The 144,179-nt window shown below is 35.8% G+C and overlaps 3 protein-coding genes, 1 long non-coding RNA gene and 1 pseudogene across 6 annotated transcripts; 1 reads left to right on the forward strand and 4 right to left on the reverse strand.

The window, feature by feature from the left end:
* The first annotated feature begins 44,503 nt into the window (after positions 1 to 44,503).
* LOC148783123 (uncharacterized) lies at positions 44,504 to 47,549 on the forward strand. The gene is made up of 6 exons (XM_088858164.1): positions 44,504 to 45,412; positions 45,519 to 45,593; positions 45,685 to 45,785; positions 45,869 to 45,915; positions 46,067 to 46,140; positions 46,807 to 47,549. The coding sequence occupies exons 1-6, from the start codon at positions 44,702 to 44,704 to the stop codon at positions 47,272 to 47,274; spliced, it is 1,476 nt and encodes a 491-aa protein (XP_088714290.1). The 5' UTR covers positions 44,504 to 44,701; the 3' UTR covers positions 47,275 to 47,549.
* LOC148783124 (uncharacterized) lies at positions 46,458 to 56,234 on the reverse strand. The gene is made up of 2 exons (XR_016049300.1): positions 56,044 to 56,234; positions 46,458 to 47,640 (listed from the first exon to the last, which is right to left on the reverse strand). It is a non-coding gene; the product is annotated as an uncharacterized LOC148783124 (long non-coding RNA).
* Positions 56,235 to 61,662: 5,428 nt separating this feature from the next.
* LOC148783125 (ADP/ATP translocase 3, mitochondrial-like) lies at positions 61,663 to 63,171 on the reverse strand. The gene is made up of 2 exons (XM_088858165.1): positions 63,112 to 63,171; positions 61,663 to 62,364 (listed from the first exon to the last, which is right to left on the reverse strand). The coding sequence occupies exons 1-2, from the start codon at positions 63,154 to 63,156 to the stop codon at positions 62,065 to 62,067; spliced, it is 345 nt and encodes a 114-aa protein (XP_088714291.1). The 5' UTR covers positions 63,157 to 63,171; the 3' UTR covers positions 61,663 to 62,064.
* LOC18439176 (ADP/ATP translocase, mitochondrial-like) lies at positions 63,112 to 74,681 on the reverse strand (annotated as a pseudogene). Its single transcript, XR_016049298.1, has 3 exons — positions 74,542 to 74,681; positions 63,897 to 64,385; positions 63,112 to 63,480 (listed from the first exon to the last, which is right to left on the reverse strand). The product of XR_016049298.1 is annotated as an ADP/ATP translocase, mitochondrial-like (transcript).
* Positions 74,240 to 97,149, reverse strand: SDP1 (Patatin-like phospholipase family protein). 2 transcript variants are annotated; one of them, XR_002281797.2, is made up of 6 exons: positions 96,583 to 97,149; positions 94,627 to 95,499; positions 93,795 to 93,938; positions 92,378 to 93,556; positions 91,030 to 91,145; positions 74,240 to 75,409 (listed from the first exon to the last, which is right to left on the reverse strand). XR_002281797.2 is itself a non-coding variant. In XM_006849350.4 (4 exons), the coding sequence occupies exons 1-4, from the start codon at positions 97,135 to 97,137 to the stop codon at positions 92,615 to 92,617; spliced, it is 2,514 nt and encodes an 837-aa protein (XP_006849413.2). In that variant the 5' UTR covers positions 97,138 to 97,149; the 3' UTR covers positions 92,156 to 92,614. The 2 variants fall into 2 exon arrangements, 1 of the variants encoding a protein (XP_006849413.2); XM_006849350.4 differs by lacking the exons at positions 74,240 to 75,409; positions 91,030 to 91,145 and having other exon boundaries at positions 92,156 to 93,556.
* Between the last annotated feature and the right edge of the window lie 47,030 nt (positions 97,150 to 144,179).

The following is a 144,179-nucleotide window of genomic DNA, read 5'->3' on the forward strand; positions in this document are numbered from 1 at the left end:
TTTTAGGGTACAAGTTTTTTTGTGGGGTTTTTTTTCTCTGTTGACTCTCAATTTGGGTCTCTTTAATTTTTTTTCCTTTGTATTTCTCTCTGTTTTTTTTTTACTGTTTGAAAATGGGTAATGGATTTTACTTGCTTATGAAATGCCCTGTGCACCTAACGTTATACAAACACTGTTGAAAGTGAGTGAGTGCTTTAGAGAGAGAAAGAGTGCTTTTGAAAGTGAGTGCTTTAAAGAGAGAAAGAGAGAGAGTGTGTGTATGTGTTTTCATGGTGGATCTCTGATCTTTCTCTCTACCAAATTTTAGCAAGTACCACCTTTTTTTAGTTCTAGGGTTTTTCTTGTCTGTGCATCTTCTAGTTTCTCATTTTCCATATGCTTGGCCCATAGTTTTTGCAATTGCAAAGCTTGATTAAGAAGAATTATTTTCATGGATTCATTTACTTCTTTCTTGTTCTTTATTTTTAGGGTTATCGTTATTATTATTTAGTCTAGGTTCTTCTCAATTTCATTTGCAACTCCTAGGAACTTTTGACAATGCAGAGCTTGATTTAAAAACAAAAAATAAAAAAAGCTTTTTGTGGGTTCGTATATCTTGCAATTCACTATTGGTTTTAGTTTTTTCTATTTTTTTATGTAGCTTCTACTTCCAATTCTACAAGTGTAGGGGCATTATATTGCAGAGCTTGTATGAAAAAGTGTTTCTTGTGTATTTGTTCTCTTGCATTTGGTTCTTTTTTGTGAGAAAGTTAGCATGTTCTTGAATTTGGTTCTTGTTATTCTTTTCTTTCTTTTTTCTTTTGGTTTCAAAATATTATGCCTTCTGCATCTACAATTCTTGGGACGCTAGTTGTTGTAAAGAGCTTGATTAAGAAGAATTCTATTTATGGCTTTGTTTCTTCCATTTTGTTGGATTGGGGTTTCTTTTTTCGATACGATTTGCCGATTCTGCAACTACTAAGCCATACCTTCTACGGTAAAAGATCTTGGTTGGGAAACATACTTTTTGTTTGCTTCTATTTCACTGTGATTAGATTAGAAACTTAGAGAACTTGAGTTATAGGGAGTTGATTGTGCCCATCGCATATATTTCAGATGACAAACATAGAAAAAAAATGTATTTTCAGCAATTTTTTCCATTAATTTTATCGGGTTTTAAGGCTTATTTCCAAAAAGTTTCAGGGTTTTTAAGACTTCTTTCCAAATATTATCTTTAAAAGTTTTTTTTTCCCCCTAAGACCCATTTTATCTATTCCCTACTTAGAATCAAATCAATGTGGGACTTGCAGGTTCCTTGGAACATTTTAGTCTGTCTTTGCAAATTTTATGTTCTTATTGAGGAACTTTATTTATTTTTCGATTCTGTCCATTTTTTTCCAGTTTTATGCTACATGGATCGTATGATGTTGTGGAACTTTTAGGACCCATCAAGTTTTTTTGCAAACAATACACCTCGTCTCAACTCATCCATTTTATCTGGCTTTTGGTAAAAAAATTCGGGGAAACTTGCCTAAATGTTTCATTTTCACGAGTCTTCACCATCAAACAAACAAATTTCATCAGGCTTCTCTAGTTTTATTTAGAACTTCAAAAACTTGACTTGTAGGAATTAATGACCCTTTTTTATATTTTGTGGTAGAAATTCAGCGATATGGAGCTATTATGTATTTATGTTTCTTGGCTGCCAGGAGGTTCTTGTATGCTATAATTGCAACCTGAAGAATCATTTTCTCATGTTTTTAGAATTGTTATTTTTTACCAGTGGGAAAATCTGTGTAGATATGGGAAACTTTAACCAATTCATGTGGGTCATTATTTGCATTTCTTTGACAAATGACTTAAGTGGCAGACATATTACGTAATAACATTTGAGGTGCTTAGTTCGCATTGCTTGAAGAGGCTTAACTATAATTATAACTTGTTTCGTTTTTATCATTACTTGTTAGATGAAATTTTAGAATTTTTCAGATTATCTTTGTGGTACTGATAAATTGTTTCCATCCCGAGTTTCTTGACTAAATGTAACTTATGTTTGTCATAAACTTGATTTTATCTCTTAAATGTAAATGCTAGTTGGGTAGAGAAGATATCTCATGAATGGTGATTATTCTTTGCTCCTAATCATCCATTCATCACCCTAATGTTTGCTGGAACTTAGTGGTTCTATTCGATTATTTGGGGTCATGTTATTTGATCATTGATCATTTGATTTTTTTTCATTTATCGAATGTTGTTGTACTTTGGGCTTCTCTTTCCATGGCTGTTGATTAATGCGTATAATATAGAATTTGTTCAATGCCTAGAAATAACCATGTTGTCTCTTTCTTACATCACACACGCATGTGTGTGCTGGTGAAATTGAAGTATTGTGAAATTGAAATTGGGTTGGTTTTGAAATCTTATGTGAGTGCTTCTATGATGAATTTACTGATGTAGCTTTTGTGTATTGGATGTGAATTTCCTTGGTAAATTATGAATGTTTAATGTTCTATGAATCTATCAATACATAAACTTCAGTATGCCCTTTGTGAAACTGTTCATGCAAATGGTAAATTGATTGTACTTGAAGGGCTTTTATGAAGGGTTTTTTTTGAGGTTTTTCTTTTTTTAAAATTGGTAAAATCGATAAAAAAAGAGAGATGCTTGTGGAGAGAGAGAAAGAGAGAGTTTCTTTGGTTTTTCTAGCCTGCTCATGTAGGGAAGAGACCTCCAACGACCTTTTTCCTGCAGAGTAAAAGATAGTTCCTCGACCAGAGAGCTACATAGCACTTTGTTTCAAAATTGGGTGGCCTTATTGGGTTACCGGTTAATCTTGAGATATGAGCACAAGATCGCATTTGTACAGTATGCAATCCCAAGATATAAAGCAACCGTCTTAAAGATGGATGCAAATAGGTGGTCCATCTAAAAACAAATGAAACTAACGGTTCAAATGTTTTCTTAGTAAAATTATATTCATGATCTCCATGTTAGAGATTACACGTCCTTAAAAATTATGTCCAAAAACCCATCTCAAAAATAAATTTTTAAGATGTGACTCATTTCTACATAATCTCATAGAAATCGTGCCCTTAATACAAAGAAAACAAAATGAAAAAGAAAAAAAAACAAAAAACAAAAAAAAGCTCTAATATTTATTTAATTCATCAGTGATGTGACTACGCCCATGACTAATGACAATCCATGGTTAACTTCTAATCACACACATACCTGTTTCTTTTGAATTTTGTGAGAATGAGAAATTGAGAACTATTTTACAGCTCCCTTCTCGTTTCCTTTTTAACAAAAAAAAATAAGGCTAAAATAGAAGTAGATTTTTTTTACAAAAGCATAATTTTAACCAGTACCAAAGAGCCTACTCCTGTAAATTTCATCTCTCGAAAACTTGGATTGAGCTCGGATCTCCTAGATCTGAACATGAAAACCAAAACTATATCTAGGGCTTCTCCCTAACCATTTCTAGGGCGTTCTGAGATTCTCTCTGATCAATTAATTGATTTTTAAGCTTTTATTTGAGATTAAACATTGGAAATTTCTAGGGTTTTATCGGTATGTTCGAGTCATTACGCGAAATTTAAGCTTGTTTCTTAGCTTATGCTACATTTCTGCTTTTTTTTTTTCCTCTTTTTGTGGTGGAATAGCTCTCTTGGTTGTGATATTAGTTCTTAGTTTCATGTACTCATGTTTAATCCATGATTCTAGTGGTTTTACACTGATTCTTCATTACTGCATTATGATTTCTCGTACTGAAATTGAGTGTTTTGTTTATCTCAGAAGGAATTTGATCAATTTCAGTCATTATTTAATATTGAATTTTAGACTTGTCAGAACTATGAAAAAAAATTCCGAAATTTCATCTCGAACTCTTTTTAGTCGTTACTTGTTAGACTGTACTCAACATCATCGTGAGAGCCTTTTCCCAACTATTTGGGATCGGCTAATTCTTTAGACTGTCTTACACATAAAATGAGCATGTGTAATGAAAGTTTATGCACACTGTTACACTGTGATTTTCCAGCAACATAGCTTGTCTTTGCATGACCTGAGTAAGCCCCAAATCTTCCTGATTTTCATAGAAAAATCTGTGATCATGTGCCTATATGTATCTAATGAAAATTGAGAGAAGTTTATGACAAGATTTGGCATGAGTTAAGGGCAAATCGATTATCATGATAAATGGCACTGTGCTTGTTTTGTTATGATTTTTCGAGCAACAATGGCTTGCCTTTGTATGATGAAATGAATAATGAAACCCTTCAAATTATTGGGGAAAAACTTGTGAATCAATGGGGCATATGTATCTAATGAAAATTTGAAGCTATGAACAAATCTTTAAAGCATGCTATGACTGTGACATGAAAATCTAGGGACTGTGCATAATTTTGTAATACATGTTTGGCCCCCCAAATGGTGTCGGAATTTCCTCAAATTGCCACCATTAGAAAGATATCTAAGTCTATTTTAATCTTTATTTTTGGGCTTAGCTGAGATTTTGAATAATTTGAAAGTTGTGCTTCATTTTATGCACCTATGTCAATGTTGATAGATCCTACCAATTTCCAGAAATGCACTGAAGTTTTGTTTAGCCAAATGAAGTCCAAAAGACTTGAAATTATAGCCATTTGCAAGATACACAAGTGCACTACAATTTCATATTTTAGTCTTGTTCAAATTCTGCATAATTGGAGATTTATATTCTAAAAAGTGTGGATCTCACTGTTGACAGATTTCACAGAAACTCAGAATTTTCGCATCTGTTGGGACTAGTTTTTAATGACCAAATGGAACCCATTTTCGTCCTAACCACTGCCATTTGAAAATTCTATAAGTTAGCTTGAACTCACATGTTTAGCACTTTTGGCAATTCCTTCTTGATTTCGAGTTATGGACAGAATTTCAAATATATGTCATCGTCTTTACTACACAACAATTTTCAGATGAAGTGTCTCTGTTCTTTTGTATTTTGAGGGGCCAAATAAGGTCCAATTACTCTCAAACCACCATTATTTGAAAGATAGTTATGTTTAAAATAAAATTGATGTTGAAACTATCTTTAAATTCTAAATAAATTGAGAGTTATGACCCTGTTTTTGATAGGATGTCATTGCTTGAAATTACAGGAAATGCCCTTATGTGACACTAATACTATCTGATTCTATTTATGATATTGATGCTTATGATTCTGGGCACGACACAATGGGTCATCCATTGGTAGTGGATACTGCATTTCTGTTATCTGATTTTAATGCTTATGATTCTGGCCACTACGCAATGGGTCCTCCTTTGGTAGTGGATGAGTACGCCATGGGTCCTCCATTGACATTTTTAAATATCATTGAGTTGTGAATGTTACTTGATACAGATGCACCAGTGCTGAATATAAGTAATGTTCAAGTTATTACAGGTTATTGTTGAGTGGGCTGATTTCTTGCTGCTTGCATTATGCATGTGTGTTTGAATGGGCTGATTTCTTAGTTCTTGTATTTTTTATTATGTATGTTTAAACTATTACAGGTTATTATATGTAAGTTCAAATGCCGTGTACCATTATAATCTTGCCGAGAGAGTAAGAGAGAGAGCACACAACATATGATTATATAGAATATAATAGATTTGTTCTCTCCCTATTTTAGAATGGATCCAAACACATCATCAAGCATAGAGAATGAGAATATAGGATCTAAGAGGAACTTGCAATGGACACATGCAGAAGATGATCATTTCATTGAACTTATGGAAAAGGAGAGTAGGGCTGTATCCAAGGCAAGAGGGAAGGCTTTAAAAAGGATCCTGGAAACGGATGGTAGAAGCAATGACAATTAAATTTGGGCCATTAAACATGGAAAGTAGGTTAAAGAACAAGTATAAGTTCTTCAAAACTATGTACAATAACATTAAAAAACTTATGAATGTATCCGGGTTTGGATGGGATGCAAGGAGGAGGATAGTAACAGCGGAGAGTGTTATTTGCATTGAATACTTAGCAGTATGCAATTACTCATTTGCATAGGCTTTAAAATTTTTGAATATATTAAAATACGAATATCGATAAAAATAATTTATCATCTTTTTATATGTAGGAGAATGCATGGGCAAATAAATACCATAACAAGACTTTGCCCAAATATTCGCTCCTAAGTAAGATCTATGAGGGCAACACAACAGATGGGACGTACAAATCGATTAGGGGTGGCATTACAATTGAGCCAGAAAGGCCCGAAACTCCATTCTCTAATGATCCAGGTCCAATTTAGCTCATCCTCGTCTGATGACCCAGTATCATTTGGATAAAAAAGACGACGGTCCCATACTCCTATAGAAACACAACGCCGATCAAAGCAACCCACTTTCAACGACTCCATGACTAAAGTCATGATAGAGGTGGCCGATAACATTAAAATGCTAGCACGAGAAACCACAAGTAACAACGGTACTCCTGTGGTAAATGTTCCGTCCAAGGTTAGGAAAGACGCCTTAAAGGTTGTTGAAGACATGTGGAAAGCAGGTGAAGTTGGTGATGATGTCTTTGTCATGGCGGCAAGGATCTTCCAAGATCCTACAAAGACAGAGATGCTATTAAACTTACTGGATCCAAGGATACGAAGGGCTTACTTGGATGAAGAGATGAAACACCTCTAAATACTTGATTGACTATGTTTACTTTATGGTTTCCATATTATAAATATGTATGTGGATGACTTCTTGCATTTGTAATTCTATGGTTTCTTTCATTTTAATATCAAAGATTGCTTCATGGTTTTCGTTATGGATGTAGATGGCTTCCTTTATATTATAGTTTGATAGAGATTACTTTATGCTTTGCATTTTATAAATATGTATTGGATAAATTCTTTCATTTGTATTTGGATGGTTTCTTTCAATAAAATGTCAAAGGTTGCTTCATGGTTTTCTTTATGGATGTGGATAGCTTCTTTCTTATTATGGTTTGATAGAGGTTATTTTATGGTTTGCATTTTATAAATATGTATTGGATAATGTGGGTGGTTTCTTTCAATTTAATGTCAAAGGTTGCTTCATGGTTTTCTTTATGGATGTGGATGACTTCTTTCATATTATGGTTTGATTTAATGTGGGTGCCTTCTTCTATTTCTAGTTATGGATCCCCAACAACGTCGGTTGGTGGTAATCTTATATCTTACATATATAATGTGGTGCATTATATGTTGGTATATCACTACGTAAAAGAGGAGAAGGCGTGTTCATACTTCAATTTTTACTGAGGCCAATTATATCCAATACTTGTTGTTAGGGCACCCTCGTAAGTGCTTCGACCAATTACAAATGGAAAGTTGTGCTTTTATCAATCTATGTAATTTGTTAAAGCAGAGGACAAACATTACAGATACAAGATATTTGACAGTTGATGAACAAGTAGCCATATTTTTAAGTACCGTCACACACGATCAACAGAATAGGGTGGTCCAGGAACGGTTCCAACATTCAGGGCAGACCATAAGTTAGTACTTCCATAGAATTTTACAAGCCATCTTACAATTGGAACCCATGTTCTTGCAACCAACAAGCAATGAAACATCAGGCCACATTGCTAGTGATACACTACGATTTTATCCATATTTCAAGGTATGCGAGTGTCAAATAATTTACATTATTCTCACATCCATTGAGAATTAATATATAATATGTTGATTTTTTTATCTTAATAGGATTGTGTCGGAGTTATTAATGGGACTCATGTCCCTACTCGAGTTCGTAGTCGATTGCATAATTGTTTTTGAAACAGAAATGTTTTTTAAGCCAGAATGTTATGGATGTGGTTGGTTTCGATATGTGCTTCCATTATGTACTTGCAGGTTGGGAAGGATCCACATCAGATTCTAAAGTCCTATATGACGCAATTAGTAATGAAGGCAGTAGGTTTGCAGTGCTTGTGGGTAACTTCATTCCTTCCTAGGTTTCGTTGCTTCAGTTTGTACAATATTTCTAGTGTAATATTTGGCCTTACAATATACTCATTGCACAAACATGGTACATGAAAATATTACCTTGTAGATGGTGGGTATCCTACTATTCGTGGTTTCATAGGACCATATCGAAGAGTCCGTTACCATCTAAACGAATTTACTTCAGGCCCATGAGCTCTCTAGAATCACAAAGAGTTATTCAACAAGTGGCATTCCATGCTTAGAAATGTGGTGGAGAGGTTTGGACTTTGGAAGGCTAGATTTCATGTACTCAGGAATCAAATACAGTATTCTTTACGAACACATGTTGATGTAGTTATTGCATGTGCAATATTGCACAACTACATCATGATGACTCGGGGAGCCGATAGCAGAAGGGAGCTACGTTTTTGAAGGAGGGTTGAGAGTCAACTTGTAATTAACGGAGATGATGGTTTTTCGCAATTGACTTAGGGGCATGTTGATTATGACGTTGGCGTCAATCTACGAGATGCCATAACGAAGCAGTTGTGGGAGGCCTACCTAAGTCACTAGCACTTGTAATTAAATATTGTTCTGCATTTCATATGAAATTTTTATGTTGTGTTTATTCTATTGCATTTTGAATTATGTATGTTTAAACTATTACAGGTTATTGTTGAATGGGGTTTTGTACATGGTTTTCTTTATGGGTGCATGAATTGTGAATGTTGCTTGATACAGATGCTTCAATATTGAATATAAGTAGTGGTCAAGTTATTGAATGATATTGTTGAATGAGCTAATTTCTTACTGCTTGCATTGTGCATGTGTATTTGAATGGGTTGATTTCTTACAGGTTATTGTTTATGGGTGCAAGAATTATGAATGCTGCTTGATACAAAGGCATCAGTGCTGAATATATGTAGCACTCAAGTTATTGCAGGTTATTGTTGAATGGGTTGATTTTGTACTGCTTGTATTGTGCATGTGTATTTGAATGGGTTGATTTCTTAGTTCTTGTATTTTGAATTATGTATGTTTAAACTATTACATGTTAATTATTGAATGGGCTGGTTTTGTACATAGTTTTCTTTTTATGTGCGCATAAATTGTGAATGTTGCTTGATACAGATGCATCAGTGCTGAAGTTATTACATGTTATGATTTGTTATTACATCTCTAGAATGGAAGTGTGTAATATATACAATTGCTACTCAGTTGTATATTCCATGGGATGGTCTTCTTCCAATAAAATGATAAATGGTATAAAAGAGGGACGAGAACCCCCTAGAGCAGGATATGATCACAATGGTGGTCCTACTTCTTCATCACCACTCATAATTTCATCAAATGTGGATTACCCCGATGGAGTATAGTTTTCTGTAGCGCATTAGATATTATACATCCTTTTTCTAAAACATGTAATGCCTCCATAGAGTTTCAATATTTTGACCGCAAGTGTCTTGCATATAAACTTTAATCGTAGTTTATCCATTAGGCCACATACCATGCAAATCTTGAAATGTTCATTGATTAGTGAATTTATTCTATTATGCATTTTACATTTTTTTTTTTTTTTGAAAAGATCTTTTTGGTTCCAATGCCATGATATAAAACATTTTGCATTTTTATTTTCACTGTTTATAAGTACCATATATTTTGTCAAAAAAAATATATTGAAAAAGTGAATGCACAAAAACAAAATCGTGGAAACACAAAATCATGCAAACAAAAAATTGTTACAAGAATCAGATAGAGACTACAAATCTCATAAAGGTAGACTACATTTCTTTATGGATTTTGCTTGTCTTCATGCATGTCCATACTTCTTTGCAAAAAAAGAAACTATGTGCACCTATTCTTTACAAAAAAAAGAAACAGAAAATAAGTTACATGACTACCACTGATTTAGGAAACTTCAAAATGATATGCGTTTTATAAAAATTACATGACTGCCACTGATTTTGGAAAACTTCAAGTGATATTTTCCCCATGATATTTGTTTTAGTAAGGACTATAAGCCAGTTTGGAAACCAAAATGCAATTTTCTCATGTAGTGTTAGTGGTGGACATATGAAAAATGTAACTCTTGCTATTGGGATGAAAGCCGGTCTTTTTTCTAATCCAATACAAATACCCAGTTCTTCTTTAACTTCTCAGGAGGTTATCAAACACAGAAACTAGGAACTTCTTAACCTCTTAGGAGATTATCAAACACAGAAACCAAGAACTTCTTAACTTCCCAGGGAAGTTATCAAACACAGAAACCAGGAACTTTTTAAGCTCACAGAACTTAAAAACTTCCAATTTACAGTTGTTGAACTTGCTTCCAGTTATCAAACAGACCCTAGAAGTGGTTGCCTAAATATTCTTAAATTGATTATCTCAACATCAAGATATATGGATATGAGAAAAAAAACATATAGTGTATTTTCTAACGCATTTTTGGACCATCAATTTTCAAGATTTTCAAGTTTTCATAGCTCTCTCAGACTATACTATTTTTTAAGCTTTAAACTTCATAAATAAAGATGAAAATATATTTTAAGGCTATCAAAAAGATTTCCAACATGGAAACCACATTTCTCGACACTATTTGAAAGTAGGCTCTAATTTGATTGTTTAGAGCCTAGGCTCTATACAAACCGCACCCATATGGAATATACATGATATACATTAAATACATATTAATGTGGATATATATATATATATATATATATATATATATATATATATATATATATATATATATATATATATATATATATATATATATATATATATATATATATATATATATATCTTTCGGTTAGCTCAAAGCACTGTTCATACCTTTTCACCGACATCTTCACATGAAGCATCTTCACATGAAGACTTGCTTTTACTGACCTAAGATAATAATTTGAAGTCCGCCATACGCTTATAAAAGGAGAAGGGGTTCCTCAGCAGAGGGAGAGAGCGAAGGAGGGGGAAAGAGATTTGTCTTGTGAGTTTTTGAGATTTGCCTTGTGAGTTTTTGAATGTTTGAATGTTTGAGTGTCTTATGAGCTTGAGTTAAAGGGGTTCGAGTGTTTGAGTACTGTGCGAACCATATATGTGTGATTGTCACTGGGATCGTCTATCCAGCTATTGTCCTGAAGAGTGGAAGCTTTTTTCTAGTTTTTGCAAGTGTTGCATGTAAGTGTTTCAATTTCTTTCCTTATGCAGTTTAAATTTATATAAGAACTTGGAATGTTGTCTATTATTCATCTTTTCATAGTACTTTATAATTTTTCATAGATATATAACATCTTATTTAGTTCTCTCTCTTTCTCTCTCTCTCTCTCTCTCTCTCTCTCTCTCTCTATATATATATATATATATATATATGTATATATATATATTAGATACCTATTAATATGGATATATATATGTAGAGATATATATTGATAAGGTTATTGGTCTTCATACCTCTTGATTACGATAAGATTTGGCATTTATCTGATATATTTATCCACAATAATAATTAAGGATAAATACCATCAGTTATGGATAGGTACGACCTAAATATGCTAGGCATCCATATGTAGAGATATATATTGATAATGTTATTGGTGTTCATATCTATTGATTATGATAAGATTTGGTATTTATTTGATGTATTTATAGCCACTAGCAGTTAAGGATGAACACCATCAGTTATGGATAGATACCACCTATAGGCATTTTATAGGGTAGTTAAAATGTTGTATAATATAGCTTAGATTTTACGGTATTTAAAGTACTGTAATATTAATTGACTAAGAAAAATTATTGACGAAAATTAAAGAAAAAGGGTGTGGACGAGGTTTTTATAAAAGTTTGGGGTTTTTTTATAAATAGATGAAAATTAAAGTACATTTGTGAAAATTTTCCTTGTTTTATTGTTGAATCTAATTGATCTTCTCGACATCGATATGTATGAATATAAATAAAAGAAAATTTGAGTCAAAAAAATAGTGCATATTGCAACATATTATATAGACCGTCCATTTTCAAGATTTTCATATATTTATACATCTACTTGATTTTAACCATTTTTGAAGTTTAAAATTTTCTAATTATATATAAAAATAGATTTTAAAATAACCTTAAAAAAATTATTAGCAACCTTTCCCTTTTTCTGTCTAAATAATTTTACGCTCCCCCGTGAGCATTTTATACCTAGGTTAAAATACAAACTAGAAGCAGACCATATATAAATTTGCGAAAATATCTCCATGTCCTCTATTTTTAGGTTTTATTTCACAATATGACCAAGGTTTTAAAAAATATCTTGGAGCATAAAAATAGTAGATTTTATTTCTTCTAACCCTTGAGCTAATTTAAACCTATTTTTTTAGGCCAAACAAATCTAAAAAGATATGCCTTTTCTAAAAGCCATACTTCTAAATTTCTAGAGAGAGAGAAGGGTTTCATGAAGGTGAGAGGTTATCGGGAGGAGAGAGAGTATGAGAGACACAATAAGAGAGAGAAAGAGAGAAATTTGAGGTATATAAGTGAAAAGAGAGAAATGATTAGGTATAGAAAGAGCATGTCTTTCTCATATTTGTTTAGGTTAAAAAATAGGTTTAAAGTGGTCAAGGGTTAGAAGATATCTTTTGAAACATTGGGTTTATTAAGGAATGAAACCTAAAAATAGGGGTATGCAGATATTTTCCCTATAAATTTTGCAAATATATCCTCTTCAACCTGTCCAATTCTCAAATTTAAAGGGCAAATAATAATAAATAACTTGCTTAGAATATTTAGGGAAATTCTCAAATATTTTAGTATTTAAACTTAAAAGAAATGATTATATAGGACCCTCTCCCACCCATGTGTGTAGGACCCTTAAAGATAACCATTAAAGTTGGCATAAATATCTAGAAATGTCAAGTCTCACACCAATATGATAATTTTTTTAGAAATCCGTACCAACTTTAATGGTGATCCTTTAGGGTCCTACACACATGGGTAGAGGAGGGTCCTATAGGATCATGACTCTAAACTTAAATATAGTCCTGTAACTTTTAAACTTCCCAAAAGATATTTGCCTCACCCACTTAAAATTAATTTGAAGACCTAATTTTGGGGATGTAACTTCTTCAGCGCATATATTAATTCCAACAAAGATATTTCTTAATTGTGCCCTCTATACACTGGAAAACTAATGTCTCGAGATTGAATAGTGACCATCCAATTTTTGGATGGTGAGATCAAATTGTTAGAAAACTCAAATTTCAAATTCTCTTTTTGAGAATATTCATCTAGTAACTTTTAATTGATTCCCCAAATTTTAGATTGAAAAAAATCCTCCCAACTAAGTCTTTGGATTATCCTTCCTAGGTAGCATGGTATATGCGCTCTTAATACATTCATTTGTCCCACTTTTGATTGCGTGCATTTTTATTTTTATTTTACTTCTTCATAGATCTGCTTGATGTCAAATTTAAGGAGTTGATACTTCTCATGATCTGACATTTGTTAAAAAAAAATATTATAAATAAATAAAATAACTAAAATAACTAAAATGCTTCTAATTTTTTAAAAATTACAGACGTATTTTGGTTATTTTATTTAATTGACTATATTTTTAATATTTTCACAAGTGGGTGATAGCAAGAAATATGGATAACCAAAATTTAAATTTAAATATAATTTTCTTGATTAAAAAAAGTGGGACTAAAGTGCAAAGTATAAAATATATGTTGCTACTATAAAATGTTGAAAAGAAAATAGATTTTTTTGTTAATTTTCTAAAAAATAAAGTTTTAGAATTAGTGATGGTTCAGTTTTGGAATCATCATAACTAACTATTTAAAATTCCAAAATCTATTTTTAAAAAAAATTCATTCAATGATTAATAGATAAATCCAAAAACTTTAGACTATAAAACTCCCCTAAATTGCTCTTTAGCCCCTTCGAGTGAGCATGCAAATCTGTGCTCCTTGACCGTGATAGACCCACTCCATTATCTATTGGGTGTGGTTTGTATAAGGCTGAGGTCCTAATCAATTATAAAGAGTGCCAAAATATGTTGTTTTAATATTATAAACTATTGTGATAGTAAAGTTTAAAAATAATGTAGATCGATTGGATCTATTAACACTTTAAAATCTTGGAAATTGACGGTCTAGATAACACTTTGCACGTTTTGTTCATGTGAAATTGTTTTTTAAAATATATTTTCATACGAAAAAACTCTATCATGTGGTTAAGTGTGGAAATATTTTCGTAACAATTGGTCTTAGCGCACATTTTCTCACCAATAGGCAACTAATTGATATAAAAAATTTGGGAAAATTATAAAAATAAACCCAGGACTACACTTTCTATGCAACTTACCCCAACCTAACATTTTCTCACTTTTTTCCCCCAAAATACACTTTCTATGCAAATACCCCCCAACTAAATAAAAATAATAAAAGTCTAAACTACCCTCCCTTACTTTTACCTTACCCACGCCTCTCTCTCCTCGATCTCAAAAAATTAGGGGCTCCGGCACTGTGTAAGTTCTCTCCTCTATCTCAACAAAATGGGGGCTCCGACACTGTATAAGTGCGGTCTGGCAGTAGGGCTCCGACACTGTGTAAAGTGCGGTTTGGCTGTGGGGCTCTAGCACTGTGTAAATTGTGATCCGGCAGTAGGGCTCCGACATTGTGTAAAGTACGATTTGGCGGTAGGGCTCTAGCACTGTGTAAATTATGATCCGGCAGTAGGGCTTCGGCACTGTGTAAAGTGCGTTTCGACAGTTGCAAAGTACAGTCCGACAATTGTAAAGGGCGGTCCGACAGTTGCAAAGGGTGGTCTGGCAGTAGATAATACTGGATTTCAAGGCTCCGGCACTATGTAAAAGGTGGTCTGGTAGGGCGGTCCGGCACTTGTGCGCTATGGCAATGTGCTACTGGGTTCAAAAGTCAATGTCAAATCTGGTCAAAATGATTTTTGATTAGGGGAAGGGCATTTCCATCTAAAAAAATGAACTTTTTCCCTTGGGGTATTTGCATAGAAAGCTTGTTTTGAGGAAAAAAGTGAGAGAAAAAGTTAGGTTGGGATAAGTTACATAGAAAGTGCGTTCTTGGGGCTTTTTTGTAATTTGCCCAAACAATTTCCACACTTAACCACATGAGAGAATTTTGTCATATGAAAATGTTTTTTAGAAAAGAATTTCATGCGAACCAAACGTACTCGACAAGATGCACTATCTCCAAGACTTGAAATCTATTTTTTTTCATTTCCATACATCTTGAGGTCGATCAGCATTAAAACAACATCTTCTAGTGAATTTTTGAGGTATGCCATAAGTTGATATTTTAGAGTTTCGTCCTCATATAAACTTTTTCCTAATCCCATATGGATGGTTTAGTCACTTTACTAGCCACAAGCTCTCCAATTTTATAAAGTGAATGCGTAGCGTAACAATTTATTAAGAGTAATTAATGTAAGTACTTCTTTTTTTAGGGATATTTGAAAAGGGGAAGTGTTCTATGTGATCCACCCACATATATATAGTATATGTGACCCCTAGTCTCAGCCATCAGATCCGAGTAGATGGCTAAGATGGCTTGAGTCACAATGTCACAAACTAGCTCTTAGTAGATGGCTAAGATGGCTTTTTAAAATGGATTATTAAAAAATCTTTTTGGAATAGTGTGATGATGAATTTTGTTCCACATTTCAGTTGAATTTTATGATAAAAAAGATAGTGATAATTTATAGGTAAGTGTCAGTAAAATGTTGGTAATGCATTTCCCAGATTTATTGCATACATGAATTTCCGAGGTTGCAGTAGCAATGTATTTCCCAGGTTGCATCTAGATACTACTCAAACAGTAACAATTCATTTGTAAATAATGTATTACGCCAGTAATATATTAAAAAATGAATAGGGTAAGCTCCTTTACTCTAGTGCATGATTAATAGCCATCTTGATGGCTAAGTTAGCTTGAGTCACAATTTCTAAAAGAATATTCATCAAGATAGGGTAAGCTCCTTTACTCATTCTAATATGGTTTCGATAGTCCATCTCAGTAGAGTTAAGTATAGCTTTATGGTACTTTGTACCAATTGAACTTTGTTTTGGTGCAGATGATTTATGCACATAGGTTGCTAGAACAAATACCTTATACAGCTAAAGTACTACCAGCTACAGCAAGTGATATGGCTGTTTTCATCTTTTCTTCGTGCTTGAGATTTTGATTGTTATTCACCATGGTAAAAGATTGATCACTCTATACCTAAAAAAAATCCCAATAGTAATCATAAAACGAATACATATACACAAACTAGTCACTTTTCATTGTGATTATTGTGTTATTAATTGTTCTAATTCAATCATAACGATTGGATTATGCAACCATGGCTCCTTTATGTGAAGCATGTCTAACTTTGCAACCCCATGCAGATATGATAAAGTACACATGCAGATATGATAGAGTACAAACAGTGAAAAATGAGAATTCTCAAAGGCCATTGTGCATGCCCCAATGAGTATTGAACATGTGATAGTACATGACAATCATATGTCCCAAGTTCATATGCAACAGTGGAATTACTGACAATCCCAAAAAAGTTATAAACAATTGCAACAGTATGTCCCACGTTCATCTACAATTTATGTAACCCAAAAAAGAGATATTAAAGAGTAGAAGCTAACAAGGATCATACTGGAAAATGAAACACAAAGATAAAAAGCAGCAAACAATTACTCATTACAAATAAAAGGAACCATCTCACATGCATCAAATGTGAATGCACGCAAATAATTTCAAGTCAATGAATCAAAGGGCATATGCACACAGATTCCACTTCCACATAGAAATGAGAAGCCAAAAAAATAACAGAGCTGCAAAAATCCATTTCAGCCAGTGCATAGTTAACAGAGTTGCAATAGTCCCTTTCAGCTAGTGCATGATTAATGGAGCTACAAAAATTATGAGATCAATATGTTGTAAATTCCAATAGTTCCTAAAGCAACTTATGCCCTCTTTAGAAGCTAATTTACATATTGTACACCTTTTATCTCATCACATTCACATTCAAATTTAGAAAATAGAAAAAACAACCAAAGCAGAGAACAAAATTCCCATTTCTCTCTACATAACTTCCAGAGCATGTACGAGTCGATTATGCTCAAATTTTCTCTCATATTGTATGCATAACCTTAATAGAGTTGTTTTGGTTATGGAAAATGTTCTTGATTTAAAATTAATAATTAGATGGAAAAACTGCTTTCCTGCTTGGTGAGTTAAATGAGGAAAATTTACACAATTTGAGGGTCTTATTGAAGAAAAAAATAATTTGATTTTGAGTAATAATCCTATAGGACCCTACCACACTCAATTACATGAGACCCCTAAGGATCACTGTTAGATCACAACCCAACCTCAAGATTAGGACTAAGATTCACCAGCTAAATTGTTCTAAAGTAGGTTACCAAGGAGACACGCCCAACGACTACGATTAATTTGGGAGAAATCAATGACTATAATTTTATTTGTTTCCCATTTCTCTCTCTCTCAACTCTCAAGAGCCCATTTAATGCACTGACAAGATCTGTACGTTGTACCTTTCTTTCTCATACCACTCTTTCTCAACCCCAACCCACACATATTTTTCATCTCTTCTCCTTTTTCTCTCTTCACATTCATAACTCTCTCTCTCTCTCTCTCTCTCTCTCCAATAGCATCTCTCTCCCCTTCTCTCTCCTCCACCACTCTCTCTCACAATTAATGCCTCTCTCTCTCACCATTAGCTTCTTTGTCTGTTGCTTGTTGACAGAACACAAGTCATCTTAGACAAAAAGGGTGAGCTACAATCAAGATCAAATTCATGTATGTGGAATCCAAAACTCCAAATATAGTTTCCCTTATTGGGCCTACAAAAACTCTATTCCTCTCTCTCTAGCCAACAATGAGGGAAGCTATTTTTCCTCTTCCCCCTTCTCTCTCTCTTGCGTCCTCTCTCTCTCTCTCTGGGGTCTCTTGCGTCCTCCTCTCTTTCTTTGTGGCCGTTATTTAAGTTTGAATTTTGGCTTTCTTGTTTTTATATTGTCGCTATTATATTCTAGTGTTTGCTTATTGTTGCAGTCTATGACTTGTTAGGACCATTTCTTGACAACAAAGTGGTGGAAAACATAGTGCTTACCCTATTCTCCTTTTGTAGTATGTGTAAAAACAATTAGAACCCCTCTCTCTCTCAATTATGAGTTTGAATGTAATGATTTACTGATACCCATCGTTCTCTCTCTTTAATGTCTCAGAATTATGGTCACAATTCTTGCAACTTGCTGGTGCCATCTCACCCACTTCTCTCTATCTCTTGCTCTCTCTCTCTCTCTCTTCTTGCAACTTGCTGGGGCCATCTCACCCACTTCTCTTTATCTCTTGCTCTCTCTCTCTTTCTATATATATATATATATATATATATATATATATATATATATATATATATATTAATTATAGGCCTAGATCTTGGGTTCTAAGGCTTCTAAATTTGATTTAATCAGCCTTCACTGTTTCGTAGTGGAATCATTTTTTTTTACTCGAACAACCTGTAGGGGCCATGCTCTTACACCATAAAGTATTAACATTTTGTTCATAAAACTTCCCATGTTCTTGTAGGTGAAAAAATGACCAGTTCATCAACTGGCACTGTTGAGTCATGTCGTGCATGGTATAGGTTCTGTGATGATTTTTCTTAGGAGCTTAGAAGATTGGAACACAAGGACATCACTATCGGCAAACATAGAAATATTGATCAAGATGTTAGACAATCAACAAATACGAATTTGTTATACATCATTTTTTATGTATATCCCCGGGATGCATAAGGAGAGAGAACCAGTAGTAACTTGGTCCGACCAGTGCCAAAACGCTGCCACACCGCAAGAACATTGTAGAAATACGACTGATATTGGGTGACCTCGGAGGAAGTGTCAAATGGTCTCAAATTGCATGAGAGGGTAGTTTTGGATTCCTTAAGGACACTCATAAAGTTTCATCACGTTCTAATAAGTTTTGAGCCGATCAGAACGAAACTGGGTTTTCAAATCCAATTCCTATCATGCTGAAAATGAACCATATAACTACAACCCTATTTTATGGCTCGTAAAATAGTATCAGACCATAGCCATTAGATCCGAAACGTCGACAAATCCCCAGATACCAAATTTCAACTCAATCAGAACCTTTGGGACCGTTTTGGGCCTAACTTACCAAAAAATGATAGGTTTTACACTATTATGGTGCAGCCTCAGTGAATCAGTTTCCAATTTCCATTTTTGGAAACTATGTTTTCTCATTTTGAGATGAACTGCAAATGCTCATAACTTTCTCATTTTGAGTCAAATTACACTCAATTTTGGATACAAGCTTGATTTTGTCGATATGTTTGTTTTGATATATGACACTCTTCATGGAGTGGCCTAAAACAAGAGAATTCTTGGAAAGAAGATTGGCTCAAAACATGAAATTTCACATTTTAAAAAGTGAAACATATCCATATTCAAGACGTGATATCTTGAGATCGTAGCGTCAGATCGTCGAAAGTGTGGGTTCGTTGTGATCGTGCTTCGAAGGGTTTCAGTTTGATATAATTTTTTAGCGTGATTGGAGGTCGGATGACACCGAATTTTGAGGTTGAAGAAGACACATTTTTCGGTCGTCAGAATCCCATTTTTCGGTAACCTTCCCAATTTGGAATGCGCTCAAACGGAGACCAAAACAGACAAAATTTATCACAAAACGATCGTGATAGTATCATCTTCAATTTGTGATCAAACTGAGGTCTTGAAAGATCATGGATCGTACCAAATTGATGGTCGAAGAATAAAAAGTTTATGGACTTGGCCGGATTTTGGGTTCTTCTTTAGAACTTCGTCTCAAGACGATCAATGGGTATCAAAACGTGTGTAATAATCCAAGTGTCGATTAGACGACATTTGATTGCTCGAATTGTCGTTGGAAATATTCGAAAAAAACTCCTTAGGCCTGACAGTAGCAAAAGGCCCCTCAAGGAGGGATGGTTTTGTCATTTCATGGAAAGTGCTTAAGGATATTTTAGTCATTAGTTAAAAAAACAAGATTAATATTTCATTTCATTAATTGTGTAATTTTCAATAATTATAGTTTTTGTTTTAGTAACCACTCATGTTTTGGGGTTACTCTATATAAGTAAAGTGAAGTCATTTATAAACCTAAGTTTGGAAGCATAATGAATAAAAAAAGGGTTTTTGCCCCTTCAAGAATTTGCTTGTCCATAGCTTATAACTTCAAGAAAGAGAAAAGAGACAACTTTACCACTTTTTTACCACTTTAGGTAATTTCCCTTACACTCTCTACTTCTAACTCCCAACTTCCAAACCTTCCACTTCCAACCCCCAACTTCCAACTTCCAAACCTCCCACTTCCAACTCCCAATTTTTAAACCTCTCACTACCAATTCCCAACTTCCAAACCTCCTACTTCCAACTCCCAACTTCCAAACCCCCCACTTCGAACTCCTAACTCCTTAGAACCTCAAACTCCCTACTACCTAGAACCTCAAACTCCCTACTACCTAGAACCTCAAACTTTCGTACTTCCTAGCTTTCACAACTTCCTACTCCCTACACCATACACCTCACCTTAGATCACCATACACCCTATCCCATACACTACCCTAACTCACTTAGGTCCATTTATCTTAGACCTAGATCCCAACCTTAACCCCAGAGGTCAATACATCTATCTAAGGAGCACTCAAAAGGGAACCCCAAAGGCATGCATAAACTCAAGCCAGTCTAGGTCCACTCTCTCTCTTCTTTCGCTTTCTTCTCTCACTCTTCTTTCTCTCTCTTCTATTTCTTTCTCTTCATTCTTTCATCTTTTCTCTCTATTCTTTCATCTTTTCTCTCTCTTATTTACTTAAAAAGTTGGATTAGAGACCTTCCGATGGGCTAAGCCCACGACTTCGCTTCCCGAACCCTCTGGGTACTAAGGCTTCGAGTCTAGTACCTTCCTTTGTCTTTGGTAAAAATTCTTAAGAGAGGTCACACCAAAAGGCCACCCAAATCCTCGGTCTCTTCTTCCTCTCTCTCTTCTTTTTTCTCTCTTCTTTGTCTTTTTTCTCTCGTTTCTCTCTATCTTTCTCACCCTCCATCACGGACCCGCACCAAGGGCGGGTCCATCTCTCCCTCACTCTCTCTCTCTCACCCACGTTACGGACCCCAGCTAGGGGTGGGTCCTTCTCTCCCTCACTCTCTTGCTCTCTCTCTCTCTCTGTCTCTCCCTCCCTCACTCTCTCTCTCTCTCACCCACATCACGAACCAGGGGCGGGTCCATCTCTCTCTCTCTCTCTCTCTCTCTAATCCATGTCACGGACCCAAGCTAGGGGCAGGTCCATTTCCATCATTCTCTCTTGCTCTCTCTTATCTCACTCTCTCTCTTCTTCTTCTCCTCTCTCTCATCCATTATTTTGTCGTTACTCCTCTCTCATCTCACCCTCTCTCATCTAATCTTTCTTTCATCTCAGTATTTCTTTTTCTCTCTCTTCACTCATCTCTTCTTTTACACTCCATCGCTCGAGCTGGGGTCCTCCGGAGGCAATTCCTTTAAAAGGGTGTTACCTCTTGAACTCCTATAACCACTAGTTCACATAGTTTTAGAGTCGTAAGAGATTTATCTTCTTTTGCGCTCAGGCTAGGGTCCTCTTAAGACAGTTTCCTTAAAAGAGTTTTAACCTTTCAACTGCTCCAACCCCCGGTTTACATAGTGTTTGGGTCATGAGGGATCTTTGTCATTGTTTCTCATTTACTCTCTCACTCTCTTCTTTCTTATATACTCTCTTCTTATCTTCTTCTTCCTTCTCTCTTACCTCTCTACTTTCTTTTCTCGTATTCCATTTCTCTCTCACATTTCTTATAAATCTACTTCTCTCGTACTCTATCTACCTTTCTAAACTCGGATAGCTCTTTCGAGGCTCTTTGGAAGTGATTTTGCAATAGTCTAGAACTGCAAACCTCACTCTCCAGCTTCAGAAGTGATTTGTCAACAGTCTAGAACTACGAACCTCACTCTCTAGAATGCTCCGGGGTGCTCTTGACTTTGTTCTCGAAATCTAAGGACCTTTCCAACATTCTCGGTTACCTCCTTAGAGAGAGGACACCAGAAATATGTCTGAGTTTTGAGAGGCCTTCTCTTTCTTATATTCTCACTCATTTCTCATAGCATCTCTTATTTATCTGTTCATCTTCTTCATAGTTACTAATTAAGGGGACTATATGGAAGTGAGCTCGCGATAGTCTAGACCTACAGACCACACTCTCCCTTTGCGGAAGTAAGATCTCGATAGACTAGAACTACGAACTACACTCTCTTGAATCCCCCGGGATACCTGTGGCCTCCAAGCTCAGTAACTTTCTTGTCTCCGGTAAAACATATTGGGAGACATGACGCCGGAAGGCTACCCAATTTTTGGGTAAGTTTCCTCTTTTCTTTTCTTTACTTCTTCTTCTCTATTTATACTCAACCCCTCTAACTCCTAGAATAGACCCACAATGTACGATATAACTACCACTAGAAGGAGATCCCAAAAGGTATACATTGTAGGCCATTTTTAGTGTGTGGATCTAAGTGTTGTACAGTAAAGCGAATGATCTGAATTCAAATGGCAGTGCAAGGACAGCCGGAAGGCTTTTGAAATGATCTAAAAGGGTGAATCACTTGGACGCATCTCCCGAACCCAAACGGAGAGGTAGGTATTCGAGCCCTTCTTTGCCGATTAAAATCTCTTTCTGTTTTTGTTCCTATCTGCACGTTACGCACGCACACACGCATGAGCTCCACAGTTATTCGAGAGAGGATTCTTTCGACCGGATCACGCATATTAGGACGACCCAGGACAACGAGAAATCAGACTTGACTAGCACAAGTGCACTTTGACGAGCATGTTCTCGTATGCCATTTAGCTTTGATAGCAGTCTGCATTGTCTTATTTATGTTACCAACTTGTAATTTAAAGTGACTTGAAAGAAGTTGAAGATGTTTCACTCTTGTTCTCACTTTCCCATCACAATTTAACTCCTTAATTCATCAGTGATGCCGTGTTTGAGAATAGTCTCTTTGTATAAGTTGTTTGTAGCACAAATGTGGTTCATTTAGATGATTTTTCTTATCTGCCTTCTTTTCATATTTCGTATTTGGCAGATGTGATAATGAGTAATTTGTTGCTTTCAACTGATTATGTTTTCTCTGATACTTTGAAAACTTCTATCCATTCCATTCGTAACGTATAGAAGCCAGACTAGGTGGAGAGCATATGTCATCATGGATGCCTCTTTGGGGCGTAAAATCTTCAGATAATATGTTGCGAGGGCTTGAAAAGCATATGCTAATTTGATGTATGTTGGAACCACAAAAGTACCAACTTACCTATTATTGGAGAGCGAGAGATTGAATTATTGTGCATTTGGTCAGTTGCAAAGTGTGGAGAGAGAGAGAGAAAAAGAGAGAGGGAGAGAGAGAGAGAGGGGGAATTCTTGAAAGAGAGAAAGAAGTCAGTAGATATAGAGATTGAATGAGTGTATTTGATCTTCGTACTTTATTTATCAATCCACCATTTTGACCCTAAGGGTGCGTTTGTTTTTCTGAGAGATATTTTATGGAAAATTTGATGTTTTTAAATCTTTTAAAAAGTTGAATGTTTTATTTTGAAAGGTTTAAATAAGTTATGGTTACTATGTTTGATAACATATAAAGATTTTCCAGGAGGAAGAACAACAAGTTCCCAAGTCTTGGTTTTATGCAGGGCATCCAGTTCCTCTTTCATAGCAAGTTGCCATATATATATATATATATATATATATATATATATATATATATATATATATATATATATTCATTTATTTATTTATTTATAACATAATAGAATGTAAGCATTTTATATATTTTATTAACGTATATTTTGATTATATATAATATATAATATATAATATATATTCTATTTATATATTATATATGATATAATAAATATATATTCTATATAATATAATACTATAAATGTTATGTATAATATAATAAATATTAATATAAATATTATATATGATATAATAAATATGCATTATATATAATATAAAAAAAGATAATTATATATTATATATAATATCATAAATACATATTATATATATTATATAATATAAACATATATTAAAATTACATATTACATATAATATATAATCAATACATATTATAAAATATAAATTATATTAATAAAATAAATATAAATATATGATATAATATAATGTAATATTATAAATTATAAAAGTATATAGTATTATATAAATAAAATATAATATTATATAATATTATATTATAGTAATATTATATTATATTATATCATATTAATAATACTAATATTATGTATTTATATTATGCATAATGAATAGTGATCAATGAAAACGTTCTGAAAGATTAAGTTCTTACCTCCTCCTAGAAACTTAATATTTCACGTTTTAACAAAAGAACGAGAACTTTGTTGGAAAATTACTTTCTGAACTTTTAGACAGAAACCGTGCGTCAAACGCGGAACTTTTGGAAAATTAGAAAGATCTTTCAAGAAAAAAACGTGCCCTAAGAGAGGTTAATTTCTTTTTGAAGCAACTATGTTCTTACATTTCATTCCTCCCGTATTAGATGCAACCTATCAGTGCTGTTTAAATTTAAGGATGATAACAACATGTTACCCATACTCTTCAAAGGGCCAACCATGTGTCAAAATTATATGTATACAATGAAAAACAAAACATAGAAATTATTATCCTAAAGCTCATACACCATGAGCAAAACCAGATCTTAAATGTGGATCAAATTGGATCGTGTTTAGCACAATTTTGTCTATCAATAAGTGAGACCAAAGGCTCTCACAGTTTAAGACATCAATAGAAAACTCGCACTAAAAATGCATTTCATTCACAGCAATGCTTCTCAGCACTCACTGTACAAACCCAACTCTCAGAAAGAAAGAAAGAAACTTGAGACCTTCAAAAGAAACCTTTGTTGCAAAATAACAAACTTAAATGTAGCTTCAATTTTTGAAGATTCTCAATGCCTGACCATAATTAAGAGAGGTCATATCATCCTGTAGAGCCATGATGTCCACATGTTACTTATTCATATTTATAATGAAGGAAAAATATGAAAAAATAACCAAGCATAAAGTTTTTACACTCGTATAATCAGCAACGTGTGACCAATTTGACCGTTAAAAAATCGAACTATCAATATTGATGTTGATTCACTGGCTCTCATTTATATGAATCAAAGTCAGGTTGATCAATCAATTCCTAATATGATTTCAGGCACAATTTATCATAGATTTACTATTGATTTTTCTTATATACTATTCACAGAAAAATATGATAACAAAATGAGTTTAAGTGATCTACACTAACTTGGCTTGACAGGTGAGCTTGTCAATATGACTCTACTTCACTTTAGCATCAATCAATTATATAATGCTTTCCTATGAGAAACCAACGCAATCAACCAGGTGCAAATCCTTATGAGAATAGTTATGATTGGCATAGTGTCACATCCTACTTGAAGGTTCGTATGAACTATGTTTTCCACCACTCTACTTCCAAGGAATGGTCCTAAGAAGCGGTTGAATGCAACAAGTAGACAGTAGATAACAATGGCAACAATGTAAAAACAAGAAAGGCAAAAATTTCGAACTTGAATACAGGCCATAGAGAAAGAGAAGGGGAAGAAGGAAAATAACTTCCTTCATTGATGGTTAGAGAGAGAGAGGAATAGGGTTTTTGTGTACCCAATAAGGGAAACCAGAATTTGGGGTTTTGGATTCTACATACATGAATTTGATCTCGATGGCAGTTCATCCCTTTTGTCTGAGATGGCTCGTTCTGTGGACATGCAGCAAAGAGAGAAGCCAATGGAGAGAGTGAGAGAGGAGGTCAGCGAACGCGAGAAAGGAAGAGAGTTAAGGTTGTTAATAGGGTTCGAAGCAGAGAGAGAGAGAATGAGAGAGGTTATGGATGTGAAGAGAGAGATGGGACTGGAGAATGTCATGGATGTGTTGGGGTTGAGAAAGAGTGGTATGAGACAAAGGTTATTGAGAATGGGTTCTTGAGAATTGGAGAGAGAAAAATGGGAAATAAAATAAAATCCTAGTCGTTGATTTTTCCTAAATTAATTTCTCGAAAAAGACTAGTCAGAATGGAAACATACCCTTCAAGTGGAAAAATATTGGTGTGAAACATATCTCCATTAGTATGGGAAGATTTCCGGCTTTGTGGGTACCAAATTTCTATAGTACTGGTAGTTACATGATTAGGTTAAAGCCCAAAAGAGTTCATACTTTATAAGAAACTAAATCCTAATACATGTAGGAAACTTAACAAAACTAAAAAAAATTGGGAAAGGTAGTTAGGATGGGCCTCATGTGTCTTCTTTCTCTTCGGTTTTCTCTTTAAAATTGCGATCTTTTAGAGAGAGAGAGTACATGTATGGAAGGAAGGAAAAATAGAAAGAGAAGATGGGTTTTTTAGTCCCTGGGTGGGTGTTCTTTAGAGAGAAAAACCTATTTTTAGGACTTGTGGGAGAGCTTAAAAACCTTTATATTATATGCACTTGTCTGATATCGTTTTGATAAGTGGAAAAGAACCTTGCAACCCCGTGGATGTGGGAAATTACTTAACCATGTAAATCTTTATTTTTTGCTCTTTTAATTTAGTGCATTATTATTCTTTCTCTTTATTTTTGCTCAAATCTTGGTTTTTTCCTTCTTCATTATCCTAGTGGCATCCTCATTAATATTTGACTGCATCATGATAGATCAAACAGAGAGCATTGAATACCTTGAATACAATTAGAGCATCGCATGGCTTCATGTCCAAGTTGAGCACTACTCACGCTTATTCATACTTGTTTAGCTATGCAGCTTGTTGTCTCCAAGAATTGAATATTCTTTTCTTACAAAATTCTTCCTGAGGTTAAAGTAATTGTACCACAATTAATTTTATTGTACCCTGCTAAGTGAGTTGTATAATCAGTTCTATTGCTTTATGTAATAATTGTTCTCATCGTTGTTAGTTGCTTTTACTGTCATTAATTGTTACCTTGTTGCCATTTACTACCATTATCACCACTATTAACAACTTTCACCACTTCTAAGTGTTGTTATAGTTGTCATGAGCTTTTACCATTGTTAATTATTCTCAACATAAGTACCATCTTCCACCATAACTAGTTATTGTTGCCACCATTAATAGCTTTCCCCATGTTAACTGCTTTTTACCACCATTAGCTTCAGCATTCTCTTTGAGCTCTTAAGCTCAAATTTAACTGATAGCCTCTAATAGAAAGGTCCAAAGTTTGATTTTTTGGAAGCAAAAAACTAATATTTCTGTGTTTACAGGGCAAATTTGAAGAGTTCTCCAATAAAACCTCCCCAAAGTTATGCTTTAAACTATTGAAATTAGAGATCGGTAAAGAATCGTGGGGTCCATCAAATTATGATACAAATAAAACCCTGATCTTAAAAGATCAACCTTCTCTAAGAACTGTCGGCAGAGCTAACTTGAGATGATACAAAGTACATAATAGAAACCAAGAAAATAAAATTAAACTAAGTTACACTAAAATTGAAGAAAAGAAAGAAAACTTACCTGCTGGATCGGGAGGCCCCGTACACTTAAAGACCTGGAGTTGATGCATGTATCAGATTGTTGGTTGTTTACACTGATCTCCTTCTCTTTCCTAAAAGAATGCTTAGAACATATTCATTCTACCGCTTTTGTTTGGAATTTAAAATAATTAGATAGAATTGAGCTTCTGAGTTTCCTAGATCTAGGTTAGAATTTGTTGCTCCTAGGGTTTCTAAGGTTAAGAAAACTATGAAGGATGATGGCTCTGGGCTAGGGTTTTCTTAAGCTAGGGTTTCTAATCTCTCTAGGGTTTATGTCCCTCAAGGTTAGGGTTAAAGCCTCTAAGTTTTCTGTAAGGCTCTAAGGTGACTTAAGTTGGTTCAATGTACTCCGAAATAGGCCATTGTATAGTCTCTTTCTACACATCCAGATGCATTTCCAGAATCATCCAAAGATAATTCATCATCATCAGAGCCCTTTCCTAATTTTTTGAGGTCGACTACACGAATCCTAGTCTGCCATTCTGCTCTATCAAAGCCTATCCCTTACTATTTTTTAGCTTTCCACTTGAACCAACTCTCACCTCCTAACTAGTGTTGGATTGGGTATATACTGCACTTGGCCAGCCCACCTAAATCTACTTTCTCTCATCTTATTGTATGTTGGACCTGCATTCAAGTTCTCACGAATGTATCATTTCGAATTCTATCTCTTCTTGTCTTACCACTCATCCATTTTAACATCATCATCTCAGCTACTCTCATCTTATAGGCATGTTGCTTCTTGACCGCACAACATTCCGCCCCATAAATGCAAAGTTGGACTCACAACTATTAATAGAACTTTCCCTTTAGCTTCATTGGTATATTGCAATCAAATAAAACTCTAGTTGCACATCTCCACTTTACCCATTCAGCTCTAATTCTATATGAGATATTTTCTTTAATATCTCATATTTCATAGATTATCGATCCAAGATATCGAAAATGCACTCTTTTTGGAATTTCTTGGCCATCAATCTTAACTACTTCCACATCTCTACTCCTATTATTACTAAACTTGCATTCCATATACTCTACCTTTGCTGACTAATTTTAAAATCTTTAGATTCTAGAGCATCCCTCTAAAGTTCTAATTTTGTATTGGCGTTGCTTTGGGTTTTATCAATCAAAACTATGTAGTCCACAAAAAGCACACACCACGGTACCTCATCTTATGCCTAGTTAAGTTGCTCATAACTAAGACAAAGATGTATGGGTTCAACGTTGATCCTTAATGTGGACCTATTGTCACTGAAAAACTCACTCATATCTCTACTAGTTGTATCCACACGAGTTAGCGCTCCCTCCTATATATCTCTCACCTAGTCGATATAGTATATGGAGAGTCTTTTCTTTTCCGAAATTGACTAAACTAAATCTCAAAGTACTCCATTACAAAGCTTTCTCTAGATCAATAAAACCATGTAGAGATTTTTTCCCTTTGTCTTAAATTTCTCAATCAGTTACCTAAATAAGAAAATGGTCCCAATTGTTGACTTCCCTAGCATAAAACCGATTTTTTTTTAGATACACTCGTTTCATGCCTTACTCGTAGCTTGATAGTGTGACTCATAAGTTTGATCCATCAATAGTTCACACAATTTTGGACGTGTCATTTGCTCTTATAAATACGCACCACAGTACTTTTCCCCCATTCATATGACATTGGCTTTGTTCTCAACACTTTACTGAATAACTTAGTCAATCTGCCAATGCTGATCTGCCCCAATGCACTTTTAAACCTCGGTCGAGATATCATCTAGTCTTAAATCTTTAATTATCTTCATCCTCTTCAGAGTTTCTTATACTTTTGATATCCCAATCCTACGAGTGTATCTATGACCTCCGCCTTCATTTATGTCAATGGTTCTATCTACCGTTATGTTCCCATTGTTTTTGTCATTTAATAATTTTTGAAAATAAGTTGTCCACCTTTTGGTGGCCTCTTTTATCTTTCACCAATACCCTTTTGTCATAATTATGAATGCATTTAACATGGTTTAGATCCGTATAATTTCTCTCTCATTTTTGCTAATTATTCAAAAATAATTATCTCATCAAAATGCAATCTGACCAGCCAAAAGGGTAGACGACGCGGTGCACGTCGTATGGCCTTCTGGGTCAAACAATGCGGCCCATTGTGTCCAGTTCTTTTGCGCCTAGATCCCAAGAGTTCTATCTCTTTCTTGATTTGGTTAGTTTCTTGATGGATTTTATCCACTTTCTAAGCTTAGGACTAGTCCAAAATTTTGGATTTTCTTGTCCTTCTTAGGTCTAGATAGTTTTATGTTTTTTAAGATATTATGAGATATTTCCTAGGGTTTTATAAAAGGTTGGGAACATAGTCGAGGGTGTATGGACCATGGAGGATAGTACACTAGGGTCTACTAGTTATTGTGGTCCACAATAAAAGTTTATTAGGCCATTTTTAAGGTATTTTCTTAAGGTTTTAAGGAAACTATAGTTTAGGAAATTGGGAAAAATAACCGATTTCAAATGGGGTATTTACAATTTGTGAAGAGAATTTGATTTGGAGCATTCTATAAGCTCCAAATCTCTCTTTTTTATTTTTAATTGACATTGGGAACGAACAGAAAAATATTTTTCAGATAAAAAAATATCTCCATTAGCTTGTCTTTTGGCCTTCAGATCATGTGTTGACCGTCTAGCCAAACCCCCCAAATGTTTTCCCAATATTTAAAATGATAATATTTCCTTATAACTTTGGGCCTTTATGGTCTTCATTATCTCACAAGGGTACCCTCAAGAAAGTTCGCCAAGGTCTCCTAAGATTGCTACTTAGCAACACCATGCTCGAACCAAATAACCATTTTACCAGCCCATTATATGCCCAATTCGAGTTACTTCAATTGGCTCACAAGTTGAAGCCAAATGAATAAGCTTTCCAATGATGAAATCACACATTGGTTGTTTTTTGTTATGTATGTATGTTGGGTGAGTGTGGCCATTAAAGGCCTTATGAGTTCTTGTAAATGAAATGATATAGTGGAACATGAACTCAGTGGGAGTGTGGTCCTTCGTAGACCATATTAAGCAAACGGTGTTTGTGGATACCGGACTGTACTTGACGGTCTAGGCCAGTCGGTTGGGAAAAACCCATGTTACCTGGGCATAGAGTATAAACCGATAAGGGTTCTAATGAGTCATCCCTTGATGAGGTCGGAGTATGCCCGGATGAGTGAGCCGAGGGACTGTTTGATCCTTGTGTGTGATGGTGGCCTTCAGAGACGAGGGCCAAAGCCTCATCCATGTACCATTACACGGCAAACATATTGATAGACCATTTCGGGAAAGCAAGCCACCTTTCAGGATGAAGTGTATGTATGACTAAGAGATACCCCTATGCACCATAGGAGCTGTGCTCGCATCAAGTCTAGGTGACTTTGGCCTATATCTAGAGGAGAACCTGAAATCTACAGACTGGGATTTCGACCCCTTGCCTCATCACCCAAACTTTGATGACCCACTAATAAGCCCATGTATGGACTGTGGGTCATAAAAAACACTGGGTCGGTTTGATAAAACAAGTGTGGTCCATAGTCCATAGTTGAAGGAGGAGTGCTCCAGTGTTTAATCGATTTAATTCTTAAACTATATGGATCATTTTTCCATCTTATGAATTTAATTATGTTTGTTTTATGATATATATGATTTTATAATTATTATTTGAATTTTTTTAGATCTCTGGATATTTTATTTATCAAATTTGGATTTATAAAATCAGAGATATTGATTTTACATTTATTTAAATATTCAAATAAATTCTAAAATTATTTTATTGACTTTTAAAAATATTTAAAATTGCTTGGGGGGCCATTATGTATATGGGCCCACCATGGCCTAGATGGTGGGGCCTATGAGACCTCTCATGGGTGGCACACCCCACCCATGTAGAAGCGTCTATTTTTTTAATAAGTGATTTTGGCTTGTAGGAAAAGTTGTTATGCATTTTGGAAAGGTATTAATTTGAGAAAACTTTGAATGAATTTTTGGAAAGCATGAGAAGGCTTGTGCATTATTTTGGTATGTTCAATATTATATTTGAAGTTATTTTATTTAATTTTTAATGATGAGAAAATGGTTTAGGAAATGGGGATAAAGATTCTAGCACATTCCATAATGTTGATGGCCTATCTATGAAATGGATGGCTCAACTCTCACCCTACAAGTCATCCAAGATCAATGGTTCATATCCAATCTCATAAGAAGAGGCAAGCCAAGGAAAATCCTAAGAAACCCTAATCTTGTTCAAAGCCTATAAAAAGGGATTGTCTATACCCAAAATCTCTACACCTTATCTTTCCATCCCTCTCCTAAAAAAGTTTTTCTCTCTCTCATGACAACCCAAAGGGGGGGTACGCTCCACTCACTCATCTTTGATATCTCTCTCTCCCACATTGTAAAAAAGGGCTAAGGGTTTAGACAATGAGGTTCTTCTCACTCTAATCTTTCAACTATAGATTTGTGGCTAAGGGTTTTTTAGGGTGCAGCAAAAAGAGAATCTATCTCTCTCAAACTAGGTTGCTAAAGGAATTCACCTAGAGCTTGAGTTTGTGATCAAAAGGGTTCATGTTATATTGGTGTTGTTTGTCTTAAACTTGTTTTCCCGGTTGAGATTGAAAGTTGATCATTGATCCCGCACCATCTGATGGTGGTGACTCGGTGTGGGGTGTAATAAATTCGGTTGAGGTAATCTCTAACCCTCTCCTTTTGTTTCTTGTCATATTTAATTATATTGTATTTATATTTTCAAACCTAAGAATTGTGGATATTTTCTTTGTTTAAAAAAAATTGGTTTAATGGCATCAAGGTTTTTAAGATCTTGGATTTGTTAGTTTTATTTTCTTTGAAGCAAGAGTTATTGTAATAAGACTACTTGTAAGTGACCTTTGCCAAAAGAAAAAAAAAATGAAAGAAAAGGGGTGAATATAAGAAAAAAAAATAAAATACATTCCCCGGCAAGAATGCATTAATCTTTCTTTCATTAGTACCAGAGCTATTGGTACTTGATGTCATTAGTTGTTTTTTCTCTTTATTGGGTCTAGATCAAACTTGGGAATTAGATATATAAGAAAACTAATGACCTTTGTGGTCAAGTAAAACACATCAGTTAAAGAATTATTGGAATATTCAATCACCGAAAAGGCACTCTGCATAATGAGTATCTAAGCTATTTTGGATCAGTGATATGAAGAAGATAATGATGTATTTTCTATTACATATTTTAGTGATATTGTGTATATTTTAGATTAAGATGTACCTGTAAAATTTCAGTGGCAGATCTTAAGGGAATTGGGATTTATGAAATCATCAATGAAGGGTGTTAGTTTTGACCCTGCAAAATCTTGAAACTATCTATTGCGTTCCGTGATTTTTCCCACCAATCATATAATTTTATTTATTGCTTAAATTTAACTATAACTCATAAAATTTAGTTTACTTTCAAACAAAAAAGGCTTCATCAAGAAAGTCCTTGTGATTTGAAAGATATGGTCAATTTATTGAAAGGTGTGCAAGTGCTGTTTTCTGCAACAAAAACTATTTCCATGACTTGGAAGTCATAATTTTATTTATATTCTTAATGAAAAATTTTATGTCTCACACTAAGTTTTTAAACTTCCATTCTGAGCCTAGTTTCTAATAAAATTTATTTGAGAGAGAAATATATCTGGGAAGAGATGAATAAAAATTTTGGATTAAAGAGATGTCATCCTGAATTTTCTATAATTTGGTATGTTCTTCATTAAGACATGAATAACTATATTTATTAAGAGTACTTAACATAGTTATATGAGGCTTGTAGAAATATATGTATTACTATTAAGTGTCTACTTTTAAACAAATTGGTTTGAAAGGGAAACTCCATGAGCGTAGAGAGAAAAGACAATTTTATTAGATAGAGTTCATCATAAAATGCTGCAGTACGATTTATTTTGTGATGTGAATGTTACTTATTTATTTCTCTGAAGAAAAGTATTATTTGGATTCACACCAAGATATTATGATTTGGTAGTCTATTTTTCAACACAAAATATTTTAGGAAGAAATTCTTTGAAGATTGAGAGAAACAAATTTTTTTATTGAAAGGTGCTCAACCTGATTTTCTACTGAGAAAATTGTATTGTGATGTAAATGTCACTAAAATGAAGATTCACTAAGTGATATGATTTAGGGATGGAACTGAGCATTATTTAAATTTTTTAGTGTATTTCAATACTCAAAAGGATTCAGAGATAAACTCTTTATGAATTGAGAGATATCCTATTTTAATCAAGGGAAGCTCATGCTCTATTCTGCAGTAAAGTAAAAGATGTGGCATGATAAGACACATCATCAGATTCCTAATTATGGAGACATTTTTTTGAAGGCTCATTTAAAAAGATTTTATAGTGTGCCATGAGTATGGTTTATTATAGTAAAACTTCAGAGAGATGTAATATAGAGTTGGCGAGATATGACACTCTATATGAAGAGTTTTCGATCTAGGAATAATTGAAAGAATAAGAAACACAATGCCTATAAAAGCATCTTGATTTCTTCAAAATGAAGAGATACATAGAGAGACTTGGTGGTAGCAAAGAAACACTAAAGATCAATGAGATGATCAAATTTGTAATATTTGAAATGATGAGATGAAGAAGAGAATTTCTTCACTGTGTGAGACAGAGAGAATCCAAGTGCCGAAGAGATGGACGCTTCATGACATGTGAAACCGATGACCAATATATTCTTCATCTGTTGCACGTTCTTTCCAAGATCACAAAAGCTTGTCAAACAAGTAAAAATAATGAATCAAGAAAGCCTAGGTACTACACTACCTGGTTTTGAGGTATAAAATATATCCCACATTACATGGTAAGGTCATCTAGGGAAAGATAATTCAATAACTTTTTATTTTATGTTTAATATGTTTTAGTTATATTTTGGCTAATTGTTTTATAAATATGTATGGAGTGTATGGATATTAAGTGATGGGTGCTAACAAATTTGAAAAAGCCGATTTATGAATACCTTATGTTTTAGTGACTCCTTGTGCTAGAGTATGAACTACTTAAGGTAATAATACACATAGAGATGTTATTTGATCAAGGGCTTTGAGCCCTAAGGATGAAACACGAAAGATATGTGTAGCTCATTCAAATATGTAAGCGCGAAGGGAGTGTTCTGATGAAACTCAGTCTTAGTGACCATCATCCCAATAATTTCTATAAGATGATGTATTACATATGATGATGATCTCTTGATAAAGTCTCCATATTTGCGAAAAAGGAAATATTTTGTCAATGCTTTAATAGACATTCTTTAGTCGTGGTTTATTTTAGATAAAGTTAAAAGATGGTATTTATGATTTGTTTTTGTGTCCACGAACTTGACTTGGTAAGAAATTAAAAGTAAATGTGGTAAAATGATTTATGAGGCTAAGCATATATTTTTAAATTAAAATTGGATGATTTGAGAAAAACCTAAGTCAATGAATATGGTTTGAGAAAACCACATAATCTTGCAAGGTCTACTAAGTCTTTATGAAAATCATTTTAAACTGTTATAGTATTATATAATTATTGCTTGTGAATGCATATATATATATATATATATATATATATATATATATATATATATATATATATATATATATATATATATATATATATATATATATATATATATATACTAAGTCAATATATTTTTTTATTCAAGAGAAAAACATTGTGTCTTAAAGGTATTTATAAAAGTGAGAGAAAAACTATCATGCACTGTTTTTTTAAATACTTATATACCTTGACCCATGTTTCTAGTTATTTAAAATTGTCGATTACCTAAGACCTTGAACCATATGGAATATTGTAGGAAGGTCTTCTTGCTAGGCTTTCTTGATACATGTTGTGTTGATTAGATAACTTCGTTTATATGAATTTACTACTAAGACGATTAGTGTGGTTGAACCTTTGTGGTTCAGGAAGGTTTTGCATATTGTGAAACCAACAGGTAGTGAATTACATATTGCATGAAACTTGCTATGCTACCTCATGATATAGGCATAATTGAGTAGGAGCTGCTATAGTCCCATGTTTCTTTTAGCAGATTGGATATTCAGATATACAGATGCAAGCTATCTTACAGATCCAAATGATATAAATTCTACATCTAGATATTTGTTCATGCTTGGAGGGGGTACAGTTTCTTGGAAATCAAAGAAACAAGATATGGTGAAATTGTCTACCATGGAATAAGAGTACGTGACGTGTTGTTTGGCGGTCAAGGAGGCCGTATGGATTAAAAAAAAATTTCATCGACTTGGCTTTCATCCCGTGCGTTGTGATGCAGTAAGGATTTTCTGCGAAAGCACGACGGCGATATGCGTGTCAAAAGAGCCACAATTCCATAAGAACTCGAAGCATATAATATTATATCTCTATCATTTGAGGAATGAGGTGAGATTGAGAAAAATCCAAATAAACTAAATATTTAAATGGGAGCACCTGCTAGTATTTAATAGTCCAACTGGAACAACAAACTATAGTGTTATTCACCCATGGAACCCTGATGTGTAGCACTGGTTGTATGGCTACAGAAGGGAACAGCTTGTTTGAAGAACTCCTTTGAGCTCATGAACATACAACCCCATGCGATGATGATACATAATAATCTTCTGTAATAACTCGTCCATGATTCGTGATGCGATATGAAAGATGGACTACGACTACTTTAAGGATGAGATCCGAGCAGCAAAGACAAAAAAAAGACGTTGCCTCCATAAGTCCTTTTGTGAAAGGATTAATGGCGAAAGCCATAATTAATGTATTGAGAGAGAATAAGTGGAAGTCCTTGAGAGAGAAATTGTAATTGGAAGAGAGAGATGGGGATGAGAGAAAGTGAGGAAGAGAGAATGTAAAGCCTTCAAAGGGCAAGTACGAGATGTTGGGTGAATATGGTCATTAAAGGCCTTATGAGTGATTGTAAAATGAAATGATGTAGTGGAACATGAACTCAGTGGGAGTGTGGTCCCTTGTGAACCATACTAAGCAAATGATGTTAACTGATACCAGATTGTGCTTGACAGTCTAGGCCAGTTGGTTGGAAAACTCCCCTGTTACTTGGGTATAGAGTATAAATCGATAAGGGTTCTAATGGGTCATCCCTTGATGAGGTCGGAATATGCTCAGATGAGTGAGCCGAGGGACTGTGTGATCCTTGTGTATGATGGTGGGCTTCAGAGACGGGAGCCAAAGCCTCATCTATGCACTATCACATGACATACATATTAACAGACCATTTCGGGAAAGCAAGCAACCTTTCAAGGTGAAGCGTATGCATGTGCGATAGATACCCCTATGCGTCATAGGAGTTGTGGTCACATCAGGTCTAGGTGACATTGACCCGTCTTTAAGAGAGAACTTGAAATCCACAAACTAGGATTGCGACCCCTTGGCTCATTGGCTAGATTTGGTGATCCACTAATGAGCTTCTGCATTGATTGTGGGTCATGAGAAACACTGGGTCGGTTTGATAAAGCAAGTGTGGTCCGTAGTCCACAGTTGAAATTGGCGTGCCCCAGTGTTTGATTGATTTAATTCCTAGACCATATGGATCATTTTCCCATCTAATAAATTTAATTATGTTTGTTTTATGATATATATGATTTTAGAATTATTATTTGAATTTTTTTAGATCTCTGGATATTTTATTTATCGAATTTGGATTTATAAAATCAGAGAGATTGATTTTACATTGATTTAAATATTTAAATAAATTCTAAAATTATTTTATTGACTTTTAAAATTATTTCAAATTGCATGGGGGCCCATTGTGTACATTGGTCCACCATGGCCTAGATGGTGGGGCCCATGAGATCCTCTCATGGGTGGTACGCCCCACCCATTTAGAAGCTTTTTATTTTTGTGATAAGTGATTTTGGCTTGTAGGTCAAATTGCTACGTGTTTTGGAAATGTACTAACTTGAAGAAGCTTTGAATGAATTTTTGGAATACAAAAGAAGGCTTGTGCATTATTTATGTATGTTTAATATTATATTTGTAATTATTTAATTTAATTTCTATTGATGGGAAAATGGTTTAGGAAATGACGATAAATGTTATAGCACCTTTCATAATATTGATGGCCTATCTATGGAGTAGATGGCTCAAATCTCTCACCCCACAAGTCACCCAAGATCAATGGTTCATATTCAATCTCACAAAAAGAGGTAAGCCAAAAAAAACCCTAATCTTGTTCAAAGGCTATAAAAAAGGATTGTCTCTACGCAAAATCTCTACACCTTATCTTTCTATCTCTCAGATAATAAAGATTTTCTCTCCCATGAAAGCCCAAAAGGGGCACGCCCACTCTCTCATCTTTGATCTCTCTCTCTCACACATTGTAAAAAAGGGCTAAGGGTTTAGGCTATGGGGTTCTTCTCTCCCTCATCTCTTAACTATAGATTTGTAGCTAAGGGTTTTTTAAGGTGTAGCAAAAAGAGAATCCATCTCTCTCAAACTAGGTTGCTAAGGGAATTCACCTAGGGCTTGAGTTTGTGATCAAAGGTGTTCATGTTTTATTAGTGTGGCTTGTCCTAAACTTGCTTTCCTGGTTAAGATTAAAAGTTGATCATTGATCCCACGTCATTGGATGGTGGTGACTCGGTGTGGGGTGTAATAAACCTGGTTGAGGTAATTTATAACGCTCTCCTTTTGTTTATTGTCATATTTAATTATATTGTCTTTATATTCCCAAACATAAGAATTGTGGATATTTTCATTTGTTTAAAGAACATTGGTTTAATGACATCAAGGTTTTTAAGATCTTGGATTTGTTAGTTTTATTTTCTTTGAAGCAAGAGTTATTTTAATAAAACTACTTGTAAGTGATCTTTGTCAAAAGAAAAAAAAAAGAAAAGAAAATGAGTGAAACGAAGAAAAACAAAAAAACTATAGTCCTCGACACGATCGCATTAGTCTTTCTTTCAATGTATCCGTTTGTTCAACATATATTTTGTGTTCATATAAAGGTTTGGCTGTGGAAATCATATGAGTATTCGAATTTGTATGATAAAAAGGGCTGCAAAAGAGCCAAACCTGACCAGGCCATTCCCCAGCACGAAATGTTTTGGCGTTGCTTGGGGCTTGAAAATTATGGATGTAGGCATGGACTAAGCCCAGCTTGAGTACAAGAGTTGCAACTCGATCCCGATCTGACCTGCCCAAATGATCAGGCTAAGCTCAAGTCATGGTAGGCTAAGCTGGTCCTCATCCATCTTAAAAATAATTTTGTTCTGCAAGGTCAACCCAGAATCCTGAGGGCCGGGCCATTTGGCAGCCCTAGTGAGAAGCTTTCAAAATTCTTAAGTCAAAACATTGTTGTCAAATTGTAATTATAGTTTGAGTCCTAAGATGGTTTCTTGTAGCAAATGGAGAAATTTTTTCTTGGAACAAGGCAACCCCTTCGGGTACGATATTCCCACCCCTTTGCAACTTCCATGAGTGGAGGAGATGCTGATTCAAACCAAAGGTCCATGATGAGCAATAAAAACCTCCATCTCTCGAAAACGTAGTTCATTAGAGTGGGTCGAGATGTATATCATGCTTTGTCGGAGAGTAGTAGTATAATGTTTAACGAGAAAATTATTTTGAGAAGCTTGGAGAAACTATCATTTGAAGGACTTGGGTTAGGATTTTTAGCTGCCTCGGATCTGCCTTAGGCTTTTGGGCCGGGTTTAGATATGGGCCAGGATTTAGGCCACATGTTTAGGCCCGCTGACTGGGCATAAGCCAGGCTTGGTAGCCCAAAGTATTTTTTGTTGGGTTTATGTAGCCTTTAAAAGCCTTATGAGTGTGTAAAATATTTACTATAGTGGAACATAAACTCAGTGGGAGTGTGGTCCCTCAAAGACCATACTAAGCAAATGATATTTGCAGATAACGGACTGTGCTTGACGATCTAGGCCAGTCGATTGGAAAACCCAAGGTACCTGGGCATAAAAAATAAACCGAGAAAGGTTTTCGGGTTAGCCCTTGATGCGGTCAGAACTTATGCCTAGATGAGTGAGCCGATGGACTGTGTGATCCTTGTGTGTGATGGTAGGCCTACAAAGACGGAGGCCAAAATCTCATCCATGTTCCATCACACGGTCTGCATATAGATAGATCGTTCGATAAAGCTTCATATCTACCTTTGGGTGAAGCATATGCATGTGCAAGATAGCCCTATACGCCATAGAGCTGTAATCGCATCAGATCGTGATGACCTTGACTTGTCTCTAGGAGAGGACCTGTAATCCACATACTGGGATTACGACTCCTTGACTCATCGATCAGACTTTGATGACTCGCAAATGAGCCCCTGCTTGGACTGTGGGTCATAGGAAATACTAGGTCGGTTCGATAAAGCAAGTGTGGTCAGTCGTTCACAGTTGAAGGTGGAGTACCCCGTGATCGTTGATTGAATTCTTGAACCATATGAATCCACTTCCCATCATATTAATTTAATTGTGTTGATCTTATTATTAAATTATTTTAGATTTATTATTTGAATTTTTGTAAATCATTTGATATTTTATTTCTTATTTTTGGACTTATAAAAATGAAGTTATTAATTTACAAAGTTATAATGTTTTAAAATTCATTTGTTTAAAATATTTATTAAAAAATACATGGGGGCCCATAGTGCACATGGGCCCACCATGTGGGTATTAGGTGGGGCCCCACATACCATACATGAGTGGCACGCCCCACCCTTGAATACCTTATCTTGTTTTGTCTTCAAGTTTGTTAAAAATGGTAACTACATCTTGTAGCATGTCGTCAAATGTTGATAAGGAAATATTGACCATATCTTATCTTAATTATTGAAGGAATAGCTTGACTTGATATTATTGAAATATTCTTATGGAAAATATGAGATGGAATATGCAATTTATGAATGCACCGTATCTTTAATGGATTTAATTTATTTAAATATATTGATGGGAAAATGGTTTAAAAAAAGGGGGATAATGGTTCATGCACCTTCCATAATGTTGATAGCCCATCTGTGGATTGGATGGCTCAGATCTCTCACCCCACAAGTCACCTTGATCAACGGTTCATATTCAATTTTAAGAAAGAGGCAAACTATGAAAACCCTAGACCTAAATTTCACTATAAATAGGGGTGCTCTCCCCCATCTCAACACACCTCTCTCTCCCACAAACTCTCTCTCTATCTTCCCTAGGGGCTAAGCCCCTCCCTCTCCCTAGTCTCTTAGTTTCTCTCTCTACTCTCTCTTTCCTAAAAAAGACCCTAAGGGACACGCCCAACATAGAGATTCCCTCTCTCTCTCTCACTCATGATCTAATCTAAGGGTTGAGAAAATTAGGGTTTGAGCTTAATTATTTTGGAATTAGGGTTTTGTAGAGATTTAAGGGTGGTTACCTAATTTGGCCGAAATTAGCTTTCCCGGTTCAAGATTGATAGAGATTTCCTTTCTCTCTCATGATCTAATATAAAGGTTGAGAAAATTAGGGTTTGAGCCTAAGTATTTTGGAGTTAGGGTTTTGTAGAGATTTAAAGGTGGTTACCTAGTTTGGCCGAAATTAGCTTTCCCGGCTCGAGATTGAAGCTAGACCGCTGATCCCACGTCATTGGATGTGGTGACGCGGTGTGGGGTGTAAAAAGCCCGATTGAGGTAATCTCCGGCATCTTTTCTTTTAATTGTTTGTTCTTTTATTTTATATTCTCAAGCACAGTATTAGGTTGTATGAATGTCATCAAGTAGTTGAGATTTACTTTATTGATGTGTTATTTATTTTTGGAATTTCTATTGTTTGTAATAAGACCACTTGTGTATGATCTTGTTGCCAAAATTATAAAGGGTGATTATTATTTTTAAAAAAAAAAAAATTGTATTTCCCCAACATAAGATTACATAGGTCTTTCTTTCATTTTTTGGCTAGGCTTGGGATGATCCCGGGTCCAAATTTTTTCTATATGAGAAAAAAATTTGTCTATATTTATGTAAGGCTCAGTCCAATTTTAAGGTAGGTCCGGTTCAGGCCTCATCATGACAAATTTGGGCCGGACCCAAAACTTATTTTCCACCCCAGGCGTATCTTACATGGTTTCAAGCGGGGCTTGGGCCTGGGCAGGCCAGGCCAGCCCGTTAATCGCGATAACAAGGGGCATGAGGCAGATTTAATCTTTTGGAGTCGATGCCATGTTAGTGTCGTAATGCTGTGTTTAGATAAGCCACTGTTGCATTATAGATGCCATACAGAATTAATTTACAGAAGAAACCATGCGGCCAGTAAACCCGTCGACACGCCGAATGTTTCACAATATGATGAAGGGAATCTTGTTATTTTCATAAATTTGCCAAAAAGAAAAAGGCTTCAAGCCTTATTCGAGACGAACACAATTATAAGTGTGCATATTCCATGTTTAATGAATTATCATAATTCATGCCGCTCGTAAAACCCGGCGAATGTACCATGACTTACCATAATTACATTCTCAAGCTTCAGAAAATTTCAGAAGGAGGATGGTGCATGCACTTCTCATTTGTTTGTTTAGGAGCATTCTACCTTACTGCAACACTGCAAACAGTAGACCAAGGTTTTAATGGATGAGCAAATCTCTATCTGATACTTAAGATGTTTGTACAAGCACAGATTAAATCTTCAAATAAATCAAAGGTTTAGCTTCTATATATGTTTCACCATTCTACCTTTGCGTATCTATTGAGTATTAAAAAGTTCTAAATAAACAAAAAAACCGCATTTTTTAAGAATTGAGAAAATAAAAAGCACATATGCCAAATGTGAACATGAATGGGGCACAGTGTTTAAATTTTTCCCTGCGTAAAAGTGAGAAAAGGTGAGCCTAATGTCAGCACACGAGACACTCAGTCAGAGTTTGTTGTATGATGGATAAGAAGGCATTCATCGTAATTAGAAAGTCTCACACACTTGGAAGTAGGAGCTTTGGAATAACCGAACCACACGAGGTACACGCTAAAGAGAGAGAGAGAGTGTGTTTTCAAGACGAGAGAAAATTGTGTGTTAGCTTTATTACAATAGAGAGTTTAGAAACGAGTACGAGGGTTTTATACAGTATTTGCAAATCCAACTCGGAACTAGGCACAAGCGGATTCGATTTTTATCAATTTTGGTAGTATGTTTGGGTATTTTTTAAAAAATAATTATAAAAATAAGAGATTTATTTGTAATATTTTTTTAAAATGTTGATAATCATTTAGGAAAATATTAGAAAGTATTTTGGTCATGAATAATTATTTTTATTTTTATCTTTTAAAAAAATAAAATAAAATACCCCGACGCAAATCGATTTTTCAAAAACCATTTTTTTCACTAAGTTTCAACTTAATTTGGATGCGATTTACTTTATCAAGATTGAAATATACTTTACATTTTTTTTTTTGGATATTTTGGTATTTTTTAACTCTTTTTTAACCTTATAAATGCTCCCCATGGGAGCCTACTATGCCTTTACTCCCTCATGAAAAATATCTATTTAGAGCGATTATTTCCTTCTAAAATTTCAGAAACCACATAAAAACTACCACATGATTATCCCCAAAAGAAAATTTTGAATTTTGAGCCCTTAGTTCTAGCTCTTAAAAATTTAACGGTTTCTTTCTTATCTTAAGGCATTATTTTTGCTATTATATAGAAGTTTACTTTTTTAAAAAAACATTATTGACATTAGTTCATGGGTTGTAGGGATTGCATCCCCAAAAATTAAGATCTAAAAAGTCGTCCTAATACCCGAGAGTAAATGAACAGTACACTCCTGCAGGAGTAAGAAATCTTTTGGAGAGATATAGAGCGGATGAGAGTTAAAGAGTGAAGAGTGCTTATTTTTATGGCAAAAGTTTATATAGAGCCGAGGCCTAAAAAGAGTTAAAGAGTGAAGAGTGCTTATTTTTATGGCAAAAGTTTATATAGAGCCGAGGCTCTAAACAATCAAATTAGAGCCTACCTAAAAAAATTTTTTAGAAGAGGTTGTTTTGATATCCAAATATCCTCAAATTGATCATCTAAACAATCAAATTAGAGCCTACCTAAAAATTTTTTTTAGAAGAGGTTGTTTTGATATCCAAATATCCTCAAATTGATCATCTCGATATCAAGATGCAGGGATTTGAGAAAAAAATGGATTTCACATTTTGAAAATAGTGTATTTTGTAACGTATTTTTAGATCATCAATTTTCAAGTTTTTATAGATTTGTCGATCGACACTATTTTTTAAACTTTTAATTTTATAAATAAAAATAAAAATATATTGTAAAGTTATCACAAAGATTTTCAATATTGAAAATATATTTCTCGATATTATTTGAAAGTAGTCTCAAATTTGATTATTTAGAGCCTAGGCTCTATACAAACCGGAGCCTATTTTTATTGTTTTTATTGGTTTTGGAGGGCTAAGTATGGAAGTTACAGGAGTGAGGGTTAGAACTTATGAGTTAGAAATGGAAAAAGAGTAAATAATTTTAGAGAAAGAGAGAGGGAATTTTAGAGAGAGAAAGAGAGGGAGAGAGAGGGGGGTAACATAAATCCAAGGAGATATTTAAGCAGGTAGGGTTGCCACCGGGCGGAGTCTGCATGGTCAACCCATACACTACGTGAGGAATGGAACCTCAGCTTTTACTTTCTCTCTCATCCGCCACCTCTCTTGCACTGGGCAGCTGAGTATCCCAATACAGAAACCCACCCCCCATTTGTCACCCCCTCTCAAGCAATGCGGCTCACACCCATTCGCACTCTCCTCCCCTATTACCCTCACCTTTCTTTTTACTTTACCCCCACTCTCACAGCTTCTCACTCTAGAGAGATTTTTAGAGAGAGTGAAAGATTAATGGCTGGAGCCTATAAATAGGGAACCAAAGCTTGTGTAGATTTCATCTAAAACCCCACTTTGTAAGCCCTCAATCCTATAGGAGGTGCCTCTCACTCTTGCTGAGAGGTTTAGAGAGAGAGATAGAGAGAGGTGCCTCTCACTCTTGCTGAGAGGTGTAGAAAGAGAGAGAGAGAGAGAGAGAGAGAGAGAGAGAGAGATTTGTTTTGAATCCTTGTGGAGAGAGATTTCCATCTTTGAATATGGAGAGGGAAGAAGATGTGATGGGCTTTCAGGCTAACCAGGAAGCTTACATGGCCACAAACAGTTTACAAGAAGAAGGAAACACCTTCCAAATAGACCCTTATTCCTCTTCTATCTCTGCATCAAACAATGCAGGAGGAGGAGGTGGTGGTTTTCAGAGCATTAACCAGGACTTTAGCCCTACATCACACAATGTTGGAGGAGGAGGTGGTGGTGGTTTCCGGAGCATTAACCAGGATTTTAGCCCTGCAACCACTCACCAGTACAACACATACATATCTCCTGATTCAATGCACTTCCCCTGTTTCTCTCCTCCACCTCTAGATCCCTGCTCTTCATCTTCGATGCCTTTATACGACGCATTTCCCTACCCTGATTTAGCCCTGAATCAGCCACACATGAGCCATGGAAACAGCCCAATGGTCATAGGGAGAGACTATACTGGAGGGCTTTTGTCCATGGCCATGGCTGATCCGATACAAGGCTGGGCGGCCTCGATAACAAGGGCGGCGAGGAGTAAAAGGAGAATAGCGAGGCGGATGAGTTTCGCTTCGAAGTTCTCCAACTTTGGGAGGAGTCCTTCTTCTTCTTCTTCTTCTTCTTCTTCAGGGGTCTACTGGCCTTCTCCTTCATCATCAGGGGGAAGGACTGGAAGGATGGCCTGTGTGTACTTGCAGGGTCCAAACGTGCTGACCCAGTTCGAAAACAAAGTGGGTCTCTCTCTCTCTCTCTCTCTCTCTCTCTCTCTCTCTCTCTCTCTCTCTCTCTCTCTCTCTCTCCGATAAATTGTTAGCTGAATATTGGTTTGAAAAACAGAGGCTCAAGTTCGTGTTGCAGAAGGAGCTCAGGAACAGTGATGTAAGCTCTCTCGGCCGAATTGTTCTCCCTAAGGTGCTCTCTCTCTCTCTCTCTCAATCTCTCTCTATGTTTTACTTCTTATTTGAGCTCTGATAAAAAGAAAAAATGGCATGAGAATTCACAGAGAGATGCAGAGGCTCATCTACCCTATCTTACAGTTAAGGAAGGTATCCAATTCAAGGTCACAGACTTGGTCTCTGCAAACGAGTGGCACATGAGATATCGGTACGTACTGCTAACCCACCATTACTCTTAAATATTTCAAATAAACAAAATGAAGAGCTCTGTGTTTGATTTTAAAACCCTAGGTACTGGCCAAACAACAAGAGCAGGATGTACGTGTTGGAGAACACAGGTAAAGTCGACCCAAACCATTCATCCATCCCTTGTTTCTCGTTCATTGTCATCCATTCTCGTTTAAAGTCGGCTACATGAATCTTGTTTCACCGTTTTACCGAGCTATCGAAGTTTCTTATTACTTTATTACTTCTCCTTGTAAAATGCAGGGGAGTTCGTGAAGGTACACGATCTTCGATGTGGGGACTTTGTAATCCTCTATCAAGATGAAAACAATGAGACAGTAAATGCCTCTCCTCTCTCTCTCTCTTTCTTTATCTCTAAAGTCTCATGGACTATAATAATAGAAAGGAATAGTATACAATGAGACTGTTTATCTTTAGTATAAAGTAGTCACAGTTAATCTTGACCATTGGATGTGGAATTGGATGATTTCATTTATTTCATTAACCATGCATAAATTTAAAAAAAATTTCTTTTGAACTTTGTGATACACCTAAGCTATCAAATTTCACATTGGATGGCTATAAATAACTGTAATCTCCTTGTATCAATGGCATGGCCTCATTGTCTCCATCTTGGATAAAAAGCATAAGAAACTTTGACAATGCAACTCTCAGAGTAATTCATTAAAATCAATACAATCACCTCACAAGGTATAAGGTACATTTAGGGTTTCTTCACATAGACCATTTAGGGTTTCTTCATATAGACCATCAATGGAAGCTATTTGTCATTTGAATGTCTTCCTAATTTGAGGGACTAACTACAAATAGTGCCCAGTTTTTTGTGAGTGGCTTGATTTAGGAATAAATGCAGCAATCAAACACACTCACATTTGGTGGTAATGTGTAACTATCTACTAACCTACTTAGGCCTAAATCAGCCATTTATGAATTCTAGTAATACAACCCATAACAAGCTGTTTGTTTGGTCATGTCTCTCTCAGTTCATATACCCAAGGAAAGCCCGCCCCGTCACTGCGAGCAGCGAGAGCGTGAGGCCACATAGCATTAGGCCACAGAGCCCAGTGGCCAGAGCGGATGGGGAAGCGACGAGGCCGGGCAGGGGCAGGGGCAGGGCCAGGGCCAGGGGCAGTGGGGAGGCTAGTGCAACAACAGCAACAACAACGGGGGAACCAAAGGAGGTTAATGACTTGGGCACCGGGGTTGTGGGGGGATTCTTTGAAGAGGATGACCCCTACGGCTTTGGAATCGAGCCTACAACTCTCATATTGGACGATGATTACGACTTTTCCTCTCTTGAGAGACTCCCTAGCTTCGACGAATGCGACTTGTCTCTCTACGAGAGCCTCTTAGACATGTTCCAGGATGACCCCAAGGGAGGGGACGGTGTCAAAGAAGGCACCAAGAGAGAGGACATGGCGCAAGACTCGAGCCGGGAGGGCGCACAGTGAGGAGGAGAGGTCCCAAACAAGGCTCAATAAGGCCTGAAGGGAGAATAGGCGAAGCCCAAGAAAGACAGACCCCTTCTTCCTCCCAACTTTTTTTTTGGTCGCACATCCTTTCCCCAATTTGTAATATAATTTTTTTTATTTTTAATATTCTTTTTAAGATTTTTTCTATTACCCCAGTTGAAAATGGGGTAGATTTATTTGGGGAAAAGGAAAGAAGCCTCCCCTGTACCTGTATATGTGCATGGAATGAAATTCTATCGTGATATTCAACGGTAGGATTTGAACTTGAGACGATGTTACTGGCACATTTCTATCGCATGATAATGATGATAATTGAGCAATCCAACTCATACGAAGAACATGCACCTGGCACACAAATGGAAATCAAATAAGCATGAAATGTCTAAAAGAAATCATTTTTCGAGAAAAAGAAAAACAAGAAGTCATATTTTAAGCCTTTGATGGTACTAGTAAACACTGGGTTGAATCAATATGCCATATACTTTATGAGAAAGTAGTGTATATGAACTGCATTGGATACTTTAAAATGTAATGTAGATTCAACAAGGGAAGAATAGACACCAAAAGAAGAAATCATAAGGTTACTACATGCTCAAATCAACCACATAAATCAAAGGTAGGATATGCATATGGACCACAAGCAATGGCTAAAGAGAACATCGAGATCAATTCTTGGAGTTATGAGGTGTTTGGGAACATAGAGAGACCCAAACTCAATGCCAAATGGGACTACCCAAAATGGAATTACATGTAATTAAATATATAGATGCAAGAAATGGTCTCAACGCTAGATTTTCGGAATGGTAGGTCACCACAGTAACCAATCAAAATAATAAATTTTCATGCCTAGAAATCTGCCCCAGACAAATATAGACCCCCCATTGGAATAATTTTCCTTTCCAAATAAAAAGTGAAACAAATATAACAAATACACAAATGAGGTTATTCCACGCTTCAGAAAGAAGACGAATAGATATTGGAGCGCCAGTGATGCACCAAAAACATACGTTTATTTTTTTGTTCAATTTAAAGGATGTATATTTTAATTTTAGTTTTAGGTTTTCGTTTTTGGATTTTTAAAGCTTTTAGAGATTTCAAGATTTTTATATTTATATATTTTATAATTTTTATATTTTTTTATAGTTTATTTAAGTATTTTTAGTAAAAATTCTAAAATCCCTTAAAAACATAAAACCCTCACAAACAAATCCTAAAACTAAAATTAGAATATACATGCTTTGAAATTAAACAAAAATTAAAAGCAAGAATAATTTTGTATTGCATCACCCAACCTAATGGTTCATATCTAATTCCCAACCAAAAAATTAATTAGTTATTTAAAAAAAGAAAAAGGTTATGCACTACTGAGAGAGAACTCCCAATTGAGAAACAAAAGAAAAGAAGAAAGCAAAGAAGATAGCGACATTTTTTACCTAAGTCCACGAATTCAAGGTTTTGTGCCTTGTTCTTAAGCTTATGTGCTTATCTATATGATAGTTTACCTTCCTCTTGCCACTAGCCACTATTTTTAGCTAAAACAGTTAGTAATAACAACTTTATCATTTCAACAAATTTAGGAAAAATCTTGTACAAGTTATAGGGCACAAGTTCCCATATCTTCATTGTTCTTTGGAGTGGAAGTATGCCACTTCCTCCACTTTATGATACAATTTGCATTTTAACATGAGTTAGGTTTTTTAATCTTAAAATCCTTTGCATATGAAATTATTTGAGCTAAGGAAATTTTGCTACACTCCATTCATGAAGTTTGGCTTCTACACAACTTCAAAGGTATATGGTTCCATAAACATTTGATCCCTTACTTTTTTTTTCTTTTTTTCTTTTTCCTTGGCAATGGGCCATGCTGCCCGCCCAGCCATTAAAAAGTAGGGCCTGGGCCACCAATAGTGACCCGAAGGCTGGGTTAGGGCCAGTGCCAGCTGTTTCTACCTAAACTGCCCGCTTTTTTGTTTTTAATCTTTTCTTAGATTTTTTTTCATTTGGTTTTTGGCCCAAATCTAACAAGGTCAGTGCCAGGCTTGGACCAACCTTACGGGGACATGAGAGGAGCCAGGGCCAAGGCTGGCCTAGCCTAGGCCCGGCTCGTTTCCACCCTTAATATTTTGCATTTACTGGTTTTGTGCTTGCTGTATCCGCGTGACAAATAAATTTGAAAGTTGAAACTTAAAGCTAATTGCCAATTGTCTTTCCTTTGAACAAGAGGTCAAATGGCACCTTGCTCGTGGCATCTCTTTAATGACATGTACTAAAATCACCATGCAAAATGCCTCAAATTGTGGTTGCACATTGCATATAACCTACGCCTACATGTCTCTACCAAATTAGTACACTGTCTCCTTCATTTTGTCATGGAGTCTAGGTGCAAAATAGCATGTGAATCCCATGCTAAACCCTAATCACCACTCTCCCTTCATTGATTAACAGTCTCCCCAAGATAACCTTTTGGCCATTTGCTTCCGATTGGTCACACCAATACAAGAAGGGTGTGGTTTTTATAAGTTTGCAACCTTAAAGAATCCAATTAAGGCACACCTCCAAATTTTATCATAACATGTAATTTTGGTGAAAAGTTTCTTAGGATCATCTCTAAATCTATTTTCATATTAATTATAAATTTTAAATTTAAAAAATGGTTAAAATCAAGTAGATCTATAAACATATAAAAATCTTGAAAACGGACGATCTAAATAATAGATTACAAGATGCACTATTTTTGGGACTCAAAATCTTTCTTCTTCTTTCATATATGCATACATCTTAATATGGAGATGCTCAATTAGAGGTTTTTTCAACAGTAAAACAACTTTTTTTGATGGATTTTTACGTGCATCTGTAATTCTACATTTTTAAGGTTGCAACCTTATATAAACTTTTTCCGTACAAGAAAAGATAAAAAAAGATGAAATAAGGTTAAACTTGAACTTTCCCTTTGACCAATTGAGACCGGTTTTGGGCCCATTTCCTGGTTGAACCGATCAAATTAGCTAGTCCCTTCAACCTTTACAACTAGGGGCGATAGACCATGCCACTTATATATGTAGCATTGCTAACTGGTCAAACCCATACTCGATTCATACATGACACACATATGTTGGAACCAATTTAAAGAATCATCAGGCTACTCAGGATTCACTTAATCAATTTAAAGAATCATCAGGCTACTCTGGATTCACTTAATGATTCTAAGCCAAAAAAATATGGACCGCCGGGAATGGGGTTGAGGTCGTGGTGATAGCACAACTTGAGTTCAGCTACCAGTCTAAGTTTCCATCCCTACTGACGCATTCGAAAACCGCTAATTAATTTTAAAAATGGGTAGGGGAAATGGGTAGGGGCCTGTATTCCCCATGATCTACCCAAATATATATATATATATATATATATATATATATATATATATATATATATATATATATATATATATATATATATGTGAACCGCCCAAGTTTTTCGTGTTTTTCATAGTTTTTAAGTTTTTTGCACTAAAAATTGTCCAGTCGAAACAAGGGGACTCGGACTTAAGCCCCCAGCCAGTAAGGCGACAAAGACCGATACTCTAATACTCGTTAGAACATTAGATTCTTCATATTTCATGACTTGACGCTGTAGTATTACCAACCAAAATGGCGCCATTGTTGATACGTGCGGACTTGACCCCTTATTTGGTTTGCATAATGTTGCAACATTAAACGATCCAATTAAGGCGCACCTCTAAATTTTATCATAAATGTAATTTTAATATTTTATCATAAATGTAATTTTGATATTAAAAAATTTTAAGATGACTTGATAATCTATTTTGATCTCTAATTATAAAATTTTAAATTTTAAAAATGATTGAAATCAAACAAATCTATAAACACATGAAAATCTTGAAAATGGTCAGTCCAAATAATGTGTTGCAAGATACATTACTCCACGAACTCGAAATATTTTTTTCTTTGCATATTCATACATCTCAATGTCGAGAAGATCAATAAACCTTTTATGATGGATTTTTAAGATGCACCTTTAATTGTACTTCTTAAGGTTGCACCTTTTGTAAACTTTTTCCTACAAAGACTTCATGGCAAGAGGATCTCATTGAATACAGTATTTCTTTTGTAAACTTTTTCCTACAAAGACTTCATGGCAAGAGGATCTCATTGAATACAGTATTTTGAAGAGTACGTTTAGTCAAATGGCAATAATCGTGGCTGTATCTTACTAATTTTTACTGCATTCCTACACATTTTTTATAAAGATTTTCTCCTGTGGTTTATCCTATTAACTCAATATATGTAATAAATATTTTAAATATTAAAAACACCATTAACTAAGGCCGTAATAAAACTTAGGACACCTTGATAGTAAGATAGAGAGAGAGAGAGGGGCTCAAAATTGAAGAAGCCTATGAAAATAGGGATGAAAATTTATCCGGTTTGGATTTGGAACCCGATTTTTGGATTTTATCTGGATTCGAGTATGAATCGTCGGTCAAATCCGGATCCAAATAGTAATTTGGGTAAGATCTGTTTATAGGTAGATCTAATTCGAATCCGAACCAATTCTTAATACATTTAATTTTATTTTATACATATATATAGTATTTTTCGTCATATATCATTTTATAAAGGGTGTGTCTCAACCTTAAACAATCCAATTAAAATGCACCCCCAAATTATATCATAACACATAATTTTGGTGTAGAACATTACTAGGATTATCTGAAAATCTATTTTTATATCCAATTATAAAATTTTAAACTCCAAAAATGGTTAAAATCAAATAGATCTATTAACATGTGAATTTTTTGAAAATAGATGGTCTAGATAATGTGTTGCAAGATTTTTTATTTTTTTATTTTTTCATATTTATATATCACTATGTCGATATCATCAAATTACAGTGTTTTTCAACATTAAAACAACATTTTCCGATAGACTTTTGAAGTGCATCTTTAATTCTACATTTTAAGGTTGCAACCTCATATAATGTTTTCATTTTATAAATAAAAAATAATATATAAAATAATCTTTTAAATCCGAGCAGGTCTAAATCCAGATCCAAATCCCACGTATACTTTTTGGATCTGAATCCAGATCCAAATATTCTAAATCCGATTAGATCTGGATTCAGATCCAAACCCAATCCGACCCATTATCTGCCCTACATGAAAAAGATCTTAAAATTGACAGAATTGTGCTCTTTATGAAAGTAAATATTTATGATTTTTCATGGGCCATTGACACGATTAATTTACACATAAGAGAGAGACTCTTATGCGATTTTAAAATCATGACTTTCTACTCATTGGCCTTCACAAGTGTTTATTCTTCCGAATTGAGCCGAATTTCACTTAGAGGAAAGCTTTCTATGTTCTCCCTACAACATACAAATTATATCCTCCCCCTTATCTAAGGTCCATTTTTTAATGGAGGGCTAAGATTGTCTCAATCACAATGTCACATCTCTACACTATTTTATTTTTAAATTTTTTTCTATAAACTATTTTTACACCAAATTTTGGACGTCCATTGCTCTATTAAACTCGCACTAATGAAAAATATATAAAAAAAATTTCAATAAAATAAAATGATCAAAATACCCCAGAAAGATTCAAAGGGTATTTTGGTCTTTATTTTTTATCAAAAAATTATCTTTAAAATTTTTATTGGTGTATCCCAATGAGAAGATGGCACGTACCAAATTTCATATTCAGAAAATTTGTATTAAAAAAACTAAAAATAAAATACTTTGAGACGTTGGATCTAAGGTCAAACGGTGAGTGGCTCTCTTGATAAAAAATGAACGGCTGGACGGTAAAGGGAAGATAGACAGCTTTCCCTTAACTTAGACTGAATTATAATCCCGAGTTGCTTCATCAAATGACCAGATTTTTCATTTATTTACGCAATCTCCAACTCTGTGACTCAACCTGTGAATGGGTGACTCCATCATCCAGCCCTTGCTAAGATGTAACTCTTCACTTTATCCAAAGATCTTATTTCAAAAATTTACTTTCAAAACAATATTGTGAGATGGAAAAGATCAACTTACATAAGGAAAAAGTTTATATAGGGTGTCAACCTTTTATATTGTACTAGTGAGGTGTACTTAAAAAACCCACTGGAGAAGGTTGTTTCTATGTTGGAAAACCCTCAAATTGATCATCTTGACCTCGAGATTCATAGATATGAAAAAAAATATTTTTAGTGTTAAGAACGTTCATCTTCTAACACATTATCTGGACTGTCCATTCTCAAGATTTTCTAGTGTCTATAGATCTGCTTGATCATCACTATTTCTGAAACTTTAAATTTCATAATTCTGAGCATCAATAGATTTTTCATGCTTTACGACACCGAAACTACATTTTCTACATAGTTTTGAGGTGTACCTGACTTCAATAATATAAGGTTAACACCTCATACAAACCTCACCCCTTGCATAATGCCAAACTTTTCTCCGAAAGCTGAAGAAATGCATATCACGAGAACAATATCAGTAAAATATCCATACGGCATTTTCACATCACGGATAGACCCCAAGGACACCCAAAATCAGCCTTTCAAACTTTAAAGTAGCTACCTTCCATTATGCATCCTAAAGCATTTTGACTCCAAAGAATAAACTGCCAGTCAACCATACCCCACTGTTTTTTCACCTCTTTTTATTATGATGAATTTCAAATTGCTAGTAGAGCATACTATTCAAGTAAACCCCACTTTGTCAAACATGACCCTAGTAACACTTTCCATAGATTTCAGCTAAATAACAGAGAAAAGTCCCACACAAACAATAACCATGTATCGTGTGAGAAGCATGTAGAAAGGCACTATTCAGATGTTCTTATTATTAAGGAGAGTTTCTTTTTCTTCTTTTTTTTTTTTTGATAAGACAGTCTAAAAAAGGCAAGGACGTTAAACTTTCCCTTAATTCATTCCAAGCCTGGGTAAAAGAAGGTAGGTTATATTAGGTATGCAGCCAACATAAAAACTTTACCAAAATTTTCACGAATCCTGAACCTTTCTGATGCGAAAGCGGGAGAGAGAGTGTGTATGTGTGTCTTATCAATTACTTGGGATTATCAATTACTAGTGAATATGGGATTGAGACTACAGAGAAGACGTAACTATGGAAAATTTCTGAGGAGAAACTCAAGCCTCATGCTAAGAAATAAGAACCCCATCTCTAGTTCTAAACCCCATCTCTAAATCCATCTAATAAAAGCCTATCAGTTAAATAATCTTCCGGGATAAATCTAACAAATCATATCAATCAAAGAGTCCCTCGGAGCTCAATCCAACAGGACCCATGATTCCAAGTATCTCTCCATAAAGTTATGCCCCTGTTTTCAAGCATATGTTCCTCTTCAAAACCTTCTGCTATTTGTCAATACCCTTCTACTTTGAACATCAACCAAGAAAGCCAACTCCATAAAGATATGCCTAAGCACAAACCCACTATTTTAATTGTTTGAACTGGATTAGCAGTTGCATACGAAGAATTCGAAATGGAAACTTTATCATAAGCAAACATAGACTTGTTTCCTAATTTGGTTCTACATCCTAATTCAACCTGGGAGGATAATCCCCCAAGTCATGGACCCAAAAAATTAGGACCCAATGACTACTGATAATCATGACAAACCCCTTCAAACTGGGGTCTAGTAGTCATCTTTAAGGAAAAGGCCAGGGGAACATAAAAGATCAGAACCATGCTTAAGGCCTCCTTTAACTTCTTGCTCCATGTTGGAGCAGTACCAGTGGACGTGTTTTTAAAATAATAAATAAATCTCATTTGAATGAATTACTCTCTCCCAATCAAAGACATTACACGAAACTACACGAGAGGACTCTTCCCAATTCTCTTGCATGATGAGATCCTTGAACAAGAGTGAATAACGGTTCTCATATGCAGGTCAGTTATAAAAGAATGTCTTCAAAAAATTACAAATTAATCTACCGTTGCCATAACAAAGGTTTCATCTTAGATGTAAATTTATATGAATTTTTATCAGAGACATATTTGATAAAATAACTAACAGCCATGGATGCCTGATAATTAGTCAAGAACTACTGGGCGAAGCTACAGACCCAAATAGCAGAATATTTCATGCATTATGTGGAGAAGAATGGTTCATGTGCACTAAGTACCCGGCAAAACAAATGAAATATTCGCAACAACTAAATATTGCCACATGAATAGCATCTCCTCTGGAGAATAGGTTAATCACAACATTAAAAATACATATGTGCATAAGAGCAGAAACATCTCAAGAATGTCACATAAGTAATTTGATCATCACATGAGAGACGATCCAAAGAGATTGTAGTATTTTCAAGTAATATTAATTTGATCACCATAATAAAAATGGACGTTTTTGAGCCCTTATTAAAAGTTAATCATATGCGATAACACATTGAATCATATGCCACATAACACATATTTAGTAGTGCATGGATAATATTAATCTGTAACAATAAAAATTAGATCATATGCTACATAACACATTTAGTTGCGCATGGATATAAACAGGTCCCTCAACCATCTTATGTCACAACAAATTTGTTGAGGGGGTTGGGAGGAACAATACCCCCCAACCATCCATTGTCAGCATCAGATGATTAAGGAACCTATATACATGCATGCAGCGTGTAAATAAGTACTTGAGTGTACGTTTCTTCAAATTTATTTGGGTGTGAGAAAAGATTCAATCCCTAAATTATCCAAAAACATACATACCATATTAGGCAGCTTGTACACCCATGGCCTCAAGCAAGTTCGAGAAACAGCCATTGCCGCTACCTTGGAGAATTATGACTGTTGTTGCGGAGAGAGTGAGAGACGGAGACACAGAAACAGTGAAGGGAGAGTGGGGGGGGGGGGAGGAGATGGGCATAGTTTTTTGAGAGGGGGGAGGCATGCAAAGCTGCATGATGCTTCTAGTCAATATATAGTAGGGGGCGATATCCACAAGGTAGAAAATGGTCGAGTGTCAATCAATATATGGTGGCGATACCGGCAAAGCGGAAAAGAGGTACTGGTTTACAGAAGGATTTTCAAAAAGTTAAGGCACCCAGTGTCACAAATTTATGGCATTTAATATTTTAAGTATTTAAAATCTGGTAGCGATAGTGGTTTACAGGAGGGATTTCGAAATCTGGTAGCGATAGTGGTTTATAGGAGGGCTTTCAGTAGTTAAGGCGACTACAGTGACAATTTCACTGTCGAAAATTATTTCTAAACAAGGTTAATATTATAACAGCCGCTATAAACTAATGGCCTTCGGCAATTATAAAAGAGTGATGATGTTTTCATACCTTTCTCAATTTAAAAAATCAAGTCCCTAGGTGATGGTTGTTTTTCACCAAAGGAATTTGAAGATTTATTTAAATGATTCACTCTGTTATAATACTAAATCTCCCCCCATCGCATGCATAAATCACATGCATTTACTATTAACTATTAGGTACACCAAATATATCATTATCAATTTCTTGAAGCATAGCATACTGCATGTCATTTACTATGAGTTTTCTACATTTGGTCCCAATTGCTGGTTTCCAGCAAAGGACGGTAAAGACAATCTGCTGAGCCCAAGTTGACTCGCCCAAGTAACTCAGGCTCAGCAGGGTATCCTGCCCTAGTCCCCCATACTCAGGGGCTTTAAGGAAGTTGATTAAAATTTATAGTATAATATTCGATTAAATCAATTATAATTTACTTATTACTAGTTTCAATATATTTTTTATAGTTTTTGAGAAAATGAAATTTAATCAACTTTTTATTTTTTATTCTTTATTTACTTTTTCAAAACTTTATTGTTATGTACTTTTTTTTTTTAATGTCATCCCTTATGTACTTTTTTTATCGGTTACTCTTTTTCCGTATTTTCAGATTTTTTTTTAGGATTTTTTATTTGCTATTATTATTTCGCTCTTTTCAGGCCTGGCACGTACTCAAGTGAGTAGATTCGGACACACCCAAGTAGCATGGCCGAGTTCCACAGTCAAGCCAAGTTCTAAAACCTAGATCTCAACTATCCATTGCCACAGGAATGTTTGGGACATCTATTCTATACACTGCTTAAAAAGAATAAAACATTAAACATTTTATGGCTATCCATGATAATGTAATAAAGTATAACAATAAAATTACACAGTTTTCATCAGACAAACTGGACATAATATGGATAAAATTTGTCAGCCAAAGATAGTGAATATACCTACAAGGACTGTTATTTATGCCAAATGTTCTCTCTCTATCTCTCTTTTTTTTTTTTGGTCAGACTTATCGAGTCTTCCCAAATATAGAAATGCTATCTTTAATTAAATAGAGTCCCTAATATCTGTTCTTTTTATTGCATGACCTCTTGAATATTTCCCATGGGAAAGTACATACTTAAGTTACCTATTTCACCACAACAGGCACTGTAGCACATAGGCTCTTTTTTTGAGTTTTTTTTTTTTTTTTTTGAGAAAAAACAAAAGTTGCCTTTAGACTGTAGCACATAGGCCCTTTCCCAGATCCTTTTCTTTCATTTTGACTGATCACAGTAAATATTTGAAATATTAGAAAGTTTCTAGTGTGATTTCATTATTCAACTGTTTTCAGCATAATTTCAAACATCCAAACTATGAATCAAATAATCTGCATTCAATGCAGAAAGTGGCTTGGACAAGCTACAAATACTCAAAGCACCATTAATGTTGCAATGGAAAGCTAACATCTATGAAGTTATTCTAAATTAAACCGAACATCCAATCCTTCTAGAGAGCAATACCTTCACAACTAAAGGGAGAGGTCATACTTATCATTCATTGAGAAACATTGTTCAATTATAATTTCATCCAAACATTTTGAAGAACGAAAACAAGTAATTCTAATACATAAAAACTTAACAAAACTTTTTTTTTTCTGGAAGTGCTAACAATGGGACTGGAGTCAAGGTTAACTTTAAAATAAAAAAAAACAGTGGGAATGGAGCCTCCTTAAAAACATAGGAAACTACTTGCCACTAAGATATAATGCACTTGGAATATTGTTGACTATACTGTGAAATCAAAGGACAAGGCTAGCCACATCATTTGGTCACCACGACTGTGGGAAATTAAAAATTGAACCAATAATTCATCTCCAGGATAATTGTCGATACATCAAACTAGTTGGGGGCTACACAAATCCTGATTCGTCATTTGCTCTACCAATGGGCATACCCTCAGTGAGGCCATAAGTCCCCATGTCTTCTCTCACTACTTCCAACCATGTCTTTTTTTAGCCTTCCGCTTGAATTAACTCGTACCTCCTAACAGGTGCTATACTGGGTTTACGTTGCACAAGGCCAACTCGCCTAAGTCTACTTTCTTTCATCTTATCGCTCATTGGTGTCACACCTTAGTTCTTCTGAATATATTCATTTCGAATTCTATCCCTTTTTGTCTTGTCACTCATCCATCTCAAGACAAACAATAATTGTTTATTATCATTGAATAACAATAATAATGACTATAATAATAATAATAATAATAATAATAACAACAAAAACAACACTAATAGTAGTAGTAATTCTAACACCCTCCCTTCTCTTTGAATCATCCATCAAGAGGCTATAACCTACTCTAACAATGATCTAGTTATCACTTATCCCCCTTCTTTCAAACCTTCTTAGGCAGACAATGCCTGAAATACATTGCCACATACTATTTACAAGCACGCATGGTCCAATTAGTTACGACGTCACCAGAAAAGCATTCAACCGAAACCTCAGATACAACAATCTGCAATATATACAGCATAAACAAAAATCTTTCACATTTCCCGCACAGACAAACACATGGGAGTCACAGATATGCATACAACATGATAAAGTCTGTTAGTGTACACTAACAAAGTTTATTAACCTACACCAAAACTTTGGCTGATAACCATTTCCCTTACGGATGAATTTTTCACAAGAAGTGTATAGGAGCCCCAGAAAAGATGATTGTGCTTTCATAATATTTTACATTACTCCATGACAAATAATAAAAAATCTCCCCAGAAAATATGATAACAGAAGACCAAGGAAGATTTCTGTGTCCAAATACATAGGGATGTGTCAACAAATTACATAGACATGACGTCTTCTAAATAAGAAACAATGTGTTAGTGTCCAAGTGCTATGCGCTGCATGCTGGCAAATCAATATATAAAAACTCAAGCTGCACATAGAAAATGGGTGAAAAAATTAAAGATTGTCATACAGTAGCTCTCTCATACCTTCTTTCTAACCAAATTACGCTGAATACTTCATATGAACCATTGGATGTGGGAGCAGGTGCAATAGGAGGAGCAGCTTGCTTGCTAGCAGTTCCCTAATTTGGGAACGCTCCATACTATAATATATAAAAATGGAGAATTTTTTAAAAATAAAAACCACAATTTGTAGAATAATATTTCAAAGCAAAATTAATATGTTCAAACTATATTCATTACTTGTGCATTTGCATATATAAGTTCTTCACAATGATGTACTGAAGACAATTATTTGATCTTACATCGTAAATGATGATAAACTATTATTTCAGTAAAATCATATACAAGTCCCATCCTTATCTGCAGGTCTCCCTTCATTTCAATTTTTTTTAAAGAAGCAAATAGAGAGAAAATAAGTACAGGAATATAGAGAGACATAGAAGAGAAAGATTATTCTCTCTCTTATAAACATTCTTTATGAAAATGACAGGTCAAAATACCATATGATTCGTGACAAAAGTTCGACAAACCATTCCGTGCATTAAATGTGATTTTGGGAGCATTTGAATTTAAATCATTCTATTTTTGAGTGATGCATATTTAAAAATCCATTTCACTTCAAAAAATTTACAAAATACAGAGTATTACTTTCTTTTTTTATTGATATGCATTTGTTGGTTTTTTATAAATGTACATCTATTGTTTACTTTTTTATTGCCGTGTATTTATGAGTTATTTTTCCTAAAAATATTAAAAAGTGGGTGTGTCGGTCTGTTGATGTCCCTAATTGGATTGGGATTGTGCTCCCTCCGACATCCAATCAGAAGCGCACTGCAAACCCATTCCAGGACCAGGGGAATGTGTTCCCAGAGAGGGATTACTACCAATGTTGGGAGATCTCAGTAGCTAAAGTATGAACAACTACATAGTATACGAAAAGAAGAACATAGCAAATGTTGCAAGAAAGGCTAACCCCTACATCATGGACAGGGAGAATGAGAATCTGCATTAGAAATTAAGTATAACTATTAGAATGAATCAAATGGCCAAAAGTGAAGCCCATAAGCAAGAAAGGCTAACCCCTATATATGGCTGTAGAAGTCTTTCTATACCCAAACTTTGCTACTCCCAGATTAAACAAGAATAAATTTTTTCATATTTTGTACATTCAATTTCAAGAGACTCAAAATCAATAGCCAAGACGAATGGCAAACTACCTATACATAAAGAACATCATAAATAAAATATCAGTTCACCTCTGAATCTTCTAAAAGAGAACGAAATTCTCACAACAATTACAATAAGCTAGGTCATCACACCCATTAAAGAGCTACAAAATATTCTTCTTCAAGAAAACCAATTTACCTGAATGATGTTTAGATTACCATTCAGCAATCAAAAAAAAAGGGAAGAGAATGTTTAGACCGCCATTTTAAAAGCCTTTTGGAAGCATGTTATTGTAAATTGTATTGACAATTTAACCATGATCATAACCTAGGATAGCAAGAAATATGATTTAAGTTTAGGTTATCCAGCCGTTTTGGAACCGGAATACACACACCAAAAACCCCATGCAGCCCCCCCTCAAAACTCATTTTTGCTATTGATTGAGAATCCAATACCCCTCCTAAACACCCTGCATATCCATTTCCACCCCCTAATTTTGGTTCCTCAATCCATCTTTTTGATGGATTTTGAGGAGGCACTACACGGTGTTCGATGGGCTGGGGGCAAGCCACATACTTTTCCTTATCGACAAAAAAAAAGTCAAAAGAATCCAAAATTGAATGCAAATCATATGCAAACCATTCTTCATATCACACATACAGAATTATGAGCTTGCAAAATTAATATTTCCAGCCAGTACTCGACCATATCAATATAGACTAAAGGACCTCAATATAAAATGGCCAAACTAAACATATCAATAACTATTAAAAAAACTATCAATCTCAGCTATCTTTCAATCCCAAGCCCGATTAGTCATGCATTTCCCCCAAGTTTCCAACAACGAAAACACAGCAACACATGGAGATAGGTCCTCAGGCCATCACATATCTAATGTCTATCAAAGTGAAACTTCAGGTATCCATACACTGAAAAACCAACCACATGGTGCAGCCAATGGAAGGAAGCCATAGGCTTTCACAATTGCATCATAAGAATTTGTACTGACCACTAACTCCACTTCTAAAACAACAGGATTATTCAAATAAAAAGACAACCAAGAATTTAATAAAGCCACAAGAAAACTATTAAGTTCTAAAACACAAATTACTAGCAAAAAAGGACCTGGGCAAGCATCCTTGCCCCAGACACACCTCCAAGTTCCAACCCCCTTTATGGTGGTCTTACACACAATCGCTTCATGCATACGGTTCAATTTTTTCAAAGAAAAAAACTAAGAACAAATGAGAAGAGATTTCAGAATAAATCATGTTATTCAATAAATTGTCACCTGAACGATACCCCTCGTCTACAAGATTGAAATGATTTTCTCATCACCATCACTAGAAAGCTGAAGACTAATTAGCCGCCACCTCCAGATCCATACTTCTTGCCAAACACGAGCACCTGCAGCTTGTCGTAACCTGCGAGCACACCAGCACCAGCTACAACACAGAGGATATTGGCACCAGCACCCTTGAAGAGGGATTTCGCCCCCTCATTCTTCAATATCGGAGCAACCACATCCATAGAGCTCTTGTACTTGACTGCCTCCCCTGAGATCATCATCACTCTTCTACGCACTGTATCAATAGGATAGGATGCGAGCCCTGCACCAATTGTGATGCCCCAACCCAAAAGGAAACTTGCAAAGAAACTATCCTGCAACCACCATAGATAGGCACAGAACCATGAAACCATGATATAACCATTTTCTTTTTCTTCTTTTTTTTTTTTCCTTTTATTTTTGGATGGGGAAGGGGAAGGCGGGGTGGCACAATCCTACAAACAAAATCCATTTTTTTAAAATACAGAAGCTCACGTCACAGCAATAAGTATCCATCAGCACAGGCATGTGCCAACCAGCTCAACGGATTACCAAGTTATCCCTTTAAACCACATCCCTTGAAGAGAGAGAGGGAGAGTGACACAGGAGAGCCAGTATGTGCATACCACATACAGAGACAGGGATGCCACTGGTTGCAGGTATAGAAAGAGAAATAGAGAGAGAGAGAGAGAGAGAGAGAGAGAGAGGCTGAGAATGGAAGGTGGACAGAGGAATATGGGGATGCAATGCCAGTGGTTGCAAACTTTGAAGATCACAAACCATGTGGGTTTGTGGGGGGAGGGGGGAGAGAGATTGCAGGTGTCAAGAGAGGGAGAAGGAAAGGTTGTGGCAGAATTTGCAGGTACACTGATCAAATTGGGTTTACAATCCTAGAGACATAAATATATTGGTTTATGAAATAACCTGGAAAACAGTTTACCCATTCACAACCACTAGTAAACAGCAGTGAAAAGACTATCAACATGTATATAAAGAACAAATATATTGGGGTAGTTTTCCTCTAAACATGTATATAAAGAACAAAAGTGCACTCTAGCCTAGAGACAAATATAGTGACTGACCAGCAAATCCCCAACAAGGACGACTGGCTTGAGGGAATCATACATCCCAAAGTAGAGACCACGATATACAATGATCCCAACACGAGATATTGAAACCACGGTGGAGACCAGCAGTGCCATCCAATTAAGGGTCTTCTTGTACACGTCGATCAGACCATTGAATTGCCTCTCTCCACCCTTCTTTGAAGCCTCTGCATCATTGGCCAAACGAGTTCGAGCATAGTCCAAGGAGTATACAAAGAGGAGGGACGATGCACCTGCAACTCCACCAGAAGCCAAGTTGCCAGCAAACCATTTCCAATAACCATCTTTGTCTTTCTTAAAGTTGAAAAGTCTCTTGAAGTAATCCTTGAAGGCAAAGTTCAAAGCCTGTTTGTTGAAACACAGATCATAATGGAATTAAGACACATTCAGTTTGAATTCAGAAACCAATCAGCCAACAGTTAAGGTGTGGGATCAATACCAGGTATTTGTGCTCCAATTGAATGACAATGGGAAACAAATTCACTGGCTCATCGCTGTCTATTGAAATCATGGCCAGTGGTGAGAGAGAGTGGGACCACCAATCCTGGTGGCCCCACTCAACATCACCATACATCATTTCAATTGAAAATGGTAACCATTGTATCATGATTATTCCAAAGTCCATTGAATTATATTATAAATCTACCAAAGATGGGATAGGCAAAAAAAATCAAAGAAACTATGGAAGTACGGAGCTGGACTCAGAACAGGACCTAAAAAGACACGAACAACCAAAAACCAATGATAGAGAAGAAGCACACCTGGGTAGGGAAGTAACGGATGACATTAGCAGTGTTCCCTCTCCACAAGGCAACAAAACCCTCATCCTTGATCGTTCGTCCAAAACAGTTCCCAATTCCCTTGTAGGGCTTTAAGAGCCTACCAGCCTTTATCATCTCATCCGAGTTTTGGATTAAGAGCTTCACACGCTCAATGGGAGCAGCGGCTGTTTTCGATACAGCAGCAGAGACTCCACCCATGAAGAAATCAATATTGAATCCACTCACACCTTTCTCAGAGGGAGCTTGAAACAAGACAGGTGAGACATGGGTGGCCACTGAGAGAGTGTGGCCAATGTGGGAAGCTTGATATAAGGAGTTGGGTATACCAACATGGTGCCTCTGATATTGAGGTCGGTAAATGTTAGTGTTTCGGGCCACAAAGCTTTGAGAAAAAGTTGGACCGAGTTGGACCTGGCTCGATATTTTGTGAATGACAGAGGGATACTGCAGTCGGTCCTCCATTTAGACCTTTTCTTAAAAATTATGAATGGTTTCAGTTATCACCAGCCAGAGAATACAATGGTAAGAAATCAAAAAATAGTAGGTTGTTTTCTTGCAAAGAAAAATGATAAAGTTAGAAACCAAAACTAAGATTGCTCGAGCAAAATAACAAGGTATAGTACATGATGCAATTACACAATCATCTTGAAATGCAAAGAAACAAAGGAACATAAAACCCGAACCCTTAATATTGCAAATGAAATTAGACAGCGTTGCATTATAGTTTCAACATAATCTACCTCTACAGTAAGAATCGTGCAAATAATTGTGATTCACATAAGAGTAAAAAAGTTAGTCCATTTAGAGCTCAAGCCTACTCAACTCACTGAATACACTTAAATTTTGCAGTAATAAACCCTTGCACAAATGATTATGATTCACATGGAGGAAAAAAATTGTCATATAGAGCTTAAGGAAACTCAATGCGTTGAATATGCTAAAACTGTACAAAGTAAAGGGCAAGAAAAAAAGGTAAAGGAGAGACCGGACATCAACCAAAAGCAAGGGTGAACAGACAACACACATTACCACATCTCCAACAAATATGTTGCCAGCTCTTCAATATCTTACTACAATCCTACATAAGCTAAAGAATATCAAAGTATCATTTATTTTCTTCATTTCACATAAATGTCACATGGGTTTTACACAAACAGATCAACACAAGACCAAAACACCGAAATACATCACACACCCATAGATATGAAAACATGTCTTTCTCTCGTGATGGGTGATATGACAGTCAGTTTAATAGGATCTCAAACTAGAGAATGTTTAATGTTAACAACCACACCACAGAGTGAAGTCACCGGCTGCAAGCAATACACATAAGAGGGAATCAGGCACCCATCCAGCTTTACTAAGCCCTAGGATGAAGCCCCCTATAGATCAATACAGAAAAAATTATGAAACCCACCACTTTTGGGACAAGACTCAATTAACAAAGCAAATCAGAAAAAACATGCAATGAATCAACATATGAGCTACAAATCAGAAAACACAGATAATGAATAAGAAGATGAGCTAGATCAAAGGCAGAATAGCCCTCAAAAGCTTCTTACAGTCCCAAAGTTAAAACCCTTAATAAGAAAACATCATACAATATTTCTCCACAAGACCACATACACAACCAGTTCCCAAAGAAGAAGATGCTTGATGGCAAACAGATCAGATGTAAAAAACGAAGACGTAAAGTAAATAAGCCCACCACTCTCAAAATAAAAAACGCAAGTAAAGAGACAAAACAGAAAGCAGAGGCAATAATAGAGAACATGAACAAGATCAGCTGCAGTAGCTACAACATTAAAGGCCTCAAATACACCACATTTGAAAACCGTAAATAAGAAAACAACCCATGAATAAAAAAATCGCAATTTCTCAACCAAACCGTGAATAAAATCATTTCCAAGAAAAAAAGGATGATTGGTATTAACCTGAGAAATGCATATGCCAACATACAGGGAAGAACAAGATTGAAATGCGAGTGTTAAAGAGAGAAAGAATACCTTGCAGAAGGGATGGTAGAATGGAAATAATCACCTCTCTCTCTCTCTCTCTCTCTCTCTCTCTCTCTCTCTCTCTCTCGGGGCCTGTTTGATAACTGGAAGCAAGTTCATGAACTGTAAATTGGAAGTTCCTCCTTGCTAGGAAGGTAGAAGTTACTGTAAGTAGTTCCTGGTTTCTGTGTTTGATAACTTCCTGGGAAATTAAAGAAGTTCCTGGTTTCTGTGTTTGATAACCTCCTGGAATGTTAAGTAAGTTCTAAGTATCTGTGTTTGATAACATGCTAAAGACTAGGAAGTTCTGAGTATTTGTATTGGATTAGCTGTAGAAGTAATAGGCAATATGTAAAATGTTAAAATTGAGACCTAGTTATTATTTATTTTTTATTAATTTTTGATAAAATATCAATTGAAAGTAAAGTACGTTGGATCGAGCGAGAGAGTTTTATTGATGAGAGAGAATTTTAATGATGAGTGAGAGAAACTTCCTAGAGAGAGATATTTGTATAACAATTGAAGCAAATGTTGCATGATAAACATCATTGCACCTCAAAATTGAAGCAATCTATAGACCATGTCAAGCACAACCTCAATTCAATATCGTGTACGAAATCAATAGTTTCGTAATCGACTGTCTTAAAATAGAAATCAATATATTTACTTGACTATTGTGGGTATACAATTTGTTGAGTCTTTTTACAATTATGAAATGGAATAGATGTTTAAATCTCATAAGAGGTAGTCGATGACTTTCTTCTTAAACCGAATACAAACTCTCTCGCTCTCTCGCTATTTCTCTCACACACACACGTGCACACTCATATCTATCGGCGGTCATGGCAATTATGGATTTGGTTTCCTGGATTTTATTGGACTGTGCTATAATAGCTTCAGCACAACAGACAAACACACATGCACAATTAATGCATCCATATGCAAGCAGTAAGAAACCATCCCATTCAACAATAACCTATAAAAATATATCTCATTCAACAATAAAACAACATTGTTGTTTGTCCCACAATGTTCCCAACATTAAAAAACAAAAGATTTAGACAACAATTAGAATTTTAACGAAAGAAAAGACTAGATGCTTAAGAAGACAGTCTTGAGATGCCGAGATTCCTTGAGGAAGACATCAATACCTATTTCTTCCCCCTTCCACATGGCTTCAATCCGAACCATCCGTGCCAAATATGTTCTCCAATTCGCTGAAGTATACAGGTAAAGACTTGCCTTTGTACTTTGTCATATAAGTAAACTCTTGTAAGGAGAACACACGTATGTATTGAATTTGAGTGAACATTGCACCTAAACTTGCAAAACCACAAAGAAATAGACAACAAATGCATTTCAACTCACCGCTGTACACTGATCCCATATGGCTGGTTCGGCAATCACCATTTGATTAGCCTTATCCCAGCCAAAACCTAGATGTCTCAAAATGTTTCTTACTTCTCTGTACATTGCTACAAACTGCTTGACCTTACGCTTCAGCCGTTCCAAGTCATAAAAGTTCCCATAATTACTTACCATACACTCTGTCATCCAGTTCCATGCGCCTTTCCTCACCCCCCCCCCTTCTTGACCTCTTTCAACAAGAGATCAATGAATTGGGCCTCCTCTACAGGGTTCCACTGGCTCATATTGTTATGGTAGTCTTTAGCAGTCATAATAAAGCCTCGTTAGGTGATTTCTTTAAACTAGATAGCACTAAATATTAAACATAAATAAATAATAAAAAGTACAAGGCATTATAGCTCAAACATAAATAGAGAAAATGCTTAGAAAGCCAGAACTAAGTACCACAGTGAATTTGCCAAAACTGTACAAAGTAAAACCATCATAGAATTCAACATAAAAAATCAGAAGAAGAATGCATTGACCACAATTTAGCATGCTGAACTGTTTAGCATTTAGCACACAAAAGGTTCCGAAGGTGTTCTCATATTCATAGATGCTCACATGAAAACCAACAAAATAGAATTTGAAACAAGCTAAATCACAATAACCAGTGCCTTCTTCTGCGTACAATACTGTTAATTATGTATTTCATTGATATGATGTGTGAAATGCAGTGTTTTAAATAACATTTTGTAATTAAATAAAGCTCCTTCCATTCAACCAATATAATACCAAATATGTAAATAGATTTTAACACTCAATGCACAGGCAACCTTCAAGAGCAAACATGTGCTAGTAATTAACTATCAAAAGATATAAGTACATCTACTTGGAAAAATGGCTTCTTCAACACAAATTTATAGGATATTAAAAGAGGACATGAGATTACGAAATAAAAATAAAACGATATGAATATAGCATTCATAGCCCACACCATTTTCACTCCTAATTACTACGTTGGCTCCCCTACCCATGAACAAAGAAAGAATACGAACAAACTCATTCTTCAAAAACTGAATGCAACATAAGCATGTCAAACCATAGTATTGGTATAACATACCATTGACTTATAACATGGCCAAATGACATAATTCGAATAAGTCTAGCCATACTATCAGATACACTTGAAGTTTGTAACCTCTCACAGATCAAATCAACATAAGTCAAGCAACAACCATATGTTGAGTAAACTCAAGGCAAACAATGGGCTATCAAGTTGATTTGAAGCAAGCTTTCCAGTAATTTCAGCCATTCAAACCCAATTTCAAACAAAATAATGATCCAGATATCATAAAAGATATCAATAATATGGATGCATCCAAGTAGTGATGAATATACAAACATGCACTACAAGAAAATTCTCTAAACTGTTTTGGAGAGGAAGGTTGTTCAAAGTGAGAGAGACATCCTCCATTAGTGAGCAAAAGGAGAGGCCATCAAAATGCCTTCTTTACCTCTTAACATTTTCTCTCCTTTGTAAACTCCAACACTCTTCTCTTCAATCATCTATTTAAAAAGGTCATGAATTTTTGTCTAACCCTCCCCTACAACAACGGTCGTCTTCAATTGTCAAAGTAAACAAGTCCTCGATTGTTTCACTGTAACCAACATTTCAAAAAATCTAAAAAACCCATAAAATCAAAATTAATCGGATCCCAATTATTTCTCTCCATGAAAAGTTCAATTTCTCACTGTAATTGCTCCTTGCATACTTTGCCCTTGCTTAACTTTTTCCCTCATTATCTCTTGTTGCAAATGTAGAAAAGGTTTGAGAGAGAACTGGAAATAGGAAAAAATGTTGGAGTAGGTTAGGGAAGAGACAGAGAAAGAATGGAAGAAAAAGTACAGAGGAGAGATATTTTCATCGATTCCACTGTGAATCAAGGAAATAAATCAGATTATACAGGAACATTCTCAATTTTGTTATGTACAGAACATCACCAAAAACCACTAAATAAACAAAGGAAATCCAAAACACAATAGGGAAAAAAAATATTTATCAAGGGACAATAACAATAGATAAAAGTTCCATACTGTAAACTGAAATTTCATGGCTCCCATTTCAAGCCACAAAATAAAGAACTATTGTAGTCCTCTAGAATCAGTAAACTCGAATCACCAATACATAAATATAAGAATCAAGCTTCCTGATTTTTTACATGCATTTGGGGCATCAAATATCATGAATCAATTAAATCAATCAGATTATCTTGACTCCCATTGCAAGCCATAAAATAAAGAACTATTATAGCTCTCTAGAATCAGTAAACTCGAATCACCAATACATAAATATATGAATCAAGGTTGCATACTTTTTACATACATTTAGGGCATCAAATATCATGAATCAATGAAATAAATCCAAGTATCTTGTTCACTTGTGTATGAAAAGAAATGGAACAAGAAACAAGAAGATAGAATAAAATCCAGCAGATTTACAACAGAGAAATATTGCTAAAGCCCCAAATTTTTTTAAAGCAGAATTCACAGGGATTCCATTTTTTCCCAATTTCTCAAATATTGGGAAATATTGGTAAAGCGCCAAATTATTTTAAGGAATCCCTGTAAAATATGGAAAGCCCTAAATCTTTTTACAGGGATTCTTAAAAAAAAAAAAAAATGAAAACAGAAAAAAAATTGAAAAATCTACATACAACTCTGATTGAGAGGTTGCTGCTCTTGCTCGCACTGGTTGCTCAAGCTCTTGCTCGCAGAGGGTGAGAGAGAGAACAGAGAGAAGGGAGCTCCAAGAAGAGAAGAGAGAGAGAGCAAGAGACAGGGCGAGCGAGCGGCTAGCTGTGCGAGAGGGGTGAAGAAATATGGCACAGGTGCGAAGAGGGGTGTTCTATTTTCAAGTTTCATGGTTTACTATGAAATTTTTTCTACCTGTAAAAGTGGAACATCAATAGTAAAATGAACTTATATTTTTATCTTACCTTTTTTTAATCAAATACAAAATATGAATAGTGACAGATAAGTTCCATCATCTGGGAACTAACTTCCTGTTATCAAACACGCCCTTAGAGTTAGGATGTGCCCTACAGCCTCTATACAATTAAGGTCCCTTTTATTTTCGCGACTCGTGTTCACCCCTTAACTCTGACTTAAGAGATTGAGAAGATATCCTTTTTCGATGTTTCTCTCTCAACATATTACACCCACATACATCTCTCTCTTTCTAAAGATTTAAAGAGATTGAGAAGAAGATATCCCTTAGAGTTAGGGATGTGTCCAATAACCTCGATAGAATTAAGGTCCCTTTCTATTTTTCCCCTTAACTCTGACTTAATAATGTAGTATAGATAACTTACACCTAATACTGAAGAATGGGAAGGGCCTCGTGAACATGGATAATGCCTCGTCAGGGAGAGTATGGAGTGCAGTGTGTTGAGAGAGAATAAAAGAGGGTGACGAGTTTCTTTAGCTTTTAGATGGGTGTTCTCGAAAGAGAACTATGCACGTTTGGTTCACATGAAATTGTTTTTTAAAAAATATTTTAAGTATGGGGATATTTTAATACCAATTGATTTTAGTGCATCTTTTCACACCAATTGGCAACTAATTGATGTAAAAACATTCTCACATTTAACCACATGAGAGAATGAAAATGTTTTCTAAAAAACAATTTCACGCAAACCAAACGTGCTTGTGAGGATAAGTTTGTGACGTATTCTTCAAACTTATATCAGATATGGCTCTCTCTCTCTCTCTCTGACACACACACACACGCACACACTCAAATGGGTCTTTTATCCTTTACGCGCCTTTTAGTGCAACAAAGTCCCTCTTTCTCAAATGCGGGTCAGGTCCGTACCCAAGCTAACTAGATTCCTCATGGACTCAGACCTGACCCCGGACACGGACCTGGACTTGGTTGGGTCCAATTCATTTAGACCCAAACTTGGGTCTAAAAAATAAAATACAAAAAACATTTTATATATGTATAACATTTATTTTTTCCATATTTTATATATTTATACTGGGTCGGGTCGACCCGGACCGGACTCAATCCAAATTGGAGATGGTGGATTGACCTGACCCAATTGCCACCCCTACTCTCAAAGTGGATTGATGAAGAACGAGGGTTGCTCCCCCCATTAGCTGGAATTTTTCACAGCTGCTACTTCTATGGTGAGTGTAATAGTATGGTGTGCGTAATAGTGTACACTCAAAAGTTGGCATAATGGTCTACACTTCAAGTTAATCATGAGTCTTAGCTAGTGCAAGACATAGGACTGTGCAAGGGAAATTCGAGCACCATATGATTTACAGGCGAAATTGCGATCTATACCAATTTTGAATTTGGCAACCAATAATTTGACATCAATCTTGTCTGATTTTGAAATATTGAGCCCTTTGGATTTTTAGCAAACCATCAATGTTTTTGGATGATCAGCCACACTGCGACTGAGACACAGCCGGACTCCCATTGGGAGCAGTGGTGGGGAATCTTGGACAGTAGGCGAAAACCCGATCCAGGAACATATCTCCCAGAACTTCGAGGACTGGCTCCATTCCATGCCTCATTTATCTCTCTATTACCAGCCACCACCCCATCACCACCACCGACAACCCCTCGCCCCCCCTTGTTCCACCACTACAATCGCCTAGCCACCACCACTCAATTCTCAAGTCCACCACCACAACTATCACTACCACCATTGCTCCTCCACCACCACCACCACCATTGCCACATAGCCACCATCTCCACCACCACCACCACCACTGTCACCACTCACCACCACTACCAAGCCACCAAATGTGCCACCAATTCCATCATCACCACCATAACCATCGCCAATTAGCCACCACCACTCCACCTGCCCCACCACTCCACCTGCCCTACCACTCCACCTGCCCCACCACTGCCACTGCTATCCGCAACCGCCACGACTATACTGCCTCCATTGTACTGTCACCATCACCACCAACATCGCACCACACAATAACAAATTGAATTCAAAATTTCAAATTTAAACAATCAAACAACCCTAGACAGCAAATTATGAACGACAAAATTGCCATTTGATCGATTACAATTTTGGAAAAATAGAAAAATCATTTAACCAAAGGGTTCGGACCTCAAATATTGCTCCAAAAGTGCAAACAAGCAGACCAAAGGGTTTGGACCCTTGGCTCAGCGGCTAGGGTTGCGGCTAGGGTAGTGAAACTATAACGTAACGTCGAGGGTTCCAATCCCCTACTTACTCATCAAAAGATGTTATAGACTAATGTGATGTCGTATGTCTAATAGTCGACGCTCGAAAGTAAGATTCAACACAAAGGCACTCTGATAAAATAAGTAGAAAAATCAAACTTCATCATGAAAGTTCAATCGGTTTTGCAGGAGGCATGCAGCAGGAGAAGCTCCGTAGTAAATGGAATATGCATGCATGAGTCTGTGTGTACTTAAAAACCACAAAAATGTGTAGGTCATAATTTGATAAACTAGAACTAATGACTCTTTGTGTATTGGCTTGCAAGCCTAGTCCTCAAGGATACCCTTGTTAGCCAAGCCCATATCGCAGAGTACCATTGCATGCTTTAATTTCAAATTCCTCATACAATCGCATGCGTTTAAGTTCAAATTCCTCAGATAAAACAAAAATGAATAAGAAACTAAATGAAGGTGCGTGATGTATTTCTAGAATATTCATACATGTTCCATTATTTCAATCGTATGTCATGAATGCTCAATGACCAAAATTAAGCTTCAACTTTTACAGAGGGGAATGTGATCAAGGAAATAGCCAAAAGCAAACCATCATTATGCGAGAAACATCAGCTTTGATTATGGGACGCAGTAGAAGAATATGCATGATATCAATGAAAGAAGGTTGCTCAAAGATGGATTCCAGAACTGGAGGCTCTTGTTAGTATTAGGTGACACTATAGAACCAAGAATGTTAACCTTCGGCATAATGTGGCAGCAAAAGTAAAATGGTTGTAATTGAGAATACAGAAAGCCCATGAACTGACGGCATCATCAAAGTGCTAGACTGTGTTGTTTTAGGGGTCAAACTTGGATGTCATATGCTGCACTGGATCTTCTTAACCATTCTTAGAAAATGTCACTACACAATTCATCCAAATTTGTTTCTCAATGAAGGCATTCCATGTGATAATAATCAGAGAAATACAGAGAATAATCTTTTAATGATGACATAGTATGCTAGAGAGCTGGAAACCTGGGTTTATCTTTAGCACTGTTATTCGTATGGCCATTGTTTACCTATCTAACAGATTTGAAAACATGATCCATCTCCCAGAGAAATATAAAAAGATGAACTCATCTTGCAGAATGGTCAAATGTTCAAGCTCTATGAGCAAAGATTGATAAAACTAAAGATTACCCCATTCATAAACAAAGAGGAGACCCGATAAAATGGATTACGCAACCCTCTGGAGCCAACAAACAATTTGACTAATGTAATTTAGGAAATACAAAAGTGTGGAGCTAGTTCATGCTATAAAAATCACATAGTGAAGAAGTCCTCTTGCTCCAACATTGGTTCTTCCCAGCTCCAAAGACCCACGGACTTTCTGACAATGGTCGCTGGGGTCTTCCATCCAAAACACCACAAGAAAAGGAGGAAGTTCGACAAGCAAGGACTGTGTAGAACCTTTGTTTGGGTAAATGGAATGTGTAGAACGTCAAATGTAAAGAAGAGAAATCCAACAAATATGCCATAAATATGAGTAATATTTTAAAAGAAAATAACATAGCAGGACCTACAGGTGCATATGACAATGTGAAAGGAAATAAGAACGACTCAAAAACAGGAGAGGAAGAGCAACTATTAGTGACAGATATCCAGGCTCTCTCAACAGTCAAAGGCTATATGCTATGCAATTTAGTATGTGTAAATCAAAAGACCGAGCAGGTTTGCAAAGATAAACATCAAGTCCAAGAAATGATAAAATCAGAAAGCATTGAAAATGACCATAACAAGAATATGGCTACAAATGTATCAGAATGAAAAGACAAAAAATTGGCTACAAACTACATTCGTCATTCCCAGAAAGCTTCATATAGTTTGGGGTTTAGATGTGTGCATTAAAATTCCCTCTGCTAATCCTTTCGATGGTTTCTAAGTGATCCTCAACAACAGAATCATCTCTTCACTCACACCTGCAGCCTCTATCAAAGACAATCCACACGCTCAGTATCTAAGGTTTGAGATCATGATGGTTACCATAACATGTTAGGAACTCACCAGGTTCAAACCAACTAGAGCCAAAACCAAGCATGAAAGCTCCTCTCTAAAGCCAAGATAGAAATAATCAAAACCGGCAACCCTGAGAAGTCTACTCGCAATCTAGGATCCACCAAGCTCAGAATTGACCAACCATATGCTGCACAAAGAAGAGGGCGCCATCAATGACACGCCACACATGCAAGAAGTTCAACCCTTTCCTACCGAGTGTTTGAATGAACGACTCGGGCCGAGTTCACCGCCCATGCCCGAGCAAAGTACCTGGCCCAAGTCTGAGTAACTCGGCCCGAGTTGGGCCGAGTGCTATAGAATAAAAGAAGAGTTAAACAAATTTTAAAAAATACAAAAAAACCAAAAAAATAGGAAATATATTTTGAAATTAAGATTAAACAAAACACATCGAAATGAGGTTAAAAAAGCAGTACAAAAATAGATTTTGAAAAATCAGTTTGTGAAAAGGGGTATTTTCGAAATAATCCAAAAAAAAGGAAAAATTGTAAGAGTAAGTATTCATGGCCAAAATACTGTCATCTTTGCCAAAATGATAGAACACATAAATAAACATGATGAAAATAGATTTCTTTTTTTTTGAATTTTTTATAATTCTTTTTTTTTTTTTTTTTTAAGATCAGTTGAACCCCCTACTCATGACAACTAGGGCTCAGCCACTGCCCGAGCAAGAGTAACTCGGCCAACTTGGTCGATTTTCAAACACTATTCCAACCCTCTGAAGCAAAGATGCAAAAGGAAGCAAAGATGTAAAAGGTAATGGCATTAGACAAGCCACTAATCCCTGATCAAATCCCTCCAGTTCACTCCGTCCAAACTCTCATGAGATCACCATTGGTTGAAAGTCCGCACCAAACCCCTACAAACGATTGATAAAAGAATATCAATAGCAGAACTCTCCTAAATAGAATTCCCCCCCAAACAAAAAAAAAGGAGTAATTGTGGAAGCACAAGCAGTAAGAAAGAAGATTTAATCCCTGCTCAACAGCAAACCTGATATGATTCTACCTCCTCCCAGCTCTAAACAGAAATAGAAAAAGACAGAAAAATGAGGAAAGTTCTAGTAAAATGAGGAAAGTTCTAGTACTTTTACCAGAAGTGTTGCTTTGGAAATGGAGCGCAAAGCACACTCTTCAGTTTATTGTGAAAGGCATCTTTACTCTCAAGCATTGCAGGGTCACATTATATAGGCCCAGAATGTATGAGAAGCAAACAAAAACATAACGAGAGAAATATACAAAATACTTATGAAGAAAAGAATGGGCAATGGGAACTCTATCTAAGCTAATATGATGTGGCTTTAAAGAGGTCAAGGTTGCACATCTCAGCTCTCTTCCTATATTTTTCATGGAACACATGGTGCCATCCAACCAAAAGCCAAAAGCCTGATCCTCTCAATCAACAAAAGAATAAGATAAGAGCTAAACATGTACACATTCTTCCCCATTGTTAAAAATATTATAGCCATTTCTTGAATTCTAAAGGCCTACTTTAAGAGCCAAAAGGATAACTGACAAACCTTGGCAGCTAATATTGGGTAAGAATGACAAAGATTAGAGGATAATCTCAATGTTAGGTCTTAGGAACCCTACCAAAGCAGGAATGACATTGCTTTGTTCCAGTTATATGTCCTCAGTTTAGCCAGAGATTTTTGCAGCCATCCTATTTCTATAGAATCACAAGGACAAATGAAGGAAACAGATACAGGGGAGGTAAACTACCTATTTACAAAAATATCACATCCTTTGGCATTAAGGCTATCTAACAACTCAGCACACTCTGAAAAATGGCACATTCAAAAAATATTGTGCTGCATGTCTGTGAAACATGAAAATATGAAACCTCGATATAAGTTTCTCTTAGCTATTGGAGCAAAGCTAGAAAGAAATATATCTCCAATTTCTGGAAATTTATCTCAATAAATGTTTATCTCCAATATTTGCATACAACTGTCTCTGGCCAATCTCTATCTTCGTTGATACTCAACCAACACAATTTAGACCAAGGCCTTTTACGTTCAAAAGAATGTAGCTGGAGGACAGAAGCATCCACTCCCTCATCCCCCCGTGGTGGTGGTCTTCTAAGGTCCAAGGATAGGCAGATTTAAAATTTGCGAAAAGTTTCAGCTCCTAAAGAAAACATTAGTAGTCTGGAACCGTAACCACTTCGGGTTCTTGTTGGTGTTGGGGCCCCTCAAGGTATAGCTCTTAATCACAAATGGGAGTGAACGATAGCCATGTGACTCTAGAATCTTGGGTTACTAGGACCACGAGTGGCACAGACCTAATAGCTTGGAGCAAGGGTCTATCAAAGAAAAAGATATGGATGATACAAAATTAGAGAAAGATTCAAAAACCAAAGATAAAAGAAGTACTTGCTGCTTAAGGGTTTTTAATAAAATCCATAACAAGATGCTTAATTATGCTTGAGTATATCTCTCATAAAAAAATCCTAAACAAGACTTAATCCTGGCCAGGCCATCCAACAAATCTAATCATGGCCACTTATTATATAAAACTTTCAGTAAATAAAAAGGCATAAAACATTTTAGAAATTATTACTTATGCCCCTAAGTAAACAAAATGACTCAAGTTATAAATAAAAGACTTAAATGATAGATTCAATGACTATTTTGCCCTTCTGCAATTCCTCTTGTAAACTTTAAGATTGTTTCTCCTATCTAGATACTCTAGAGCAATATTCTAGGATGCATCAATCCCCCCTTCCTCAAAAGAATTCGCCCTCAAATTCGGCGACTCATCATCGGAGGTATCATCACGATATGGAATGAGACGCGACATTAAAAACAACGAAAGTTCGAATATGGCTGGAAAGCTTCAATTGTAACCATTGTCATTAATCTTCTGCACCACTTCACATGGTCTAATCTTGTGCTAGCTCAACTTATGATATTCAGAACAACTTGGTCTACAATCATGAACAAGCATAGGAGGGAAGAGTCTTGAATCACTTCTAACGATACGTCCGGCGATATCCATTCAAAATAACTTTGTAGGAAATCACACATCTATGACTTGTAAGATTGAGAATTGAAACCGCCAAAACGAGATTGCCAATCTTGCAATGAATTGATGAGAGTGCAATGCTAAAGCAAAGATTACAGCAAAACCCACATTTCACAGTTTTAGCATAAGCCTGCTTAACTGCTTCCATACTCTCCAATCAATCCACTACACCATTTTGATGTAACAATACCAACAAGGGTATATTGAGAAGACCAAAACCCAGAATTTTTCATCAACAAGGGTATATTGAGAAGACCAAAACCCAGAATTTTTCATCTCTTGGAAACATTGTAACTAGACCTTAAATATATACATTTCAAAATAGAGACCAACAATTTCCCTGTCATGGTGCCTCTCATAGGCATCTCATCCATCACATTTTGTGCTCATTGAAAACTAACACTGCTGTGATACAAGTGCGCAACACTATCAATCATAAACATATTTGAGGAAAACTCTTCTCTTAGGATGCAATAAAAACTTTGAACTCTGAGGATCATTCTTACTGAATTTGGTGAGGTTAAGATCCAAACATTAGGCTCCGATTACATTTTCAGGGAAGACGATAAGGAATTGATTTGGTTCTTCCATCAAAGTAAAGCAACAACTCAGCCTGAGTTCTCTTATAGAGAATGAATTCAGCAACCCTTTGGAGAGAATCTCCTATATTAAACTCACTACCTGAGAGTTCAGGAGAAAATACCTTGAACTCTTTGGTGTGAACCTTACTTGACACTTTAAATTCAAGTGAAACCCGAAAAAAAGAACATCATATCATGACCTCCATCAACACCATTCTCTCAACTTTCTTTGGGGACTAAGAAACCAATTACCTCTAATATTTTGGGAACAACTCCTTGAAATCGAGCCTATTATTCTTCAAGAATAGGAGCATCCACAAAATCCTCTCCAATGATAGGATCTTTTTCTTGATCCTCTTTCAGGATTGGATCACCATTAAAGCACAGATTACTCACTTCTTTCGCAATACGCAAATCTTCATCCACGTACTTGTCAAAGACTAGCGATAAGTCCAAGTCCAAAACATGCTGAACTTGAGAACCATTTGATGAGAACAAAGTTTCTCCATACTTTTCTTGGATTGGGATCTCAACATCGATATTGGTTTCCCACCTCCAACTATCCCTATACAAACGATCAGCTACCTATCTCCTTGGAGCTTGAACATGGAAGGGATTTATGGATTCCTCATCTGTCGCGATCTCATCCTCCCAAGATGGGGCTTCCATCTGCGCCAAACGCAGAGCTGGGATTTCAACCAATCTCCTTAGATCTGAAATCCCTTCTTGCGAACTAGCATTAAAAGCTTCTACGGTTGCCACTTTTCCTCTACATGGAGACATGGTTGCTGATCTAGGGCGCAAAAATCAATGCTAAAATACCATCCATCCCATGCTACAATACCATCCGTACAGTGCTAAAGTATTGTGCTACAATATCGTGCTATAGTATTGTCCATACAATACTAGAATATCATACATATCGTTGGGCTCGTATACCAACCTAGCGCAGACCTAGTAGCTTGGAGCTAGGGTTTATTAGAGAAGAAGATAGGGGAAGATCCAAACTTAGAGAATTTTCAAAAACTAGAGATGAACACTTGCTGCTCTAGGATTTTGATAAAAATCTGTAACAAGTTGCTTCATTATGCTTGAGTACATCTCTTAAAATAAGAAAACCCTAAATAAGACTTAATCCTGCCCATCCAACTAATCTAATCATGGTCATTAATTATAAAAGACTTTAAGTGAATAAAAAAACCCTCTCGAAATAACTACTTATTCCCCTAAGTGAATAAAATGACTTAAGAAATAAACAGAAGACATAAAGGGCAGATTCAATGACTATTTTTCCCTTCTATGGTTCCTCTTGTAAATTTTAAGCTTACCTCTCTCATCTAGATACTTTAGAGCAGTATTCTAGACTGCATCAAAGAGTCACAACCCCGGTTTGTTATGAGGCTTGAGTATGTGAGAGGCACCTAGAGGGTTGAGGGTTATCTATTTTTAGGGTCAGATTGTTTTATACCTCATGATGGTGTGTAAGTAAAGACACCGCTTCCCAGAAATTCTAGCTTATAGGATTCCCAGAAACCTTAGCTTTAAGTCGTAGGGACCACAATAGTCTAATATAGCCTAGAGCACCATTTTCTATAGTCCGAACACCCTAATTACCTAAAATCTAAGTAGCCTAAACTAGTCATCTCAGACCCCCCTGAAGCTAATAAACATAGAGAACTAACCCAAATACCAATCTGATACCAAGAAACCTCAAATCCAACAACCTAAAGTCCTAACCTTGTTGACCCCTTAAAACTCCCCCAAATTCACCCTAACCAAGCCTAGATTGTACGGCAGATCGAGAGCTTTCCAACGATTCAAGAATCATTCAAATCCGACTTTCTGTTTTAAAGTTATGGCCTAAACAAATTGTTCAGTCAAAATGGCACCCAGATCCCTATGCACAGGCCTCCCCATGTCGTGCATAGGCTGCTAGTCATGGCCTGCTGTGAGCCCATGGGCAGCGAACGACAAGCAGCATGCCTTGAGGACCCAACCACCTTTGACCCTACTAGAAACCCTGGAACGTTGGCTTTGACCAAAGCAAGATACATCCTAATCACCAGATCGAGTCAAATCTCCTCATATAATTAGGAAAATTTATTTTGAAAACCCATAACCAATTTTTAGAACTTTCAGAAGCGTCCCAAGCCTCAGTCTACATAAACAGCCTAGAAAAATACCATAAATTATTCCAAAAAAATCCCCAAAAATATAGAAATTCCTAGAAGTTCCCATAAAATTAAGAAAAAATCCTAATAAATCCCAAAAAATATAGCAATTCATGAAAAATCCTAGAAGACCTAAAATCTTAGGAAAAGCCTTAGAAAAGCCCTAGGAAAATCCTAGATCTCGAAACCTTAACAATCCCAATTAGGAATCAGAAACCCTAAAACCTAAATCTAGGAAAATCCAACCTAATTCCAACAATTTCATATCAATCCCTCAAGCAAGAGCATCAAGCAAGGAGAAGGTGTGTGAAAGGGTGCCTGATCCAAGCTCGAAACTTCGAGTTTCGAGTCCCTGGGTAAGATTTCTCTACGTTCCTTTATTTTTTTATTTTTTTCCTATTTTATTAAATTTTCTTTAGTTAAATTCTTAGATCTAGCTAGCCCTGCCAACATATTCAAAAAGGAGTCACATCTGCCCAAATATGTATCAATTTTGCATCTATAATTTGACCGACCCCACTTCTCTATCTATCTATTCAATTCTAGCTACTTTGGCACGAATTTGAGGGAATCTCCTCAAATTTGCATGTAAAAAATTGGCCAAGGCAACAAGTACCATTGATATTTTACTGTGATAAGAGCTAGAGTATTTTCTTAATAATAGCTTTGCATGATAAAGTTAGGCTTTGAGAGGACATCAGCCTAAATCCTAGACCTCAAACTTTCTCATGGCATGTGCCTACACAGTCACAAATGGGAAGCCACTCTTCCATAAGTGATTCACTTGGAACAAAAATGCCCGTACCAAGAGAGGACTCAGCATCCATACGAGTGCATGTGCGTGTCCTTAAGGGTCCACCTGCAATCCACTATATCTTTGCCATAGACTGTTGGTCATGGACTTGTTCGGTTATTCTAAGAAAGTGATTTTGGGCTCTGGATCTAGCTAGGTGGAGTTCTCCAATGCCAATTCAGCTCCAAGGATTCTAATTTCCCTTATTAATATTTTTATATGATTCCAAATTGTGTTATTTTAATGGAGTATGTTTTGGCAAATTTTTGGGAATTTTGTTGCGATTGTTCTAGATTTTTTTGAGCTTATACTGAGAATTTTGAAATTGTTTTTAAAAACGAAACAAAAGGAAAGGCACCTAGGTTGCACATGACACACAAATGGCCAATGGGTGTCACGTGGGGGTTGACGTGGCTGCACATTAGTGCCACATGAGCATGACTTGTGGGGTGACATCAAGGCTTGTGGGGACCATTTTGTCCATAGAGATATTGTGTGTTACGAGATTTATGGTCATTAAAGTGTATTTTGAGAAATATGGGAAATTATTTTGAGCACATGTTTAATGTATGGGATTGGTTGGTTATGTGCACATGGCATGGTCTTCTAGAAGGGGTATAGGGTTTGGTATTATCATTGAAACCCTAAGTCCTTTTGGAATTAAGTTTAGAATTACCTATCCAATGTGACGTCATATGATTGGGTGCACAAGCACACCAAGATGACATGGAGTTTGAGGGAATTATCAAATTCAAATCGCTTCTAAAAGGTTTGCTAATTTACGTGAGGGGCATGTCCCTACCTATGCTTTCTCATATTATTTAATTGAGTTAGTGTGATCAATTGTGGAAGAAAGTTGAATTTAATGTGAATTTGAGTTTAAGATTAATGATGGGAAATTTGGAGTAAATTTAGGAGAGTCATTAGGAGGATAATGGTGTTAAGCCCCATCCCTTTATCAAGATGTTATGATGAGTCATAACTCGTAGGTGACGACAATCAAGCTCTCTCTCATGTGTCATGTCATGGATGACTTGTATCAATGGCGAAGATTAACTCATCTAAAAGAATCTCTATAACAACTTATAACTATCCCCCTTGGTTGCTCATTAGAGTATTTCATTCTCTCATTAGTGTGGCACGGCCCCCTTATGGTTCTCTGTCTCCTCATCTGAGTGTGGTTTCGGTGTGAGAAAGAAAGGAGTTAGGAGTGAGAATTAAGTGAGATTGAAGCTCTATTAAAGCTTCATTTCAAGCTAGGAGGTAAAACCTTAACTCCATAATAATTCAATTTTGGAGAATTCATCATCAAGCCATGTATCCTTGGAGCTTTTGGTGGCCGTAAATCTCCATTTACAGTAAGGTATCATTAGCCCCTTAACCTCTCGTTTCATAAGATCTTGACCTTTTTATCCTTGAGTATGAGCACTTGATTCCTAGTTCATTGATTCAACTTTGGAGAGATTTTGATTGAAAAATCTTGAGATTTAATCACTCCACTTATCTGCAATTTTTGGATCCAAATCAGTCAATTAATTCATCTCCTTGATAATTTAATTTGGTGAAATTTTGAGGGGAAACTATACCAAAATTTTCCCATGCTCATATTGCTTAATTCTACACCAAATTGAGTGTTTTTTAGCTCTTCTCTCCCACATTTCTCTCACTTCAGGATCCAAAATTCTTGAGCCTCTCCTTAATGAAAATTGCCACAACTTCTAGTTTAAATGATGCTTTAATGCTTTGCATTAAGATGATGTGAAATTGGCCGAAATCTTGGTGTCATCCGAGCAGTCATTCCATGGTATGCAACAAAGTCTTTGGCCGTGAACCGGGCAAAAGGAGTTCAACCCTTTGCTTCTCATGATCAAGATCCATAGAGCACTTGACCATAATTGAGTTTGTATGTGGAGATGGAGTTTTATGGTGCGTTTGTCTTTGGGAATTGATGTATAATTTTTGCAATGTATTTGTGAAGTACTGAATTTTATGGCACATGAATTTTAAGGGGGTGTTTATTCAATCTCCATGTGTAGTTTTCTTGGACTTTGTCAAGGGACCTAAATAGAGTAATAATCCTTGGATTTTAGTTTTACGGATATTCTTAAAGCGGCTGTAATTCATTTGTAAGTGGCTGTAATTGAAAGCAAAGTTGTTGTATGTCATGTTATTGAGTTGTATTTTAAAGTTGTGGCTGTAATTGAAAGCAAAGTTGTTGCATGTCATGTTATTGAGTTGTATTTTAAAGTTGAGGATTCCATTGTAAGAGAATCTTTGAAGTCTTTTAACTTAGACTTGGTTCCATACACTATCAATGATCATTATCATGATCATCATAATCATCATCGTCATCAGAGCCTTTTCCCAACTAATTGGGATCGGTTACATGAATTCTAGTCCACCGTTCTGCTCTATTAAGGGTCATACATTATCAGCTCCTACCAGCCAAATAATTGTCCCTCCTATCTGAAATCGAAGAACTCAAGTTTATTGGGGAACAAAGCGACCATTCTTCCCCTAGTTTACCAGAAGATCTTATGCAAAATTACACCTAGAGAATACCATGAAACAAGAAAATATTTTGGTACCAATATCTAGAATAAAATGGCTCAAAGACGAGAGAGAAACACCACCTATTCCAAAAAACTACCAACTACGGGACTAATGCCATTATACGTATTAAAGATCAGGGTTGAAATCTTCGAAGATAATGAAAATATTTGTAGGATCATTACTTCGTTCTCCCAAACCCTATTGTCTATAGAAAACATCGTTAGACAAATAATGAAAAACATCTCATTGCTCAAAGCCATCTTCCTTATCATTCTCTTTCATGAGTTCTGAAGTCCATTCGCCTGGATGTCTAAGAATGGTCGCTGAATTCCCTAACAGGGGAGTGATCAACAAGGGCATCAAATATTTCAGACCGGTTAGTCTAATTAACAGCTCATACAAGGTCATAGCCATGGTCCTTGCCTCTCTGACACATCTTGAGCCAAGTCATCTCCCGTTACCAAGGTGCTCAATTTGAAGGCATGCAGATCCTGGACGATGAACTATAGCTTCCAATCCAAATCCCTAATAATCTGCAAGTAAGATCATAACAAGGCCTACTACATTAGGAAACCTCGACTACATCCTATCCTTGATGGATTTTGGTTCGAAGTGGAGGTCCTGGGGCCTTTTTCATCCAACGACTTGACCATTTATGTACTACCACAAACTCTGTGGAAAACCTCTTACCTGACCATGGAGACCATCCTTTGGTCTATTTGGCTCAAGAGGTACCAAGGAATCTTTGAAAGCTCATCGACCCAAACATCACCTCCAGAGTTCTAGGCCTCCTAACATAAAACAATTGGCCATTACTCTAGCGCAGATTTATTCAATCAGGAACACCACATCATCCAATCATGCTTGCCTGCAACCCCAAGATCCTCCTTGTGGTTGCCTCTCAAGCCAGGCGTTATCAAATTCAATTTTGATGACGGCCCTTTGGGAAACCAAGACATGCAGGAATTGGGGGACTCTTTAGATCACATATGGGTGAAACCCTTATCAATTTCTCAGACCCAGCCAGCATAGTTGATGCCTCTGCTAAATAAACTGCACAACTGGGGGGCATGCAGCAATTAAACCGAGAATAGAGTTCCGCCACCCTCATTGAAGGTGATTTTCTTGGGCAAACAAAACCACCCCTGGCTATGGAGGCTTGACAATATCTTCAAGCAATCCTTTCACCTCCGCCATCCTCTCTAGGTTTAGTAGCGACATACATGGCATGAAGCAAACACTACCATGGGCCACCTTGCTTGTGAAGGGGTCAAGCTCCCTCACTAGTAGTTACCTATTACCATGAATCACGAACTTCATACACAACTTTGAAACAAAATTTTGAAACTAATATTCCATACTTTGGCTCTTCATACCACAGGATCAATAGGACGATTTTACCAAATACAAAGAGTCATCTAGTAAGGAATTAAAACATCAATTTTTTTACACAACATCATCATCATCATCCAAGACTTATCCCAATCATTTGGGGTCGGGTAAGCATCATATACACAATATCATGGTATTTAAGATACTTCCTCCAAGCATTGAATTCAAAGGAATCCTTTGCAACCTAGTCCTAGGCCCATTAGAAGTAAGAATAAAAGATAGGAAATAAAAGGTCATAACATAAGCAGAAATAAACACTGTTTCAAAAGAAACATAGGCAGAAATAAAAATCATAAGCAATGTGATGTCAATAAAATATGAATGTTTTCAATTTTGGAAGCTAAAGAAAAGACATATTCCACATGCCAAACAGTTTACCACATAGAGAAAAATGGTAAGCTTGTATCAGTACAATGTTATTGACTAGTAATATACACGTGTGTTGCACGTGATATCTATTATATATTAAGCAAGATAAGGACCCCACTTATTTTTGCGTTGTATCCTACTCTCATTAAAAAACTCTTACATCTTTCCTCAATTATCTTTCTTATTTATATCATATACGGTTTACATCTTTACCGTTTCTATTACACATCTCCCTCTTTCCTGAAAATCACTCTCCCATTTATTTTCCTAAAATCTCTCATTTCTCCCTTATTTATATCATCTACCGTTTGTCTCTCCCTCTTTCATAAAATCTCTCTTCCATTTATTCCTATTTCTCTCACCCCCTCACAACAGTTTCTCTCTCTCATTTATATCATCTAGTTTCCTACCTCACTCCTTAAAATCTGTTTACCATCAATTTATCGTAACTCTCCCTGCGCATTGATTCTTTCTCTCTTATTTATATCAACGTTCCTCTTCCTCTCTCCTCTTTTCTAAATTCTACCTCCCTACGTACGGATTCTCTCTCTCATTTATAGCATCACTATCTCTCTCTTCCTCTTTCCTAAAATCTCTCTTCTATTTATCATAACTCTCTCCCTACCCATGACTCTCTTTCGTATTTATAGCATTATATCTATTATGGAAACTCTATTCTCTCTCTCCTCTGTCAACAAAGTCTCTTCTCTTCAAAACATTTCCATATTATCTCTCAATCACGAATTTTTATTTTCTCTCATCACATATAAAGTAGCAGCCATATTTCACTCAACGGTTTTTTATTAAATATACACACCTCTCTCTCCTCTCATTTATCCTCTCCACAAATAATTTATGGTTCATGATTTTTTTATGATAAGTGGTGTTCAATTTAGTATATATATTTAATTCTATATCTATGATTTCTATATTTCTATGTGGAATTGATTTTTATTTTCGTTTGGTTTTGTAGATCTTTAAGTGATCTATAGAAGCCCTAACATAATTTGTTGATTGAAGTTTTGTGATCAAGTTGTTCGAGATGATCTCAACGGATATACTGTGAAAACATAATATTTTTGGAATTGAGTTATTTTTGTTTTTTGTTGTAGATCTTTCAGTGATCTACACGGTTTTTGTTTTCTCTGTATTTCTATGCATTTCTTGATTGTGTTTGCCTCTATGAACTTCTTTAATGTTTTGCCTACATTTCGGTCATTTCCATCATGTTCTCCTAAGTTTCTATGTGGAATTAATTTTTTTAAGAATATTATGTGAAATTGAGTTATTTGTGTTTGTTTTTGTAGATCTTTGAGTAATCTCCAGAAGTTTTCATATGATTTATTGATTGAGGCTCTGTAGATCAAGTTGTTCGAGATGATTTGTGTAATTTTTGCACTATTATTGAATTTTTTAACTATTCCCAATCAGTTCTTTCGATGTGTCTCATTTTGTAGATAAATCTTTAGATTTATCACAAAAAGTATATCTAATTAATCAAGAAATACAGTTAATGTTTCATTAGATCTTTAGATTTATCTACAAAATGAAACACATCAAAAGAACTGATTGAGAATAGTTAAAAAATTCAGCAATATTGCAAAATTACACAAATCATCTCGAACAACTTGATCTACAAAGCCTCAATCAACAAATCATATTAGGACTTCTGGAGATCACTCAACGATCTACAAAAACAAACAAAAATAACTCAATTTTACATAATATTCTAAAAAAAAATTAATTCCACATAGAAACTTAGAAGGACAAGATGGAAAGGACCAAAATGTAGGCAAAAACAATGAAGAAATGCATAGAAATGAAGAGAAAACAGAAAGTTATTTACCTTGTAGATACTGAAAGATCTACAACAACAAATAAAAATAACTCATTTCCAAATAATATTAAACAAAAAAAAAACCTCAACTCCACAATGAAACTAAGGAGAACATGATGGAAAGGATCGAAAAGTAGGCAAAAGCAATGAAGAAATGCATAGAAATGCAGAGATGAAAGATTATTTCTCTTGAAAACCTAAAATTTTGTTTCCACAATATATCCGTTGAGAACATCTCGAACAACTTGATCACAAAACCTCAATCAACAAATTATGTTAGGGCTTCTATAGATCACTTAACAATCTACAAAAACAAACAAAAATAAAAATCAATTCCACATAGAAATATAGAAATGCAGAAATCATAGATACACAAATAAATATTTATACTAAATTGAACACCATTAATCATTAAAAAAATCATAAACCATAAATTTTTTGAGGATAGAATAAATGAGAGGAGAGAAAGAGACATGTATATTTAATAAAAAAACCGTTGAGTGCAATATGACTGCTGCTTTATATGTGATGAGAGAGAATAAAAATTTGTGATTGAGAGATAATGTAGAAACGTTTTGGAGAGAAGAGAGTTTGTCGAGAGAGGAGAGATAGAAAAGAGTTTCCATAATAGATATAATGCTATAAATACGAATGCTATAAATACGAAAGAGATAGAGAGAGTCCGTGGGCAAGAAAAGAGTTATGATAAATAGAAAAGAGATTTTAGGAAAGAGGAGGAGAGAGAGAGATACTATAAATGAATGAGAGAGAGAATCCATGGGTAGGGAGGTAGATTTCAGGAAAGAGGAGACATATGGAAGAACGTTGATGATATAAATAAGAGAGAATACATGGGAAGGGAAAGTTATGATAAATAGAAGGTACACAGATTTTAAGAAAGAGGAGAGAGATAGAAAACGTAGATGATATAAGAGAAACCGTTGTGAGGAAAAAGAAATATAAATAAATAGGAGAGAGATTTTATGAAAGATGGAGAGAAACGGTAGATGATATAAATAACGGAAAAATGAGAAATTTTAGAAAAATTAATGGGAGAGTGATTTTTAGAAAAGAGGGAGAGTAATAGAAAAGGTAAAGAGGGAAACCGTAGATCATATAAATAAGAGAGAGATAATCTAGTAAAAAAGTAATAGTTTTTAATGAGAGAATGACATGGCGCAAAAATAAGCAGGGTCCTCTCATTTAATATATAACTAGTAATCATTATAACATATTAAATATTAATCACTGAAACATATTTAATATTAATCACTGAAACATATTTATCATTAAAAAATATTTCAAATAAAATATGGTTTTAGATACTATTGAATTTATCCTCATAATTGAATAATTTTATTACATAATTATATTTTTTTAAAACCATGAAATAAATAAATAAGTCAAATATTATTTGCGATAAAATAAGATTATAGAGAGACTAAAAATTTTTAAAAGTAAAGGAATTTATCTCTAAAATTGACTATTGTATCAAATAATTATAATTTGATATATTATTTTTGAAAATATTTCATTAAGACATATCCATTTGGCACAAATTAAAACAAAAATGATTAAAAATAACTCTATTTGAATAAATAAAAGTGATAGAAAATTTAAGTTCTATAAATAAAAAAGAGAGAAAAATTAATATAGGGTCTTGGTCTTTCTAATGCGAATATCAAATATAATAGTTCTTTAAGACTTAAGGTCTTGCTACTACCTATACCCATTGTAATAGGCTATTAAGGCGTAATTCAAAAGCATTGGCCAACACCAAATCTAAAAAATAAAATTCTTTATTTCTTATACTTACGGTATTAATAATCTTTAACTAAATATGTTGCAAAATATAATTCTTATTAAATATTAAATAGAATAATTTGTTTGTTAATTATTCTATATATAGTATTATATTGCCTATTGAATAATTCTTGTTAAATATTATATTTCTTACTGATAAATTCTATATATGTTATCAAATATAATTCCTATTCAATAATATTAACTATGTCCTTAAGAAAAGGTCAATTTGAAAATTTAAAAAAATGAAAAAAATAAGAAAAAAATATTGTATTGCGGTGCCTGCAACTTTTTTTTTGCAATTTCGTTGTGGATGTCAGAAACTGTAAAAAAAATAGAAAATACAAAAAAAAAATGAAAAATAAAACTATTATATTATTTTTAAAATATATTTTTTTTACAAAAAAGAAGATATTTACCATTATGTAATATGTAATATGTAAATAGATTAAAAAAATAAGTTATATTACAATATTTACCCAAAAATCAGTTTTCACATTAGATCCATGAATCGTGTGGATGGAATCAGTATTTGAAAATAAAAATCCTAATCTCAAAGTCACACATGCAAATTTTATACGAAATAATGCAAATACTTTATATAAATATATATATATATATATATATATATATATATATATATATATATATATATATATATATATATATATATATATATATATATATATATATAATTACCAAAAATCATAGCTTATTCGAATAGTTTGAAAAATCCCTAATCAAGGCAAAATGTATACGAAGAAATTTGCAAAAGCACCTTTATTATCCGAATTAAAACAAATGTTATCCGAGTTAATGCAAATATTTAATATATAGTACTAACTCAAGAATATAAATTTTTTTAATAACCTAATAAGTAATATATAAATTTTTTTAATTACCTAATAAATAATAATATTATAATTTGCTTTATTTATTGGAATTCAATTTGATTATTTCCTAAAAAGAGGTGTCTTCACATCCAATGAAATAAGAACCAAAATGATATTTTGTATATGGAATTGATTTTTTGTGTGTTAGAATATTATGTGAAATTGAGTTGTTTTTGTAGATCTTTGAGATATATACAGAAGTCCTAGCACGATTTGTTGATTGAGGCTTTGTAGATCAAGTTGTTCGAGATGTTCTCAATGGATCTACTGAAAATTAATTTTTGGGTAATATTTGCGATATTGTTGATTTTTTTATCTATTCTCGGTCATTTCTTTCAATGTGTCTCATTTTGTAGATAAATCTCTTATCTCATGAAACCGTAACTTTATTTCTTGATTGTAGAGGAAATGGAAGGTTATTTACCTTGTAGATTGCTGAAAGATCTATAAAAACAAACAAAAATTCCACATAATAATAAAACACCTCAACTCCACTTTGAAAATAAGGAGAACATGATGGAAATGATCGAAAATGTAGGCAAAAGTCGAAAAGAGAACCAAAGGCATAAATAATGAAGAGAAATGCAGAGAAAACAAAATTGCTTACTTTGAAAACCCAAAATTTTGTTTTCACAGTAGATCCGTTGAGAACATCTCGAAAAAACTTGCTCTACATAGCCTCAATCAACAAATTATTTAGGGCTTCAATAGATCACTCAAAGATCTATAAAAATAACTCCATTTCACATAATATTCTAAACAAATAAAAATCAATTCCACATATAAACTAAAGAGACCATGATGGAAATGACTGAAATGTAGGCAAAAGCAATAAAAAAATGCATAAAAATGCAGAGAAAATAAACGGTTATTTACCTTGTAGATCACTGAAAGATCTACAAAAACCAACAGAAATAACTCAATTCCACATAATGTTAAAAAATAAATAAATAAATAAATAAAAGTAAACTTCACATAGAAACTAAGAAGAACAGGATGAAAATGAACGAAAATGTAGGCAGAAGTAATGAAAAAATATAGAGAAACGGAATATTACTTACCTTGAAAACCCAAAATTCTGCTTTCACAATAGATTCGTTGAGAACATCAAAACAACTTGATCTACAGAGCCTCAATCAACAAATCATTTTAGGACTTCTATAGATCACTCAAAGATCTACAAAAACAAACAAAATAACTCAAATTTCACATAATATTCTAAAAAAATAAAAATCAATTCCACATAAAAACTAATGAGAACATGATGGAAATAACCGAAATGTAGACAAAAGCAATGAAAAAAGGCAAAAGTTTATATAAAGATGCTACCTTATAATGTAAAACTACCGATGCCCCTCAAAAATCCATCGAAAAAAGTAGTTTTAATGTTGAAAAACCCTTTGATTGATCATCTCGACATCGAGATGTATGACTATGAAAAATAAAAAGATTTTAAGTCTCAAAAATAGTGCATTTTACAACATATTATCTACACCGTCCATTTTCAAGATTTTCATATGTTTATAGATCTACTTGATTTTAACCATTTTAAAATTTTATAATTAGATATAAAAATAGATTTTGAGATAATCCTAAAAACATTTTACATCAAAATTATATACCATGATAAAATTTGAAGGTGCACCTTACCTCTATACCTACGGATGCATCCATATGCAAACTGCCCCCATGAAAAAATGCATAGAATACATAGAAAACGAAAGGTTATTTACCTAGTAGAACACTGAAAGATCTAAAAAAACAAACAAAAAGAACTCAATTCCACATAATCTAAAAAAAAACACTCAACTCCACATAGAAACTAAATAGAACGTGATGGAAAAGACTGAAAATGAAAGAAAAAACAATGAAAAAATGCATAAAAAAAAAATGAGTACTTACCTTAAAAATGCCATTACAATGAATATCTAGAGTTATGGAGAAGAGAAGAGGAGGAGAATGTGTGTTTTGTGATAGAGGGGGTGGTGTGAGAAACAGGGGAGAGATTTAGTAGGAGAAAGAAAATAGGAAAAAAAATTTAAGAAAATTGATTTATTAGAAGAGAGAGAGGAAGGGAGAGAATGGGATGAGAGAGAAGCGAGATGGACATGAGATGGCATGCATGGCATGAGAGAGAGGTGGGGAGACAGAGAAAAGAGAGTTATTAATATGGTGTGACGCATGGCAAAAGAATAATATTGTTCTCGCTTAATATATAATATATAATTGAAAGTTACATTTGTTATACCATCTCAAACAACACTATTGGAAGACATAATTTGGCCTCTCAATATCTCTATAAACTTATGTCTCCTCCCTTTAATCGAACATCAGTTCAAATTTCAAATGGGACGTCTTTTCTTTTCTTTTTTTTGAGAGAAAACAAAATGGGACTTCTTGCAACCTCACCTACAATGATACACGGTGATGATATAATGTCATGGCATGCAGATGCCTCAATCAACACCATTGCCAACACTAGCTCTAAACTCTCTGTTTGCCTGGGTATCAGCCAATAAAATAAACCCAATTTGCAAGGAAAGGCCCTCCAAAGTCGAACATTGCAAAAGGCCCTCTCCTCTTTTCCAAAATAATTGTCTTGTAAAGATTTATTATGTGAGTTACTTAGGAGTGGTGAAGCATTCCTCAGAAATGATCCCCCACAACACTATCATCGTCAGATTCGCCTTCCATGTCACTACTCCCTGGGGGGTCAAGCTGAACACACTCAGCCACCAAACCCTGAGGACTGCATAAGGGCTCAGAGTCACTGCTTTTGCTAGTTGTAGAAGCAGACAGGTCTTCCTTCTTGACAACACTGAAGACAATTCCATTATGAATCCTTTCAGGTTGCAAAAGGTCCCCTTCTGAAACCATAATGCTTGATGTGGTAGATGAAGGAACTACCCTAATCCCCACTTCACATTCGAGGCTCTCTAAATTTCTATCTGAAGTGTGTTTACATTGGTTGCAATAGCCATCCTTAGTACATGACCCCAAGGGGTTTTCCATTGAAGCTTCAATCTCATTCGTATTGTTTACATGTTGCAGGACTTCATCCTTTGGCCATGCTTTGTTCACCTCTCCATCAATATCTAAACTTTGAACATAACTGACAAACTTATTTGCAGAGGCCGTTCTCATTAGAGGTCCACCTGACCTGGTCCAAGAGTTAAGGTCAGTGCTCTCAGTCTCACTATCACTACCATCATGGAGATTACGATTAGGCCTGAAGGGGCGGCCAATATGGCCTCCCATGTGTGACCCATGCTGAAATGTAGCATCGGTATGGGCATCATCATCAAGAGAGCCTGAAGAGTTTTCTCTGGCTATGCAATTCCATGATGGGATCCTTCGAGAAGCACTGAACCTCATCGAGCTTCCAACCCCTTGTGAGGCAGCAGCAGCCCTCTCAGCACTCTTCTTGAGCCTGCGCATGTGGTTTAGATATGTCACACACTCGTCGAGCACTAGCTCAATACCACAATTGGCTTTGATAGCAGAGAGCTTCTCCCAAGTGCACCTCCTCCCCTGGTTGGCGGCCTTTTGCAGCTCCAATTGAGATGGGTTCTGTATAATCTTCAAATACTGAAAAGAAGCAGGATGACAAAGTTGAATTAACACAAGGGAATTTTGTAGTTAGAAGATTGCTGATATAAACAATCAAAACACACATGGAAATAGAAAAACTGCAGAAGTATACAGCAAGCAGACTGGTGAACAAAACAACAGTGACTGATGAGAACAGTAAAATGGAGCAGAAATACAGCAAGGTCTACATGAACAAAAGAATGCACCACAAACAGAATGACATATTGTTTGATACCTGAGCAAGTGTGGCAGGCATGACAATGGTAACATCACCCTCCCAATCTTGAGCAAAGAGCTTGGCTAGCCCACCCAATCGAAAACCAAACTCCAAAATCTGATTGCACCTGTGCTTCACCTCCATTTCCGCCAGATGAGCAAGCTAGAAAGAGACCAAAATCGCCAGTCAGCAATACAGAACAAACAAGTCCCAATCCAACCACTGATCAGGTATCATGCTGTTTAAACAAAACCCATACATTCCTTTGAAGTGAAGTAGCAAAGGTCATGCACCCATAAAGGAGCAAAACCCAGCCAACAATGTACTAATAACAACACAAAGCGCAAGGGTTGAGTCAGTTTTTTAGGTCTCGGGGACAACCTTCACGGGTAAAAACCTTGAGTTCCCTCACACAAACCAGGTGTCCTACCATTGCACAAAGCCCAAATGACAAATTGAAAGATTGCCAGAGACCAACCAACCAGTAAGGAAACACAAATAAGGACCAAAATTCCACTAAAGACAAATCAGAGAGCAATACCATAAAAAAAAATTAAAACAGGGCCCAACTGCGAGCAAGTGAACAAAAAACAGAGACGAACCCACCAACGAATAAACAAATAAGGAGACAACCTGCCAATGAAGAAGAAAAATAAGGGATAAAACTTCCAGTAAAGTGTATAGAAACATAAACCAGAGACCAATAATTTAAAGAAAACCAAAACCAAGAGAACCCATTTACTAGAAAGTAAACAGAATCTAGAGAACCCATCCACTGTTGAACAAAACAAAACTAGAGACGACGCTAAAAACAAGTGAAGCAAACAAATAAGAAGGGTGATCAATCTACCTTTGCTGCAAAATCACCCCCATAAGCCCTTACAAGCTCCTTGAGCCTCAGTAGTGGAGCAATGTGGGGGTTTGCCTGGCTCACAATGAAGTGATTGACATTGAAGAGCTCCTTTAGCTGAACCATGGGCAAGTCACTCTCCAAGCTCCCATCCCTCCACCTACGTGAACCCGCCATGGACCCTGTTGAATCCTCTGGCCCTGCCTGAAATAATGTATGATATGGCACAAGCTCCCCACTCCTATCTTTTGCCATAAGCTCCTGGGCCTCAAACAAGCCCGGAAATGCACACGAAGCTGTAACCGCACTCCATATCACAACATGAGGAGACGTCAAATAATTGAGGCACCTAGGTGGCTCGTGCCTTCTCAGGGAGCAAACCGTGATTCCAAGCACCCGACCAGTCGCATCATAAGCCTCTTGAAAAGTAAGGTTTCCGGTAAGGTGGCGTAAAATCCTTTGCAATTGTCTAATCTCATGCACCGCCCCTTGGGTTGCTACCCTTCGAACCACAGCAAAGACACCACCAAGTTGCTCAAAGAATTGCAAAGAATGGAGGGAGTCCTCGAAGAAGGCTTGGAGTTCGGGCCACGAGCGAGTGGCCACGACTGCACACATGATGGAGCCAACGCTCGAGCCAGCAATGATGCGTGGGAGAAGTCGGTTCTCAACGAGGGTGCGAACTACACCAACATGGAAGGAGCCGAGGGAAGCACCGCCGCTGAGGAGGAGGGCGGTGCGACCGAATGCATGGCGCGTCTCATGCATGAAGGAGAGCTTCTCCTCAAGGAGGAGCTCATCAGAGTCGGAGTCACACACCATGCGGAGCTGGGTAGAGACCTCATCGATGTAGTCTTTGATAAGGCGGGGCACCTGAAGGAGGTTAGGAAATGGTGTTAGGCCACTATAATGGTCAATGGGCATTCCTGTTATACTACAACCATGATAATGGACCCATTATAACATTTTCTTAAAGTGAAAGCATACTATGATCTATGTGATCATGAAAACAATATGTATGAAAACAATATGTTCATAAGGGTCATTACGGTCCCATCAACATGTTAGATGGAAATGGAGGGCAAGTTTGTCGAGCCAGCCATGTCAATAATTCGAGTCTGTGTCCTGCTCTCCCACTAGTGCCGCTCAATCTATTGATGAGATGGCGATGACCACTGCGACGATTTGGGTACATTGTATACTTCCCCCTTTTCTACGACCACGGTAGAGATAAAACCATGTCATCCATTGTCACAGTCTAAGGAGTGTTCAGTTAGAGTGGACACTGCCATTATAACACCCAAGGCATAATACAGTTACAGCAGAGCCTTTCATAATTTATAATTATATACTTGGTAACCTCTGATAGTCTATAAACTAGCAGAAACAATCATCATTTCCATGTATACATTTTACAATCTCTGACTTCTAATAACATCTAGAACACCTTAAAAATAGAATATTTTGTGCAGGTAGATATTATTCAACAAAATCCTATATACAATGAACTTTTAAAAAAACAGAATCCCCTTCATACAAGAATTTGCCGTGTATTGAATATAGGATGCTTAAAAATCAAATCAGAGGAGAAACTAAAAGGCAAAAACATTTATGTATTTTCAGGTGAGTAAAAAGCTGAACCATGAAAAACAATGGAATTTTTTGTTCTGGTGAATTTTTGACACAATTCAACTGATATTAGATTTTAGGGAACAATAGTTGAACTATGAAAATCAATCACATCTATCTTTATTCGTTCTGGAGGATCTCTACCACAATTAAGATGCCTCTATAACGGCAGCATACTAGATGTGTTCGAACTGTAATATCTTACAGTCCATACTTTTCTATCACAATTCAGAAACAAACAATTAAATCAGCACAAAACAGGCAAACAAATAATTAGAGATGTTCTACTATAGGCAATAAAAGCTATTAGAAGAATGAATATGTTACCTGTAGCCTGCCCTTGTGCAATTGGGGGTTACACATGTTTCCGAGGTTCCTCACCAAGTCCGCCCTCATACAAAACATAATATCCCTCAGCGAGCCGTCCCTTCTCCTCTGCTTGAGCTCCCTCAGCTTATTCCTCACCAACTCCACGTCATACAAACACTCCTCACTCATCTTCGGCGTGTCCCTGTCCAACATCTTGGCTGCGTGTGACCACTCATCATACGTCAGGGCACTCCGCATCATATTCCTCCAAAATTTCCGTCTGTATGCTGCCTCAGCCCGGGACCTTACATCAGCATAGCGACGCAGAGCAAGGGCAAGAATAGTTATGATTGCGAGGATGCCCTGGGGGTTGCGGGGGTGGAGCCACGAGAGGGCACAGGCAATTGGGGAGTGGGTCAGGAAGGGGGTCCACGAGATGAGGAAATGATGAAGCCGGGAGCGGAGGTGAGAAATGGAAGAGCAGAGAAGGATGCGGAGGGCGAGAGTGCGGCCTAGGAGGGTCAAGGGCCCAATCGAGAATGAGTCCACCTTCGCCTCATTGCTGATGTCCATCTTAGAATGAGCCGAGAAAGAGAGAGAGAGAGAGCGGCAGGGCGGAGGGAGAAGGGACTTTGTATCGTGTTTTAGAGAGGGTACGTGAGGTGGGTCTGATCCCAGAACGTCAGGCTTGGTAGCTGAAATCCATCAGCAGGTCGAGAGAGAAAACCCTAGAGAGAAAGAAGGGCTTGGACTAGAGATAGAAAGCACTGGAAATGACTGTATTTTGGTTTTTGAAGGATGAAATACGCTGGGATTCTCTAAATTCCAGAACTCCCCTAAAAAGGCCTTTTTTTTTGCCTCTCCGAGGGATTTGGGTAATCTGGTTTTGATCCAAGAACCTCAACCCTCCAGTGACAGGCCAAGGGCGAGGAAAACCTATAGAGAAAGCCTGGAAATCCTACAGAGAGAAAACCTTTCTTTTACTGATTGGGATTTGGGTTAGCTGAATTATCAGCAACCTAGAGGTTCCAACAACATACGCCACTAGAAAAGGGCTTGGACCAAAACCCCTCTTTGTTTTGTCTTCATTATAAGAGAGAAAACACAGTCGTCAGAAGAGATTATGGGATTTGGAAGAAGACGCAGGGGAGTTCTTGCGATGAGAGAGAAAGGGAGCTGCAAGGTATTGGAGTGATGAAAAAGAAAGAGAAACATGGAAGGAGCGTGGACTAATCAATGGATAGAAGATAGAAGAACCTTATAGGTGTTGCAGGGAATCACATGGACAAAGGAGGGCTGACTCAGATCATATCACCATTAAACTTCCAGAAGATAAGGGATCAGAAGCCTCTGCACTAGCGTCACCCATGGCCCCACTATGACTTAAAATAGCAACCCATTACACGACGGCAGCTGCAAATTCTCAAACAAACCGAAGAGAGAGAAAGAGACCCAACTTCGTTCTCTATCTACTCTGCAGTTCAAAATTCACGCACTCCAAGAGTACAAAAACCCAATTTGTTCTTAAACCCCGTGAAAAGGTTTCTTACGAAGAAATGCTCGTTCACTGCAATTTCTCTCTCTACAAAACCACTTCTCCCTTCAAATACAAGGCAACACCACTTCTCTCTCTTCAAAACCTAGAGAGAGTGGGAGATTAAAGAGGAGAGAGAAAGTGGGCGATTAAATAGGAGAGAGAAAGTGCGAGATTCAAAACTCTGATGCACGGAATGGGTACTCCTTCTATACGTCACGATGACGTGGACAACGACAACAAGGAAAGAGGCGAAGGCCAAGCCCTATATTTTTTGGGATGAAGTTAAGGCCTATGTTTTATAAAAACCAAATAAAGGCTCATCTCAAATCCTTGTCTAAAAAGCATTTCGGCAACGAAGTCTTGGTGAGAGTTTTAAAATCAATTTTCAATACAGACAATAAAAATTGAAGTTAAAAAAAACATGTATAAATTTGTAGATCCTTGAATCTTGTTTTTAGGGCAAAATAGACAGTTTAGATAATTTGTTAAAATATATATTATTATTTAGAGTTTGAAATTTTCTTTTCTTTCACAAAAGCATATTCAAGTTGAGATGATGGATGTAAAAATTTTATAATGGTTGAATTATAATTTTCAATGAGATATTGGGTGAGGTTTTACTTCTTTTGATATGGTTACTGCCCTATCAAACCATTGTCCAAATTGTTGTTCCCGAGGTTTGAAAAATCGTCGAGTTGAGCCGGACACGCCCGGTTAGACTCGGGAATCGTCTAATACCGAGCCGTTTCCACAAATAAATCGGAAATCGCCCGTGTCCAGAGAGAACCGGGAGATTCCCAATAGTGAATCGCTATTCAGACCGAGTCACACGCAAGAACATGGGCTGCACAGTATTCTTTACGGGATTTCATTTCTTTTGTCATTTTGTTATCGATTTTCACATTTTTCATCCTTATGAACGAATCTTGTAAGCTTTAATTCAAATTTCTCATCCATTTAAGTCAATAAAAAGAATTAACAAGCAACATTTTTTATCAAAAAAAATTGGATCGAAGAGTGAGTTTTAGGGTTTCAGCCATTTCGCTGATTTCAAGCGAAAGAATGCATCATTTTTTGTAAACTTTCAGGGTGATTGATCGTAAGAGTGTTGTTCAGAAGGTTTTGTTCATAATTTGTGATTATTTCATATCAATTTTGAGTTTGAAGGCACTGTTGCACGAAAAACAGGTACGAACTGTGTTTTTTTTTTTTTTCCACCATGCGATCAAATTCAGCCAATATTTTAAAAAATCATGTATTAAATTTATAGGATTTTGATTTGTTCTAATGTTGTTTATCATCACATGTATTTAATTTGATTATATTTATTCAATTTGAGTTGGATTTTTTAGAAAAAAAGACTGATGTCTGTGAAAAAAAAATGGACTGAGTTTTTTTTTTTTTTCCGCCATTCTCTCAATTTCAGTAAATATTTTACAAATAATGTGTTGAATTTATAGGGTTTTGATTCGTTATAGTGTTGTTTACTATCACATGTATTCAATTTTATCTGATTTATTTAATTTGAGCTTGATTTTTTAGATTGAATGAGTGATGTATGTGAAGAACTGCGTTTTTTTTTTTTCCCCTCAATTCAATTGATTTTATTTAATATTTTGAGAATAATGTGTTAATATTATAAGGCTTTGATTCATTATAATGTTGTTTATCAAAACATGTATTCAATATGATGCGATTTATTCGATTTGAGGCGGATTTTTAAGTTGGAATGAATGATGTTAGGTTGGTCTGTGAAGAACTGCGGTTTTTTTTTTTATTATTCATGATCAATATTTTTGAAAAATCGTGAATTTTCCAAAAATTGTTTTTGATTATCATGAAGAATTAAACAATATTTTTAATTTTTATTGTTAAATTTCTAGTTCAAAAAATTGTATGTTGATAGATTATTTATGCAAAAAAATACATGTTATTATATTTTTAATGCAAAACTGCATTTTTTACTTTGTTGTTAATGCAAAAAAATACATTAACAAATACATGTTGTTAAACTGTGTTATATTTTTAATGCAGTTTTGCATTAAAAATCTATTTTTAATTTTTAAAATTTTTAATGCAAAAAATACATGTTGTTAAACGGTATTATCATGAGGAATTAAAGTGAATATCATTGTAAAAAAATCGTGGCATGTTATTATATTGTTAATACGAAACTGTATTTTTTTTAATTTGTTGTTAATGCAAAAAAATACATTAACAAATACATGTTGTTAAACTGTATTATATTTTTAATGCAGTTTTGAATTAAATTTTTTTTAAAATTTTTAAAATTTTTAATACAAAAAATACATGTTGTTATGAGAAATTAAAGTGAATATCATGGTAAAAAAATCGTGGCATGTTATTATATTTTTAATGCAAAACTGTATTTTTTAATTTGTTGTTAATGCAAAAAAATACATTAACAAATACATGTTGTTAAACTGTATTATATTTTTATTGCAGTTTTGCATTAAAAATGTATTTTTAATTTTTAAAATTTTTAATACAAAAAATGTATGTTGTTAAACTGTATTATCATGAAGAATTAAAGTGAATATCATTGTAAAAAAATCGTGGCATGTTACTATATTTTTAATGCACATGTGTATTTTTTAATTTTTTGTTAATACAAAAAAATACATTAACAAATACATGTTGTTAAACTGTATTATATTTTTAATGCAGTTTTGCATTAAAAATCTATTTTAAATTTTTAATGCAAAAAATACATGTTGTTAAATTGTATTGTCATGAGGAATTAAAGTGAATATCATTGTAAAAAAATCGCGTCATGTATGGCAATTATATTATCTTGCAATTTTCAATTTTATTATTAAGTTTTTAATGCAAAAAATCTATGTTCTTGATAATTGAGTTGTAGCCATGTTTGGCGCTTGCATTTTTTATTATATTATCTTGCATATTTGTATTTGAGATGTACGACTATTTGTGATCATTTCAATCGAGTTGGGATTGTGCCGACTATATCATTGTAAATTTTATTTGTGGCATTGTGAATGACTATATCATTGTAAATGTTTTTTGTGTCAAATATATGTTTAGTGGCATTATGGATAACTATATTAATGTAATTTTTTTTTTGATTCTAAGTGTGACTTATAAAGACTTTTTTTTACCTATAATGTTGCATAAATATTTTTTTTTTCTCAATAGGAACTAATTCATGTTTGTTAAAATGAAGATTTGTGACAAGTCCATATGTATTGGCATTGTGAATTACTATACCATATTGTAAATATATTTTTTATTTATACTATGTCAATGTAAATTTATTGTTCTATATGTAGTGGCTGATATAGGCTATTTTTATTTGTAATGTTGCATAAATAAATTATTTTTCCCAGTAGGAATTAAAATATTTTTTCAATAGAAGTATTTTGCATTAACAACAAATATAACTTTATGAATTACCCCTACATATTATCACTACACGTGGTGATTATTTTTCATGTTGAACTGTCAGATTAATTTTTAACCTTTTACATTTTAAAGTTGAACCATGGCAAGATCTGCAAAAGACCCTGCATGACAACATGGGGTCAGACTTGATCCTAACAAAAAAGACAAAATTATTTGTAATTACTGCCAAAGAGTGATAAGTAGTGGGGTACATAGGTTCAAACAACACTTGGCAGGGGTTAAGGGAGATGTTTCTACGTGCAATAGTGTCCCTAATAATGTAAGAAAGTAGATGGCGGCATTTCTCAAGGCTACCAATAGTAAAAAAATTGTAAAGCAGAGGATGGATGGGGAGATAGCTAGTTTATATACGTCATCACCCGAGAATGATTCAAAAGAGCAATATAATAATGACTTGGAGATGGCCACAAGAATGAGTTTATATGAAACATACCATAGGGAACGCGGGTTTAGAATGCCTGATGGTTATGACATGGGTATGCATAGTGGACCTAGCTCAGACATGCATGGCAGGCCCAGCTCGAGCATGTATGACGGGCCCAGCTCAAATATGTATGGAGGGGTTGGTGGCAATATGTATCAAGAGGAATCAGACATTGCAGAAATTGTTTCTAGCTTATCTAAGAGTACCAGTATTACAGGTCATGTTCGTATAGACCTATTTCTCTCAAAACCTAAGTCAGAACAGATGACCCTCAAAAGCATGGTGAAAGGTACGAGAAACATGTTGGACAGATATATAGGAAAATCGTTTTACAATAAAGGGATCCCTTTTGATGCAGCCAATAGCCCATATTTTCTACCTATGGTCTACGCAATCCAAAGAGCCAGGCCCTAGGTAAAACCCCCGACGGCATATGCGCTCAGTGGGCCAATATTGGATGAAAAGGTGGAAAAAGTTAGAAAGTGGATTGAAGAATATAAACAGAGTTAGCAAAGAACAGGCATTACTCTCATGAGTGATTGTTGGTTGAATAAAGTTAGCAAAAAGGAGTTTGTAAACTTTTTGGCCTATTCCCCAAAAGGTCCATCTTTTTTGTCTAGCAAAGACGTATCAGGGACGAAGAAGGATACAAACTTCTACGTACGACTATATGATCAGATAGTGGAGGAGGTGGGAGATAAGCATGTAGTCCAATTTATTACGGACAATGCAAGTGCATGTGTTTCTGCGGGCAGCAAGTTGATGGATAAGAGGAAGCATCTAGTATGGACCCCATGTGCTGCACACAGCATCGATTTGATGTTAGTGGAGATCGATGAGATCAAAATTGTGAAGGAGACTCTACAAGAAGCGAGGTTAGTGTCAAGATTTATATATAACCATTCAAAAATTTTATTTTTGCTCAGAAAATAATCTAAAAAAAAAGAGATAACCAGGCCTGTCATTACCCGCTTTGCGACAGATTACTTGGCTGTGGACTTCATTCGAGAATCTGAAGGTGCAATAAAGAGATTGTTTACCAGTAAAGAGTGGTTAAATGACCGTCTCTCGAAGTCCAGTACCAGGCTAAAAGTGGATGACATAGTCTCAAATGGGAGGTTCTGGTCTCGATGCTCCAGTATCGTAGAGGCCACTGCCCCTTTGGTCACGGTGTTAAGAATGGTGGATGCTGACAAGAAAGCTACTATGGGCATCCTTTATTAAGGTATCGAGAGGGCCAAATCAGCTATTAGGGAGAAGTGTAGTTTTGCTAGTAAAGTGATTAAGATTATAGAAAGAAGGTGGAACACCAAATTTGAAAGTCTAATTCATTATGCAGGTAAATATCTATTTTATATCATTAGAATGTTTCATTATATTATTTTTTTATGAAATTTTAAATGACATTTCTCTATCTATATATTTTTTAGGTTACTACTTCAACCTAAAATTTTTCTATTTGACACCTGAACATCCCCACAAGATTATGGAAGAGGTCAGATACATTATTGTCAGGTTGGAGAGAAGTCATCGAAACTAGGTAGCAACAATACAAGAGGTATTATTTAATATTTCGATAAGAACTTGATTGAGTTGTTATATTTGTGAGGAATAATGCACTAAAACGAAATATTTTGTTTTAGCTTGTTATGTATGGGGATGCTACAGGATCCTTCGAAACTACACTTGCCAGGAATTCTCGAACTAAGATGGAACCAGGTTATCCCCTAACTAATATTTTGTTCATTCATATATTTAATCTTATGAATTGTTCTTGCCCTTATAATGCTTTTTGCATTTTAATCCAGCTGAATGGTGGGAGATATATGGTAGTGATGCACCTCACCTAAAGAGGATAGCAATCAAGGTGCTCTCCCAAACATGTTCTGCTACTTGCTGTGAGAGAAACTGAAGTACATTCCAATGGTTGCACACTACTAGAAGGAATCGACTCGCTTCGGAGAAGCTTTATAAACTAGTCTACGTTCATTACAACTTAAACCTCCGAGAGCGACAAATAAGAAAGAAGCTTGAAGACTATGGGCCGATAGACTTGGACACAATATTTGTCACAGACACAACAGAACAATGGATAGTAGAAGAAGAGGAGCTAGTGTTGCACAAGAAAGTGTTCCTTGAGGCTATCGATGAGGAAGATCTTGAAGAAGGTGATGAGCAGCATGAAAGAGGGAGCAGTCCGTCAACATATCCACAATTTGTAGGAGATGTCGATGATATTGCACCTAATGAGGGAGAGTGGGAAGGCGGTCTAAGGGAAAATGACAGAGATGATGATTTTGAGGCCACCCAATCACAGCCAAATTATTCACATATCGAGTCCCAACAACAAGAGGGTAAGGATGAGCACGATAGTGTAGGTGAGCATGAAGGATGGACAAGCTTCAAGGATTTTGGATTAGGACAACAACAAAACACTAACACTTAGGGATTTGAGAATAGTCAGGTGCCCACTAATTTGGATAATTCGTTTTTAGATCGAGTCAATGAATTGTCACGCGAATTCAATCAATGGCACCAGCATGACCAAGATGAAGAACAACGTCGTATGCCATTTTATGTTTAGATCGTATATTACGAATTGTATGTTGTATTGTAGTTCATGTATGATGATATACTTAATCCATGATAATTCTATGTTTATCCTTTTGTGTGATGTAAATTAAATGGTAAATAGTAGTTCATACATGGAAAGAACATATCAATATTAGCATATTCATGCAAAGAAATGAAAAATCTTAATGAAGTACTGTCATTTCTTATTGAATTACTAAAAAACAACATTTATAATGAATTTTAATAATTTTTTCAGATTTTTTTTAAGGTTTAATCCGACCGATTCAACCGATTCCCGATCCGGATAGCCGATTTGCCGATCCAGATGGGTTTTGAGATGCCCGATCCGAGTCACCGATCCGCTTTTTAAACCACTGGTTGTGCCTTTACTTATCCTATGGCTTTTTTTTCTCTCTCTAACATTTCGCTTATATCTCTCTCGAACCTTTCGCTTTTATCTCTCAACTCTATTTTACTCACTTTTCGGGACCTAGATGTGATATCTATGAAGCTCCATAGGGAGCGTATTGTTTCACTTTTATCTCTCAACTCTATTTTACTCACTTTTTGGGACCTAGATGTGATATCTGTAAAGCTCCATAGGGAGCGTATTGTTCATTTTTTTCTTCGGGGAAAGTGAGTTAGGACTTGGGGAGTATTTTAAAGACTACAGATTTTGTGTATATGACCTCTTCAATAATGACTAACATTAAAAAGAAGGAAAATTTTCATATAGAACTCTAATTTTTTATATTATTTTATGGTAGACCTTCTTTTTATTTTTATTTTCAATCGGCATAAGGAAATCCCTAAGGATTTCACCGTACTGCTTGAAAAAAAAACGGAAGGAGGATCTACAATGAAATAATACGAGGAATTAGGGTTTTCTATACGAATTTTTCTTTATTTTTTCCTAAAAAGAAAAGGATTGTATGCTATGAGACCATTTATTAATTTTTCAAAGAGGTTATAATCACTCTTAGCTCCTAGATGTCGGCTTGAGGTGTGTCATCAATTTCGAGAATTTTTTTTGAACCTTAAGTTTTTTTCAATGATACTCTTATGATTTAAAATCTTGAGGACCGGATTAATTGTGACATTTGTATTTAAAGTAAATGATCTCTTTTTGTACTTTTCTTTTTTAAAAAATAGTTTAATAAAACTTTGTGAGCAGCCGAAAAATTGACGTGAAAATACTGAACAGGGTCATCTAGTTTTTGGATGTTAGATATTAGAGTTTTAAAACTCAAAATTTATTTTAAGTAATTATTAGGTCATTCTTAGGCGGGTCTATAGGTTTTCAATAAAAGATACACGGAAGTACCATTTTTGCCCAAGGGAATAAATGAACAGTATGCTTCCACCGGACTATAATAGACATGCTAATATTTTTAAGTTTTTCACTCCCTCTAGTAAAATTAACTGTATGCAATGATAACGTTTATCTTTTGTATAAAGTGATCTCAATTAATTTTGACCTTTGGATGTGAAATTTTGGGATAGCATTTATTTATTGACCAAACACAAAGTTCAAAAGAAATTTTTTTGAATTTTATGATACACTTAAGCTATCAAATTTCACTATGGTTAAAAGAAATCGTGACTTCCTTGTACTAGGTAAAAAAAAAAAAACAGGGAAAAAAATTCATATCTTCAATCTACAGTTGTGGCTTTGAAGAACACAGTGGGGATAAAAATTTCTATTTTAGGTTTTTTTTTAAATAATTTTTTTTTTCAAAAGCATGAAAGTAGAAATGGCTGCAATACACAAAACAAGCAAAAAAATCTATTAAAAAAAAATTACAGGTAAAAAACGATACGATTTTTTTACTTGATTTAAATCGTATTATGAAACATGCGTTTTAAACATTTTTATGAAAACTATGCGATTTTTCTCGAACTTTTCAAAAAGTCGCTGTTTAAAACTGTTTCCATAAAAACTCTGATTTTTTGAAAAAATTGCCGATTAAACGATAATTTGCTAACTATTCTGAGCTGAAAGGTGAATTAACCACATTTAAAAGGATCCTGACTAAGATCGAAGTTCCAAGTATACTCCCTCCACCATCTTATGTCAAGGACGTTCGCGGGGATGTCGAACCCTTTCCTCCAGGTTCTATGTTCCTGACGTTTGAAAAGAAGTTTAGTGGGAAGGGTGACCTTGATAATCACATCACCTCTTACCTGTTGACTATTCTAGTATTAGAAGACAAACCACATCATCTCAAGGCGATGTTTCAATACACTCTCTCCGGATCACCTCTAACCTCGTTCCAAGAAGTGATCTCTAAGTACCCTGAGCAGACTCCTAGCAAATTGTTTTGGCGATTTGTCGAATAATATCAAAGGATCTAGCAACAACTAATGATCGTCAGGGAGTTGGTTGCGACCAAACAAACATTGGCGAGTTGTTCACAGACGTTGCTAATCGATAATGGGAATCTGCATCAAAGGTCATTGATTGTGCACTTCTCAAGACTTCTCAGATGAGTATGTACTTGGAGAATTCCCTACCAGAGTACATTTATTTCTTCTGTCACGAGCTGCAACCATTCTCATTCCAACAAATGATCGATCAAGTCGCCTTTTACGAAAGATCGAAGGTCACTGTCGCTACTGCAAAGTATAAGAGCCTGACAATGGATGTACCATCACAAGCCAAACCAAGAGGCAATTATAACAATAACAACAAGAAGAACAATATTATTACCTAGGTAGGCCAAATTGTCGTGGCACCAGTTCCACCCCAAGCTCCAAATAATCAACTTAGGGACACCGGTAGGATTAATAACTGCAACTTCAGTAATAATGGAAACAATGTATACATGAAGTCCTTTTCGGAACTTAACCTTCCACCACTGTAAGAATCTCTCTCCACGATATTAACTAAGATCCCGCAAGCGGGGCTCATCATTCTTCTGGACCATGTTTAACCAACATATGATGTTAAGGAAATATCCAAATGGTGTGGATACCATACAAACCACATCCATAATACTTAAGACTGTTATCACTTAAAGCGCACCAACTGAGAACTCCTAGATAAGGGTGTTATCAACCATATTCTCACCGATGCACCAGTGGAGGCCTCTAATCAAAAGATGGGGATATTTGTCAATCCTCTCCCAGATAATGGTAAAATCAAACTCCCTAAGGAGGCCAGACTTATTTCAGTTGTCATTGTGATGATTGAAGATAAGCCACTTAGGGAAGACTTTAAAGTTTAAAACCATAAGGATACCTGAGAGAACCTCTTAGTTTCCCCTTGGGATCACATCATCTTCAAAAGCAAGGGAGTCATAGTCGATAGAGATCCACGCATAAACATGATTTCAGTTAACCGGGACTACACTCCATCGCAAGATGAAAAAGCTGAAAATCTAGGAGACTTTAGACCAGGCATCATCGTTGTGGCTAATAAAAGCCCTCAAGAGGTTGACCACCTCACGAGGAGAGGAAGCCACTTCAAGCCACCTCGATTAATAATTGACAACCTGGAAGAAATACTTGGGAAACCCCCTAAAGTCGACCAAACCCCTACTGTGCCAAATAAAATAATGAATGAACAAGACATGGACACAGATGAACATGTCACACAATGCAACTTGTTAGCTCATCTTTGGTCGGGCCTAGATCTACCTTGCTGGGCTCCTTCGGGGATCCAAGTTTGATTGACCCCCTTTCGAACAACCACCTTGACCCCACGAGCGCATATGCAGCTCGTGTGTCACATGTGGATATGTATGTCCAATTATTAGAGGATTTTAAAGCGATGAAGAGGTAGACTTGAGCACCTACCTCATCGCGATTTGAGTTCGTGGGATAAGCCCGGGCTAATGCCCTCTTTGATCAATGAACGAAAGCCCTCTGGCTGTCCAACAGCACGTTTGAATTCGGCCCCCTTTCTAAACTCAATACCTCACCTGGACTCTCACTAGAAAACTGCTAATGAAATCCAAATACAATGTACTCCTCTCTTATGTGCTTTATCGGTTAATGGCTCTAGTTTTGGGGTAGAGTGGCAAGAGAAATAAGCAAGAGAGGGGAGAAAGAAGAGAATAAGAATAAGAACTTTATGAGAAGTTAGTTTAGAAATGAGAAGAAGAAGAAGAAGATGAAGTAGACAAAGTAAAAAGAAGTAAAGGGATGACCCAACGAAAATTGGGCAGCCTCCCAGTATAACCTCTCCTAAGAGGTATTATCGGAGACAAAGAAAAGCACCGGGCTCGAAGTCTTGGTACCCGGAGGGTTTGGAAAGTAGAGTTACATAACTGAGCCTATAACTATATCACTAAACAAAAGAGCCCCTAAAAGTGATCAAGGGAGAGAAGAAGGTGAGAGAGAGAGAGAGAGATGAAAGTCTCTCACAACTCGAGCATTGTACGACTCGGTGGTTAGAGCAGTGGAAGGCTTAGAACACTAAAGAAAGTTGACTCAAGATGACACCAACCCAAGTGACCGAGTGTAAGAAAATTAATGTCTCTTATAACTCAACTTCACTGTACGAGCTTACAGTTAGAGTAGCAATCTAAGAGTTAGAACCCTAGACCATTATCTCAAAAAGACCCCGAATCAAGTGCTTAAGAAGAAGAAGCAGTAAGTAAGAGGGAAAATCAAGATATAATGAAATAGAAATAAAATGAAGTGAATAAGAAATAAAGACATGACTTAAGATGAGAATGAGATGATTGAAATGAGAGAAAGAAGGATGAATGGGGTCAAAGGGTAATGGACCTGCCTATGGTGTGGGTTAGACTCTAAGGGGAGATGAGAGATTAGAGGAGGTAATAGAGAGTGAGGAGCAGATATGAGAATGAGAGTAGCGCAGATAAGGAGTATGAGAGGGTAAAAGTGTGGGGTGGATGGCAGAGAGAACGAGAGAGAGAGAAAGGTAGATTAGAGAGAGTGGGGCGGATAGAGAAGATGGAACACAGAGAAAGGGGTAGGTTAGAGAGGGGTGGATGGAGAGAGTGGAAAGAGGGGCGGATGGAGAGGAAACGAGAGAGGGGCAGATGGAGAGAGTGGGAACAGGGGTGGATGGAGAGGAAACGAGAGAGAGGGGCGGATGGAGAGAGTGGAAAGAGGGGTGGATGGAGAGGAAACGAGAGAGAGGGGAGGATGGAGAGAAAAAGAGGCTGACCCGCCTGAGTCGCGGTCCGTGCTTGAGCGAGAGAGGAAAGCGAGAGAAAGACAAGAAAAAGAGAGGAGGAGGGAAGCCGGGACTGCCCTAGGTGCGGGTCCGTGCTTGAGCGATAGAGGAAAGCGAGAGAAATACAAGGGAAAGAGAGGAGGAGGGAAGTCGGGCCCACCTTAGGTGCGAGTCTAGGAATTTGGACATGAGAGAGAGCGGGAGTAAGCTATTAGAGAGAGAGAGAGAGAGAGAAAGAGAGAAGAGAGAGAATGAGAGAAAGAAGAGAAAGGGAGAGAGAAAGAGAGAAGGAAGAGAGAAAGAGAGAAAGAAAAGAGAGGTAGAGAGAAAAAGAAGATAGGGAAAGAGAAAGAGAGAGATGAGAGATAGTAGACCTAGAATGGGCTTGAGCTTAGGTGTACCTTTATCTGTCCCTTTGCATGCACATAAGAGAGAGGTCTTAGTCTTGGTGGGTCAAGACTAGGCTCCAAGGCTTATGTGTATGGTTTAGGTAAGTTAGGTTGCGGTGTGTGTATAGGAACTAGAGTGTATGGTATAGGGTAGGGTATAGGATAACTAAAGTGTGTAGGATAGGCTCAGTTGTTTGGATCACTAAGGTGTATATGATAAGCTAAGGTATATGATGTACTATAGTGTATGATGTAGGCTATGGTGTAGGCAAGCTAAGGTAAGGTGTAGGGTGTATGGAGTGGGTTTGGGAGCTACGGGTTCTAAGGCATATGGAAGCTAAGATTTATAAGGTATATGGAATTGGGGATTGAAAATCCTAAAGGAATTGGAATTGTAGAATTCTATGTAGTGAGGGTTCTAGGGGTATTTTCTCTATCAGGAAATGTTTCTATCTCCTCTCTTCTTGAGTCTTGAAATTGAAAGCCAAGCAAAAGAACAAGAATTTCAAGAGCTTGATTCCCAATGACTAAGAGTCCAAGAGAAAGTATACAAATGAAGGGTTCCTTATCTAGAGCAACCACAAAACAAGGGTGGAATGCTCAAAAACACCCAAAATTATCAAAAAAATACACATTTTGTGAATAAAAGTATTAATCTCATTTTTTGATCAAATGACCAAAACACCCCTATGCACTTTTAAAAAAATGACTAAACCATCCCTCCTTGAGAGGCATCTTGTCATTGCTAGGCCCCGGGAGATTTTTCAGATGCTTACGGTGGTAATTCGGACAATCAATTGTCATAAATCGATGCTTGAACTATTGCGCATGTTTTGATACTATTTGATACAGATTTTTAAAGAAAAACCCAAAATCCGGCCAAGTCCACAAACTTTATAATTCTTCAACCACCAATCTGGCACGATCTATGATGTTCCAAACCTTCATTTTGATCTCAAATTGAAGAGGACACTATCAAGATCATTTTGCAATAAATTTTGTCCATTTTGGTCTCCGTTTGAGCACATTCCAATTTTGGGAAGTCATTGGAAAATGGGATTCCGACGATTGAAAAAGTATGCCATTTTCGATCTCAAAAATCGTGTCATCTGGCCTCCGATTATACATAAAAATTATATCAAACTATAGCTCTTCGAAGCATAGTCACAATGGAACTGTACTTGCGATGATCCAACATCGAGATCTTGAGCTATTGCCTCTCAAAGAATTGGATGTTCTTCTTTATAAAATATGAATTTTTATGTTTCGAGCCCATCTTCTCTCTAAAGTTCTCTTGGTTCGAACCATGCCATGACACATGTCATATGTCAAAACAAACGAGTCGTCGGGATCTAGCTCATGTCCAAATTTGAGCTTAATTGGACTCAAAACGAGCGAGTTATGAGCATTTGAAAATCATCCCGATGTCAGAAAACACAGTTTCCATTTATGGAAACTGATTCACCAAAGCTGCACCGCAATATTGTAAAACCCTCCCTTTTTATGGTAAGTTAGGCCCAGAATAATCCTAGACCGATTAAACCGAAATTTGGTACCTGGGGGTTTTTCAATGTTCTGAATCCAATGATGATGGTCTGATATTGTTTTAGTTATAAGGTCCATCTGTATGATAGGAACTGGATTTGAAAATCACGTTTCATCTTGATCATATCAAAACTCGTCAAAACGTGATGAAACTTTGTGGGTGTCCTTAAGGTATCCAAAAATACTATCTCATGCAATTTGAGGTCATTCTGACACTTCTTCAAAGGTCGCCCAATTTTAGGCTTATTGCTACAATGTTCTTGTGGTCTGGCAGCATCTTGGGCACCGACAGGACCAAATTACTACTGGCTCTCTTCTTATTCGCCCCGAGGATACAAGTGCATCAAAAATGATGTATAATAATCTCAGTAAGATTCCAGCATCCATTTTTATCATGGATTTGCTAAAGAATTCACCCATTCATCGGACCCAAATCAAGGAAGTACTAAGAAGGACTCATGTCCCTACCCACACAAGACTTGAACAACTAAGCAATATGATCAACCTCTTAATGGCACCAACCCTATCACATTCACCGATGATGATATTGGTTGGACCTTAATCTCGTTGGGTCAAAAGACTGTGTGCGGGGACCCGTATGTGGGGTCCGACCCAAGATCGCTCTCTTGAAAACCGCAATGCATGTGGGTGCACTTGCGAGCAAGTACCAACTAATGAGAGAGAATTATAGGATATGAGATGGAACCTACCTCACGGTAGGTTTGTGACACACTCGAGCATGTACTGATGTACTCTTAAATCACAACGGAAAGCTCCCCTATCCTGAGGCTGGTTCGGCTCTAGCTCCCTTGCTGCACTCTTCAATTTAGGAACACACATGTGTAAGATAACCAGACAAGTGGGTCAGAAGGCCCTGACTTGTCGTTAGATGGGTAATTTATTGAGAGAATAATGGGGGGATATGATAGAAGAATGAAGGATTCTTTATTAATTTGATGGCCTTTCAGCGTCATCTTAACGAACAACCTCATAGAAACAATAAAATATCTTGTGAAAAAAGTAAGGAAAGAGAGAGAGTATTAATAAAAAAAGAATAATGCAACGATGATTGAGAAGAGAGTCGGAGATATCAAGAGAGGGAAGACGAGAGAGGGAGAGAGAGAAAAAGGAGGGAGAGGAGAGAAATTGAGATAAAGAGAGATTGAGAAAGAATGGGGTGAAGGAAGAGGGAGAGAAAGTGAACATGAGAAAGAGAGAGAAAAAGAGAGAGAGAGAGAGAAGAATGGAAGTGAGAGAGCGATGATGAGAGGGAGAGGAGTGATAGTGAAGAGAGAGTGAAACGAGAAAGTGATAATAAGGAGAACGAAAGAGAGACCGAGTGAGGGAACGGAGAGAACGAGAAAAGAGAGGAAGAGAAAATAGAGTAGAAAAGAGAGAGGAAGAGCTGGGCCCAGAACTTGAACATGGGGGAGAGAGAGAGAGAGAAAGAGAAGAACAAGAGAGAGAGAGAAAGGGGAGAAGAGAGTAAGAGGGCTAAGCCCGCCTCTATGTGCGGGCCTAGAGCTTGAGCATGAGAGAGAGAAGAGACGAAAATGAGAAAAGAGAAGATGGTAGAGAATAGAAGAGTAAGAGAGCTGGGCACGAAAGAGGGAGAGAAAATAAGGGGCAAGAGAAAAGAGAGAAAAAGGGAGAGAGTAGAAGAGTAAGAGAACTGGGCCCACCTATGGGTGCGGGATCGGAGCTCGAACATGAGAGGGAGAGGAAAGAGAGAAGAGAGGGAGAGAGAATAGAGAGAAGAAGAGAGATAATCAAGAGAATAGAGAGAGACGAGAGGAGAAGAGCTGAGCCTGCCTCTAGGTGCAGGCCCAGAACATGGACATGAGGGGAAGTGAGAAGAGAAAGAGAGAGAGAGAGAGAGGGAGAGAGGGAGAAGAGAGAAAGAGATGAAGGGCGAGAAGAATAGTAAGAGAGCTGGGCCCGCCTCTAGACGCGGACTCAGAGCTCGGACATGAGAGGGAGATGAAAGAGAAAAGAGCGGGGAAGAGAAAAAAGAGAAGAAGGGAGAGAGTAGAAGAGTAAGAGACATGGACCCACCTTTAGGCGCAAGCCCCAAGCTCGGACATGAGAGGAAAAGGAAAGAGAGAAGAGAGGAAGAGGAGAAAAGAGAGACGGAGGGAGAGAATAGAGGAGTAAAAGAGTTGAGCCCGCCTCTAGGCATGGGCTTGGAGCTCAGACACGAGAGGGAGAGGAAAGAGAGAAGAGAGGGAGAGGAGAAAAGAGATAAAAAGGGAGAGAGTAGAAGAGAATGAGAGAGAGAGAGAGAGGGACGGAAGAAGAAGAGAGAGAGAGGAAGGGAGAGAAGAACAGTAAGAGAGATGGGCCCACCTCTAGGCACAGGCCAGGAGCTCGTACGTGCGAGGGAGAGGAAAGGGAGACTAGAGGGAAAGGGGAAAAGATAGAAGAAGGGTGAGAGTAGAAAAGAAGAGAGAGAGAAGAGAGAATAGAGAGAGTGGGAGGAAAGGAGAAGAGAAAAAGAAAGAAGAGAAGAGAAGATATAGAAAAAGAACAAGAGGGAACACGACGAGAGGAAGGGAGAAAAAGAATGCTAGGTTCGCGCTTAAGCACAAGCCCACTACTTTGACTTGAAAGAGAGAGAGAAAGGAAAGAGAGGAAGAGAGAGAGAAGTAGAGGGTAAGAGAGAAAAAATGAGAGAGAGAGAGAGAGGAGAGAAGAGAGAGAGAGAGAGGAGAGAAGAGAGAGAGAGAGAGGAGAGAAGAGACAGAAATAGAGGGGAGAAGAGAGAGAAAGAGAGCAAGAGGGAACAAGACGAGAGGAACAAAGAGAAAGAAAGCCAGGCCCACGCCTAGTATTTTGACTTGAGAGAGAGGAAAGAGAAGAAGAGAGAGATAGAGAAGAAGGAGATAAAAGATAGACAGAGAGAGAAAAAGAGAGAGAAAGGGAGGGGAGAAGAGAGGAAGGGAGAGAAAGAAAGTCAGCCCTGTGCTTAAGCAGAGCCTAGTATTTTGACTTGAGAGAGAGAGAAAAGAGAAGAATAGAGAGAGAGAAGAAGGGGGTAAGAGAGACAGAGAGAGAAAAGAGAGAAAGGGAGGGGAGAAGAGAGAGCAATAAGGATCAAGGGGAGAGGAAGGGAGAGAAAGAAATATGGAGCCGTGCCGAGTAATTTGACTTGAGCGAGAGAGAGGAAGATAGAGAGAAGAAAGGGGTAAGAGAGAGACAGAGAGAAAAAGAGATAAAAAGGAAGGGAAGTAGAGAGAGAAAGAGAGCAAGGGGGAACAAGACAAGAGGAAGGGAGAGAAAGAGAGTTGGGCGCGCAACCCAGTATTTTGACTTGACAAAGAGAGGAAAGAGAGGAAGAGAGAGAAGAAGGGGGTAAGATAGAGACAGAAAAAAAGAGAGAAAGGGAGGGGAGAAGAGAGAGAAAGAGAGCAAGGGGAAACAAGTTGAAAGGAAGGGAGAGAAAGAAAGTCAGGCCCACGCTAGTATTTTGACTTGAGAGAGAGAGAGGAAACAGAGGAGAGAAGGAGAGAGAAAGAAAGAGCAAAGGGACGGTTACCTTGGATTGGAAGTGGGAAGTTCTAAGTGAGAAGTGTGAAGTCTAGAGGTAGTCCTCAATAAGAAAAAGTGTTCTCTCTCCTCCCTTTGGGATGAAAAAAATGGAATAAAAAATAACCTACTAAAGGGGGGAAGCTCAATGTCTTTGATTAATTTTTGCCAATACCTTGAATTTAGCAAGCTTACTTCCAACTTTTTGAACTTAGGGTTACAAATGAACATATGATGGTTATATAACATCCCTTTGAAACAAGGGTGGATGCTTAAAACTAAACCAAATTGTCAAAAATTATATTTTATATCAATTAAAATTAAATCCCGTTTTTTAGGTAAAATGACCATTTTGCCCCCTACCCACAATCTTGGAAATGGCGAGATGGTCCCCAAAAACGTACCATGCGTTATGGTGACTGTTCAGGGCTCATTTCGAGCTCTTTTGGCAACCTTCCAGAGAAAATAATACCATATAAGTAACGGTCTCGGCGAGATGCTCGTTTTGACATATTATTTGATCCTTGAATCAAGTTTACGAACCCTTCTTAAAATCCAGCGAAAGATGGAAATCTTGCAATCTTGAATGCTTAATATTGTATGTTTCTTGATTTTTTGGGGTCGATCTTTTCATTAGAGAAAGACAGGGAAGCCGCCATGGTCTTTTTGTGATAAAAATGGCTCGATTTGGTCGTTGAATCATCACTTTCCGAATTGGGGAAGTTGCTGGAATATGGATTTCGGTCGCTGGAAAATTTCCTTTTTTGCAACCTCAAAATACAACACCTATGTCCTTTTATCACATGTGAAGTCTACTTTGAATCGAAGCTCTCGATGTCATTGTCACAACTAACCCATTTTCAAGACAATCCGAGGTCGGGGTTTCGTGATATGACCATTTGGTTGAGGGTGTCTTCTTCTTGCAAAAATCTGCAACACATGAGTTTTCTTATGCAACTTCTCTCTGAGATTTCTTTCGCCTCGAGCCGCACCATAGATCAAAACGTGCGCATTGACGAGACGAAGAGACTCCCAAACTTTGGGCTTGATTGGAGTTAAAACAAAGAAGTTACATCTTTTGGAAGACGATCCCGAAATCATAAGGCACAGTTTCTGTTAATGGAAATCGGTTCACTAAGGGTGCACCAGAATAATATATAATATACCCTTTTTGGGTAAGTTAGCCCTAGAATAGTTCAGAAGTATCTGAATGAGCTGAAATTTGATATCTTAGAGCTTTCGGACCTTCTGAATCCAATGGAAGTAGTCTGGTACTCATCTGAGACATAGATAATAGAGTTGTAGTTATGATGTACGTTTTCAGCTTGTTAGGAGCTAAATTCAAAAATTGGTTTTTCATCTGGTCTGTCTAAAATTCATCAGATCGCGACGAAACTTGGCAAGTATTCTTAGGGAGTCAAATTCCACCACCACATGCCTTTTGGGACCAATCTGACACCCTTCAAAAATTCACTCCATATCAGGGTTTATTCTACCAATGCTTCCATAGTCTATTGACGTTTTGGTACCCGTAGGGCTAGGTCACAACTAGGTTTTTCCTGATTTGCACCGGGGATACAAGTGTCAAAAAATACCTTATAATAGGAGACCTGAAGACTGGAAAAGACTCATGTCCCTACCCACACTAAACCTGAAGAACTGAGCAATATGATCAACCTCTTAACAGCACCAACCATATCACATTCACTGATGATGATATATCCCCAGGTTCAACTGCTTCGACACTCGTCCACTTTATATTGCCATTTTTATGAGCGAATACGAAATTAGGGAAATGATGTTAACAATGGGGCATCTCTGAATATCTGCCCTTTGAAAACTATTTTAAGAGTAGGGTTATCTCAGACATGCCTTGAGGCTTCAAACATATAAGTTGCAGCCTATGATAGGGCTCAAAGAGAAACCTTAGTGGCCATCACTCTCAATCATAAGATTGGGCTAGTGGTCCAAATAATGAGGTTCTATGCTGTTGACATTGAACCCTCCTTTAACCTACTCATTGGGAGGCCATGGAATCTTGACATAGCTTCCACTTTACACCAATGCCTGAAGGTCTCAATCGGCGGAGGTGTGGCTCGAGTACATTCAGATTCTATAAAAGTGTTGAAAGAGGAGTTATCTGAAAAATTGAAAATCCAAGAGATCATGCTTCTGATATATAAAGAGAATTGTGTCATGATCCATATGGCGCAGAAAGAATCATCTACCCAGACAATTGATGACTATAAGCTATCTGAGAAACTGAAAGATTGATATGCGCGTTACGACGTCAGTTCGTACACATCATAGAATATGCTACTACCTTAGGAGTTCTGCCCGGGCTTCGGCCTTGGAAAAATGGGCCAGGTGTTGCTAAGGCAATCGCTTATCCCCCTTGAGCCAAAATAGATACCAATGACTGAAGAGGTTTGGGTTGCACACTTTCTAAACTTCAATTCAAACTCAAGCCTTCTTGGAATCCCAGCTTCGTTCTTGGAAGAATTCAGGGCCTTGACCATACTAAGACTGAATCTCTTTCATAACTGATAGTCATAATTGAAGCTCCCTCAGACGAAGAGCCGTTAGGACGACAATTTTCACGGCTTACACTTGGATTGAACACTGTGACTACCACTTCCTCGGCCCCTAGGAAAATTAGGGCAACTATTGAAAATTGGAGCATCACTCCCCTATCCATTGAATCCATCAAGGAGGTACAACGACACTTTCAAATACCTGTGCCAAAAAATGGGTTCGCACGCAACGCTCCTCCGACACCATTACCTATCCCGTTGTAGAAAATACAGTCAAGACCTTTGACAAAACCAATGAAAGCTCGGGTCAAGTCAAGGAAGAAAAAAAAAATGAGGACTCACTTAGCAATGAAAAATTTTAGGTGGATAAAGAACTCTATAAGGGGAACTCATGTTCCAAGCTGAGCAGTTTACGGCAAGATTCAATGGTAGCCCTACTGCTATTGTTGAGAAAACCTTAGAAATCAACTTTGGAACTGAGGGTAATCCAAAAATTACAAAAGTAAGAATCTCTCTGTTACTAAAAGAAAAAACCAAGATGATCTCCCTCTTAAAAGAATATATAGACATCTATGCCTGGTCCTACGATGACAAGCCTGGCCTAAACCCTGAATCGGTACAACACCATCTTGCATTCCATGAAGGGACAAGGGCTGTGAAACAAAAACTGCGCCGACAAAAACCTCACTTGGACCTGAAGATAAACGAAGAGATTGACAAGATTTTGAAGGCAGACTTCATCTTACATGTGGACTTTCCATATTGGTTAGCCAATACAATGGTGGTTCCCAAGAGAGATGGAATAAGAGTCTGTGTCAACTACATGGATCTAAATAAAGCATGTCTTAAGAATGACTTTCCTCTTCTGAATATAGATGCCCTAGTTGACAGCACCATTGGACACCAAATGTTATCCTTCATGAGCTATTTCTCTAGTTACAATTAGACCCTCATTACAAAAGAAGACCAAAAGAAGACTTCATTCATCCGCAATAGGGGACATACTGCTATAGGGTCATGCATTTTGGTCTAAAAAATGTTGAGGCAACCTATTAGAGGACCATGACTACTGTATTCCATGACTTGATGTAGGACATCATGGAAGACTATGTGGATGATATCCTAGTCAAATCCAAAACTAAGGGCCAATTTAAAGTTCATATTTTACCAACTCCGAGAGCACCAACTAAAACTGAATCCTCAAAAGTGCGCCTTCGGTGTCGAGTCTGGCAAACTACTTGACTTCATTGTGAGCCAAAAGGCATAGAAGTAGGACCAATGAAAACTCGGGCTATCTAAAAAATGCTACCGCCAAAAAATATAAGCAAAATACGTGGGGTACAAGGCAAGATCCAAGCTATTTGGAGGTTCAGCACCCAATTAGCTGAGAAATGTGCTTCATTCAATCGCCTGCTAAAGACAGACACTCCATTTATCTGGGATGAGGCATGCCAACAAGTCTTTGATCGTATTAGGGAGAACCTCTCTAACCCATTGATCTTGAGTCTACCTGATCCCAACAAAACCCTTGTTCCTTTACCTTGCTGTTATAAACAAGACAATGGGGGCGATGTTAGGGTAGTACGTCGATCAAGGAAAAGAGAAGACCATATATTATATCAGTAAGACAATGGTTGATTATGAGATATGGTACTATGGTATGGAAAAACACTATCTAAGCTTCGTGTGGGCAACTCAAAAGTTGAGGCATTATGTGCTCTCTCATATCATCAAGCTCATATCCAAGATGATTCCACACAAGTACCTACTAGAGAGACATGTTCTCAATGGGCGATTAGCCAAGTGGAGGAAGCTCTTAAGTGAATTTGAAATCGAATATGTCACTAAAAAATCGATCAAGGGGTAAGCAATTGCCGATCACTTAGTCGAGTGTGCCTTACCTGATTGTGTTCCCATCAAAAGAGATCTCCCTGATGAGGACTCTTTGCTATTGAGGATCCCGTTGAGAGCTATACTTTGATGGGGTTAGGAATGAATGCGGCACTGGTATCAGAGCCATCCTATGCTCTCAAGAGAAAATAATATTTCCAACCGATATAAGGCTCAATTTTCCATGCACCAGCAATAATGCATAATATGAAGTCTTAATAGCTGGTCTCAAGAACGCCCGTGAATTTCGAATTGAACAATTACAAGTCATCGGTGATTCTCTGCTAGTAATAAATCAAACCAATGGGGACTGGAAGGTTAGAGATAAAAAGCTCCAGCCCTAGCACGACTCAGTTGAAAAGCTGTCAAAATGCTTCAAAAGAATAACCTTTCAGCATGTGACTAGGGAAAACAACTGGTTTGCTGATACCTTAGCCACTTTAGCATTAATAATGGACATTCCTTCGCAATTGAGTGTCTGACCATTCTACATCAGACACAAAAGTTATCCTTCTCCTCCCAAGATGGAGCTGGGAGAGGAGGGTCAAGAACCAGAAAGGGAAAAAGAAGTGTTCACCCTCGGGTCCAACCAGATTGTCAAAGCCAAGCGATGATATCATAATGTATCAGTTCTCTTAAAAGATGGTATTTATCCCGAAAGAGCCTTAAAGAGAGATGTGAATGCCCTAGGGAGATTCTCAATCAACTTCTTGATAAAAAAACAACATCCTCTGCAAGAAATATTTTGAAGGAATCCTCCTAAGATGTATTGATCAGCCAGAAATCGGTAATGTGCTCAAAGAGCTACATGATGAAGGAGGACACGTAGGGACAACACTCCTAACTCAAAAAGTCAGAAGACAAGGATGCTACTGGACTACCATGGCTGAAGATTGTTGGAAATATGTGAAAAAATATCCTAAATACCAAGTTTATGGAGACCTCATTCACGCTCCTTCCATGTTGCTCAACTCAACACCTCCAGTCTGGTCATTCTATAGGTGGGCTTTGGACATAATCGAAATGATAACGCCAATATCTTCTAATGGACATATGTTTATTCTAACTGCTACTGAATATTATACAAAATGGGTCAAGGCTGCCTCATTCATAAAAATAGGACAACATGTGGCCCCGTTCATTACCAACAACATTGTCTATAGACGTGGAGTACTCGAAGTGATTGTTACTGATAATGGGACCAACTTCAAAAACAAAAATGTAGCAAGGACGTGCAAAAAATTTAGGATAGAGCAAAAATTCTCTTCACCCTATTATCCCCAAGGAAATGGTCAAGCAAAAGCAATTAACAAGATTCTCTTGAAGATCATCGATCGAACTATAGAAGGCGATAAGGATTGACACGAAAAGCTACAAGCTATACCCTGGCCCTATAGAACCACTGAGAAAACGACCTCAGGGATGACTCCCTACTCGTTAGTCTATGGTATAGAGGCAGTACTTCCAATTGAGGTAGATATACCATCTCTTAGGATATTTGCTCACAAGGAATCAAATTACAAGCAATAGGCTAAAGCCCGACTAGCCACTCTCGAAACACTGGATGAGAGACAACTCCGAGCAGCTAAGAAAATGATCTTCTACCATCTTATAATCAAGCGAGCACACCAGAAGAAGGTGATACCATGAGAATTCAGAGTTGGGGATCTAATCCGGAAGAAAATCTTCAAATTCGACAGTGAATCCTCACCCATTTGGAAAATTCAAGCCTAATTGGGAAGTACCATATGTCGTGATCCATACTTATCCAAGTAATGCCTATGAACTTAGAAACCTTGAAGGACATGATTTGAGCGATCATAACGTAACTCAAGAAATACTACTTCTAAAATAAATAAATAAACAATATATATAACTGGCCCCAAGTGCGCATAGGGGCCTAAAAAAATGAATGAATCAAAGGAAAAAGGAAAGAGAGATCTTGATCCCAAGGATGCTTAGGGATGCAAAAAAAAAGGGGAAGAGAGGCACAAAACAAATAAAAATATATTATTGCAACCATGCATGGATGGAAACCAAGAAAATGTAAATATATAGAGGTTTTTCGTATACCATGAACAAGAAAGAAAAGTGTGCATGAAAGATACACAAGAAGGGACTCAATTCCCATCTCTCGAAATTGACTGGAAGTCACTCGAGGCCTCCTTCTCGCTCCCTCCAGAGCATACTCTACACGCGTTGCTGCCTCTCGAAGCTGCAGAAGAAGCACCGCCTTAGAACTATTCTCTGGCCTTTAATTTCCTGTGCCGGGTCATCTCCAGCCTGCTACAGTGCCGAAGTCATCAATGTAAGCTGACGAGTCATCTCGATTTGTTCCAAGCAAACCTTCTCCAATTGTCACTTATATGCATCCTGAAAAAGAAGAAAAGAGACAAAATCCGGGGGAGAATGTGACAAAAAGAAGGAAAAGAAACCAAGCAAAGGGGAAGAGTACGTACCCGCTCACCTCTCACCCATGTGAGATTCACTTACAATGGGTCCATCTCTCGACTCGCAACCTGGGAAGGTCCCGCACCTAAAGACTTGGCTATGGGTAACCCTCAGCAACTCTGGCTCAACCTGAGCCCGATTTCTCTCAGATCTCAGCAAAGTACGCTCCTTCTCTCTCTCTCTTTGCCTCTACTTTCTGAAGTGTAGCCATCGTAGTCTCAAGTTGAGCCCGGCCCTCTGCACATTGCCTCATAACTTGGTTCCTAGAGCATGTCATCTCCTGCAGTTGACCTCTCAGGTACACCGCCTCACGATTGACTAGCTCGTCAGGGCCACCCATGACCAGCCTCTCCGTGATCTCCCAAGCATGCGTAGGCATGTTTATGATTTCACTCGTAGAAGCCCGATATCTCTCCCCATACACTACCAGAGGCACCATGTCATCCTCATCACTCAACTCATATATGAAAGTGTGCATCTGCTTCCATTCTTCTATCCAAGGAGCCATATATGATAAATACATCACCTCATAATCGACTCTGATTTCAGGAGGCACCCATCTGAAAGTAAAAAAATAAGGACCAATAAGAGGTCCAAACTGTCGCAATACGTGAGCAGGGTTGTAAGCCTATGCCACATCCATACAAATCAAATGAGCACTCGTAAGAAAGACATGTGTTGAGTCCTCATAGATATTAGCCTTATCCTCTACAAGCACGATCCAAGTAATCTGAAAAGATAGAAACATTTGGTAAAAGGGACCTAGGAGAATTTCTCAAATAAGAAAAATAAAAAAAATAAAATAAAAAAAAATTCAGCTAACCTCTCGCTCGGAAAGAGTAACGAAGAGTAGGGAGAAGAAGGACCAGAAATAAATGGAGTCGGCCTCCCATATATTTAAAGCCCATCTGCAGATATGTGGCAACTGCTCAATGAACTCGCCCGAATTAGGATGTGGGACAACCACATGCTCCCAAGCCTAGACCTAAGAAAAAAAAAAAGGGAAGAAGAGAAAAAAAAATGGAGCAAAAAAAGAAAAAAAAAAGACATAAAAACAAGGGCAGGGGCAAATTTTTCCCGAGACCTAGAAAATGAGAAAAAAGTCATGAAAAAAAAGAAGTCAAAGATTTGACACCCAGAAGAGAGTGAAATCTATTTAGAGCAGTCAGAGCAAGTCCTCCACTGTGACCGACACATCAAAGGTTCTCAGGCACCTTTTCAATCACCTTTGAAGTCAAAGAACTCCAAAGTGATGCGAGTTGAAATGACTCACCAAATCTAGTTGAAGACGTCTATCCCGTACGACGTAAAAAATCGGGAATTTAATCACAAATCAGTCAAAAGGCGTCCAACCCGTACGGCGTGAAACAGTCGAGAAATCTCAAACAAAACGTCAAAACTCGTGTGACGTAAAACAGCCGAGACAATAAAAAAACATCAAGCTCGTGCGACGTAAAAGAACCAAGACAGGAAAATGTCCAACCCCGTACGACATAAAGCAGTCGGGAAAATCTAAAAAAAAACGTCCAATTCGTGCTACGTAAAAGAGCCGAGACAGGAAGACGTCAAACCCGTATGACAATAAAAAGAATGGGTACCCAATCTCAATCAACGTCAAACCCGTGTGACGTAAAAGAGTCGAGGCAGGTATAAAAGCGTCCAGTACTGCATGACATAAAACTGCTCAGATGGCTCTATGGTAGCATGAGCCTAAACTGCTTACCAAATTTGTTTTTGTCAAAATTTCTCATCCATCTTTAAAATTTCCCTTATGCATTTCTTGAATTTTTAAAAACCTTAATTTCTTTGTTTAAAATTGTAGCATGGAACTCTGTTTCTGTTTTAAAATTCAATCTATCTCTAAACTCTTCTAAAGTGTTTTAAAAACGAAGGAGTTTCATGGAGGCTTGGATATGATGCATCTATCGCCACTAAATCCTAGATTGTCATGCTTACAAAACCTTAGAAAAATAGAGACCAACCCGTAGGTTCCCAAACAAAAATGGCCTGAACTTGTGAACCCCAAGAATAAAAAATGAAGGGGAACCAAGAAGTTCAATTAGCTAGGAATTCATCATCCCATCATTTCTTCTAAATCAAACTCCCATTTGAATGGAGAATCCCCAAGAAAAAGGTATAAAGTCAAAGATGACTACATTGGCAGCACCCATATAGCATTGGGGTGACTACAATAAGGAATGTCATTGGCTAAAAACTAACACGGTTCTTGTTGTCAGTCACTTTAGATCTCGATTGTCAAAGACCTCTCAACCACACTGACTCAAAGATAGCAGTGCCAATTTGTTGTCTTACTGATCAAAATCAACCATCAGCATACCTCCTACCCAAAAGGTACTAGTCATTCAAAAGAATGATCTCTTCAAAAACTTTTCCTCTCCATCGTGTCTTAGGTGTCTACTTCTTTGTCATTCACCTGATATCCCAGATAAATGCCAAAGAGGGGCAACCGTAGACACCCCTTTGAAATTCTGACTGAGGGAACTCTTAAAGGCCTCGATTCTTAGCCCAAATGACCACAAAACCCTAGGAGACCATAGACAACCTAAGCCCAATATAATTATCCCAAAACTGCTTAAAACCTAGCTCGTAATTCGAGCGACCCCACTCTCTCTACCTTTCACAAGTTTAATTAAGTTTAGCTAAGATCTGAGCAAATCTCATCCTAGATATCGGTGCGCATCAGAGCGTAAACAACTTATCTCTTTAAATTTTTGATATAATTTCTCTCTAAAAATTTTTAGATATTTTCTCTAGCTAAAATTTTTCATATACTTACTCTTTATAATACTTAAAATTTGAGATAGTCTCTTTCTCTAAAAGTTTTGATACGGTCTCTCTAAAAAATTTCAAGTACTTGCTCTCTTGAAAACTTAGAAGTTTTAGATAGTTTCTCTCTTTAAAATTTTATAAATTCAATTTTTTTCTCTTTCTAAAATTTGATATAGCTTATCTCTCTAAGATTTTAAGATACTTCCTCTCCCTAAAACTTAATATTTGAGATAGTTTCCTTTTCTAAATTTTTCGAGATAGTTTCTCTCTCTAAATTTTTCCTGTATTTTCTCTCTCTAAAACTTAAAATTTAAGACTGTTTATCTCTCTAAGACTTTTTGGATACTTTCTCTTTATAAAACTTAAACTTTGAGATAATTTCTCTATCTTTAGATAGTTTCTCTCTCTAAAAATTTTCAAGTACTTTGTCTAAAACTCAAAATTTGAGATACTTTTTTTCTTTAAAATTTTTAAGATAGTTTATCTCTTTAAAATGTTTTTAGATACTTGTCTCTCTAAAATTTAATATAATTTCTCTTCCTAAAATTTTTTAAGTTATTTTCTCTCTAAAACTTAAAATTTGAAATAGTTTTTCTCTATAAAAACTTTAAGATAGTTTCTCTCTCTAAAAAATTTTAGTAGTTTCTTTCTCTAAAATTAGAAATATTTTCTCTCTCCAAAATTTTGAGATACTTTCTCTCTTTAAAACGTAAAATTTCTCTCTTTAAAACGTAAAATTTGAAATAGTTTCTCTCTAATTCGTGGGTCTTTTGTTAGAATTAATTATATTTTATAACGTGGATGCCTCAAAAACAGGGAAATCTAGCTGGAAATCAATCTCGAATGGGAAATACAATGATACATATTTATTTATTTTTGGCTTGAAAATAAAGAAAACAATTACGGCCGGAAATACATTTAGTCCCAAAATTTCGATCCAAATGGCAGAAAATGTGACATTCCACTGAAATACATTTCTAAAAATGTATTTTCAAGTATCCAAACGGCCCCTTAGGCAAAGCAAATGCCTACACCAACTTTCTAACCACATCCCTTACTTTTAGCAAAAAACAATGTTTGATGTTCCTCAAGACCAATATTTAGTATTTTAAAATATGGATTAGTGGTGTGGATCATCCATCCCACATATCTGTGGTACATAGAATCAATTCTCGATCCAATCGATGATTCTCAAATTGTATCTCTGGGTTTTGAAACAATGCTCAAAACTCTTGTACTTCCCCTTGTATCATCTCGATCTACCAGCTACAGAGATATGGCATTTGCGGTTCATTTTTTGTTCTCTCAAAATAGGTCGGTTTTGGATTTAAGATTATTTTGCCTGAAAATGCATCCTAAGGTTGGGCACTCTTTGCGAAAATAGTTGCACTCCTCAGAAAAGCAACCAGATATCTATATTACATTATTAAGCTCGAGTTAAGGAATGCACATAGGAAATTGGCTTGGCTCAACACTGCATAGGCTAGCTTTTCACAGCAACGTCTCAAGTTCCATTTCTATGTAACCTTGTCAAAAAAAGGAGTTAAGAGGTGGACACATGTCTTAAGAATAAGAAGGGATCCTAATGCTATAGAGATTATAAGATAGTTTACTTAGATTCCCCTATTTTTGGGAATAGAGAGAGATGTATTTTTAAGGAAGAGAGAAACTTGGAGAGAATATTGATTGAGAGAGAGAAAAAGTAGAAAGAAAATTGTACGCCAGAGAGAGATAGAGAGAAAATCAAGGAGACATATTAGCTTCCATCTTCATTCTCCATCTTTAGGGAGGGAGGAGAAGATCCATTTTTTAGGAAATTTGTGTATTTAAAAAAGAAAATTAAGGGGGGAATGTGGATAGATATAGCCACAAAAAAAGCCAATATTATAAGGACATGCAATCAATTAAAATATAAGCAAATGTCCTATAATAGATAGGGTAGAAATTACATGATATATAGAAAGATATTAATTGAGAGAAGTAAGAAGTGAGAGAAATTGGTTGAGAGGCATGAGAGATATCTCCTATTATATATATATGGCAAAAGGCTAACAATAGCTGGGCAGCTATGATGAATAGTAATATAAGTGGAATCCCAACCTTCAGATCTTCATCATGTGGTTCAGAATGCATATCACTATATGAATTTTAATATTTTTCTAAAAATCGGATTATAATGAAATTTTAGATGTATGTACTAAAAAATAGGGTGCACAATTAAAAACTATGTAAAAAATGTTTTCTAAAATATAAAATGATCGAAATACCCTTGAAAAATGATGGGGGTAATTTGATCATTTTAAATTATTGAAAATAAATTTTTTTATATTTTTATATGGTGTGCAATAGTGTTATGTATTTTTTATATTGCATCCAAGTCTTCATCTTAATCAGATTTATAAAAAAAAATTAAAATTAAAATAGTGATATGTATTTTAAACCACTCGATGAAGATCTGACGACTGGGATTCTACCTATATTAATATTCATTATTGCTGCCCAGCTATTATACGGTTTACTCTCTCTCTCTCTCTCTCTCTCTCTCTCTCTCTCTCTCTCTCTTTATATATATATATGCAAAAAGCTTTGGAACGCCTATAGGCGAATAAGAACAATGATTTCGTCTACCCCGTGTGCACTGTCCATTTAATTTAAAAGAAATGAAAGGCCGTGATGGCCTCAAAAAGCTTCAAACCTCACATATTTTCAATGAGTACCCTCCCTCCCGTGTGAAGCTCTGCGAACTCATTAAACATCATCTTCTCTGCTCTGCAAAAGGTCGCCTCTCACCCTCTCTTCTGCTCTACAGAGCTCACATCTCTCTCACTCGCTTTTTCCTCTTTGCACTCTCTTCTCAGTCACCCTGTCTTTTCTCAACGAAGCTTCTGGTAGCAACATATGCCACCCACACCGGCAAAGTTCTACGGCATCAATTGGGTGAGTGACCTTTGGATTGTATCCTCATTTATGATTTTTTTTGCTCGAATGAAACCACAATCTTTGAATAAACCCCAACCCCAAATCAAGAATAAAACCCATCTTTCTAAAAAAACCAACTCAAAATTTTTTAGTAGATACCAAATTGAAGAGTATCAATGAAACCCTACATTTTTTTTCCTAATAAATCACCAAAAACGGGAGAGGAAATCACAATCACAGAAATTGGAAGAGAAAGCTACATATGGTAGAGGAAATTTTCGGTTTGGTTAAAAATAAACCAGGGAATTTCAGATTATCACAATTTAAATCGAACCCTTATCATGAATAAATCCTAATATTTTTCTATGATGTCTAAAATAATGCCAAAGTTTGTTAGTAGATCTCAAAATGGAGTTTGTGAATGAAGCCCTCTGTTGCACAATGCTAGATGCAAAATCTGTGAGTAGAAAAATAATTTACTTAATAAATCAATATAGGAAATGCTTAAAAAGGTACATATGGCAGAGAGAAAATTTTTTAGGCCATTGTGCATTCATTTGAATGAGATCATTGTATTCGAGGTTTTGGATTTTGAGAATACGAACAGTAATTTGGTGAGCCTTTCGGTTTTATACATTATTGCATTTTTTTTCTCATTTTTTAGAATACGAACAATGGTTCTCATTTTTTTTGTTTTTTGTTTTTTTGGGAGTATTTGTATTTGATCTTATTTGCCCAATTGATTGTGTCATTCACCTCTACTTCTAAATTGCGTGCTGATTATGATATTTTATGATATAGTTTTGCTTCTAAACTCTCACATGGTTAATTGAGATTAAAAGGTTACTTGAATCTTAAACAATCCTATTAGGACGTTAGGTTTATTGGACATGATCCATATGTTGTTTGATGATATTTCAGCACGCTACTGTTGAGCAAGAGAGCTTGTTCACGATGTTGAATCGCAAGAGAGCAAGGAATTTTTTTTTTGGTAAATCATCCATCTATCATGGCATTGTTAATTAAGCTAAATTTTTAGGTTGCATTAGTACTACTATGTTCCTCTTCCAATGGAATTTGGCTTTTTACTTTTAGATTTTTACTTTTTTGATATTAAGGGTATGAAATTGTTCATTTTAGACTTTTGTTGAAAATCTTCTTAATGTTATCCTTTTTGCCTTTGAACTTGTAATTATGATTTCAATGTACATTAGAAGGCAATTTTTTGTGGGCATTCTTGATTTTTTTTTTTGAAGGATGATTCTTCTGTCATATTTATATGTTCTCCTACTTGCTTCTCATCGTTGACCATATAAACCGAACAGGTATACTATGCATGTGTCATGGGCGCCTCAACATCAACATGTCCTTCCTCTCCTATCGACATCACTAGTTCAAAAAATGGGCACGAGTGTAGTGCTCAGGCTATGGTAGATGAAGCTTGTCAGAATTCTCTGTTTGATGAGGATATAGTTGCAATAGATGGAGTAGGAGATCTTATACTTATAGATGCAGAGGTAGCCCTAGCAAGAGGTGTAAGTATTGAACCCACGGTAGGAGTGACATTTATTAACGAAGATGAAGCTTATGATTATTATAATAAGTACGCAAATTAATAGGGTTTGGTATAAGAAAGGGAATAACCATTTGGAAACATGGTGGAAAAATTGGTCAAATTATAAAATGTTGTAGGCAAGGTTTTCATAATCAGATGTATGGTGGGAATGAAAATGCTCGGCCCCACACAAAATGTGGATGTTAGGCAAAGATCATCATTAAGAAGAATGATAAGCAGAGATGGGTTATTGCGAAGTTTATAAAAGACCATAATCATAATCTCACAATGCCCAGCGAGACTAGATTCATTCGCTCTCATCAAAAGATACCAAATACAGTGAAAAAGATGATTGACACATTGGAGTCTTCTATAGCTACGTCTAGGGTTAGGATGGGTTACCTTATCGAAGAGGCCGATGGGGCAGAAAATGTCCCTTTCATTGAGAAAGTCCTTGAGAATCATATAACTAGAAAAATAAAACAACTAAAAGGGAAAGAGGGTACCGTTGTTATGAGTTGATTGCATGGAAAGAAGGAATTGAACCCTTCCTTCTTTTATAGATTCTACTTGATGAGGTGGGGAGGTTGATTAGTGTTATATGGGTTGATTCAAAGTCTATATTATCATACCATTTTTTTTAGTGACGTGGTAAACTTTGGCACCACGTACCAAACGAATGAAGTCAGTATGCCCATTGGCCTAATCCTTGGAGTTAATCATCATGTTAACACAATTTTCCTTGGATGTGCTCTCATCTTCAATGAGACTCCAAAAAACTTCATTTGGTTATTTGAAAATGGGTTAGAGGCAATGGGAGGCCGCCGACCAGGTACAATTATCACTGATCAGGCTTTAGCTATAACACTGCAGTTAAGACAATTTTCCTCATCACTATTGCAAGTGGCACATCATAGGAAAGTTTAAAATATATCTAAGCCATGTTGAGCGTGCGTACCCATTATTCTTAGAGGTATTTAAGAAGTGTTTTGCAACTCACACCATTGAGCAGTATGAGGCTGATTGGTTAGCAATGATTTAGAAATATGATCTTCAAGAGGAAAATTGGCTCAAGTGGTTATATGGTTGTCGCACTCAATGTGATGATGCATACATAGCTGATAGGTTCACAGATGGCATGAAAACCACACAACGAAATGAAGGGTTCAATCGTCATTTAAAGATGTATGTCACTTCTGAAATAGGTTTGACAAAATTTATGAATGCTATTGAAAAGTTGCAAAACGAGAAGTTTATTAAAGAAAAACAGAAAGACAGTACGATCTTACATCCACCCTATTTTAAAGACTGCCTTTCTTATCGAGAAGCATGCTACAAAGATATACACTCAGAAATTTTTTGGAAAGTTCTAAGAAGAGGTGGTAAGGTCCTCAAATTGCCTTAGCGAATTAATAGAAGGCAATGATGAATTTACCAAATATAAGGTGGAAGACATTCGTGGTGTGTCTATCCCTCAGATGGTTACATTTATTGAATTAGGGATGAGGTATATATGTACATGTCAATTCTTTGAGCGTGTTGGAATTTCTTGTTCACATATGCTTAAAGTATTCAACATGAGAAATGTATTGAAGATCCCATCGAATTACAGTTTGAACTAGTGGACAATGGAGGCAAAGAAGGGGGCCAAAGACAAATGTAGTGGTAGTAGTTCGACTTTATCTAAATTTTCGAGGTTCATTCGACATCATGAGCTTTGTGAAATTGTAGAACTAGCATTAGAAAGTGATGATCTATTTGAAAAAGTGAAGTTGGATTTATGCAAGTTAGCTGAGGATGTATTTGCAACAAGAGAGCATTTGTTGAATATTCTTGCACCATCACCCTACACTCATTGTAGTGTCATTGAAGATGAAGTATGTGGCAGCATTAGATCACTTGATGCCTCCCCCCTTGTACTTGATCCACCATGTGTACAAGTAGTTGGACGACCAAGGACTAAAAGGAGAAAGCCTTATTGGGAAAAAAGGCAAAAGTCTTCTACACAAAAAACACAGTCGGAAGAAAGCCCACCCACTGGAAGGAAGTGTAACGTTTGTAATAAGACTGGGCATGACAGGCGTAATGTCCAGTGAAGGCATGTGGGATGTAAGTGCTTGTTCGATTTATGTTTTGGACATAATAAGCATAATTGTCTTAATTAGTTTTAGTTTTCATTTATCTTCTCTTTTATGTATTGGACTGATAATATATCTTTCTCTGTCAGAGCCACTGAGGACCTCGAATCGAGTTGAGGCCATGACAAACGAAAGGGCTGCAATTGCATGGAGGATATGACAAATTGTGGGACTGCATTCGCATGGAGGATATGGCAACTTGCAGGGCTTCATTTGCATATATGCATAAAGGATTTTTTGTATTGACTAATTTTTTAATTTTGAGATATGTAAATACCCCTTTTTGTAATTGAGTTTTGGGGTTATGTGAATATTGAATAGTCATATAATTTTGGGGCCATGTAAAGGACCTATTTATGGGGCATGTAATGAACCTATTTATAGGGGCATGTAAAAGACCTAATTATGGAGGCATGTAAAGGACCTATTTTGGGGTCATGTAAAGGACCTATTTTTTGGGTCATGTAAAGGACCGATTTATGGATAGTGGAATTCATTTATAATGAAATGTGAGTTTACTTGGATGTGACCTATTTATGGGGTATGTAAAGTAATTTTTTATAAAGGCCTTATTTTTTCATGTATGACATTTATGTATGCAATGTGTGTTTACATGGATAGTGAAATGCATTTATATCCAGATAATTCCCACTTTATTGGTATGTTGAGTGTTTGATATATTCATCAAAATTTTATTGTACTAATGACCTACTTTAGATAACCAGCTCCCTCTCATAAGCCTCAGATTTGAATAATCTCTCTCTCTCTCTCTCTCTCTCTCTCTCTCTCTCTCTCATCTCAATAAAATAAATGAGCTTATGTTGTTTCATTGTAGCTGATAACTAGATCTCTCTCTCTCTGTCTCTCTCTCTCTCTCTCATCTCTCATCTCTCTCTCATCTCAGCAAAATAAATGAGCTTATGTTGTTTCATTGTAGCTGATAACCAGATTTCTCTCTCTCTCTCTCTCTCTCTCTCTCTCTCTCTCTCTCTCTGTTTATATGTGTGTCTCAAAAAAAAAAAAAAGACAAACTTAATACTACCATAAACCAAAGAATTTCATTCACAAAAGATTGCCATTAATTAAACAACGACCAATTACAATTATTTACAAGGAGGTTAAACACCTCACGAAATAGGAAAAAACCAGATACAAATGAAGCTTCAGTAACTCAATTGAGCTGACTCAACCGCCAACAAGTAATTTATTTCTTTTTGCTTCTTCAAGTTTCACTCTTCCATTCAAATGATGCAGCAAAGGCCGCCCCCTTTGAGTATGTATTCAAGTTACACTCTTCCATTCGAATGAGACTGAATGTGTGATGAACTTCTCCATGTAACATGTACCTTCTTCATGTATTTGTCGACAATAGGTGCAAGATCATAATATAGCTTATAGTTTCCAAATAATGTTTCTTTGAGAGTCCTTTCATTGAGCACATTCTTGGGGTGTGTCCTCAACACTGCATCCTTGTGAAGAACCCCAACAAGCACAGTTATACTCTACCCCCGATAACAAAATTCCAAACAAAGTTCATAGAAAGTGCACATTTACAGCAACCTCAACATGTTTACTTCTTGGATGAAACACTCAAGAAGTTGAATAATCAAAGTTCATAGAAAGTGCAGAGTTTTTTGGTTGAGACTAGCTTGCATTGGTTAAGACCATTTTGTGTAGAAAGGTGATGTTTCCCAAATTAAATTGTGATATAAGCATGGATCCCTTTTAGGAGTTCATCTTGCCTCAGATTCCATTCCACAATGTCATCTTAGTTGTACAGCTTGTTCCAAACCATACATCAAATTAGATAAGAGGTCATCTGAAATTCTATTGTAAATGAAGCGTTCAACAAAATGCAAGAATGGTGGCAAAAAAACTCCAATTTAGAATATTCTTAGTTGAGTTTTTAATAAAACATACTAGAAAAGGGCATCAATCACAAAATGACATGATATACGTTTAGATATCATTATTTAAAACCTACAATTATTTCCAAGTTTCAGTTGGTTTCATCCTAAATTGAGGGTATAATGCCCATCCTACCCAGTTTCAGCTTTGATGTGGTTGACAACAAAACCGAGTTGAAATGAAGTCGAATTTGAAAAAAATTCAGTTCCTAGTCCAAATTGCAAGATTTGGCACAGTTGCAAAGCAAATTCATATTATGAGTGACAAGGTTGCCAAGTAGAAATGCAACAATTTCACAAGCTAGAAAGAAGTAAACATACCTCAATGCAGTAACTGCATTCACAGGTAGAGTTATGAGGCCTTGGTTCGCAGCCTTCAAGACCATTGTGAATGCAATAGTCATAGGCCAGCTTCATATGAATACCTTTAGTACCAGGGTATCCACCATTTAAATAATGTGAAACTCTTTTCTTGGTTGAGCTAACAGCTGAATTACACTCCCCTAAGTCTTCACCAATAACTTGGTATCGTCCAAAAGGCATGACACATTCCCTGTTCCTAGATCACATTACCTGCACATATAAATGATGTGATAATGTCAATAACATCCATCAACGATAGTTTTTAAATACAACTACTACCTGCTACTGCAAATCATTTCTGGTTAAGAGCACATTCCTTCATTTGCTAAGAGGAATGATACAAGAAAATATATAAAAAGGGAAAAAGGTGTTGTATGATTACATAACAGATTTCTATTTCATATTTTTTTCAATCATTGATCCTGGCAAATGATTAAAAACCCCTTAAATAAAAAAAAAATGATTTGCAACCAAGGTGAGGGGCCTTTTGCATTCAAACACTTTTGATAAAATATTACAAACTTTTGCTGAAATGAGCAAAGGTTAATAATGACTTATACTAAAAACATAAACCACAGTCTTTCTTTTGTTTTATACAGTAAGTACAAATGAACTATATGACCAATGTGAGACTAGTACCGATCTAAAATCTCATCATCATGGAACAACTGGACAAAGAGAGCTGCAGTAGTAAACCTGATCCCTAGAACGCCTCGCATATCATGCTGATTCCCAACTAGCAATGCTATGGCTATCATTTCTTTCCTCTTCATCTCAACTAGCACTGCTATACCCTATGTAGATCAGTGTCATACAACTCAACATTGATATTTGAGTTTGTTTCGCTGAAATAAATCATTGTTGCTACAATTGTTTTGGCCATAGAGATGTAGTTTTCACATGTCTACCTAACCTGGGGTGAATCCTAGTGCCTAGTGATATGAATCTGTTAGTGTCACATCCAAAGATGCTGATCAAAATCCCACATTCAATAGCAATTAGAGAGAACGAAGAATACAAAGATGTAGATTCAAAACCAAGCTTATGTCAAAAAGGACAAGGGAAATAAACAATACCTTTTGTGTTCTTAGTCTGCATATGTGGGTGCACACATATGCACAAAATGTTTTACGTCCCAATTACATTAAATTAAATAGGAGGACGGTTTCTGACTTAAGAGAGATACATCTTCTATACGCACCAGAACAATGAAATGCACTTTAATGATTGATTCACATAAATTGAATGCTCATCGTGGATATTATATCGCCTAAGAACTTGATATCTGAAGCCTAAATAAATATGTATCACATACACTTAATCCAAAATGTCGATGTCATTCATGGGAGAGAAAAAGGAGAGCAAGGTATAAGATGGCTTTCCATTAGCATTGGTTTGGGAAACAAACACCAACCAAATACTAGTTTCTACAACAAAATTTTGATTGGAGCACCTCCATAAAGGTTAAACACTACTAAGAACAGTAGGACTTTTGATCAAGTTTTTTAACTGTCAAAGAAAAAAGAAGAAATTATTGCTCGACTAGACAGACAATAACGTCAGCTTATTCATTTGCTACAATTGAATCTTGAATTATTTAATGGGACATTAGAAAGTAGAGAATAATTAATCAATCAGAAATAATGAAGGTCAGATGACAACCTTGACCAATTTTCCACACAAACATGAAAAGAAGCACTGCACGATAAACGTTTAATTGAAGGTCCCAAGCAACTTTAATGGTATACTGTACTAGATGTAACTTTATCGTCATGTTTTATTGATTATCCAAAAGAAATCCAAGGAAAAAAGGAAAAAAAGAACAAAAAAAGAAAATTACTCCATTTTATTTCTATGAACTCAGTGTCCAAATTTTACAGAATGAGATTATTTTCAAGAAACAATTCTAAGTGTAAAATGTCAGACAATGACAGCTAAAAGGAATAAGTCATTCTTACTCCATTTCAAATGAACGCACAATGCCCTAAAAAAATTTCTCTCTCCTATGTGTACCTTTTTAAGCATTTCCTATGTTGATTTATTCAGTAATGTTTTTTTTCTACTCACTGATTTTGCATCTAGCAAAGTGAACGCAGAGGGCTTCATTCACAAATTCCATTTTGAGATCTAATAACAAACTTTGGCATTATTTTGGTGATTTATTAGGAAAAAAATGTGGGGTTTTATTGATACTCTTCAATTTGGGATCTACTAAAAAATTTTGAGTTGGTTTTAAAAAAGATGGGTTTTATTCTTGATTTGGGGTTGGGGTTAATTCAAAGATTGTGGCTTCATTAGAGCAAAAAAAATCATATACATGAGGATACAATATAAAGGACACTCACCTGATTGATGCCAAAGAACTTTGCTCGTGTGGGTGGCGTGTGTTTCTGCCAGAAGCTTCGCTGAGATAAGAAAGGGCGACCGAGAGGAGAAAGCGAGCGAGAGAGATGCGAGCTTTGCAGAGCAGAAGAGCGTGCGAGTGAGAGAGAGGTGACCTTTTGCAGCTCAGAGAATATGTTTGCCGAGTTTGCAGAGCTTACCCATGGAGAATATGTGACGTTTGAAGCTTTTTGAGGCCATCACGGCCTTTATTTTGTTTTAAATTAAATGGACGGTGGACACAGGGTACGCGAAATCATTGCGTTATAGGCATTAGAAAGCCCTTTATATATATATATATATATATATATAGAGGTTATGTTAGGGTGTTTACATTATGGAGAAATTTATCATTATACTCGATAATTTTAGATATTTTTATATTATTATTTTGTACATATAATATTTTTTAATAAAGGTATTTTTTGTCATTAGGAGGGTATGACATTATCTACATGTGGCCCCATGTAGATGATGTCACACCCTCCTAATGACAAAAAATATCTTTATTAAAAAAATATTCGATGTACAAAACAAAGGTATAGAAATGTCAAAAATCGTTGAGAATATAATTATATATATATATATATATATATATATATATATATAAATATATATAGAGCACCCCTATGCATTGTTTATTATTCTTTTTTTTGTTTATTTGTGTTAGATATTGTTTACGCTCCAATTTGTGTCGATATCAGAGGGAGATTGACTAAAATTTCTTGTGAAATGAGTTAATTTAAAAAATAAATAGAGAAAGTGCGATTGCTCAAATTATAAGCTCAGAAGCATAGCAGATTTATGCAAATCTAGTTCTCTTCTAAGTCTAGTCTATTGGCATTGCCAACTTCAGAATTTGTTTATGGAACTTAATAAGTTTCCTAAAATCTAACTATTCTAAAGATTAAGGAATTTATAAAAATAAAAATAAAAACGTAAATAAAAGAGAAAGAGAGGTTGCATACCTGAGAAACCCAAAGTTAGGGCCCGTATCAAGACCACGCGTTGATTTACACCTTTGATACCTTCTTTTATTTTTTTGAAGCGTGGTTCAGAGGTGTTGGATTTAGAAGAACTTATTTGTAGGATTTGATCTTGATATTCGAGAGGTTTTGATAGGATATGGGCTTTAAGAGCTTTTACCTAAGGCTCTCTAGGGATTTTCTTAATTTTCCAAGGTTTTAGGATTTTTCCTAGGGTTTTTGGACGACTTTACTCTTTTTCTAGCCTTTCTAAGATTTTTTTTGTATTTTTTAGATTTTTTCTAATTTTTTAGGATTTTTTCTAATTTTCTAGAATTTTTTCCTATTTATTTAAAATTTTATATGAATTACCTAATTATCTAGGAATTTTCCTAAACATTTTCTAGGGATTTTTCAGTATATTTTATAGGATTTTAGAGGCTGTATTTATAGGTTTTAATTGATCTAATCTCCTAGTTCTAATTTGATTTGGAGCATGGAACTTTTCATATTTTTTCCAAAATATTTCGGTACAAAACCTCCTTAAATTCTAGTCAAAATGGGGATTAAACACACTTTGGCCTATATCGGGCCTGTTGGGCCGCGCTACACGCGACTGTCACACGGCTCAACGTGCGGAAGTCGTGCGTCAAGCGCACAACATAAGTCTAATCGTGCAAGGGATTTAGATGTCGGTTTTCTCAATAATTTTCCCCCATGCCATAAATTCCTAACCATAAGATGGATTGATACAATTCTTGGACCGTTGGAAAGCTTGTGTCCTCTTTTATAATTTGAACTAAATTTGGTGAATTTTGAGTTATTTTTTAGGGGTCCATAAATCTAAAACTTCAGTAACTCAATTTTAGGTTTTTAGGTATCATATTGGTGTTCGGGTCAGCTTTCCAGGTTCATAAAGCTCATGGGTGTCAAAGTGACTATTTGAAGGTATTAGGATAGGTTTTGGGTATTTGTGAAACAACTTAAGGATCTTTGTTCACTATGGTTCACTAGGGTTAATGTGGTCCTTAAAAATTAGAACTAAGGTTTTTAAGAATTTTATTAGCTAAAATTTATGAGAGGAACGTCATTTTTGAGCTTTCTTTGTTGATTTGTCTATTCTCATAAATATTTTTATTTGTTTATTATTTTATAGTTATTCATACAAAATTCATTATGCTTATTTAATGCTATATACATATTTAAATTTATGTCAATATTTCTATATATATAATTTTAACAACATGCATATTATTATGCAATTTGCTAAGGATTAATCTCAAAGAAGTGGATAGATATAGCCACAAAGAAAACCAAAATTATTGGGAAATAAAAGCAATTAAAATCTAAGCAAATATCTTAGTGTGTGGTTTCTATAAGGTTGCAACCTTAAACAATCCAATTAAGGTGCACCTCCAAATTTATTATAACATATAATTTTGGTGTAAAACATTCTTAGAAATATCTGAAAATCTATTTTTCGTATCTAATTATAAAATTTTAAACTACAAAAATGATTAAAATCAAGTAGATATAAATAGATGAAAATCTTGAAAATGGACGGTCTAGATAATGTGATGCAAGATGTACTATTTCTAAGACTCAAATTATTATTTTTTTTTTCTTTTTTTCATATTCATACATCTCGATGATCAATTAGAGGGTTTTTCAACATTAAAATAACATTTTTAGATAGATTTTTGAGGTGCATATTTAATTCTACATTTTAAAGTTAACCTTTTAAACTTTTTTCAATATCTTATAGTAGATAGGGTGGAGATTACATGATATATAAAAATATATTAATTAAGAAGCATGAGAAAGTGGGAGAAATCAGTTGAGAGAGACATGAGAGATATCCCCCATCCCGTCAAGAGAGAGATCGCCCATTGTGCATTGTTTATTGTTATTATTATTTATTTGTGCTTGATATCTTTTAGAGCCTTCTTTATTGATTTGTCTATTTTGATAAACAAATTATTTACTCATTATTGTGTAGGTATTCATATTGAATTTGTTATGTTTATTTAATGTTATATGCATCTTTAAACATATGTCAATATTTCTATTTATTTATTTATTTTTATTTTTTATAACATTAACATTATGCATATTATTATGTAATTTGCTGAGGATTAATCTCAAAGAAGTTCTTATTTTCTATTGTAACTTTCTCATGCTTTTAATTTTTCTCCATAACTCATCATCTAGCTTTATTAAATAAATTTTAAAATATTAAATTGAAATTAGTTCTATGCTTAAAAATAGAGTAATAGATAATGACCAATTTTCACATTTATTATTATGGATGTTTAGATAAATAAAAAATATTCTATTAATAGATGAAAAAAGATATCTATCTTTCATCATTTTTTTTGCTTAAATACATTTATAGATTTAATATTTTTTATGGCAATCCCTTTCTCATTCCTTTTTATGATTATTTATAGGAAAAATTTCGTATAGAACTCTAATTCCTTATATTATTTCATGGTAGACCCTCTTTCTTTTTTCTTTCAAGTGGTATAAGAAAACCCCTAAAGATTTCACCATACCGTCATCTTTTATCTCCTTTGTTTATTGACTTTTGATCATAAAAATTAGTCCCAACAAATCGTTTTATGCCATTTTAACTCAAAACTTTTTTAATGGGTAGAAAGAGAAAAGAAGGTTAAATTTTTTTTTTGGGATGAAATAGTATAACAAGGTTTGTTAGGGCTAATTTTTATGATCAAAAGTCAATAAAAGAGGGAGATAAGAGATGATAGGTACGTTGAAATCCTTAGGGATTTATTTATGACGCTTGAAAGAAAAACGGAAAGAGAGTCTACCATAAAAGAATACAAAAAATTAGGATTCTATACGAAATTTTCCCTTATTTATATTACTTTACATATTTTGTATCCAATCATAACTCCTACACTTAAAAGGTGTTATAAAAAATGTTTAAGAAATTTTATATTATCCTCTTAAAATTTATTTTAACTCGTGAGAGTATCATTGCTTCACAATATTAGTAAATGTTTTTATTAGTTAAATAAAGCAATTTATATACGTGCTTTTTTAATTTTTACCTATAAATATTTGTAGTTTCTCATTTGATAGTCAATGCTTTTTAATCACATGTAAAGGACATGCTTTTTAATAGTTACAATTAATTTAAGTGGCTCCTACAAAAGTTTTAATTTTTTTTTAATATTTTAGGCATATGTTAAACAAAACCACTTAATGGTCAAGTCAATGGTTTTTAATCATGTGCTTCTTACTAGTTACCATTAATTTAAGTGGCTCCTTATTTATTTATTTATGTTTTAGGCGAATATTAACCCACGGGGAAAAGAAATCAACCCTCACACGCTTTCAAGTGGATGACTTCAAGTATTTTAAATATTAAATTTCAACATATGTATTTTTATTTTCTTTTGGGTAGATCAATGAAGATTATATTATCCTAACTATTTTTTTAAAGGAAAAGTATAAAATGAGACCTACAAGGTGGTCACTTTAATCTTGATCATTGAATGTGAAATTTGGTAGCGGCAATTATTCCATTGACTAAGCTCAAACTTCAAAAAAAAAACTTTATGGATCTTTGTGACATATCCAAACTATCGAACTTCACATCGGATGGTTATAAATAATATATACCATCCCTTTTTTGAACAAATTTTTTTATTGTTAGTATGAAAAGGCCATGACCTGCAATTGGGGTAGTGGTACCACCACATTACCACTACAACCCAGCCCTACTCTCACTTTTTTTTTTTTTTTCAATTTCCTCGTTTCCTCGTAAACCATGTTATTTCATGTTTCAAAATTCAAATAGTGCAAACAAATGATATTGACTTGTTTTATAGTCTGGACCCCAATTAGAAGCCTTAGAGGAACGATGTTATAGCATGGTGTCTTAGGGGCTGTTTGGATACCTGAAAATATATTGTTTGTGAAATATATTACTGGCGTAATATATTACTACGTAATATATTATTTGAAAATGGATTGTTATTGTTTGGGTAGTATTTAGATGCAACTTGGAAAATACATGGCTACTGTTTGGCTATGTCTAGAAAAAATATGGGAAATGCATTAAATTTTACCAACACTTGTCTATAAACTATTATTTTTTTATTTTTTTGTCATAAAATTCCACTGAAATGCGGAATGAAAGTCATCATAATATCATTCCAAAAATATTTTCTAATAATAACATCATCACCATTCCAAAAAGATTTTCCAATAATAACTTGTACCATTCTAAAGCCATCATCACACAATTTCTTACTTATTTTGGATGCCTTTGGCACTTACATGGAATCACATGACTTCTAACATGATTAGACTTTGGTTTCAACATGATAAGTCATTGGAATAATATGATTGGAATAACATGTTTTTATTGTGATAAGTCTTATTTTTATTTATTTTTTATAGAAGTCTTTCAAATATCTATCAATATAATTTTAAATAAGAAATAAATTTATGATACCAAATTAAAAATCTTTATTGTACAAGTTAAAAAATGGGAAGAAGTTTGATTAGTAAATTATAAGATTTGGTAATTGCAATAGAAAATTTTGAAGTATTGAAGGAAATTAAAGATGTATCTTATTTCAATTGAGCTTTTATTAACCTTTTATGAGGATTATGTTGGGTGAATTTTTTATTATAATTGTGTTGTATAATTTCTTATGTTGGGTGAAATTTTTTATTATAATTATGTTGCATAATTTCTCATTGATTAGATATGTTAAAGAGAATGGATTAGGCTAAAGGAAGAGGGGGAATGGAAAAAGTCCAGAGGAGAGAGTAAGGGCTTAAAAAAAAAATACAAATGAGAGAAAAAGGCTTAAAAAAAACATAAAAAGTATAAATAAGAAGGAAGGGCTTAAAGAGACGAATCACCTTATGAAAACCACTTATTAACCAATTATTAGGGCTAAAGAGAGAGTAAGTGTGTTAGCCTTTTACTAAGCTGGGATAGGGTAGAGGGATGAACATCAAATATTTTTAAAGATTACCCATAAAACACATAATTTTTTAAAAAATATTGGGTAATCTCTTTCATTTATTTACTATAAAATGTACCCAAACCGTAAAAATGTTGTAGATTTTCAGATACCCAAAACGGCCCCTTATACTCTTTTGTTTGCTGAGCCTACCTCATCGGCTCGTTTATGGTGGTCCCATATGACCAAACTGTTTATAGGCCAATAGGAAGAGACCAAGTTAGGGGGACTTTTACGCCCTTAGGGAGCATGTGGCAATTGGAAGCTGGAATTAGAATTGGCTCGAAATTTGGAAATCTAAATATTTAGTAATAGAAAATACTATATTTCGTTAGGAAAAATTACGTTTGTATAATATTTAAATATGGTGATTACAAGAAGGTGGTCCAAATTTTTACAAGTTTTACACGGTGGTCAATTTATTTTTTTCAACGTTGCCCTTTGGTCCATTATTTAGAGCATCAGACCACCTTTTTATTTTATTCTTGTAAATTTTTTGAAGTATAAGGATCGATCCGACGTTTGGATCCTCAAATCATCTGTACAAATCAGATCGTCCGAGGTTTAGAACATCAAACTTCCTTATAATTTATATTTTTTTAAGTATATGGTCTGATATTTGTTACATGGAACACTTTAAAAAAAAAAACAAAATAAGATGGTCTAATATCTCTAACATTGGACCCACCCAACTGCTAACGAATGCTTCCACTGAAATCCATGGTATGATGTTTGTTATATGGGATAGAAACTTTCAAGAGGAAAACAAAATAGAATGGTCTAAAATAGAATGGTCTAATATCTTTAACATTGGACCCACCCGACTGCTAACGAATGCTTCCACTAAAGTCCATTCCAATTACGTTCTAAGTATTCCATTGGACCACAAATTTTTTGAAAATTTTTTGAGAATTTCTGCCATTTCCTTGTTCCATGAGTACTCTCTTAGTTTTCCAAACTGGAGACTCTACATAAGTTCATATACTTCACAAAATTTCAGTAAAATTTAGAAGTTTTTGTGGAACATTGGGTCAACTCCGACATAAAGAGCTTGAATAGCTTTCCAAGAGTTGTTCTTTGGGTACGTCCGATGTCCGACCGGCCTATTTTGCTTTTCTTTTTAAAAGGACTTTTGGTTCGAAGTCTCCAACATCGGATCATTTATTTTTTAAAAAAGCATGAGGTGTCTCTACTCTTCCAAAAAATTAAAAGAAAAAATAATAAAAATTGATTTAATATTTGAAATATCGGATTGGGGATAAAAATTTTAAAAAATAAAAAAGATGAAAAAACATAGTGATATGATGTTTGGATATCAGACGGGTGGGTCTCATCATAAATTTTGATAAATTTTGGACCTTCCCATAATTATCATATTTAAATGTAGTACGGACGTAAACTTCCATTTAATTAATCATTTTGAAATTCTAGGAATTTGGTAAACTATTTTTAGTTTAACCTTGGATTTTGTAAATCCAAATATTATAAATTAACAAGGTGATGACCTTAAACTTTCCTTTAATCTTTCTCATTAAGTAGGCCGTCAATGTAAAACTTTACCAAAACTTTTCATTTTCTATCCTTCATTATAATTTTCATTGATCAAAGAGTGATATTTGTCACATAAATGAGATTTTGAAAGCGTAACTCATCCACCGTAAGTCTAACACAGTTAAAACATCATAAGAAGAGAAAATAATGTTAATATAGTTCACCATCTCTCTCCCATATCATCTCACTTCCAATCTCTACAAGGTAAACTATGATGTGTTTTTTTTTTTAAACATAGTAAACCATGATGTGTTCTCTCTATCGTATATCCCTCTCTCTCTCTCTACCAGGGGAGTTTGCATCAAACGGGGAATGTGGTATGCTATTGCAAGAGAAATTAAATTAGTACATAAAGCATTCATCCATGTTACTGGTGCATCATTAAATCGTCTAGGCTTGTGCACGAGCAGTGATTTAAAAAAAGTTGGTTGGTAATGTATCGTTCAGTCTTGCTCGAGAATCGGTCATCCTGTATCGATTTTGTCAACATATAAGAAATTATCCAGGTCTAGAAGATAACCGGCAATTTGCTATAGTAAAACAATGTTTTTCTACAGTAAAAATGTAATTTTACTAT

This window comes from Amborella trichopoda, chromosome 2 (genome assembly GCF_054954075.1).
Source record: "Amborella trichopoda isolate Santa Cruz 75 chromosome 2, AtrichopodaSantaCruz75HAP2 v2.0, whole genome shotgun sequence".
Lineage (NCBI taxonomy): Eukaryota > Viridiplantae > Streptophyta > Magnoliopsida > Amborellales > Amborellaceae > Amborella > Amborella trichopoda.

What these genes read in the sequence shown, in the direction of transcription:
- LOC148783123 (XM_088858164.1), top strand. Translation starts at nt 44,702, where the DNA reads ATGGAGAGGGAAGAAGATGTGATGGGCTTTCAGGCTAACCAGGAAGCT. An exon ending in GCCGAATTGTTCTCCCTAAG is followed by an intron (nt 45,594 to 45,684) that starts GTGCTCTCTCTC and finishes GAGAATTCACAG; the next exon opens with AGAGATGCAGAGGCTCATCT. An exon ending in GTACGTGTTGGAGAACACAG is followed by an intron (nt 45,916 to 46,066) that starts GTAAAGTCGACC and finishes TGTAAAATGCAG; the next exon opens with GGGAGTTCGTGAAGGTACAC.
- LOC148783125 (XM_088858165.1), bottom strand. Translation starts at nt 63,156, where the DNA reads ATGTATGATTCCCTCAAGCCAGTCGTCCTTGTTGGGGATTTGCTG. An exon ending in TCCTTGTTGGGGATTTGCTG is followed by an intron (nt 62,365 to 63,111) that starts GTCAGTCACTAT and finishes TGGTGGTTGCAG; the next exon opens with GATAGTTTCTTTGCAAGTTT.
- SDP1 (XM_006849350.4), bottom strand. Translation starts at nt 97,137, where the DNA reads ATGGACATCAGCAATGAGGCGAAGGTGGACTCATTCTCGATTGGGCCC. An exon ending in TGCACAAGGGCAGGCTACAG is followed by an intron (nt 95,500 to 96,582) that starts GTAACATATTCA and finishes AACCTCCTTCAG; the next exon opens with GTGCCCCGCCTTATCAAAGA. An exon ending in TGCCTGCCACACTTGCTCAG is followed by an intron (nt 93,557 to 93,794) that starts GTATCAAACAAT and finishes GCTTCTTTTCAG; the next exon opens with TATTTGAAGATTATACAGAA.